General features: G+C 38.8%; 1 protein-coding gene across 5 annotated transcripts; it reads left to right on the forward strand.

The window, feature by feature from the left end:
- The first annotated feature begins 28539 nt into the window (after nt 1-28539).
- On the forward strand, nt 28540-119934 carry LOC306910759 (adhesion G protein-coupled receptor B2-like). 5 transcript variants are annotated; one of them, XM_079485568.1, is made up of 5 exons: nt 52947-53032; nt 75821-76643; nt 117610-117693; nt 118697-118882; nt 119315-119934. In XM_079485568.1, the coding sequence occupies exons 2-5, from the start codon at nt 75836-75838 to the stop codon at nt 119332-119334; spliced, it is 1098 nt and encodes a 365-aa protein (XP_079341694.1). In that variant the 5' UTR covers nt 52947-53032; nt 75821-75835; the 3' UTR covers nt 119335-119934. The 5 variants fall into 5 exon arrangements, with proteins under 5 accessions (XP_079341690.1, XP_079341692.1, XP_079341694.1 ...); XM_079485564.1 differs by lacking the exons at nt 52947-53032; nt 119315-119934 and adding an exon at nt 28540-29150 and having other exon boundaries at nt 118697-119131; XM_079485566.1 differs by lacking the exons at nt 52947-53032; nt 119315-119934 and adding an exon at nt 28691-29150 and having other exon boundaries at nt 117610-117672; nt 118697-119137.
- Nucleotides 119935-121896: the final 1962 nt, after the last annotated feature.

The raw sequence follows: 121896 nt of genomic DNA on the forward strand, positions 1-121896 counted from the left end.
CCACTACATTTAATGCTGCAGATTATTATAATGTTCTGGAAAGGTACGTGAACGGCGTCCAATGTTTCATCCAGAAATCAAAACTGTACTTTGCTTCTGATACTTGGGCAAATCTTAAACACTAATGGAGACAGATCTAAAGCTGGCAGACTGTTACAGTTCACAAAAGCTCATGGGATAGATATGCATCACACATGGAAGGTTAGAAATATGGTAAAGCTGAAGATGAAGGGAGGAAAGAAAGTCTGCACCGTCTGGTGATATATCTGTAATAACATTAATACACTGCTGGGGATATTGATCCAGAAAGCGGGTGTGTGAGAGTGTAGAAAACAACACTTGGCTTTGACAAGAGAGAGGAAGAGCGCAAGTGGACGAGCGAGGGCGTCCTGGAGTGTGTTTGAATGTGGCTGTATGCGCTGAGAGAATGAATGGATCAGTGAGTTTGGTTGTGGAGCGTGAATGAGGGCTAGACAGACATACATGGTGGGGGAGTGAATGAGCTGCTCTCCCCAATTTTAAGCTGCTGCCTTTGCACTGGAAGCATTTTAATAGCATGCCAGAGAAGGCCTGAATATTACATGAGCACACACGCAGAGAGAGAAAGAGGGCAGAGTTTTGATTTCTGAACATTTTAGTACCCCAGATTAGTTTATTCAATTATTAGACCCGGGCAAGATTATAGTTGGATAAGTTTGTCAGTTGCTTGTCTACTGAAAAGCTTTTTAACATTTCCAACATTTTGGTGTAAAAATGTATAAAATTGAAATAAAACACTTTGAACTTTTGTGACACTGTATCGGGTAAGATAATTTGTCATTAAAGAGACTACACTCTTAAGAAAAATGGTTCTACAAAGTACCAAAATAGGGTTCTTCAGGAGACATCGTTTTAAATAGAACTTTTAACATCATTAAAGAACCTTTCAAGAACCATATTTTTGTTCTTAATATATGTTAATATATTGTATTTCATCTTCAGCTAAATGAACAGTAATGAATCACTAAAATGTGCAAAAAAGTAAACCATACTAAGAATATCAAAGCATTGTTTAGGCACACAGACACTGCAATTATGGACGTGGATAATGTTACATTTCTACAAAAACTCCTATGAATAGTTATGTCATTGAAATATGACATACAGTTCATAAACAGTATACATTATTGATATATACATCATATATACATTTTATTTAAGTTACATCAGACTAATGTCTTTTTTTTGTTTTGTTTTAATGATTAATATTAAAATTGCAATGTACGTGCATTCTAGCACCGACATGAACTGTGAAAATGTTTAGGGCTCTACCCAAAATGTGTGATTCATCTGTTTTGTTTTTGAAATTGGCACAAATCCAAATTATAAATAAAATACCCATGTCTTCACACTGATTTAACAAATTTAATAGTATATCTTTGAATGAACGTCTCAGTGTTTTAACAGATCATGTCTTCAAATTATTACTTGTGGCAACTGTCAACGGTATGCCGTATACACTAAGTGCATGCCGAAGGAGTATAACATATGATGCATGGTTGATGACTGACCAAGACGTAGCTGGTGGGAAGACGGGCTAGCTTGAGTCAAGGGAGCCAGGATCCAAGGTGGTGCCAATGGGTCGAAGGGCAAAGGTGGAGTCAGGGTCTCAAAGGCTGGAGGCGGAGACATGGGATCATCCGATCCAGAGGTAGCTGGTGGCTGGAGATCCAGGGCGGGAGATTCAGGCTCCGGGGTGGTGATCAGCTTTGTCGCACTCCCCAGAGATGGCTTGACACTCGCTGCAGGCTCGGTCTCTCCGTTGCTGATGGGCTCTGGCTGACGCTCTGTGCAGCGGTGTGATGGCTGGCTTTTCTCTGGATCAGGAGTGGGGCTGGAGATGTCCTCAGCGGGGCAGACAGAGAAAAACAGTCAATTTCTCTTCAACACCCACAAATGCGGGGTCTCAAAAAAACTAAGATCTCTGGGGGACCGTCTGCTGGCAGGCGTGCCTTGCACCGCTAACTGTATGCAACTGTATGCACTGTGCAAGGCATCGGGCTCAACTTAAACCATAATTCCCTAACCCTGTTAAACAAAATAACAAACAAATGATTCACAAGTTTAATTAATTATTTATAATACCAGAATCAGGGCACCAATAAAACATTAAGTTCACTAGATTAAACTTTAGTGCAAATAGGAATAAAAATTGAGTTATTTTATGTGTACAGTTATATTATTTGTCTTTAAAGTAGTCTTCCAAGTAGTCTTCAAAGTAGTCATAAAAATACAGTTGTTTTATTTGTCTTCCAAGTAGTCATAAACATACTTGTATTTGTCTTCCACGTAGTTTTCCAAGTAGTCTTGAAAATATAGTTATTTATTTGTATGCACATTTTCACAAAAATGCAAAAGCTAAAGACTAACATTTGCTTGTATTGGTCTAAAGCAACGGATGTTCTGGATCTTTCCATTGCATATTGTTTAACTCCATCTGTTAACACGGTGCTCAAACCACATTTAATAATATTTTGATTTGGTTTGATTTTGACCTTTTTACATTTCGTCAATGTTAAGATTTTGTATCGTATCTGCGTTTCGTCCTGACAAATCCGCCGTTTTGTGAACCTGAAACTGCTATTTTTTAAACCGGGTACCATAGTAGATAAATCTGAAAACGCCACCCTTGCGTTTTCGTGTGTACAACCGAACCGTATATTTTCCAAAACCGTGATGGTATCTCTGTTAGAGTACCACATACTGATTTGGCTACATTGTTTTGAGTCGGTTTCAGTAGTTTCTTGTGTACGCAGACATTTCCTGAGACGACACCGTGAAAAGGAAAAAGAGGATAGAGAAAGCTCAGGTTTCGTGAGGATGTGGCCTGAGACAACTGAACAATATAGATGCAACATGTTACAAACATTTTTTTGCCATTTTTTGAATTTTTGCTTTAGTGGAAACAATTACATGTTTTGTATGGTGAAATCTCAGGGGAAAATATCAAAATGCTTATAATCCTAAATGGATTTTTATTTTTGGTAAAAGATCAAATATCTCTGCTTTTGTCCCTCTGGGATGAAAGAGTCATGGCAACTGTGTTCATCATTGACAGCATTCATTTTTACATTTATTAAAACAGAAGCCACAATATTGTCAGTAGTTTTGCCTTACCACAGGCCTGCAAACTGCTTTATTTATCTTTATTTGAATTAAAACCCATTTAAGATTATCTTGTTTTTATGGATATGAATGAATAAATTAAAAATACCTGACACTAATACGCAAAGAAAATTACATACACGCCCTAGACATACCACACTCACACTCCCCATCACTCACAGCTTGTTTTGGACAACTGAACATGTACGCCTGTAAGCACCTAATCTAAATGTGCAATGCGTAACAGAGTAAAGAAAAGAGAGAATTGAAAAGTAGGTTACAACACTTACACCATGAAGTCATCTGTAATTTAAAAGATGAGAAGAGGTTTGAGACTAAAAACCGTGTGTTATTGAGTCATGAGCAGAGACTCTGCAGCAGAAGGGATGTAAATCACATGCATTAGCATGCAATGTTGGACATGTAAATTATTTTCCTGTGAAAGTGTCAGTAATACGATCCGTCTGCTACCTGATTATATTCTCCTACTGCTCAGCCTCTGTGATCGGACTTAACTTATTCATCACGATCTGAGCAAAAAAAATGAGTCTGTGGAGCCATAACTAACCAGACCGGGCAAGTCAAAATAAACCTTATTTTCAACCTTCTGTCTCGCACCCACAATATTCAGGCCATTGCGAGCAGGACTTGCAGATATTATGAAAATGTAAGCCTGGGCATTTATTATTTAAGGCATAATTATACGCGGGGTCTCTGTGTCAGTCGGCCCCTGTGAATGAGACTTTTTATTAGGGTGGCTTGTCGTACATTTTGGGCCCTAGGCGTGTCACACCGCTCAGTTTGGCCAATGCAATCCTAACTTTAGAGTCTTAATAAAAAAGGTCTGGCATGGAAGAAATGGAAAGAGTTATCCTCCTTCCACAGCGTTCCAGAACTCGCTCGCTCACTCTCTCTCTTTCCCCCTGAGACTCAATTTTAATGTCAAATGAATCCGATTGGATTTTAGTGAAATTAAATTAGAAGAGGACAGGGGTTGGAGGGGCTGAGAATGGGGCAGAAAGACTCATCCAGAACTCTTTAATTCATTTTCTTTAACACCAAGCAGAGATGAGGCCCGGGAGCTACTTTTCATTCAGCTCCATTCAACCACTAATTTATTGATCGTGCCGGAACCTGAGGGCCCTATCCGAGGGAATTCCCCGTTTGAGCTCTGTGGGCTGCTCATCGCTGTTTGTGTTCCTGTGATTTTGACCCAAATTAGGGAGCATAAAAACTCAATTAAATTCATCCATAAACTCAATTCATTACACATCACACCTTTCAGCATCCTTCATAGCCTCGAAGGGCAGTCGGTAGATCAGCCTCATTCTGAGCAACTGAGCCTTGCGAAGGCTTTCATATGACACCTAAACGCCACCTTTTCTCCAATTAGCCCCCTGTAGTTCGTTCAGGGCCTTTTGCTTTGAGAAACATTTAAATAATAGCTTGTGCTGAATGAGTGGGTAATTATTGAAGGGAGGTTAAGTGGTTTACTCAAAGGCCCGGGAAGGCCAATCCCCAACAGAGATTCACTAGTGGTCACTAATTTGGTCAGAGTTTGTTGTAAACTGTGCTCAAACCACCTGGATGAACTCTCACCAGAAGCCTGAAGAAATAGGGCTTGTTAACCAGTAGAGAGATTATTTGAAATTGATGCTCAGGTCTGTTCTGACAGCAAGGGAAAACAAAAAAAATAGTGCTGCTAACCATACATCCATGCACACCCATGCCCACTGTATTATATTCTCTCATATTGTATTCTGTATTTATTCTGTATATCCTGCACTTGCTAACTGCACTTCTGGTTAGACCTAAACTACATTTCGTTACACTGTACTTGTATATGTGTAATGACAAAAAAGTTGAATCTAATCTATAGCGTCACAGTCCGTCTGAAACCTCGGATGTCCAAATTCATAGTTTTTCAGGAAATAAACACTGTACTTTTAAAGGAAAAAATGAAATACTGTGTTGTCAAACGTGACAAGATTTGTTTTATACTTTTGGTTAGATAATTGCAAAAACAATTGCCAAATATAAAGGGTGACTCATAATAAAGATTTATGTCAAATAATTAAAATCCCAAAATAGGATGATACAAGGTTTCAGAACAACAGCAGCGATACAAAAAGTAGGACTTGTACACTTGTATTGTGGTCAAAAGCTTACATACACCTTCCAGAATAAACGTTTAAGAGGAATCGTGAAAATGAACACTTTTACATAAAAATCATGTAGATTTTTCAGAGCCAATGGCCTTGTGGGCATTTGGGCAACCTGAGTTCAAGTCCTGGCTCGAGGTCCTTTCCTGACCCCACCCCCTTCTCTCTTAACTTGTATGTTCACCATTTTCCAGATTTGGCAAGGTGTATGCAAACTGTGGTGAGGAAGGCGGGACGAGAGCCGTGATGCGGGACCGGTGCGCGCACAGCTGCTTGCACTGATCACTCACGCCACCGGCCCCGCGTCACGGCTCTCGTCCCGCCTTCCTCACCACACAAACTTTCGATGACAACTGTATTTAGGGAGGAGCAAATATGTTCTGTATCATTCGCTGTTAATGTCTAAGGCAGTCTAGTCAATGTTTTCTGGGTAAAATGTTTCTTTCACTTGGAAGAGTCTACCTCAATTAAACGACTACCAAGGCAAAAAAAACAACAACAACAAAAGAAACAAACTACACAAAGCAAACAGGATAAGACAACAAACAGTAGTTTTTTACCAGGCACACAGAAAAAAAGTAGTTCATGACAACCGCTTCGGTGTATGCTGTGAATAGAGCTTGTCAATCGTCGTCACAGTGCGTTGCATGCTGTGGCTGCGCCACAATCTTCAGAGGTTGTTTACTAGCGATTCATACGTGATCCTCGCTGTGATTTCCTTCGCGTTGTTTACAAGTTGGAAAAAAAATCCTAATTCTCTATAGAAGGCAGCTGAAACCACAAAACTTCAAGAGAAATTAAAGAAATGTCCTATAGTCCAATAGTATTCAATAATAATCAAGAAGTAGAGGAAGACACAAAGTGAAGATTTTTGTTTATTTTCTTATAGAAATACTTTGCGATCTAGTGTTGGGTCATCATATGACTCTTGATTCATCACTTGATTGAAATCTGGGTCCTGAAACAAAACCCTTGTGTTAAAATAAAGTCCGTTTGTGTGTTAAGACTGTTTCCCCTGCACTAAAGAACAGCTTATAGTCTCAATGGGACAGAGAGGGGGGTTCTTGTGACTGATCATATTTTCTTTCTTCTTTTTATGTTATGACCTGCTTTAGTTATGAGTCTGAAGTCTAGACCTCAGAGAAAAGAACGAAAACAAGGAAAAATGAAAAGAGGCTTTGAGAAATAATGTTCCTGAAGGTTTTCTCTAGGTCATTCTTCAGAAAGTACGAAGAGTAGCGAGTGGTGCATTATCAAGGGCCATTAAAATATCAGATGATATACAACCGTACCTTCAAGAAGCGGAGTATTTTTTCATCCGAGAGGAACGTTCTGAAAGACACATAACCAACCTATAATTTGTTTAAACAAGAAGAAAGATTTACTCTGCTCTGCTAATGAGGGCTGGAATTTCTCTCTCCAGAAGTTTGAAACCAAGAAGCTGTCATGGAAATGAGACAGTGGTTACATTATAGATGCGTAATGCGCCTGTAAGCCAGGCGTCTCTCTGTTCTCTCATGTAAGCAAGCCTATTATGCATCTTCTCCTATTAAGCCAATAACGAATGCATACAAATAATTATAAAAAAAGGAGATTTATTTATTTCATTAATGCAGGACGCCACTTGTAAAGCGAAGAAGCCTACAGGTACATTGTGCAGCTAATGAATATTGTGTTTGCCGCGTTTAGAGACGATAAATAGCGGGTTTCATTTAAGAGAGCACAGATGCGGCGGACTGAAATCAGCATACATCAAAACGAAAGGAATCATCTTGATTCATATTAGCAGACTCTTAATGTTGTTGATCTAATTAGACTAGTGCTGATGACAGGGGGAGTTGATGGGGGTACGTCAGGTCGGCGTTCAGAAGCAGGCTTTTGACAGATGTAAATTACCCAGCTCTCCAAGCACATCTTAGCAGATACGAACACACATGCAGCACTTCTCACTCAATTAGAAGCTTCTCTTCATGTTGAAAACAAAGGCCCCTGCCTGAGGATACAACAAGGTTTCCTCAAAGCCAACCAGACAAAATGTTGGGGAAAGCCAAAGTGGCATTTTTCCCAGAAGTAAGACTAATTATTTTAAAAGAAATTTGGTAACCAAACAATGGCGGTACCCAATTCACTTGCATTGCATTTCAACACTAAACATATGAATGTACTAACATTTTTGTATGAAGGATCAAATTGAATTTAACATGTTGAAAACAAACACATAAAACCACTGCCACAGAAAAAACACTTCAGACTCAAAACCGTGACAACTAGCGCCGGCCTCCCCTACATGCAGACAGACTTGCACGTCTATCACAGATCTAGTTTCTCTTTCAAACCTGTAATCACCGCAGTTATTAAATAGGGGCTTTATTGTTGTAAGACATGGTCTTATGTGGTCATTCAGAAGTTGAGAACCATCCACGCCCCCATTCTACTCCAGCTTTTACTAGTTACTCCTTGTCTGGGTTTGATGTTGCTGCTGCTGTCTGGTCTCCATTATGGCTTCAGATAAGGGCTCAGCTCTACGGCTCTTTGATTGACACTGGGTATTAAAGTGCCACCTGTGGTGAACATTTTGGCGATAAGAAGTGTAGGTGCGTGTGCGTATTGGCAAGGTTTATTAGAATTCAATCCAGAAGGGCTGGAGTTTGTCACAACCGATGACACTGTCACCATGCACTTAAATAAATGTGTGTGTGCTTTGTTCAGTTTTGCAGTAAATTATAATACATAAGACACTATGAAAAGCAAAGTTCACCCGGAAATGAAAGTTCTATCATCATTTACTCACCCTCAGATTGTTCCAAACCAGTATACATTTATTTGTTTTGCTAAACACAAAGGAAGATATTTGAAAGAATGTCAGCAACCAAACAGGTTGTACTACTAGGGCAGTAAATGGGGGATGAGATCTGTTTGGTTTCTTAAATTGTTCCAAATATCTTCCTTTGTGTTAAGCAGAACAGAGAAACTTATACAGGTTTGGAACAACCTGAGGGTAAACGATGACAGAATTTTCATTTGTGGGTGAACAATCCCTTTAATGGCTCTATGTGTTTATCTAATTGTGTTTATATGTTTTGATCAATTGTTTCAAAAGTAGCGTTTGGAATGGACTGTGCATAAAATGCATTTACAGTTTCCGCAGAGCTCTAAAAACAATGAAACCAGCAGGAGTAAGATTTTCTGATTCCTCTAAAATGGCCGACACCAAACGTTCTACTCTAGGGTGAAAGACAAACTCTGCATGAAGGAAAGCTCTTCCAGATTACCCTTCATTTATACCATATAGTTTGAAGGCAGTCCGTTATGTCTCATCTATGTGACTCAAGTCTGCACGACTGCATAGCGCCAACCTGACGGTGCTCTTTTCCACCCACTTCCAGGTGTTTCAGATGGATAAAAGCATGCTGTCCTCAAAGGACTTTCAAGTGAAGATAGATGCTTCGGTTCCAATCTCTGGTTCTTATGACCATCAAATCCGTGCACACATACATTCACATCATGCTGAATCCCCCTCTGGCTTTCCTCACGTACCATTGTTCTTTCCACATTATGGGACTTTGTTTGAAGCTCCTCTCACCATAACATTCTCCAGTTCACTCCTGCGTGATTCCCTCATGCCCGCCTCTGCCTCCCCTCCATCTGTTTCTTGTTCCTAATGGACCAGTAATGAAGCGCCTCCTTTTTGCCCTTGGTTTATTTTTTATCTATGATCGTGGCAGCTACTGTGCGATGAGGAACTGGAGTGTCCTGGTTGGACGGCCCCTCCAGTAGCCAATCCGAGGTACTTGTGTGGGTTTCTGGCCGCCATGCGGTGGGCATAATCTTTAATGCATGTGGTTGCTTTGGTGCTCAAGACCTTTCAATGAATTCCCTAAACAGTTTTTTTTAAGAGTTGATTTAGGTTAGTAGTCAAAACCTTGGTAGTGGAGCTTTTTTGTTGCGGTAGTCTGCCGCAATCTTCACAACCTTTAAAACTAACTTGATTTATAAATTAAAACAGATGCTAAAACTTTGTCCAAAAACAACTACAGTAAATTAAAAATGTTGCATACATGGGCCTCTTTAAGTTTACAACTTAAGTTTACAAAAACATCAAATGCAGGTATCGTGAAGATTGAAGACTGGGTTGTGAAAAGGAATTCGGGAAGAGAGGGCCATGTAATGTAATGCATGAGCTCTCAGTCTTTGTTCAGCTGTGTCTCTATGTTCACTGAAAGGAGCAGAGGCTATGCATCATGATCAATGCAATAATAATTATCAGGCTCACTTTAAGTCATTGAAACTTGCATAAAACCAGCAAAAGAACAGTTACCCCTCCCATAAACACACTGTTGGTGTAAAAATGTCAAACATCAAGACTTACCAACTCCAGCCTAACCCACTCACACATCTGCGCGCCCACACATCTGCAATTGGACAAATCCAGTCGGAATAAATACAGTTAGTGTTATGCTCAAACCGCTAGATTTTAGTAGACTGTTCACTCCGAGGAAAGAAAATAAAGCAAATATCTGGAAAGTTATTAACATGGGATGTAGATATGAAAATCTCTGTGTAACTTTGGTATAGTACAGAATAAATGAATAAATACATTTATGTGCAGTACATCTAGTACAAGGTCAGTACAAGGTCAAGTCAATCGTATTTGGCACATACCTTGTCATGTAACTGACAATATGAGCCACATTAAGATATTACAGTTTTTACTGTGTGAACAAAATGAAACTGCACTAAACTGTATGTACTGTAAAGTCTAATAAGAAAGTTGCACAAAGCAATGGAAATTACCCATGTTTTTCTTTTTTTGGTAACAGTGTAGCAACCATGTCTTTTGATACGCATGGTTTTTATGTGGTAACCATGAATTTACTACAGCAACCATGTTTGTTTGGTTTTAAACCATGGTTCATTTTTGTAAGGGCTCAGTTAAAGCTAACAGCTAATGCAGATCAATGACATGTATAAGTACATAAGTAATTTGTATACAGTATATATATAATTCATAGTATCTTGCTAAGTATTTAAATAAGTATGTACTCATGTTTCATTTGCGGTTTTCTCATTTACATATTTATATTATTAATACATTGTTTAATAAAAGATGAGATCAGCATTGCTGAGTATTAACATTTCTATAATTGAATGACATACTGGAGTTAAATTACAAGAACAAATTCTCTACCAATAAAATGAGGTTAAACTTTTGCAATGTACAGGGAGCATGCGTCCCTCATTTAACCACCACATCCGTGTACCTGGAGCATGTGCACAAACTGCCAGGCCATGGCTCTGAAACACTTCCATATTCATTCTGGATCCTCAGACATCTGTCAGCAGGTCATCATGTCTACATCCACTATTCAGATGTTTAGATGTAGTCTTGTGACCTCTTACACACAAAGGATTTCCATAAGGAATCTTGCATGAACCACGGATGTTTGACTGTCACAGTAACAGAGAATCTCTGTTTGAGTGAAATATGTGCTTTTTAAAACATTAACACTATAAACTAGGACCAGGCAGTGTGAGTAATAATATCAGTACCAGTGGCGGCTGGTGAAAAATATTCTCGGTGGGGCTGTGCCATACTTTTTTGTTTCCGTAACCATCGCAATAAAATTTAACACAAACTGCAGGACAGCAGTGCTCAGTGAAATAGTCAGTAATTATTTAATGCCAATATTAAAAAGTTGAGGCATTCGTACACAAAAACATAAACATCATGATGCACAAACACAAGCCTTTTATTTGCATTTAAACTGAACTTGTAAACAATTGACTATTTCTACATATAAGTAACATCTTTTGGAAAGGCTGTTGGTGCCATTGGTAGTAAATAGGCAACACAATATGCATGCTGTCAGAACAGAGTGGAAAGCAAAATAAAGCATTAGCATGGGTGCACCCAGCTAGCCAAGCCTTCCTGGTGTACCAGCTACGGGAGAAGCCGCGCATATACTGCTTCCCTTTTTCGCTAGCCTGCTGTTTGATTGAGAGGTCAGGTTGATCTGGGCCCAGCTCTTTCACCCGAACTTTCTCCGACAAAGTTCTCCTCTCAAACGGATCTTGGAGGAGAGATTTCACCGAGTTAGGGTTGGGTCTTGGAGGAGTAACGTCCGCGCTCGCCATTGTCGTTTAGTAGAAATGGCGCCCCTAGAGCCCAGTCCTTATTTTATCAGGGCTTGGGGCGATAAAATGATCGCCCTTCTTGGATTCTATTTAAGAACGCTGATTGGCTAAATTTTATGTCATACATTCATATCTTAAATTAGCAATTGGCTTAACTGCTACATAGACCCGCCTCCTTGGGGCGCTTTCTCTATCGCCCCAGAGCTGATGAAGCGGTCAGACAGGCAGAGGAAAGGTTGCAAATATAATTTTGTATCATATTTTACATGTATTACTGGGTGCATTCCATATTTAAAACACACAAATATTGACATACTGATGTTTTTCTCATTATTATTACTATTTTTGTTTTAATTTTTTTTTTTGTGGCTTAAGGGGGGCGGCGCCCTAGCGCCCTCTATTGGCCGGCCGCCACTGATCAGTACCTAATATTGTTATAGGAATATATGGTCCAGCAGGCGAATTTGCAATGAAACAATGTTTTTGTGTTCACGATGGCCAAGAAATGTCACAACTTGATGTATTAATATAGAATTCGACTGCCATGTGGTTCAACTCATAGTTTTGTATTTTGTTAACTCTGAATTGGCTTCATGAAATGTTGCCTTTTATGTGGCCATCAAGAGAAATGAACGTATTAAAGAGAGCTAATAAAAGACATGTTTCAGTAAAAAAAGGGGGAAATGAAAATTACATCATTATTTTTATGTCCTCTCGTCATTCAAACCTGTATGACGTTGTTTTCTTCTGCAGATCACAAAAGAAGATATTTTGAAAAAGGTTGGTAAAAACATAAAAAAAGAGGTCCCCATTGACTTGAATTGGTTTTGCGTCCATGCAGTGGAAGGCAATGGGAACCAATGGTTTTTAGTACCATAATTTTTCAAAAATCTTCTTTTGAGTTTTGTAGAATAAAATCCCACGGGTTTAAATTGACATCAGGGTGAGTAAATGATGACAGAATTTTCATTTTGGAGGAAAACTATTCCTTTAAATTGTAAAATGTTATTTCGCCAACGTGAGCAATAAAAAATCCTTCACTGTATTGTGATATGCACCGTTACATTGATTTAAAATTTTCACATTTTTGTCATACCGCCCACCCCGTACTAGACAAACTGCAAAGTAGAATAAGAGGAGGCAGTGACTTGTTTTTGAGTTTTTAACATCTGTGAGTGCACTGCTTTCTTCGCCTCTCAGGCAGAGGGTAAGCCAGAGTGGATTTAACATTGGCTTTAGGTGACCCAGATAAGACTACATCCATCCAGCAGTGTCTGAGCCACATATAAAACCTCTTTTCCTTCACTTACTTGATTAGCATGCCATTTGTTTTTGCCTTATGACCCGCATCAGTTTCAAAGGCATAACTGCATGTTTTAGAGTGGATAGTTTTTTCCTTCTGTATTTCCCTCTCACTGATAGTGAACACATTACTAAAGGGGTGCCCATGCAGACACGCACAAAACGAAACACACACAATGTTTTGATGCATTGTGGGGGACATTCCATAGACATAAGGTGGGGAAGAGATGTTCCGATTCGATTATATCCGGATTCATAAGCTCTCGATTCGAGTTAATGATTATAGATTTAATACAAATCCTAAAGATATTTCTATAAAGACTAATAAATATCACATTACAAAGGTGAAGAGCCATAAACCTGTATATTAAACATTAAACACACTTGGTATTGAAACAACACAGGTTATTGTACATTTAATATACAGTATAACAAACAAAATGTCACAAAATTAGCTGTAAAGAGGGCCAATCTTATGAACCGCTGCCTTTTAAGTTAATGTGATGTTAAATTCGATGACACACCAGCATCCGCCATGTTAATTAAGCAATGAATGAATGATATGCTCCCTGTTGTAACAAAAGAAAAGTGACATCTAGTGGATGGTAGTAGCAATAACATTCACATTAATGAGTGATTGCAGAACTATGAAAGAAAAAAAAACGATTCACAGCTTTTGAGAATCGATATTGAAATGACCACATTTTAAAAACGATAAATCGATTTTACGATTTGTTTTTGCCCAGCCCTAATTCTTACCATCATTGGGGGGACATCTGGTCCTGTACTGTATTACAATGGACTTAGCCTTAGTTTTAAATATAAAAAACTACGATTCTGATGTTCATCCTTACTGATCACTGAAATACATAAATGCTCAAAACATTTTTAACGCACTATGAATTTCTCCATGTTTAAAAGATTGTTCACTCAAATAAGAGAACGCATGAATACCATAGAAAATATATTTTTATGGACACAAGACCCTCACAGGCCCCCAGCTGAACACTTATCTTGATAACCTTTTATAGTAGGCCTATAATATATTGCAAACAACACTTCAACTCTATGGAAGAGTATGGGATTTAGAATTTCTACTCCGGAGGTCGACTAAACGTTGTGAGAGCTAGTCAGGGACACAATGAGACAAAGGGAATGGTACATTGATTCTAATCAGTGATGTCACAGAATCAATTCAACCTTATAACCCTCAGGTGAGACCTGGTAATGACTCAAGGCCTCATGAGAGGTAGGTTTTACAGGGCGGGCGACAAGGACATCTTGTCCTAGCTTACATTCCCAACTCGTTCACCAAAGCGAAACATCTTGTCCATCCAAAGGGAAAATGAATTTGATTTGTACCATCCATAAGCAAGCAAACGAAATATGATGAGGTAACTTCATGCAGCGCTTTATATGAACAAAGCATATTAGGTTTACGCAGTAAATTTGCACAATGAAACCTTTTAACAAACGACTCAGTTGAATAAACAACAGGTTGTGGTCTTGCCACATGGGAAATATTGACTCCAATGATCTGTTGTTTGTAAGTGATGCTATAAATCACTCGCTTTGGTTACTGTTATCACAGTTTGATTAATTACACTTTCTTAATAAGTCTGTTTGGATACATTTGTTGCACATGGCAAATAACAACAAAGCAAGGTTCTTTTCTGAGTCTATGCCTTGCTCCAGAACCCAGGGCTGGTTATGTATGAGCGGAGCCTGATTTTGTTCGCTTGAACCCAAGTTGCTGATTATAAACAATATTTCACTGTTGTTTATTTTAATAAAGAGTTAAAGGAAGCCCATACTGTAAATGTATTCCGGTGTCTGTAAGCTATTTCATGGCATTCTGGGTGCATTCTATATACACAATTGACATGGTGACCTCAACTATTGCCATGTCAAATGTCTAGGGTAAAAATTTGTTTTTTTTATCGGTCATGGTTTGGATCAATACAGCCCTTTCTTCCTAGTAACACATACATCAATAATTAATAAACTTGTGTATTGATACCCGATGAGGCTATTAAACTGCAAATTAAAAATCATTTCACAATTTGACTCGGTGCTTGAATGCTTTGTACAGTTGCTATCTGGAAAGGTTTCATTTGCATGCTTTTCAATTCTGCACCAATAAAACATTACAAAATAGCGATTGTTTTTAAAATTCCAGAGATTTTCACAGTTGGCTGTACGAATAGATAATTCCGTCCTGAACATACACCATTGGTTGAAAGATTATTGCTTTGTAAACCCAGAAAGGCTTGTCAAATAAACCTTCAACAAGAGGAATTGCTAAACTACTTCAAAGTTTACCAAATGAAATGACACTTAATAAAAGAATGCCGAAGACGAGTTTGCGCTGCATATGTTTCACAATGTGTGACTAAAGAGTGCGTTAATGCCTTGACTTTTCAACAGCAGATCTCATTCAATCCGGATGGGAGAATGAAGGAACGCGTTACCATGACTGTGCTGTTAGAGGACTCGTTGATATTCTCCCCCTCATCCTTCTCTCTGCCTGACCCCTTTTGTTAACTAAATTACATAAGCTGGTGGAACAGTGGCAGAAGGGAGCATAGGGGTCTAGAGATACAAAAACAACAGCTCATGTATGCATTATTTCACTAATCCCCAGTAAAACACTTTATTATGCAGCAATGAAAGGCAGAGATAAAATGATTAGCCTGATGTTGGGAAGGCTCTGCCCATTTCCTCTTACCCTCTCTAACATGACTGCCAACTGATGCTTAGCATTGCAAATGACACGTCAGGGTGCTAAAAGAAGGGACCGTGTGGGGGGAGTGCGGACGGAGGGAGGAAGTTTAGAGAAGACTAGGGAGGATGAGGCAGGGGATGGCGAGTGAAGAAATAAAGTGTGGGTGTGTTTCACTTTTTATAAAGGCAAACTCATTTTGTGCAAGCTTTCTGATGGAGTGCGAATCCAGGGCTGCAAGGACAAGAGAGAGGCCACTAATGTAATAAGTAGCCGGGCTGATTTAATTCTGTTCCAAGTCAAACACGTGTTTTATTCTGCTCCATTTGACGCCAATATCATTACCTGTCTACCTGGCCAGACATGGAAAAGTGCATAGTGTGTTCTGCAACACAATACAATGCTGTTAAATTATCCTTTGCGAAAAGAGTTGATCTTGCAGTTATAAACATTATTGGAGTGAGTTGAAAACAGTTTAACAAAAAAGGCTACCAACAATAAATCTATTTTTTATTCTATAGCAAACATATCGCTGCTGTCCTTCTGAAACATCGTATCTCCAAAGTTTTGTGATTTTTGCCATAAATCATTATTATTATTAGACACCCCTATGTTTGTCGCTGGGTTTTGCAAATATTGAACAAATAAAAAATCATTAAAAGTGCTTGTAAGCTTTGTCAAGACAGTGTTTAAATCTTTAAAAAGTACAGTGCAAAAGTACAAACTGCAAATTTGGACATCCAAGGTTTCAAAAGGACAACGACTATATATTAAGTCATGAAGATAAAAAAAGTTAATTGGTGCAAGCAAAGCATCATGCGTCTTAGGCCTCTTTGTATTTCCAGATTCATTGTGATCTAGAACCTGCAAACTAAGATAGGATTTTGTCTTTTTCTTAGAGAAAGATGTGGCTATTAGTTTTCACAAAATAACATATAAGAATGGAGAAATTAAGCTTTACTCAATTTTGTTTACATGGTCATCGAATATTAACTTATAGATAGCAGAACCAATACTCCCCAAGCCCAAATGCGTGTTGGCCTGGGATGAAAACTGCACCATTTAGCACTCTCATGAAAATTGTATAAAATGTAGTGCACGGTCATAGTGCATAGCCAAGCGCTTAATGCGGGTACACAAAAAGGGCACATACTCTTCTAAAGGGTTTTAGAGACCTGTGTGATAGCCTTGGGATCAAACTTCCATTATAAGGAATAACTAGAGCATGATCTACGTTCCCTCAATATTCAACAATAGCTTTAACCAAAAGCCATTTTTGTCAACAGCTGGAAAGTGGTCTCAAGGCAGAAGGCCAATCTGAATCTATATTGTTCCACCCTCTACACTGACATGTGATGTGGGTATGTTGTGAGGCATAATACAGAAAGAGATTCGGCGAGTACACTTTTCCTCAGTAGAGTAGCTTGAAGCTTCAGGGCATAGAGACTGGAGCTTTTATTTGAGGTGACAGGTATTCTCACCTCCCTATATCAATCTTTTTGGATCTGGAGCGGGTGTGTCTGGAGAGACCATGTTTGCCTATGTTCAAGGTCTGTACAGCCTAAAGTTTGTCTAGCTTGTCTAGGGGGAGGAAAATAAGGCTGTGCATCACCTGTGTAAAGATGTGTTTATCGGTTATCTCCTGTCTCCAGATTTTCTAGGCACAAAAGCATTCACTGCTGACGGGACCTGTTTGAAAGTCCTCTTTTGTCAGATCTGTATATCTCTTTTTTTTGTTATTCTTGATGAAATTGCTTTCTTCTCGCATTAACTTCTATTTGGCAGGAACATGAGATGAGCAACTATTTCCACAGTCTATATACTTGATACATGGGGAGTGGAGAAATATAGCGTAAATGTGTTCTATGTGTTACAGCAAAAATCTAGAAATAACTAAACCATCTCTCTTATGCCATTTTGTATTATAAATATTAATGTAATAAAACAATATACTTAGCAAAAATTCACACCACAGGTCACATGTTGGGTATATTTATGACCCCAGAGACCCCGACCCTAATTTATGTCCTACTGTAACTTCATTATTTCCAGTCAGCTTCTCTTTACATTCATAAGATCTTCTTCACTCTCTAATCGTGACACATTATCGTACTTAAAGTACTTATCAATAATGCCTGTTGACAGTTTAGTCAAAGGTGGTATAGTTAAAGGTGGTTTAGTCACTCTGATACACAGAACTCTATGGAGCGAAACGTCAGGTCTGCACTGCACAGGACAGGACAAGCATCTTAATGTAAGGCTCCAATGGTTTTAACTTTGGCCTTTTAAAAAGATATTTGGAAGAATGCTTGTAACCAAACATTTTTGGTCACCACTGACTACCATATTAGGATAGATTTGCTTTATATGACACAAAAGAAGATCTTTTGAAGAATGTATGAAAGCAAACAGTTCCTTGGGCACTTTTGACTACCTACCATTGTATTTTTTATATGGTAGTCAATGGTGGCCAAGAACTGTTTGGTTACAAGCATTCTGTACAGATTTGGAACAACTCAAGGGTGAGTAAATGATATTATTTAAATAAATATTATTTTTGGGTATACTCTCCCTTCAACACAAAAAGATGAACACTCAAATTCATGAGGAAAAATCTTCCTATTATACACATGGATATTAATGCATATAAAACCAATGCCTTATATTGAGAAAATGTACAGAGCTCGAACCCTCGTCTCTAGACCAGTTGAGAAGGTTACATCAATAGTGGGCTTTTACTTCTCACAAAGCCTGGGACGATGTGACCGTTGACAACAGCTTACCAAAGGCAAAGGATGTTTGTGATGTTTTTCAAAGCGAATCATGTCTTTGCTAGCGTTAGCAGTAAAACACAATTTTATTAATAAATTGGGGCTTTTATGCCATTCATGACAGTGGAGTGGAGAGTTGACAGGAAGATCTTGGGAGGAGACAGGGGAGCAGGACCGGCAAAGGACTGCTGGGAAAGGGAATCAAACCCAGGTCACCGTGAGCGCACTGGTGCTATGTGACATCGCATTAACCACAAGGCTACCGACACCGACAATAAAGCACTGTTGTAGTCTTGCGTGCTTTTGCAATGTAGCATGACGACATGACACTATGGTAATTTGTAAAAATGTAATTACGCATAAAAGTAAATCTGCCTTACATATTTCTGCTTCTTTTCTGTTGTTCTGTCGTGTATTTGCTCACCAGTGCATGGCGATTTTATTTACTCAGGTAGCCATTAAGATCACTTCACACCCTTCAATAAATGAAAATTACACTGCTAGGAAAAATCATCATAATTGTCATATTTTATCAGTATTCCACACCGGATAAACCACGGGCTGCTGGGTTCTCTACACAAACAAAATTTTAAAATGGATTTAGCCTGTACAAAAGAGAGAAAGAACACCGTGTCACAGGCAGGTAAGAAGGCAAGGTGAAATGTGGCATTTTTGTAATGCTTCATGATTTTCCACTAGGAGGCCATTTTTCATCCACACATTTAGTCACAACCCACCACCTGCCCCAAATTCTGACATTTCTAAATTAAAAAAGAAAGGGACCAAATTATGAGTCAGGAAAGAGAGCTGCAGGAGAAGTGTGAAATGGGAAGAAAAGTGCAGATAAAATAGAAACTAAAAATAGCAACATGCGATTCAGCTTTTCTTTTTCTACCTGTTTAGTTCAGTTTCTTCTCAGTCATCTTTTCTATTACTCTTGATCCCAATGACAAGTAAAGCAATGGATGGATTCAGTAAGTAATTTTTTATTCTAAAAAATATGAAATAAATGCAAGAGGTGTATAAAGACCTTACATAATGAAGCGTTATGTTTTTATTATCTTAGAATGAGCTATTTCTATCTACATACACAGAGGGTCCCCTTTCATGGAATTCGCCATATTGTTTCTGCAGTAGACCTAAAACACACAAACTGCTCTAAAGAACCCTTTTCGTAAACATGTTATCTTCTTCGGCAAAGAAGTGAAAATGTGACGACACCACCTCACCACTATAGTTGTTCGACATGATGGAGCAGATGCTACAGATCCACCTGAGGATGTTGGCATCGTCATTGAAGGCTGCACAGTGCTGCGAGATCTGAGGGAGATTGCAAATGGATGTGCAGTCCTGTTTGGCTTGATCTACTGTTTAAACTTGAGTTATCCCAAGGAGTTGCGATACACTTTCGAATTTCTTCAGAAAGTGTTAATGGAATTGGATGGGAACAAGCTCTCCACTAAAGTGCAGGTCCTCAAAAACAAACTGCATGAGTAAAATCACCTGTCAGACAAGACTGTACCTGGCGTTGGACTTTTGTTGACTATTACTTTATTTTTGGACTGCTGCTAGACAAAACAAAGCTGCGATCAATTACGGTTTGTAATAATCGCCATTACCTAAAGCAGACAAGACTGTAGTTGGTCATCAACTTGCTTGGGGAGGCTCAGTTCTTTGCATTTTGGGCTGCTGCTAGACAAAACATCTAGCACTCTAAAGACAGAATGTTGGTTTTGGTAATTGTCATTTGTTTCGTGATTTCAAATTGGATCAAAACATATTAAATTGTACGCCTTGCACTGGTTTGTTATAATGTAAAAATCTTAAACAATTTAAGGTTGTTGTTTTTTTTTGTTACATAAACATTATACATAAATTGAACATTATTGGATGGTAAAAGCTTCACAGACAAGTTTTATGTTTTTGAATTTTTATTTGTATTGGTCTATTTGTTTTTTGTTTTGTTTTTTAATTCATCCATTTGTAATTTAAACATGCGAAGTGCTTAAGTTTACTGATGCCTCAAGGTAAAATATGTGTTTGTTTAAAAATATATTTTATTCTTGGCAGGAATTCGGCTCTCCGAATTTCCACTAAAATGTAATGGTTAAATATTACGCTACTGCATATACATGAGTATTTAGGCTCATTGTGTTTCTGACGGATAAAAAAAGGATAAATTGCTGTATATCTTAATATACAATATATATTAATAATATATTAAACATCAGACGGTGAAAGAGATTCACATAATTTTTGTTTTAATTTTTATTTACATTGGTCTAATTGCATTTTATAAGTGGATTTATGTTAGTGTCTTAAATTGTATTTGTACACTTTGTATTTGTATGTGAGTTTTGCTTACATTTTTTCAATCATTTTGTCAGTCATGATAGTCCCAGATATAGTGAAGGTCAAAATGACTTTTTGACCAATTACTGTATATTTCAAAACCAATGTGGAATAAAAGTTAAATAAAGTGACTTAAGTAGTTTCTATTTGACCTACAGACTTAGAGCATCTAAGTTCCAATCATTAAGTACAATCAACACAAATGGATGACATTAGCAAAGCTTATTTCTGTTTAATAAATTATTAGTTCAACTTAGTTCAAGCTACAGTCATTAAATTCAAGACAATAATTTACTTGTTTTCAAAATAAGTGTGTGATGTACCATTTAATTAACACAGTTGTGAGCAATTTATATTAATTGTATATTACCTTTTCCATTAAATCAACTAAGTTTTGTGGGACCGGTTGACATAACATACAACATTTCATTTAACAAGAGTGTAGATACCACTAAATTTCCTAAGCTGGACCTTTACATTTCAGTCGTTATTAGGCTACCTTTCCATCCGGTAAGATGAAGAAGCATTGCTCCTTGACTGAGTCAGTGAGTCAATATGATCTGGTAAACAGTTCAATGGAGGGGAAGATTTGTGTTTGTGAAGACTTGACAGACATTACAATGCACTGTTGTCATAAAGACAGGAATATGGAATTTCCCATTTTGTGTTACTTTTGTGAAAAAAATTATACACAAGATTTGAAATGACATGGTGGTATGTCATTTTGACAGCTTTGGAAATTATCTGAACTATACCTTTATCAAAAGGAGAAAGAGGCAATGCATAAGACGTGACTAAATGTCGGTATGGTGCTTTGCTCTACATGTGTGGGAAGCAATGTCCTCATTTCACCTGATTCATTTCAAGCATAAAAACTATTGTTTGAGGACTCATTTCAAAAAGAAAAATGATTACAGCCATTTCCAAAATTCACATGGCAGACATTTTAGATTAAACAGAGAAAGGGAGAATTATCAAACTGTCAATTAAGAAAACAACTGTATTTATGTTCCGTTCCATCAGTCAATTAATCAGCGCTTTGTGTTCTCAGCCTCTGTTTTTCTCTGAAATCTCTCTTTTCATGCTCCAGAAGGTTCGGCGAAATGCTCACATCAACTGTGCTTATTGTGAACACCAAACAAGAAGTCTCTTCAGTGATTTACATACTAACATAAAAATATCACAGATGCCACAGATCTTTGTGCTTTGACAAGCAAAACACAAAGGAAGTCACTCAGAATTTTGTTGGTTTTTTTAATCCATAAAGGCAGGGTTTCAGATTATGAAATCACGCAAGGAGCCTTTTTTTTTAAGAGCCATATGACATGAACTTGAAACTACTTTTAGTTATTCTGTTGTATGTACATCTTCACACTCATGGGTTTTGCTCACCTAAACGTTTTTTTCAAGTTGTTTTTCCTCATAAGCAAGTATGGAATCTGTTGACTTTTCATGTTAATTTTGCACTAAAAGTTGGGAAAGATCAGCAGAATTCTTTGGGATAGTATCAAATGTGTTACATTTGTCCACAAACATAATTGTGAGAAACTGTGTTCAAATAGTCTTCAGATGCTGACTGTCTATACTGTGCATTTAAATGCAGTTGATAGCAGATTTGGTTCTGCTTATTTAAAAAGAGGCAGAGAAGCTTTGTTTTTGATTGATGCTAAAACAACTCTATAAAGTTTAAACTCTGAATACACCAGACCAAATTTGTATTCTGAATTCATTTGAACCAACAGAAAAGGTGCATGTCAAGACCATATTAAAATAGCAAAAAGAAAGGGGTTGTGTTAATTCGACAACATTTAATTAAATAAACAAACAATAAAATGCAAGTAAAACACACAGACATAATAAAACAAAACATTGAATCCAGGCCTGGTCCTCTCTCGCACTTCGCTGTTGTCGCTCCTCTCTTATGCTTCCGGAGCTTCTCCGTGAGAGATGCAAGACCGGTGCACGCACAGCTGACGCCCGTTATCACTCACGTGACCGTCCTTGCGCCTTTCCCTCACGGCTCTCGTCCTGCCCTGCTCACCGCATTGTTATTATGTTGATTTAAGTTTGTAAGAATGAGATACATTCAATGTAGTTTTCTGCAGAGATCTGTGGGCGCTTATTCCACACAACCTTATCGGGGTCTGGTGTGAAAAAAAACGGAGAGCAGAGCGCTGGCGCTCCTGCTACGAGGCATGGGAGTCGGGCGCTCTTACGAGAAAAGACCGCAGCTTCTAGTCTGTCGCTAGAGCACCTCTTGAGGTCAGGAAGTGAGATTTACCCGCAGCCCCCTCTCTCTCTCAATTTTCAATTTCAATGTACTTTATTGGCATGATTGCGTGTTCTTACAATATTGCCAAAGCATTAAACAAATAAAAAAACATACAATAAGTACAAACTTTAAAACAAGGTGCTGAATAAGGCATAAATATGGAATTAAATGTAAAATTAAGTATATGTAAGTTAAAAAATGAAATCTGGAAATAAAAAATCTATATCAAATGTAGATTTCAGGCAGAAACATGAGAATGTAATAAAAGTAAACAGTGTATATGTGCATTGATTGGGCAGCTGATAGATGAATGAAGCAGCAGCTGATGTGTGACTCTTCACCCGCAGTAACATCTGCATTCGCTTTGTTTCTGAACACCTATCAAACTCACTCTCTCCCTCTCATTCGGTTTTTTTTTAAATATCACTCGCAAATTAATGTTTTAGTCGAAAATGCCACCGTTTTCGTTGCAGTCTGGAGCCATTCATGCTGGCACAATCCCCATTTCAAAAGAACAGAAAATACAAGTCACTGCAGGATAAAGTTACTGCTGTTGGACCACTAGCCGTGTTAGTTCTGTGGACTGCATGTCACAGCAATGTTTTATTCCTATTGGTGAAGCTGCATGCATGAAAGCGCATTAACGTACCTGCTGCAGGGAAGGACCACGTAGTTATGGTCCTTAGTCCCTGTTTCAGCTTGGGGGCTGTAATTGAAGCACCAAGTTTCTTCTGTGATTTAGCACATGGACTTGCTAGTAGAATCCAGCAAATGTTCACTTTTGCTCTTAGACATATTAAATGCGTCAAAAATAACAAACAGATCTCTCACAAAAATGAAACAAGACTCGTGGTGGTGGACATGCTGTAATTTAGGGTATTTCAACTATTTAAATGAAGTAATGAGTTTATTGCGGGCTCATATACACTTTGTTGCATTTTAAGGGTTTTGCTGTATTTCTTGTGTCAATATACTTCATCGACATATTGTTAAAACCCACAAGATTTTTTTACATCTGTGGACGACAAACTAGATCAAATTTAACAATATCTTTCAAGCGCTCTTGAGCAATACAAGTAGATTAGTGCAAGAAACACACCTAATTTTTGTAATTCTTCTCAACAAAACAAACTTCCATCCACCGTAGACCTACAAATCTCACGCATACCTGCACATATTTAAATCTGGAGCACAGAAATCTAGTCAAGATCCAATGAGGGTGTGTCCCAAACCCCTAAAGAAGTGTGAATGATGTGAGAGCTACAATGAATGGAAAGGCTTTGAGAAAATGATGACTTGAATTTTGGTTGGCTTCTCATCTTTGGAAGATTGCTTTTTTTCAAAGGAGTCCTAAAATCAGTAATAGAATCAGACATAAACCCTATATATTAATAACTAATAATTGCGCAGGTTGTCTATGATCTTAATCATGTGCGAATCGGCCATGTCTATAAATTGTAAAGTAAAAATTCCCCCACAAATTACCTACCATATTTTGACGAACACAGAGGTCCTGTGATGATAATTTTAGTCCAGAGCGAATCGGCATCTCTGCAGGCTCATAAACACTTTTTAAGGTTTTATATGAAATAGCGGAGGATGTGTTGAAGTGTTTTGATAGTATTTCGGGTGCTGGGTCATATTCCAACACTGCCGTTTTGGCCTGGAGTCTCTCGTTTCGTTATTTCTCCCGTGAAACTTCAGTACCATGATCGTAAACGGACAGGATCTCAAATGCTGACAGGTACGGTCATATCGTTATACACCATGTATATACAAACTACCGTACATCACAGGCTTCACTTATCCTGTGCGAATGCGCCACGTGAAATACAGATGTTGGTTGGTTATTTCTGACTCACACAAGGTCCCCAGATAATCCTAATCCCGTGCGAATAGGGCTATAGTCATAAATCAGACACATAATATGCAGAACGTTGACGACAACTAACAAAATTAATTATTAAATTAATATTTTTTTTAAATGGTAACGTCTCCACGAGTTGAACTTGAACTCGAAGATTTTCTGCACACCTAAGCCTAATTGTTTAGGGTAACATGGAACACCCCTCCAGTTTTGATATTTATTTGACTTTTTACAATGTCTCAGAACTTGTAAAGCCTTAATCTAAATCAGGTGTTGACAATTCCAGAGCTTAAATAATTATCTGACACTTCAAACCTCTCAGGGCTTTGTGCTTACACTCAACAACCATGGGCTCATCTAAGCTGCTTAATGAGAACAAGAAAATAAATATAATTGAGTCCTAGAATGCAGGTTACAAAAGATACCAAATGCTTCCTGCTTGCAATTTCCCATGCTGAAAATTGTATTAATAATGGAGGTAAAGACGAACAGCCAAAGACAAGAGAAGATCTAGACAAATCTTCGAGAATTGCGTACTCTACGAGAATAGCAGAAGACCTGCATTAGGTTCTAGCTGGCAAGGTTGTAGTGGTTCACTGGTCACAAAACCTGATCTACAGAAAAAACGTTATCCGCGACCTCATCACAACACTAAGGTCTGTTTCATACATCTTGTGTATTCCGTGTCTATATTGACAGTTAGATGTGTGCTTTAGCAGCATGGGGGCACCAAGCCTACAAGTAGTACATTTACATTTACGCATTTGGCACACGCTTTTATCCAAAGCATCTTACATTGCATTATATTATACATTTGTATCTAAGTATGTGCAATCCCTTGGAAGAAACCCATGACCTTGCCGTTTGCTAGCACCACATTCTAATTCTTACCACTGAGCTACAGGAAAGCATAAATTTAAGCAGGAAATACAGTAAAAGAGCAGTGTAAAACTATTTAATCAGCAAAATCTATTGGAATTATGTATCTTGTTATTGAGAAACTTAAAAAAATAGCCACAAATGACTTATTCATTCTATAAAAATGACATGCTTTACAATTTATTAAATTACGCGCATCTCTGGCTGAAGTCTGACTGAGTCCAGTCAGTTCAAGCAGTTTAAAGCTACACTTTTAGAACGTTTAGATTCTGTTAATGAATTACCATTTGAATGTAAGTGCAATACCTCCACTCGTTTAAATGAGATTTAATGATCATTTAATGATGAAAGTTTCTAGTTCTCAATAGCCCACGCTGAATAACCATTTTATAATGTATGACCATTATCGAAGGAAATACTCAACACGTTTATAACACCGAAATCACAATTTCTTATAGGGAACCATGAGGTCTTTAACAAAACATGTACTGTACGCTTTAAGTGTGAAAGCGCCACACAAGCCTGCTGTTGCAGTTAGGCTTACATGCCTCAGATAAGCCAAAGGCATTTTAGAGCCAAATCCTATGGCCTGATGAAGTACAAATTGAACTTTCTGGCTACAATCACCAAGGGTATGATTGAAGGGAAAAAATGAGAAGTATAAGAAGAAAAGAACACCTTGCCGACTCTTAGGCATGGATGGATCTAATTTGCTTTGGGGTTGTGTGGCTGCCTGTGGCCCAGGACATATTGTGTAGATAAAAATAGATTCTACAAAGTATAAACAGAACATGCTAATGTTTCACATGCAGTGAAGAATATACATTAAAAAGATGCTGGATATTAAAGAGAATTATTCAAAATGTCTCTTAAACTCAACCAAAATTCCATAGCCTAGAAGTTTTGGAAAGGTGTGAAGTACTCACATTGTTACTGTAATACTAATACTTCTTCCTGTAAAGCTGCTTGAAACAATGCTATATTGTGCTATGCAAATACAATTCAATTAAATTGAATTTCTTTGCTATATAACTTTATTATTAAGTACGTCTTTGAGTGGATCTAACATCAGCAGTAAATTCAACATGGATTACAGTTAAACAACTTCTAATATCATTCTGGCGTGAAAATGTAAGAAATGTTCTCATAACTGGGGAGGAAAAAATGGAGGAAATCAAATTTCTTAAAATACGAAAGCGACAAACAGGGAAAGATGTTTTTTTTGAACATGTTTCAATAAAGCATAAATGCAATGTGATTGGTCCTTTTACCTGTAAGGTGGGAGCTGCGGGATTTCCTTCCTGTCAAACAGACCCCATGTACATATAAGATAGACTGACTTCCGAAATTTATTTTTTAATTGTTAAAGCTATACAAACCAACTGTTTATTGGGATTTGTGCTTACCCTGATCATTAAATATAGCCTACATAAATACGGGGTACTAAATGCTATCTCATGATGACTTTCACACCGAGTGAACTTTGTTCATAAACAAAAGACGCTGCCATCCATTCCATATAGCCCACGTCGGGGCTAGTCAACTGGCGGCCCGCTAGCAACATCCGGCCCACCAATCATCTTTACCTGGTCGGCCTTAACATTTGAAATAAGTGGAGAGACTTTAAAAGCGGTGTGCTATAAGAAATGCACGTCCTGAGACGCCACCTCCAAAACGCGGCTACATTCAATAGCTACAAAATTGTGACCCGCGGCTCGTAACGATATATTGACGTATTATCAAGCGATTTTATCGGTCGGTCCAAGATAATGTAAAACGCAGCCACATGCAGGCAGTCGGTTAGCGCACGCGATAGGTCGTAAAACGCGTCTGTGTCCATAAACGTAACTGCAGAAAGGGAGAGAAGAGATCTCAGAGATAAGAGAAAACTGTGTTGTTTTTATTACATCATTAATCATGTATGATTTAAATGGCTATATTGACGAAAACAGGTCGTATTACAAAGGACATCATCTTCTAAATGCGCGGGGACATGAATGCGTTTTGGAATTCACCCGAATTGAAGACGCGATATTAGCGTTCAGTTTCTTGCGCAGACCAATTGATTTGCTTTATTTTGGACTTTTGTTGATTTGACTTTCATTAATTCAACCAAAAATCTTCTTGAAAAAACAATGCCACCCACACCTTGGATGTACTGGGGGGCCGGGGACTGGAAGATAAGTCAATGAACAGCTATTTAATTTTGGGTTAACTAACACATTAATTATTATAAAATATACAACTAAAAATACAATATCCTTTTGAATAAAATATCATGAAAAGGCAAAAATACTGGATGCGACATGTTTAAATATATGACTTATACGTAACAGCAACAAAAAACTGTATAAAGGGAACAAATGCAATAAATAACAGGAACACAAAATAACACAATAAATGAGGAAATGGGAAAAAATGACCCGCATCGTATATTTATATTTTGGGAATTTGGCTCTCAAATAAAAAAAGGGGTTGAACACCCTTGGCCCACGTGCTGAGTTTTGTAACTTGCAAAGTGCTGCTTCAAAACTTTTAATGCTTCAACACATTTAATCGCATATGGTTTTATCCTTTTGATAACAGTCCATAATGCAAGAAAATAGCACCCATGCAACATGCATTATGCAGCACTGGGTGTGTGATTTACCAAGCGTGGAGTTTGTTTGTTTACTCACTTCAGCCTCTTGTAGACAACAGTTGCGTTGTCGAGTAGAAGACCAAAACCAACGAATAACGAAATAATATTCTTATGCGACGGGAACCCAATCGCCAGTTGAGAATTTCGAGCAAACTCTCTCAGGTCTCTATTTGGAGCACGCACTGGCTGACGTAGGTGAGGAGAGCGCGCTTCCTACTCCCTTGAGAAAGGAGAGCGTGAACGCGCATCCATCCTCCTCGCTGCAACAGTAAATGCGGGCATCCAGACGCCTGACTGAGTGCGGCGGTTCTTTCCCGATAGCTCGGATGCCAGTGCACGGAGGGGTCTTCCGAAACAAACACGCACACAGATCCAAGCGGAGCCGAGTCGGAGAGAAGATCCATGCATATTCAAACGGACGCTCAGTTGTAAGTGATGCTACTGCAAGTTAAAGTCCTGGAAGTAAACCCGCAGCAGATTGGGAATAAACGGATAAGATATCGGCGTTCCTCGTTGCAGAGCGCACTCGCATCATTTGGAATACAGAGACGCAGCGTGGAATTACTGGAGCCCTCAATTTCTGAACTGAAGTCAAGCCATTTTCTATAGCACATTTTCATTTTTGTAGGATTTATTTAATTTCCCCTCTTCTTTGTTATTTTTATTTTCTGCTGTTGTGTTCGCTTAGGCTTTTTAATCCCTTTAAAGTCGAATGTTGAGCATCTACCCCTTTCATTTTTTATTTTCTCGTCTTCTGAAAATAGTCTGGGTTCGTCTTTGCGAGGGTAGATTGCAGAATATGCTCGATCTCTCAAACTGAGTCGTGTCATGGATGGCACATTTCATTTGCATCTACGGATCAAATCGAGGAATATAGAATAACTACTGCTGACAGAAGACAAGGTATGTCGGTGGTTTTATTCCTTTGAATACTAACACACTATCATAACTGTTACCAACCGCAGTATACATGTTATTGCAGTCTGTGTATTAGAATGCTTTGAATAGACGACAGTCTTGCAGAATGCCCAGTTAGTTCATGATCCTTCAAGTTGCAATATGTAGCGTGTGAAAGTGTTATCCGCCACGGGGAGGAGACAGGTGAATCTGAATCTGAAGTCTTTTTCCTTGTGTGCACACTGCGTCGCGCATTATTATGGAGAACCGAAATGAACTTAAGGATTCTGCTGTCTTTCCCATTCATCGCGCAATGAACTTGCGCGTGTTTTATATCTACCGAATCACGTTTATGACGAGCTTGCATTCAGTGATGTCTATCGAACCATGAAACGTGGTGCAAGTCGAGGCTTTCCATAGGCTTTGATGTCGTGTTGCGTCCTTATCGAAGTCTTATGGCGCAAGTCTCTACTGTCGCCGTTCGACTGTAATATTTTTACAAGGTGATAAAACTGTGATCTGGCGCCCGCTGTCGTGCCCCTCGCAACTTTAAATAGAATTCTAATCGCGTAGCAAGTTAGCTCGTGCTGATGTCTTTGAATTATGACCTTATCTAGTGCTTATCCTGATTAATGAAAGTGGGATTTGTCCGATGCCGTGCTGCTGATACTGAGCAGTCACCCATCTGTTGAACGCGTCTTCACAACTCCTCTTTCAGTGCTGTTTCTCCTGTAGTGACGAACGCTAATATATTCTGCGCTAACGCTCGGAGTGGATGATCTACATTACATCCCCGAAGACCGTTATTTTAAAGCAGCTTTGGCGCTTGCTTAGACGAACGTCCATTTGTTCGTGATGTACGAGTCTCCTGTTTTGAGTAATCCTTAGCTTTTTCACTGCGTAATGGAATGAAAGCGCACGCGGATGGCAAATGCATTAAGCCCGGCTAATTAATTAGAAATAAAACCAGGCTGTTGTGCGTTATAGCCTTTAAGGTGATGTGTGCAATGCACTCGTGCCAAATTGATCCGTTTGCGTCTTCTTTATGCATGCGTGCAATGCAGTCTCCTTATTGTAGTTAACCTGTAGCTGTGTGATTTCAAGTACTGCTTGATGAAAATTATCGGGGTGCATTGTTTTTTATTATTATTAATGCATCTGTTGTCTGAGAAACCATGAGGATATTGTCTGTGTATGCTCTACACAATCCTGCTGGAGAGATAGATGCCCCCCGTTGTTTCTCGCATGTGATGGGTGGTAGAGAGCTGCATATGGACTAGGTACCAGGCAACAGCTTGGTCTTGCCTGGATGAATGGTCCCTGTCCGTCCCATTGTTTTAGAAAAATACACTTCCTATAGTTTCCCCCCTCGAGTTCCGCTTGGACCATACGCCAGTCCCAGTTGTGCGTGTTTTGCGAGGCACCCCACTGAAAGTGACATATCAGGTTCGGGCAGTGACATAAAGTGTGATGTTTTAATTCTCGCAAACACTGTCAGCCTGCATTCACTGGCTGGAAAAGCAATAGCGCCTGACAAATACGCTTCAGCCCCTTGTCTGGGCTTCAGCAGGCTTTCGTGTCAGTCGTCCTCCAGCGCAACAGCCTTATCTGTTATCAACGCTCTGTGCTTAGAAATGCATTCATTCAGGAAAGCCAAATCTGGTTTAAATTCTATTGTTCACGTTGTTGTGTAATGCTGGGACTTTGCGCTTTGAGGTGCAGATGCTACAATCAACAGGGTGCTTCTGGCCTTTAACCGTCTTTACGTGTCGATATTTGTTGTGGGTCATTTTGTGTACAGGGCCATCTAAAGCTGGAGGGCCCTGTCGGATTAGGCCATATGAATGACACTGCGCTACCAAAGTGCTGTTTGAATACAGAAATAAAGGAACGGAAATCCCTTTCAAAAAACAAACATTATTTAGATGGAGCATAGATCTGAGGACAGTGACCTTCAATAAAACCATTTTGTAAATATGTAAGAATGCAGTCAGGATGATTCGAAGCAAGTGTCTGTTTCTGTTGTCCCCTTGTCAACCATTTGGAGCTGTCATTTTCTGTCTCGCCCGTTGAAAGACTCCGGGTCTTGTAGCAGTGCACTCTGGTTTCAGCACACTGCCCAGGAGCAATATTTGCTTTTATGTAATGTTTTTTCCATTATGTTCAGCCAAGAGAGAAAGTTAAAACCTCACAGATTGTATTGATTCTTTGTCTCTAAGCCTCTGCGCTGTTGTACAGGAGAACCTCTGAGACTTCGAAGCGACACGCAGTCTTGATGGCTTTTTTCCCCTTGCTGTATTTTTACGGTCAAACTCAATCTCTCATTTCGTGTTTGACTCCAAGCTCTGAATTTCACTTCCTGACTGTTCTATTGCCGAGCATCATAGGGCTGCTTTGTCATTGCTATTTGTCAGGCCCACTCAGTGATTCATTACAGTTTTTTTGGTTTATTTGTTTGACTATATTTCCTTTATAACCCAAGCAGTTGGGACACTTGCTGCTTTGCAATATGCAACCAGGGACCAGCTAACTTTGTACTGTGTTAAAGAAATTTTACAGACAAAAAAGCATTCATACATAAATATAATCCACGTGACACAGCTGTTGTTCAGAACAAATCAGCGGTAATCAGATCTAAGACTGAACAAATTTCTAATTAAGACATAAACAGAATCAGTGTGCCATTACAAATCAAGCTGTATGAATAGCAAGTGTTTCTTTTTCCTCAACCAGGTTCCATTTCTTCTCACAGTTACTATTGGAAATTATTTGCTTTAGGACAAAGGAAATGACCAGATTGATCATATTAGTGCTGAAGGCGTGGATCTCAGAGTGATGCACAATGAGTTTGAGCTGTCATGTGACAGATATCACAGTAATTATTCAGGCAGTGTGACACAATTCTATACAGTAGCTTGAAATTCAACCCTTGACGACAGCTTTGTAAATCGTCAAAATTTCTATCCAAGTTCCTTGGTAATGTTTTATAGCTCGCACTCTATAAATAGAGGATTACGTGGATGTCAGAAGCTTATATTTGGCTTATTTTTAGATTATCTGATGTGTTCCCACTTTGCGTTTGTAAAGAGCTTCCTATTAGGCTTTGAGTTATTTTCTAGTTAACAATGAATAGAACGTCATTGAAAAAATACTGTTTCGCTTTACAGTTAGCCTATAACGTAGCCTTCTCCAGAGGGGTCTTCAAGTCCCTTTTGCAATGTGTTTTAATACAAGTGGTTCTCTGTATCCCCCTCTACACATCCTGTCACTTCATCTTCTCAGAGCGGCTTTGAGTAGGATCTTTCCTCCTCGACATTTTTGGGTAGTCTCAGCAGTTCCCTTAACATTTATTTAGCATTGCCATGTAGAGATTAGTAGCGTTTTATTAAAATCCAGCAGAAGTGAATCCCGTGTAGACACATGAACATGCCCTTGGAGCTCACCCAATTCAGTAAATGATGCTTTGATAAACTGTTCGTCCTGTAAAGCATTTTCACAGCAGCCACTCTCGGTAATTAAATGTAGGCAGAATGCTACGTGTAGCTAAGGCCACCGGCAGTAAATGTCTACTGTGTGTTTGTGCATGGAGTTCCCAGTAGACATCTGATGTGTTCTGTTGATTGTAAAAAATGTGTGTTTTATACTGCCGAGGCAATATCATCATCGTTATGCCCTTAAAAATGCAAAGGTCTTGTACTAAGTGAATAGCATTTAGCTTGCAATAAGCATATTGGATCTTGGAGGCCCTGTGGCAATTTCGTTAATGTGGTTACAGAATAGCCACACAGACTAATTTTGGAAGTTCAGTGAATTAAACAAAAGGTTTGAGCTGGACATAACATCATGTTAGTTGTTGGTGGTCTGACTTCCTGCTGTGACGGAGCCGAACATCTGGAAGCTTCTGTGAAGCCTCTGTTAGATACATCTATTTTTGTGGGTTGTGGAAAGACTGCAATGCTAATGATCCTCACGGCACTTTATACATCTAGTTCTGCTCACTGTTGCAATGCATAATGCATAAGACTCACGTGAACAGGATTAGGACACATTATCATTAGGAAGAGTGCTGCATTAAAATTGGATTATTACAAGACTCCTGTGCTGTTAGGTTAACCACACGTGCCATTTTTCCAGGACATTTCCTGGCCAGGATTTTGGCTGCATCCTCCGGAGGTCGCATAAGTCGTCGTCAACGAGGAATGGAAACTAAAGGAAATTAAAATGGTTATGTCTTAAGAAAAATACATGTTCATTTTTTAAACTGAAATGAGACAACCTCGATGACATATGTGATCGACAAATATGACGTCCTGGGCAGGAGGTGTCTCTGAAAAATGGCAAGTATGGTCACCCTAGGCACTGTTGCTATTTAATGAGATATTAAATTGTAAACATTTTTCATCATTTACTCTCCCTCATGCCGTTCCAAACTCTATGATTTACTCTCTTCTGGAGAACACAAATTAAGATATTTTGAAGGTAACCCAACAACATTTGATCCCATTGACTTCCATTGTTCAGACACAACCACTGAGACATTTTTCAAAATATCTTCTTTTGATTTCCTCAAAATAAATGGTCAAATATAGTTTTTGCAGGACGTGAGGGTGAATAAATGATGACAGAACTTTTATTTTGGGTCCTCTTTAATGAGAAAGTGACACTTATGTCACCGCATGAGTCCGTCGAGATGAGCATTGCATGTTCTTAGTAATGTTTCAAAAAGTTTTCATCCATCCTCCTAACAACTTCACATGGTCTCTGGATGGCAATATGTAGTTTGTCCCCCTGACACTCTAAAATTAATTAATTTGCATATAATTTAGATTTTGTCCTTAATTTTGTTGCTTAATTGTGTAAACGTTGCCAACAAGTTAACTTCATCTAACATCTTCCAGCAGGGACATATTTTGTGTTAGCATCTCCAACACTTCTGGCTGCTGCTCAAAATCTTGACGTAGCCAATAAATTAAGACAACAGCCTCTCTCCGTTTTAATACATTTCATTAAAAAATATATTGAACTTGCCCTTTTATTATAAAAGATTGAAGGTATTAGTGAATAGAAAGAGGTTTCCGTTGTTTGTTCTGCATAGATCAACATCCTTGGAGATTATGAAATATCAATTTAGTGAAGGTTGTGAACAGAGGTAGTGTAGGCAACAGATTTGATGTCGCAACATCACTGGTAACAGCACACTGGAGGGAACTCAGATTGAATGGCAAATTCCCAGGAAGATTTGGTAATATATGTGATTTAATGGGGTAAGAAATCTCCCCTGTGGCACATGTATTAATTGAATGTTCAAAATATTTTTTTAATCTGAGTCTTTGCAGAAACTTTGCAATTCTGTTTCTGAAGACTCCCTTGGAGAACATGCCATATTGAGGCATTGGGTATAGGTTGCTTTAAAAAAGCATCTGCCAAATGTATAAATGCAAATGTAACCTTCATCCCATTTTTATTTCGCTTTATTGTTCTGTTATTTTGTAATTTTTTTTGTAAATTCAGGAAACGCAAAAATTGTGTGGGTGAATTCGAGTTGTGATTTTAATTGAATCTTGGCCCTCGAGGTAGCTTCATTAAATCGGTTTTGACCTCTGCCCTGGCTCTGCTTTTTCCTGAGGGTCTTTCCAGCACAATCCTGTTGCCATATTGTGACACATTTGCTGGCTAATTAGGATATAAAAAACTCTTCTTCATAATCTGAGAGCGCATGCACACTTGGAAAACAGTGCTTGAAGCGTAGTGGTGATGGCATCTGTCAGACCTCTTCTTTCTTGCCATTATTATGATTACAGTAGCTGATTAATAAGACAGTCGAAGGTTACTCTATGTAAACTATGTAAAATGGGGAGGGGGGATGCAGGGATGTGGTGATATCTGTGGCAATTATAAATACAATCTCATGGCAATTTGAAACTTTTTGGCAAATGTTTATGAATTGTTATGATCTCATTCATACCTTTTAGTACAATCTGCTTTTCGCAATTGGGGTTTTGAAGTGAGGCTTCATTATTGTGTGTTTTCTAGTTATTGTATGATTTTAAACCATTCACATCAGACAAATTTAAAAGAATTAGCCATATTGTAAATGGTTATGAGTTCCTGTGAGGGCAGGATGCTGTGTCACAACATGATAACATTATGTTAATTATAATTATAAAACAGTGAATAACACATGGTTTCCCATCTGACCAAATCTGGCAATTTAATTCTTAACTTAAAAATAAACTAAACTTTGATTCTTGTGTTACTATACTTGCATGGGAGGATTGTGAGGCAACTTATTTCTTTGAAATCTGCCTATCCTTAAAGTTGAATTACACAACTTATTTTTCCATTTCTAATTAACCCAAAGGCGGCCATCCAGTTCAGGAACTATGCTCTTGACAAGTTGGCGAATTTCTGTAGTTATTGAAATTATGAAATGTTGGGGTCAGCCGTGTCATGTTGAGACTCTTATTCAAATAAAAATACAAAGTGTTGGAAGGTGAAAAGGAGAAAGCGTCCATGTGAGAATTGTGGGACACGGAACAAAAAGGGGTGTGTCCTCATCATGCCAGGGGAAGTGGAGTGCGGGCTGTGCAGCAAGAACTGTTTGTCCAGCTCACTGTCGTTGGGCGATTTTATTATGTCATATCTAGATCTCAAGGACAAAGAACCTCTGCAAAAATTACGAACTAAATAACCAAACCACAAACCAAATTATTACTGACTTGAGGGTTTGCTGAGAAATAGGAGTGATCCCATCTCGCAATAAATGTCTGTGATGGTAGTAAATTATTTTTACAGTGCCTCATTTTGACCTTTGTCGAATATACCAGAAGTAAAATTAATCTCCTTATTGCTCTGCCTGGTGAACCTCGAGTATTCCTCTAGATCAGCTGGTACCGAGCATGGCAATATTAAGCCAATGTCATGGTTTTGACTCTCAGGTAAGGCACATGTTCATGGAATAAACGTATTTAGAATGTTTTGAGTAAAATATTAGTTACTTTTATGTATGTTTTAGTCAAATTTTTGATGACATCAAGGGTACTTTATTTAAATATGATTCATTTTTAATCAGGCTGTCAAATAAAAACTCATTTTGATATTTGTGTGGCCAGGCCATTGCTGTAAAGTTTCCAAGATATTTAAGAGTTATTGTTAGCATGCTGCTAGAGTATTGTGGTTGGTAAGTAGTTACTCACAAGATCATAATCTTGTTCCCTAGGTATTGCTCCCTAGATCCTATATCCCTAGATATGACTCACATCAGTTCAAATAGCAAGTTTAATATCCAAAAAAAGAAAGACTGACGTTATGCAGAGTAGCATAGTAACATTAATCTTGAACAATTTTTGTGCTGCATATATTATGCATACTGTGCGCATTATGCAGATTTGATGATAGTGAAACTAATTGTGGTTCGCATTTACATTCGGATAAATGTAAATGAGATCAAGTGAGAAAAACAAGCACATATCAATTTCTGTGACAATCGTGAGCACTTTCAACAATTTACGGCAGTCAGACACAGTTTCTTCTTACACTCGTCTACGAAAAACTCTTATATAAACATTTCACGCTTTGTGTTGCCTTCAAAAGCCTGGCGTGGTAAGCCCTGTTTTCATCTAGCTATACTCTGACTGCATAATGGCTTTTGGAAGCTCCTGACTATAAGGTTTCTCGGGGGAGGTGGATGTTCAATGAACGTCGAGTCAGATCGGAATATGTGTTTTTGTTTTTTATTCTTTTCCAAAGTGCAAGTGTTACGCTTGTGGATTAAATCACGGCACAATCGTGAAACGGCCGTCCGTGTACTGTGATCCCAAAGGAAACATTTGATTTATAAGCTTCTCTGCCTTTGTCCTTTGCAATACTCCATCTCTTACTCTCACTTCCTCTCTCTGCCAGCATCTCCCTCTTCAGATGAATGGAAGGAATGAGAATTCAACCATTTTTTGTAGCTTTAGTGGTTTTTTGTCATCCCGAGAGAGATTTGTGGACATCTGAGCATTTAAGTTGTAGTAACCTCTGACCATTTTCAACACTCGCTGATTCTCTACTGTGATTTAGTTCACTAGATTTTTTTTTAAATGTTCATAATAAAAAACTAGACCTGTCAAACGATTATTCGGATCTGGAATAAAAGTTTGTGTTTACATAATATATATGTCTTTTTACTGTGCATATTAATTTTGTATTCATAAAGTCATACATATGCACGTATACATATTTATGATATATTTACATGTATTTATTTATATTTACCAAATAAGTTTAGTTATATATATATATATATATATATATATATATATATATATATATATATATATAAATGTTTAATAATGTTTACATTTGATAAAATTCTTCATTATACAGTATGTATGTTTTAATAAATACAAAATTAATACACACGATACAAAGACATACAGTACGTAATGTAAACACAAACTTTTATTTTGGATGTGATTTATCGTTTGACAGCCCCAGAAACTAAATTCATAATGGACTTGAATCGAAGAAGGGTTACACAATATTGAAGAAAAAGGCAATATGCAATAATTTGATAAATAATGTGATAAGCCATATCGTATGAGATAAAATGATGCTTTGAGAATGTAAAATCAATTTAAACTTTACAAATTTAAGGAAAGTTTAATAATCAACACACAGCTGCAGAAGAATAATTAAGAGATCCCTCCAAAACTATTGTCAGTGTTTCTAAATGTACTATTTATAGGTGTGTGTTTGGTTAAAATGATACCATCAGTGAACTAGTGACAACATTCCTCCAACATTTCCAAATAAAAATTATTATCCTTATTGCAAACCATTGTGATATTTGTAACATTTCAAAAATCATATGCTGACCCAAATTAGAGTACGTCACATCTATTAAATATACTGTACATAAAGTTTTTGTTTGTTTTAAACAAATTAGATTACCTTAAATGCATTAAGAAGCAAATAAACATGATTTATTATAGATTTAGTACCCTATCACATTTGAAAGGTAATAACCCAGCTACAGTAGCATTGTATTAATGTTCTCAGCTTTGAATTACATTCCTCTGAATATTTCTCAATTTATGACATGCGGGGAGGGGAGAAGTGCCAAGACATCAGCTTTCAACACTGTTTGCTAATTCTCCTGCCATTCTGTGTACCTTTCTTTATTATAAAAATTGAAATGACTTGACACAGACAGAAAGAAACTGGGTCTTCAGAGCCTCTGCCCGTTCTCAAGCTCATCTGCGGCTTGACAAATTATGGCCTCCAGCATTAGGCTAAACAACAAAGAATTTTCCCAAAGCGGTTAAGCATGACAAGCATTGTCCTACCCTGTCTGCTGATGATCGGTGAACGTCTTGGCAAATTTACAGGGCTGGAATTTAAGAAAGTGTGAATAAAGAGTACAGTTATCGCTACCAGGTCCTTTGTGGTGTTTCTGCTGCATTACTCTACAGTTACTATAATACATATTCCTCATCCCGGAGTGGCTTACCGGTGTTCGAGCAACACATTTATGTAATGTTATAGTTATCTGGAAGCACAGTTAAAGCCGGAAAAAGGACAAGATAGATTGGTTCAATAATGTTTGGTGTCTGGAATCGGTCACTAGTTATTTGAATGAAGTCAGTCACTTTTAATGTGCTATTGGAGATCATTATCGACGGACGTCTTGAAAGCAAAGAAATGTCATAAGCCTTATTACACGCGTCTTTCTTCCTTAGGGGAAAGCAAGTCTTTTTAAAGCATGTGTTCAAGTAGAAGTACTGTCAACAGACAGTTTTATGAAATATTATTGTATAGTTCCAACGGATATTTTGTCTGACAAAAAGTAAGCCTTTGATATTTTGTCGAGGAAAGAGGTGTAGTCTATTATGTTCAGATATTCACGGCACATTTTCAAGTTGAGTTGTTTCTTGTCAGCTAGATGAGTTGGAATCCATAATAGTTTCTATCTCATTACATATATCTTAGAAGCTACTGTTCTGAATTTGGCCTCATGCGAGTCAGTGTATTATAAATTAGAGGATGTGTTTTGTTGTATAACCTGCAGTTCTGTCACCAGCCTCGGGCAAAAGAACAGCAAATGTTGTAAGAGCTCAAGCAGAATGGCTTCCGGACCTGTGCCAAATGAAATGATCAGGCTCTTAATTGGGTATTGTTGCATGTTTTTTGAGTCTCGTCTTTAATTCGGTTCTGATGATGCTGCAGGAAACGCATGTTGCTGGAAGAGTTTGCCCGTGGCAGTCCTCTCAATGATTAGCTCTTCTTTTGGTGCAAAATAAGCTTTCTGAGTCAGTTTGGGTTTATGCAGTCTGCACTAACTCCAGTCAGGCTAGCCGTGCTGTCCGCTTTTATTACATTTGCTTTGATTTAACAGGATTTGCAGACATCTTATTTATGTCTGGGATTTATGTCTGGACTCAGAAATTAAGACACCTCCCCCGTCCCAGTTATTGCTGTTATAATGCTATAACAGATAGAGGAAACACCTGCTGTGAATTGTCTTGGGCTTTTAGTCTTGAGCACAGGTTCTGACTTTTGCACAAAATCGGATTACTTAACAGTACTTGGCTGCAGATAGTTGATCAATTTGCGATGCATCTTCGCATAAAATAAGGTTCTGACATTGTCAGTTTTTGTGGATGTGTGAATAAAAACATTGTGAATGTGATATTTAGTCCAAAAGTGCTTTTATTAGGATGGCCCTATTTTTTCAATAAAACCATGTACTATTTTTTATAGTTTCTTTACATGTAAACATGCAGACTACAAGTTTTTGTTTACATAATAATGTGCATATTCATTTTGCGCTTATAAACAAATAAACATACACATACATGTTTATACTGTATATTTAGTTGTGTTTATTTATATATGCTAACAATTGAAATTATATTGAAACATTTAATATTTGTATAATATATTCATGTACTGCATGTGTGTGTGTTTATAAATGCAAAAGTAATATGCAAAGTACAGACATGTATGTCAAAAAAAACTTTTATCCTGGATTCGATTAATCACGATTAATAATTTGACAGCCCTAAAACAATATTATGTTACGTATACAGTTCAGTATCAGACCAAAAGTTTATTATGATCAATGTAAGTTTTCTAAACCTATGATCTGGTATACGTGTGATATGATGCACATTGTACAGCCTGGCATAAAATACAACCTTCCTTCTGCTTTCACCCAATATCTCACCAGGGACCATAAAGTAAAACCTGACAAACCACAGTCATAAACGACACCAAAACCACACAGTTTTATGGACAGCAGAGTTCTGCATTGAAACTGAGTTAGTTGTTTCAGCTCAGCAGCGCTATCCCATGTTGCACTGCTTCTGAATCTACAGTCTAGTTCATGCTTAAGCGTTTTGGCTCAGGCTCTGCGGCTGTGATTACTTGCTAATGGCAACAGAACTGCACAAAAAGGATGTTGACCACTTTGGAGCCCATTATAAGGCCAACTAGGGGCATGTTTGGCCACAAACCCTCAGGTCTATTGTGCATTATCTCCACCATTATGATTTCTGCACAGTTGAACACGAGTCTGTCTGGATAGAAGATATTATTTACCTCTTTTAATTTTTCTCATGGAATGATATGGTCCGTGTCATGAAGAGCAACCCGTTGGTTTGTTAAGATGGAGGAATACAAAACATTATGGGATGGAGCACCTGAGGACTGAAGTTGAAAGACCCAGTTTAAAATCTCATTCTTTGTCATCACCTTGAATGGCTTTTAATTAATTTTTAATTTTTAACTTAAATTTTATAGTGCATAATGTAAATAGTCTAACATGCCCTTGTTATATCATGTAAGACTGAATCAACCTCTTTCAGGTAGCCTATTGTGCTCACACACACAAACAAACATTCAGCCCTGTGCACTTGAGCCTCATGAACGCTAGCAAACAGACAGGATTGTCCTTCTGTCCCACAAAAAAATGGCACAAAGTGCTGTGTGTTATTCATACGAGACCTCAACTCAAAACATCAATTTCCAATCAATAGCCAACAAAATCTCATTAAAACATTGTATGTTGTGCTGTGGGAATTAGTTCTGGATGACAACTTTGTGATATGTCAGGACGGATATCTGTCTTGCTCAGCCGTGCAGAAAAGTGTTATTTAAAGCTGGAAATTGGAGTCACACAAAACGGGGATGCAGTGCTAAAATCAAGGGAGGGTAATGGGTCATATAATTTGGGATTTTCTTATTTTATTACATTTTATAACTACATTACAGTACATGGATTCTCAGTCCTCAGGTATTTTAGTTCAGATCCCATGAATGAATGAACCCATAGTTTGGAATGTGCGTGATGATGTTTGAAATCTAGACATGAAAGAACAAATCTAATCATACTTTTAGCAAAAGTTTATGCAAAACTACAGTGTCCAACATTTACACTTGCCAAATGTCAAATGCCAACAAAATATGAAAATATGAGGAAATTGGATCACAGTGGATCTTCGTATAGATTGACACTGTTCCAAGGAACATCCATAGAAATCTCTATATAAAGCATTCTAAATTTACCTGGCATTGGCAGGTGTGATAATGGTTTTCTGGCCTCTTTAAATGCATTTTAAAGGTGTATGGTACTCTGAGATATGTATCCGTATGTGCAAAGCATCAGTTCCTGCTGGTGTTATAAATATGTTTTTTATTTAGTGATGCATGAAAGCAGACTTTATGAACGCTGTATTAGCTGCTGGAATCTAAACTCTATTGTGTAGACCTCAGACACAGTGCAAAGCGTTTCAAGAATATTTATCATTTTTCGCAGTAATAGCATTTAAATGAAACCATAAACAACAATGACATAGTTATTCAGTTATTTACTACTTCAGATAGTTTCAAATCAGAGGTCTGCAGGTTCTTATGATGGCTCAACAGCATTATTTATACTTAAAAGTGATTAAATTCACTCATTGTGCAAATGTGGAAATTTACACTGATCCTGAATGTAACACTGTAAAGGAATAGTTCAGATTCTGTCATCATTTACTCACCTTCGAGTTGTTTCAAATCTGTATAAATTAGTTTTTTCTGAGAAAGATATTTGAAAGAATCCTAATAACCAAACAGTTCTTGGACCCCATTGATTACAATATTTGGACTTCACAGTAGTCCCTTGATATTCATAGGTTCCTGCTTATGAATAGAAGTTATTCATAAGCAAATATTGATTCTAGGTGCTTTTTCACAGCAAATTTGCATAGCTAACACCTCAGAGACTGATGAACACTTTTGGAGAGTGTCAAATTTTCAAAGCAAACATGGAGAATATAGGTATTGATCCGCTCTTCGGCAGGCTTTTATCTGGAAGTGGCTTAATACCATGACAGGAATAAGAGACTTCAAGGATGAGAAAAAGAGCAGAAAGGGCCATTAGACGGTGGTTTGTGAGCCGAATCAGATTTATCCTCATGCTCTCATGAGGGGGATCTGTAGCACTGTAAAGCATGACAGATAACTTGGATCCATGCTCATTTCGTGGCAGTCATTACCAAACCCATCGTACCAATAGGCCGCTATACCCATCCTATTTGCATTTGTTCACTCGATTGCATTCAATTCTTAATGAATGCCGTTCTTGTCATTTGTTTGCTAACACAGTGAGCCTGTCTACATCCTCTATAGGAATGTTGGCCTGGCTCTTCAGATATCACCTCTGTTAAGCTGATTAGTCTGAATTAAACAGCTAGTACTTCATTTAGCAGCCACGGATTGCCTTGACAACCTGCTTAGCATGCTCTCATAGTGTCGGGCTCCAACAGTTTGCATAACACCGTCAGTCCCAGAATCCTCTTCTTCTTATGCTGGGTCTTTTAACTTGGACAGGCATCCTTAGTTTGAGGTCACAAAGAGCACAAACTCATCTGACAAAAGTTAAGCGATTCAATGTGTATAGAGTTATAGAGGTATTATCATGGGTATTGAGTACCATATTCTACACACAAACCGCTGTATTCCATCCACATCTGGAGTTTGTAATAACGCACCATAACCGCAAAAACATTCAGGGAGACTTCCCGCTGTACATCATTGTCATTTATATTAGTTGTAACATTGTGTCAGGTGTTGTTATGTGCGGTTAATGAATCAATTTACAGTGGGCCTTCTGTTTGAAACGCAGGAATGTGTCGCTTTGAGAGCTGGGCTTTCTGAAGCCTAATACTATGTATCATCTGTTTGATTTCCTGGGTAGATAAGATTGATGAATGCAGGAGGCTGGTTGGCAGGCCAATTCCCTCACTGCTCCATTGATCTATAAAGGTTCTGTTTTCTAAAGCTGCCATTCAAATGTTGCAGGCTTTGTTTTGTTAAAAGAGGAGCGAACAGATGAGAAAAGGTGCTTGGCAGGTGGCACTCATCAGAAGTGGCTCTGAATATGACCCAGCATTTGCTTGACCAATTATGTGACTGTGGCACAACTCGTTCAATCTTTAAGCATAGTTCAATTTTGGTGAAAAATGTCCTACTACCAAGGTTTTTTTTTGCACATTCGCTGATTGACGATGGAGAAGGGTCTGTTTCTGGTATTGCTTTTTGATTACCTGTTATGAACTGATATAATACTGAGGGAAAACACTTGAGGGGTAGCTCTGTTATTATCAATGGCCACTGAGAATGTTGGCCCCTGATTCTTAAACGACTGTAAATAAATCTGTCGACTGAAAAATTACAGAAGAATTGGCTATTGGGGCACCAACGAACGATAAGTGATCTACCGTTCTGTCTAGATGGAAACCCATGTGGAAATATGGAATTTTCAGAGACCTCTCACATGTTCACTGATCCACATCAGTCATTTTGCTCAGTGACTCGAGAATAAGAAAGTTCTGGAGTTGAAAGTTCTGGAGTTGACTGGCAGGCAGGGAAATGGTGCCCTCCTGTCAGGTCCTGCACAGATCGCTTCTGTGGGTCTAAAATGCAATCAATGGCATAAACTTATGCAAATCTGACATATTTAAAGTTCTGCAAGTGCCATTTAAGTACTGCCATGTCAGCTCTCCATCAAAGTGTTGTCCTGTTGGGAGACTGACAGGCCACAGATCTGACGTATCTTTGACATTGAGCCCAGATCCCTTTTGGGGACCTAAATGGCATCCCAGAGAACCGGGGTGATGTTGCTGGTCCACATAGGTCACAGCTTTTGAAAATCTGCTTCATGCCCATGTTGGTGGGTTACATTTGTTGCTTTTTAGGTTGGTGCCATGACCCGGATTTCTCCGGTGAGGCTGCTTCGCCCTTAGCCACTCTTTTTTAGCACATGATAAGCAGCGCATGCCTCTCTGAGAAGATCCATGTCTTTAGGCAAGCTGACAGCCCAGATGCATCAACACTGTTGGAGATAGTCCTGCACTGTCTCCATCATATTTCAGCCCAGGGGCGAGACGCAAGGTAACAGTGTAATGTCTGGTAAGAGAAACATTGTACCAGGTGAAGAGTGTAGGCATGCTATGGCATACGAATTTGAAAATGATAGTCAAAATTATTTTAAAGTGCTTTTTGTAACGTTCTGAACATCCATAAGCATAGATTTCGCTGCTACTTTTTTATAGCTATATACAGTAGGTAGGTATATAGCGCAGATGCTAGGTTCAGTCCCGTTCAAGCAGGCTCATTTTCAAGCATTTTAACCTTTATTAGTTGGTTTAGGTGTGTTTGGTTAGAGTAGGAGCTTACTTGGGTGGACTGGAGTTTAATACATTATACATGCATTATACAGTAATGCCATGCTCAATTCAGATGTTTTTAAGTGTGTCGCCTTTTAGAATGGGTAGGGTTTAGCAGTGCTCACTTCCAATTAATTTGTGTAAAGCTAAAAAAAACAAAGATAAACATTATCCATAAATAATGGCCCCACAGGACGAAGACGTGATATTGAATTGGCTTTGTCTTTGATTGCTCTTTACACTTGAATGGGCAGCCAGAGCAGCCACTCATAATTAAAGTCCAGCTTTAATGTGGCTGGCCTCTTGAGCCACTCCCAGCTGCTGTCGAAAAACGTTAGCTTGCCGGCTGTGTGCCTCTGCCGCCGGTTCCCGTGGGGACTATGCATCCTGCACGCATCTATAGCCTTTCGCACACCTGTTTACCCACTATCAATCACAGTCTCTTTGAAGTGAAATTCACATTTGCGAGTTTCACCGGACTGGGTTTGATCTGCTGCAGTTTTGGATCATGGTTGCCGTGGAGATCCATCCATCCATCCCACCTCCGCTCTGCTCTTTTTTCGAGGGTCTCTCCAAGGAAGGATTATTTAAGCGTGTGACCTACCTGGGATAATTAATTAATAGCTAGTCTTAATTATACTTTTGAATTGTAGCCGCTTAATAGTGTTTACCATTCTGCGGTGGCTGATTAAAGATTTATAACCTATTTGAGCCAGGCAGGATGGGCATTCTGCAGTACTGGATGTTTTCAAGTCGTTTTGGCAGAAGCTTTCCAGGCATGCAGGCTAACATTTTTATTGACATCTAATATAATCGCAATCTTGTGCATTTAAAAAAATGCTGGGTCCAAAACGGACGAATACAACAACTAGGTTGTTTATTAACCCAAGTCTATTTACCCCAAATACTGGGTTGTTTTAACACATTGTTAGGTAAAATGTAAACATTTGTGGGTTGATTTTACCCAACAGCTGTTTTTGTCCTTTTTTGACCCAATGCTGGGTTAATAACCTGATTTTCTAGTGTGAATTGAAATAGTTGAGAGGTTGACTATACACAGTAGACAATAGTAGACAACAACTACTTGCTCTTTGTGTAGAAATAGTATTTTTCAAAGACTTAAACAGTCATTACCATAAACTATAAGAAATGTTAAACCCCTGGTTGGGTCAAAAAGGACAAATCAAACTGTTGGGTTTACAGTTACATGGGCTGTGTTGTTGTAACCCATGGTTGGGTCCCATTTTGACGCAACTGGATTGAAAATAACCAGGCATTTTTTGCGTACTTTCTTCCTTTTTGTGATCGTATTATATGAGATAAAACAATCATTAAAGTATCTTTGACTGGCCACATTATGATAATGGGCAAAAGTGGTGTCATCAGCAACGTTCATACTGTAGTCATTGGTTCAATGGTCCTGTGTTGCCATCATTAAATCCATTAAATTAATTGTCTGTAGAAACTTGTTTTCTTTGGTCAAACATGAGAAAAGCCACTAAAAGCAGCTTGGTCACTGAGATAATGGCTTGAACTTCACCAAACAGACCTCATAATGGTAAATTCTGATAACCACCAGACTAATGATAGGACTTATGAAGGAAACCCTGTTATTACTTACAACAAAGATAATCAATGGATTCGAAACCCAGATTTTTCACTTATTATCTCCAGGCTAGGATTCATCCACATTCTCAAACTGATTCCCAGTGCTGCGGTACACCACAAAGTCAGCTGTCACTACAGATGGTGCATGTCAGTCAAAGCAGTCTCATTTATAACCATTAAACATCTGCAAATCAAGTGAGGATTGAGAGAGAAACGTCATCGAACGCTCCTCGATCGTTTAACAACAGTGTAAAGTCATACGTTTTGTATTCAAGAACATCCTTATGTATCAAGATTAGCCAAATTACACAACTTTGACAAATCTCTTTGCTTTGTAGCGGTGATGCAGCCTCACATTAATTCTGCCTCCCAGTGTGCATTTGGACGGCAGGGAGGCAGGGCCCACCCTCCAGCAACTCTTTCTTATGCAGGGCGAGTCACTCTTCAGCTTGATATATCACCAGCTCCTCTGCCATCTGCACACCAACATCAACACGTGCTTATTCGGCCCTTTCTTTATCGGTTCCCTTTCACAGAAATGCTATCTGCATTGGTCAGATTGATGTGGGTCATGTCACCAGGCTTTTCATTTATGCTTAGCATTATTTTTTCTGTTTGTGCTTAATGTGGTCTTATTTGTGACAGATCTCTCCATTTTTACAGCACTCATCTGTATTTTTTATGTTTCAGTGCCTGATGGTGAATGTTTTTTTTAATTGAGGATACTCATCAAAATCGTTCCTCTGTGGGCCCGAAAGAAACAAATGAGTATGTGGGACTGGTGAGCCATCAGTTCCTGAAACATTTTCAATCTTTAGGGTGGGAAGGACAGCGCAGGATTATACATTTATGAAAATGTAAAAAAAAAAGAAAATCATTTTCTCACCTTGTCATTTCAAACCTATAGGACTCTCTGTCTTCCGCAGAACACCAAAAAGTATATTATGAAGAATGTTATTAACTGACACCCATTAACTTGCATTAGTGCTGTGTCCATACAATAAAAGTGAATGCGTGCCGCTGCATGCTGTTCGATTACAACTTTACAACAGAAGAAAGAAAGTCATACAGGTTTGAAATGAAAAGAGGGTGAGTAAATGATGATGGTATTTTTCTTTCACTTGAACCCTAACTTTTATAGAGCTTGTCAATCGACGTCACGGCGCATTGCATGCTGGCGCAGCGCCACCATCTTCGGAGGTTGTTTACTAGTGATTGATACATGATACATGATCCTCGATGTGATTTCCTTCACGTCGTTTACAAGTCGGAATACAAAAAAAATGACTGTGCGATTTGCTGTTGCAGTTTATAACACAGCGCAACCGAACCACCATGTTTATGTTGTCTTAGTCAAACGGAACAACATTGAACTTTACTCACTAGCCGCTACAACCTACAAATATGGCCGCGACACTCAGCATGCAACACAGCATGACGTCAGCGCCACATTCTCTATAAAATGAGCTTTTCTTCTCATTCTCATGATAGGTTATGTTTAAAGGCATTGTTCTCCCAAAACACAAAAGAAGACATTTTTAAGAATGTTGTTAAGCAAACAAAAGCGGTGCCCTGTGACTCCTATTGTATTGAAGTCCACCATTATGCGGCTACCAATGTTCTTCAAAACTGAAATTTCATTTTTTTGTGTGTAAACTATCCCCCTATCAAGGGTAGTAAAGAAAGTATATTTTTGGAATGCTGTACATTTAATGTACACAAACTAGTGAATACATGCAACTAATACATATGAATCTATAAGGCTAGAGAAAGTGTATATTTCAAAGTCATCTACCCACATTCAGTATACTGGTAATATGATTTTACACCTGGTTAAGTGAAGTTTGAGGAAGTGTTGCACTCAGAGATAAAGTTAAAAAAAGCTGTTTTGCAGCTGTTCTGTTAAAAGTGAGAGAATTTGAAGGTGAAAAGAACCTTCTGCTATCGTTCAGGGAAGAGCAGGAAGTGAGTGAGTTTGACAGCTGGAGCTCACTGCACTCTTTACAGAGACACGCGTGTCGTGTTGAGGTCGAAGCTGATGAGTTCAGTATGCAGAGCAGCAGCGCTGGAACCTCAGGACAGGATAAACCCAAACTCTGCAATCACGAACCTTCATGATTGGATAATTCATTTACGATTAGCTGTTTAGGTGTATTTAGGCAGCACATGTGTCGCATATTAATTCTTACAAAGTATAGATATATTAGATATGTATTAATCATAGATCACGGATGCAATTAATCAATGCAAATTAGAAAATAAAAATAACAGTGTAGGACCATCTATGACTATGATGCCAAAAAGTGCGTATATTGTTAAACACTTGGAACACTAAGGGACGGTTTCCCAGAAAGGGATTCGTTTAAGACAGGACTAAGCCTTAGTTAAATTAAGATGTTTAGGTAGTTTTTACAAACATGCCTTACAAACAAACATCATTGGTGTGCATCTTGAGGCAAAACAATGGCACTGACATATTTTAAGATCTGCCAGTGCAAGCAGTTTTCAGTTAAGACAGCTCTAAAATTGAACTTGGTCTGGAACTAGTCTAAACCCTGTCTTGGAATCCAACCCTCGTCGTTTCAAATCGCTTTAAACCATTTGTTGTGTTGTGAAAAGTGCTAACCAAATACAATAATGTTTTTTGATACATTCAGCCCCTTTTGTGCTTGGTAATCAAGAGAAATGATGGGGTGTACAATCAAATGGAAAGGATATCAATCCTTTCTGGTGATGGAGCTCTGATAGACCGCCTCTTGTTTCGATGCCTCTACATCAGTTTGTATCCGTCTCCCTTTCATTGCATGTGCCACCGTTCATGAATACCACATTGTTAAATCTCAAGTCACGACTTGACCAAGATGAAGATCGCATTAATGTCACGACGCCAACAGAGAATGTCTTGATCTTCAAAAGAGAAAGACTGTGATAATAAATGTCTTCCTCTCTCCCATGTGCATTAGTATGCCGTACCACATCTGTTACCTATGGAAAGGTTATAACTACCTTCCTTGAGATTCTTGTAAAGACAGAATACATTTTGACGTCTTTCTCACATCATTTCAATCGCTGTCATAATTGTCAGTAACCTTTAAAATGTCCTTTAACATCTCAACTAATTAAACCATGTTTCTTTCTAAAAGTAGGTACGACTGAGGAGAATTCGTTTCCTCGCCGTAGGTGTACTTTTTTAACGGTTTGAAGCATGTGACTCCTGTCAGCGGAGGGCTCCGTGTTTAGTGAACATAAATCTGTTGGACTTTGGTGGCTCACACTTCCAGGCCCCAGCTCAGGCTCTGGAGGATACGACTTTGCAGCATGATGAGGCGCAGTGTGATGGGCCGATGGTGTTTAAGGAAATGAGCTCGTGGTTGGCGCTGAGTCCCCATAAATCAAAGAGCGAGTGAATAATTGGGCTGCGGATTGAAACCTGAGTGGCCGTCGCCACAGGTATTCTGCGACATTGGGCTGGCAACTGCCATATATCACAAGCACACACGTACAGATGCAGAAACAGACAGCAGGAGGATTGTGTGTGTGTGTGTGTGTGTGTGTGTGTGACTGTACTCTTTTCTTAGATCACTGAGCTTTACTTTTACACACACCCATAGTTTGTAGTTTAGTGTGGCATTTACAACTTCAGTCGATGACAAACGCTGTTAATGGTGCAGTATAGATCGCAAAGTAGCTAGAATGCCGTCTGAGTTTGTTTGACAACTGCAGTAATTTAAATATCCAGCAACACAGAGGCAACAAAGGGATGCAGGGTATTTTGTGTAGAAAAACCATCATTGTATTGTATCTTCAAGGAAAAACAGAATTTGACAAAAATGAAAAGAAAACAGACAAAAAAGCTCTCACAACATTTCAAAAATTAAAACCTATGAATTTATTTATTATGATTTTTTTTTGTATTATTGTCAAATTGTTTTGGGAAAATACAGATATTAACAGATATTACAGATATTTGGGGTGATACAGGATTTTAATTCAGTAAATTAAAATGTTTCGCTGATAGATCCTGTGTTTTTTATTTATGGCTCGCTGTCCAGTTCTCTTAAATAAGTATTCAATAATAATGCACTTTTGTATCTATTTTGAATTCATAACCTTGTTTTTGTTTGCTTTAGTTTTAAACACAATGGGGCTATTTACTGGGGTGCATCCTGAGACAAAACAATCGCACTGATCTTTGAAGATATGCCAGTGCAAGTTGTTTTGTGTCAAGAAATTTAAGAGTTAGTCTGGGACTAGGCTTAAACTCCGTCTAGAAAACTGGCCCAAGGGCTTAATTTACAGCAGTGTCATATAGTGATGTCCCGATCCGAGTCGGTCATTTTGAGTATCTGCCGATCTGATACATGTAGTTTCCTAGTGCTAGGTGCACACTTCAGGTATATTATGGTCTTAAAATACTACTATTTAACACTTCAGCTTATTCATACATTATACAAAAACTCTAGAGGCGAATAGCCTAACCATATTGTAACAGAACACATGAATGACAGAATTAGTCTTTTCAATTTACTCAAATGGAAGGATTATATTAAACATTAAAAGGGCACTCTTTATCAAGGAACTATAGTTTAAATGATTATATTGCCGCTGGACATGAGTTTGTCCTCATGAGGAGACTGAATATAATGAGCTTCATTCAACACAATACTGCAAGTTCCCATTGTAGTAGCCTATGTATTCACATATGTATCTTCGAACTTTCACTATGAAATGAAGGAAAATCAGGATCTCTGTCATGTTAGCAGACTAGCTAGAAGAGCGCTGTATGAAGGAAGGAAGAAATCAGACGCTAACCTGTGTTCTCTATCACAGCGTCACAGAGCTGAGTAAACTCTTTTTTGAGGATGTGACATTATATTGTTACTTTTGAACGAAGCTCCGTTGCTAACGCCTTACGAAATGCTCCTGATGCAGACATTAAAGCAGCTGTTCCGCTGCTCTTGTATTTACACACTGCAGACACAGTTGTCACAGCTCGCGCTCACATTTACGAATCTTGCGTGACGGCAGACATGATCGGAAATGATCGGGCATAAAATAGCCGCTCCCGATCAGGATAAATGCCTTGATCGGTTCCCGATCTCGATCTTGCGATCGGCTCGGGACACCCCTAGAGTTATATTGGATTTTGAGAATTGATACATCAGTATTTTTCAGTATGAAACGGTGAGCTGGAAATAAGAGGTTCAGTTCTTCTGAAAGCACGCTGAGCAGAAGTGGGCACGACCTTCCTCATCTCTCTGCGGGCAGTTGCCAAGTGTTTTTGCTTGATGAGCTATTTAGAAGAAAAAAAGAGGAGGTGAAATGTGTTTAGGTACTGATGTGGCTCTCTACTGTCTTGTGTCAGGGCCACTGCAGGGGATGAGGAAATGAGCAGAGGTCATTCCTTTTCATCTAATAATCTGCAGACTCGTGTTGTAGTCAAGACCACCAAAACCGAGAACAAGACCAAGACTTTGAGGGGATGAAACCAAGACCAAGGCAGGCCGAGTCAAGACCAAGGCCAGCACTCACTCCCAAAATTCATTCAAAAGATCCACAAAACACTAAAACTCATAATAAAATAAAAAGTAACTTGGGTGATTTATTGTGCAGAAATGCATGTGTAAAAAACATGTGTTCCATGTTTTATCACCTGCCTACTGAAACATATAAAAATCTTTGTGCAGGTAAAAGTCTGTCACGTTCAACAAAACATTCAGTGACTTAATTACTTTCATTGCTTTTGTATTTAATCAATATCAGAAATGGACAACAGTTCAGATTTGTTGTAGATTTATTTGGGACAAGCCAAATTAGAACAAACATTTGTTTAATTGTGTCTTAAACTTCATTCACTTATTAACTCAAGGTTTACTGAATATTTATACAAAATTGTTATGAAATAAAAAAAACATGATTCCATACAAGTACCTTTTTTGCAATCACAAAAAAATGGGCCTTTCTGTATATTCATTCTGTTGACAGATTTCTTTAAGACAATCCACCATTCTTCTCTTACCAGTAGTAAGAGTAACACAAGTAACAGAAGAATCAAATAAGGAGCAAGTTGTGAATGCTTTTAAAGCCAGAAGTTTTACATCCAAGCACATGACACGAATGTTGTTAACACATAAATCAGACCACGCACCAGCAATTTAGTGTAATTCCCACAGTTGTGGTCTTGAAATAAAATCCCGAAACCACTAAATCTAACACCAAGACAAGACCATCAAAAAATACCGGTCTCAAATACTACAACACTACTTAAGACTATAATGTCTTGATTGTCTAGTCTAGTGACAGGCCCACGTGTTTTATGTGGAGAGAAACGTATTATTGTCAATCAGGACATAATATGCGTTCTGTCCAGTCTCGTCATTGGCCCCGCCCCACTCGTTCCTAGTATTGCTTTCCACCTGTGTCTCATTACCCACACCTGCCCATTGTTATCTCCTTGTTAGATTCCCTATTTAATGCCCTCTTGTCCATTGTGCTCTTGATCGTTGTTCCAAGTTCCCTCGTTCATGGTCCTGTACTCTGTATGTATATTTCAAAGTTCCTTGTTCGTTATTCCAGGTTGTGGTAAGTATTTGTTTTCTGTTTTGATATTTAGTTTGGTGTGTTTCCCCATCGTGGGTGTTCACCACTGTATACTGTAAAATTCTGGAACAGGAAAAGAAAAACTTATTAAAAATGGCCAACTAATTAGAAAATCGTATTTTTAAAAATGCATTACAATGTTAATTTTGGCTAATTTAAAAATATTAGTCAACCCCCTTGTGGCAACCCCGCCCCCTTTTGTGAACTAGTTTGAACAATTATTTTTCGATATTATACCCCATTCTGTTCAAATTTGCAAGCTAATAACTTGGTCAAATGCATTGTATGATTTTATTGAGGTGGTGCTGTAGATGATGCAATAAACACTAGATTGTGCTGTTGTGGGTGTGTTATCGCTGAGTTTGAAGCTTCTTCGGAGACAGAATCTGTGGGTTAGTACATTACTGTAATTGAATCAGAACAAATCTTTTCTTCTCGCTGTACCTTGTAATAAGGCACCTGCAGAACAGGAGCATGGCAGTATTGTTTTCGAGACACTTTCTTGATTCTCACACAGACTGATAAATAGAAATGATGATGATAAACAGGGTGAACAACACAATAAGCAAACTGAGCTTTTATCCATTTGTTTGGTTATTTAAAAATATATTGACCGACTGTTGATGGCACAGTTTGCTCAGATGCAACACATTTATATTGCCTTGTGGAAGTGAATCTAAATAAATAAAACAATTTATTTAGTTATTTAAAACAAGGCAAACAAACAATTGTTGGGAATTGAGATTATACTCCATTCCTTTAAACTGCTGTGTTTCTCTTATCTTGAATTTTTATTATTTTTTATATCTACTGTCACTTGGTTTTAAAGTAGGACTTCTCAAACTCTCATCACTCGAACCCTTTGAAGTCCCATGGGAGAAGGCTTGAGCACACCTGAGCTCCTGTCCTCACCTTCTGAAACCTCCACATGAATAATAAACGCTGCAGTCCGCGCGTACACGTCTGCTCCTGGGAACATTTCTTTGTCATCTATCCCCTTTTTTCTGGCCTCTGACTCCAGCAGATCCCGGGTTTAGATGGGCTTCACCTCTGAGTTATTCATATACTGTACACCGCTGGGCTTGATCCACGTCGCATTTGCAATTTTATCTATTCCTTTTTTTGGGGTTCTTTGTTCTGCCTGTGTGTCACTGGGATTCTGAAAAGTTTGGACACAGAACCTGAAGACCAAAACTTTTATTCCTTGTGAAATATTGAGTATGTACCGAGCAGCTTGATGTTGACTGAAGCACTCTCAGAGTCCTTGAGGAATATTTACACATTAAGCCGGTGTTTATGATTATACAGCCTGTTTAACTGTCTAAAACCTGAAGCACACAAAGACTTAAATAACTGGCAATTATAAAGCAGAGAGAGAAGACCCACAATCCTCTCTATCCCTTAAATATGCTAGTTGAGCTCCAACAGTTTTTACAACACCAACTGAGAATGGGTAAAAATACTGAATCATGGCTACTCAGGAGGGTTTTTATGCTAATGGTCCTTAAGACCCCTATATAGATTGTGTCAAACATCGCAGACTATGGCTTGGTCTTGTTTGCACCTTTCAAAATGGAGTGCAAGGATACCGTGATTAGGTTCAATGGCTGAAGTAATCATATTCCATATATAATAGAGATAAAGGTGAAAGTGCTTCTTGTCTTCACGAAGTTCATCATGGAGAAAGGCACGGATATAGTGGAAAGGCTGAACAGAATTTTAATGTGCATATATAAGCGGATGAAATGACTAGGAATGGGAATTTAATGATACTGGTTCTGATTGGGATTCGACTGAACAATTCTGACTCTCTAATGTATCCACTAAGGATTCATCCACCTTACATTTGTATTAAAGTTGTACCTCATTCTGTCGAAATCAGTGGAATAATACATACATTCAAATCAGTCGTGTGCCAGTGGTTTTCAGAATATGTTTTTATCAGAAGTGGTTCTCTATTTCAAACCTTGTGGAAATGTGGAGGTTCTGTAGCATCGTGTTTGTGGTATGTTTGTAGAGAGATTAAAAGGATGCTCCCCTTGATGTGTTTATCTAACAGAAAGAAAATGATCAATACTTTAAAGTGGCATAACTGACTGAGGTTCTTCGTGAACACATCCCATAGACTGTATGGGTGAACAAAGTATCCTCATTCATGTGTAGCCTGTCCATGCCAGCCCACTGTCTCTAACCTGCGGTGAGATGGCTAACTCTCCAATTATCAGAAAGCGTTCAGTGCCATCCGTCGGGAGGACCCACGCATTTGAATCCCTGCCATTTCAATCTACAGGACTGTTGTTGTTTTCCTTCAGCAGACGGTACATGTCTGTCCGTTTGCCACATGTGTTTCATCACGCTTCTAATTGGATCAGATTCTGTCTCCGCCGGTTTTCCTGCAATTAATTCACGCAAGCTCTTTCCAGGCCTTTCTCATAAAAGAGGAGAGCAAGGTGGGGATCAGAGTACGAGTGTGCATATTCATGAGGGCTCGCCCAAGAGGTGTTGCACTGGATATGTTATGTATATGAAGTAGGCACGGCGGTAGAGGAGGATCACAGGGACTTTAAGTTGTGTTTTTTATGCAAGCCATACACTATTCTTTTAAATTTTATAGAAAGAAATCAAACGTCTTAGTTTGATGTACAGTATATAACCATATTCAGTGGGTTAAATACAGTATTGACATAAAATTGTAAAAACAACAAAGGTATTGTTGTATCCAACGGCTTTTGCACAGTGAATATTTTTGCAATATTTTGTTATAATATTGAATAGTTTCCCTGAAAATGAGGATAAATGTACATTTGAATCATAAACAATCAGACCAGGCACATTTAATATAAAGTTAAATAGGGTCCGTTCTGATTTTAATGGGGTGTCATGTTTTATCAATGCACGTCTTCAAAATGACTTCTTTAGCTCATGCTTGTTGTTTTGCTACATCCATTGATCGATTATAGAGATTTTGTTGCATCTTAAAATGTTTTCTGTTGTGTGTGTGTGTCATGAAATTCAAGCTGTAGGCTCGGAAGTTAAACTCCATGTTGCAAAGAGATACACTAATGCAATGCCAGCGACATCGATTATGACATGGGAGAGCTCTCCAGGGTAGCAATGGCCAGGCTATTTGTTTGACAGGAAAAGACTGCAGGAAAGTCAATTACAGCGAGTGTTTGCTGCTCATAAAGTCCAGGCAGCTGGCTGGACCTGATCTGGGAGGGAGTATCATCGCTCTGACCCCTTGACCCCCTTGAGCCCTGTTAAGTGTCACTGATTGCCCGAGTTTGCAAGACAGGGCACGTTTCATACATTCCAGGTCATACCCCCTACTCAAGATGAAGATTTATCCAGACACAGAGGGGAAACTCAGTAAGAATGGATTGACCATTGATAGTGTGCGTGACGTTCTTGTACTTGTGTTGTTTTAGGGGCAGTAAAAAAGACACAAATCGGATAATGGAATAAGTGGGCAGTAATGACACCACATTTATCGCAAAAGGCAATTAGCGTTGAGTTTTGTGAATAAGGCACAATCTAAAATTGTAATATATATTTAGAAATTAGACATGTGGTTCAAATGTGGTTTGAGAGTAAGGACAAGTTTTCCTATTAATTGTGTGTTTGGCAAGGGAAATAGTAAATAAATGTTTTTACACAGCACATTAAAGTGCAGTAAATAAATGTGATATCTAAGAATTTAATTGGGTTCCACTTTTTTTCTTGAGATCCCTCGTGATCACAGATTTAGCCTTGACCTTGTTTCTGGTTCTGTGGCCAAAATGAGTATGTTTTCAAGTCTCCCCTGATTCCTTATGACATGTTTCTTGAGAGCACAATCTATGATTTTTACATAATCACTATCATTTTAGCAGTTTTTAAGGTTATGGGGGAAGAAAAGTAATCTCTAAGCTCAAGCACAAAAAACTAAATAGTAGGTCATCGGAGAGAACATCTTGAGGTAGGGCGTTCAATCAAGCTTGATAATTCCCACGTCTCTCCGTGACAAGTTTTTCCTGGTTTTTTTATGACCTATGCCTAATGTGGAATCTATGCAGATAAACTGCTTTATTGTGGAATTATTCAAGAGATTCAGATTGATGAAGTTTAGATTCATACAACATAATTAAAATGTGCTGGATTGGAATGCAAAATCAATGATGGTATGTGGCAGTCATGCGTATGCAGAAATACAAAAAATGATGTTTAAGCTGCAACACACAGATTGGGACAGGTGGCTAGCAAACCTAGAAAAAAATCTAGTGTAGTTATTAATGCTGAAATTGGGTTTTCTTGTTGTGTTGGTTGGTATAACCATTTACAAATACTACAAAGATGAAAACTAGCTGAAAGGAAAAAACTAAGTAATTCAAAACAAAGTTGTTGTACAATATGAGAAAGCATAACAGAAATAATAGAAACAATTACAGTAAAAATTATGTTAGAGAGGGGGAATTATTTGGATTATATGTCTATAAAAAAATACAATACCAACGGTTTTAACTATGGGGACAATCTTTTTGATCAATTTGTATTTTTTATTCCTGCACTATTATTCTTGGTAACATTAAAACAGTGATGTGTGATCTTAACCATGGTTCACGTTGAGGCGGTGCGGTATTTATTGGTTTTCTCAAGCTGTTTGTAGTGAACTTGTAAGCACCTCAGCGTGAGGGTCAATAGCTAAAGCGAACTAGTGGAAACTGATCTTTTTTCAGCTTTTTGTACTTCGAATAAAAGCCTTTTCTATATGTGTTTCTAGTTTCCGCTGCCTAAATCTACGCTTAAACTCTGAATCAAACAGCTTTCAATCAAAAGGTTGGCTGTGTGGTTGACGTTCAGCTGGAAGTTTGAACAGGCTTGTGTAAGAATCCTCCTTTTGAAATGACGAAAGGGTTAGCAAAAGATGACAGAATTTTCATTTTTGTGTAAGCTAAATGTTTTAATATTGTTAAAACGAACAAAAAAATGTAAATTAGGCTTTTTTAATGCAGAAAGTTTTCTTTTAGAGTTACGGTTAAAGTATGGCGTTTATAACTACAGCTGTGTTTTTATATAGCTGTGTATAAAAACCAATAGAAGTCTATGGAATGTCTTCATTTGATAGATAAATAAGTGTGTGTGTGTGTGTCTAAAAAGGGACACGAGTCGTAAAAACACACTCGCACGCACACACTGCGAATGAAATGAACCTATTACTATGGTATTTAAATTAATTGATTTAATCTATCTAAATGCACATTAAGTTCTTAATGTCATTGCTAATTATCATGCTGTTTATATGCCCGGAGGACTGCAGAACTCGTTCCACCATCTCTCTGTTGTTTTAATTTTTCTTGTGTCTGAGGTGACATGCTCTGTTCACTGAATCTCTGCATGTCGCAGTTGATGGCCCGCAGGCAATCATTACAAAATGAGCACGGTCCACCATATTAAAACCTAGCCCTGTCTGTCACTCACGGTACAAGGCTACACGATACACACGCCTCCAGTAATATCCAATTTAGATGCTTGGAGGTGGCACGGTAAATGGATGGCCATTCTTATTCGTTTATTTCTTGCCCATAGAGGCCACTGTTTTCTTAGCCCGAGCATAGTAAGAGGGAAGGATGTATTAGGTGTCTGTTTTTGCCTTGTTCTCCAATCCCACTTTTGTCATAATGTAGCTGGGATATGCGGGGCAGGTGTAATTATCAGCGCACGTTGGATTAACCGGCCACCTGCGAACAGGCTGAAACATCAATGGCGAGCTTTATGTTTGAAGAGCTCTTTGTGCATGTGAACGAGCCGGGCCACATCGATACGATCCCGACAACATTGTGGGGCGTAACACCGGCTCCCTCTGCTTTGTCTTTCGCGTGGATCGTTGCTCATTTATGGATTTGAAGCTCTGCTGTAAATTTAAGCAGAGGTCACCTGTGCGTCTGTCACAGCTCAGCTGCTCTTAAGAGAAACGTTACCATCATCTCATCTTTTTTGAGGTGTGTGTGTGGTATCCGTCTCACTGCCTTTTTTCTCTCTGTCGGCCTGCATTTCACTGAGTTGATGGATCACCGTGGCTGGTGGCTCTCAGGCAACCTTGAAAACTATGAGCTGTTCTGTTTCAATATAAGTTCTGACTGGGGATTTGATGACATTCCCTCACCTTTGGGAATTGAAAATGAAGAAATAAAGTTTGTGTGTGTGTGCACGCACATCAGACTTAGAGGGACCCAAAAATAAAAATCAAACAGTTCTTGGCCACCATTGACTACCATAGTATAAAAAATGTCAATAGTTGTAAAAAATGACCCAGAACATTTAGCTTTATTACATTCTTCAAAGTCTCTTCTTTTGTGTTTAACAGAACAAAGACATTTATAAAGCAAAGTTTCCTACTAAAGTAGTCAATGGTGGCCAAGAACGGTTTTGTTACATTCTTCCCAATATATTTCTCTGTGTTGATCAGAACAAAGATATTTATACAGATTTGGAACAACTTGAGGGTGAGTAATGGCTGGAATGCACAACAAGACTTTTAAAATCTAAACCTAACTTGCAGACGTTTTGAAAGTTTCAGATAGAAACACACTAACTGATCAAATCTGCAGATAATCTGAGCAGAAGTGTATTTTAGCCGTAAACGATTTTCATTATTGGGTGAAAAGTTTTTCATGTTTTTCTTCTTGCTTTTACGCAAGTGGATAGTTCACTCCAAAAATCTAAATTCTGTCATTTACTCACCTTCAGATTTTTTTAACTTGTGTACATTTCTGTGTTCTGCTAAACACAGAGAAATATATTTGGAAGAATGTCAGTTACAAAACAGATCTCATCCCCCATTTAATGCCATAGTAGGGAAAATAAATATAATGGAAGTCAGTGGGCTGATATCTGTTTGGTTACTGACATTATCTTCCTTTGTGTTTGAAACAAAGAAAAGTCAAAGAGATTATACAGATTTGGATCAATCTGAGGGTGAGTAAACGATGACAGAATTTTCACTTCTGGATTAACCATCCCTTTAATTTAACTTTAGTTACTTCTGATGGTGCACATGATCAAATTAATTCAGGGTTTTTCCATTCTCTTCACTTTCATGCATCTTTTTCCTGACAACGGATTTCTCCGTTAATGTCCTTTACCAAATAGCTGATGAAAGAGTTGAAAATAAATTAAATGGTATTTAGGGCTTCTGCGTCGGAATATCAGTCCATTTATTTGAAAGAGAATGGCTTTGTCTGAAATGGTTTAGTGTATGTTGATGTATATAAAGTACACTTGTGTTTTCATAATAGCGCTTAAATTGAAAACGTCTTGTTTCGCTGTAATCATCAGAACAAATGACATGAAGCTGAAAGAAAATCACCAAATTTTGTCCACACACAGATTTACTAAGGAATACATTGGGAATTGTAGCCGCCTATTTCCCGTCAGTCTCAGTGAGCAAACATCTGTCAGTCCACAACAGCATGCAAATCCTGAAGAGGGAGGAAAATATTACCATCAAAAGCCTGTGATGTCCAGACCTGCGAGCAACAGACGAAGGATTATAGGGCTGTCAGAAGAAGACAGAAGAGGGATGACAAGCGTTTCTTTCTGCCTTTAACACAATCGGAAGAAATCTCTGAGACTGAAGAGAAAAACAAATGGGGACTTTGAATGAACGACTTTTTTATGTTGTTTGCTTTATTGCTGTTTGTTTCTTTGAAATAGGAATAGAAAGTGACGGGAAGTTTGCGAGGAATGGAAGGAAGAACAATGCTATAGACATATAGCCTCGACTAGGTATTTCATTTTAAAAAGTGTGTGTATCTATGCCTTACTCGTTGCAATGCATTTAAATACATTTAGATAAATGGGATTCCCCACCCCCATTTATTATTACTTGGGGGAAAAATAGCAATTTAGGGTTGTTAACACCAGCTAACTGATACCCTGAATCAAGATTATCATCAACCTAGCAAAATGGCTTTCTTCAAAATGAACATGTTACTTTTGAGTAACCGGCTTACCAAAGGCAGTTTGTTTAGAGATTAAGATTCTCAGTTTCATACCCTCCGTGTAGCGTCTTCCAGAGTGCACACAGCCGTATGTCTGTCTAAAGGCAACACTGGTGCCTACATCATGGGACTGAATGTTATAAAAAGAGTCAACGATCTTTGCTGGTCTGTTTTATTTCATGTTTACTCTGATACTGTTCATAACTCCCGATTGCCCCGAGGCGCTATACATCATCTTGGTTTATGGGAACCGCTGGCCACGGTGAGTGAAGTTTTAGAGCGTCTCTGGTGCACTCAGTCGATATCTCCTATGATGATTTATGGGCGAGGGATTCACGGTACATTTTAATTGGGAGCTTTTGGAAAGGCTCTCGAGCGAGCTGACATTGAGTATTCCGCTCGGAGGCGAGCCCCTTAAGCGCACCGCATGTTTTTAATGCGAAGCCTGAACTATAACACACCTTGCATATCTCCTTGACTGTGACAGGTTATGATGACCCGTCGCCCTGGCCAGGTGACCCATGGAGAGATACATAGGTATCTGGCCCTGGTAGCTTTGACAGGATGACAGTGTAGCAGAGATCTAAAAGATTGGGCATTTCATATGCACATGCTGAATTTGTCATGTAGGTGCATCATACCGAACAAAGCCACAAACAATACGTGTAAAATATGTACACAAACAGTTTGGCTTTGAGGTACAGCCATGGTTTTCTAAAGAAGAAAGCCATACAGGTTTGAAATAAGAAGATAGTGAGCAAATGATGACAACACTTTCATTTTTGGGTGAACTATCCCTTTAAACTGAGATTTATTAAACCTGGAGACAACCATCTATTAATAATGCAATTCATCTTAATGTCTATTGCATTGCTGGCTGCTTGCAGATCATTACCTGCCAAACTCTGCCCCCTTTTTATTAAACAGTTTAACCCTTAAGATGCCATAACCAGTTTTAAAAAAAGTATATTTTTATACAAGCAGTTGCTCATAGAGAATGTCACAAATCATTTACTTATTATGTTGCAGTAGAAAGTAGCTTCCTATGTAGGTGGTAAATAGCAAGGGCGCTCACTCTGAACAGACCCATGAAGTTTGTAAAGTTTTAGCTGAATTTGCACTTTCTACGCGTTGTATTTCGTTTTCCCTCTTTCTTTCTCTCTCTATCTCTCTCCCCCTCACTTTATCTCTCACTCGTCTCATTTGAATGCAGCGGAGCTGTTGTCTGGATGATGCGGCAGCCATTGATCTGATCTCCTTGTCTCCTACAGCAGATCAAATATACAACACATACCTGCAGCGTCAGCAACTCCCAGAAGCAGAGCGCACAGGCAGAAAGAGAGAGAGAGAGAGAGAGAGAGAGAGAGAGAGAGGGCATGGGATGTTTAGAGTGGAAATGAATGAACCACCAAAGGAAATAATTAATCAGATCAAAGACATGTGTCAGTAATGGAGGATAGACAATGTACAATTCTGAGATTAATAAATTGGTATTCTCACACGGATACACACAATATTTGTCAGTTGGGTTGTAGGATTTCTTTTGGCTCATATTTCACATGCATATCTAGGGAAGAAATTTCTGTCAGGCTTCTATAGAGTCTGTGTACCCCATTTACATAAACCACAACTACACACACACGCGTTGGAATTTACTATACTAATGGCGACTTTCCATTGACACCTGTTTGTGTACGGACCAAAAAAAAACATTTATAAACAAAAATGATTGAATCATTTTCTTTATGAAGAGAAACAGTTGGTTTCAAATTGGTTGGAACTAGGGGTGTCACAATATACTGGCATTGTCAAAAAACTTGATATTCGTAACTATGCTTATTGATACTGTTAATACTGCACATATGATAATATTGTAAATAATTACGTACCAGTATGTGACATTTTGCTTTAAAAGCACATTGGTTACATACTCTTTCTGCCAAAATAAGCTTGTATTTTGAGTGATTTGGTCAAAAACAGAAAACGCAAAATTGTTTCTGAGCGATTGTTAAAAAAAGATAAACAAGAGATTGTAATCAAAAATATTGATCACCATGAACAATTTTTGTCACAGCAATCGTGTAGCGTTCTGACAATTTGACGACTTGACAGCTCTAGTTGAAACCCATTTCATTTCTAGTATAGCAAATAAAACTATCTACTGGATCATGTCCTGGGTTTCTGTCATTGTGAGGACATTTATTCCCATTGGCGTGACAATCAAAACCAGTAAAAAAAGAAACGAGACACAAGACTGTATTAAATCATGACTATAGAATGTTGACTCTTATGTTGTACATTGACTTTCTATATAGGGCATGATTTCCTTTAAAATCTTAGCAGACTTGTCGTCTTGGTGAGTCTAAGGGCTTGGTAGTTTTTTGAGCACAGCTCTCTGTCTGTGAAAGATAAAGGTTTTTACCGCAGTGTTTCTGTCATTTAATTGCTTCCGAGGTGGTCTGACTGGACTAAGGGTAAGAGTCTGTGTCATTAGCTTTCTCTTTTGTCCTGTAACAATATAATGAGCCAGGGAAAAACCAATAACATCGTAGAGAAGTCCCCTCTAAGAGGTTTTATTTAATTTATTTTACTCCCCTCTACCCCTTAGTCTTTATTTTCCTCTCTTTTCCTCGCTTTCCCACAAACGCTCTCTTCCATCTTGCCAAATGAGGCACTTTCTCCTCTCGCTGCTCTAATTTGCGGTTTTAATTTAGCCTTAATGTAAGTAACCTCTCCGATATGTTTTGTGCTGTGACTTTTTCTCGCTGTGCCTCGCTCATCGAGAGCGAGAAATCTGTTTTGAGGGGGTCTGTTTGAGTGAGTCTGAAGGAGGAGTGAAGCTCTCCCCCCCGGACTCTTTCTGAAACATCCATTTGTGCGGTCAGGCCAATCAGCATGTAATGACACTTGCAAAGCACTCTGTGGACGTAAATTGAGTTTGGTTGCAGAATTACAGTCTTTTGCCGGACTGGTGCATCTCGACTTCATCTGGAAGGCTCTGACAGGACTTCAAAGCACCAACACCTGATTAAAAACTGCTCAGGATGCTGAACAGTAGAACCAATTTAGTCCAAATTGTACTGCGGGACTCCAGATAACTCATTTTGGCTGGACTGCTGGGGTGTTTTATGACTAGGATCGGTTTTTAAACAAGTTTTTGTGTTTTAAGGACTGAATTTGTGTGCAGGGATCAATAATGTTGTCATAATTTACTCCACTTGCATCGTCTTAAACCCGTAGAGAATTTATTGAATATGTGGTTGGGTGGTTGCTCATTATCTCATTTTGTGTTCTTAAGGAGGAAAGTCATTGGCTGGTTCTGAAAACGCCTACTTCCATACTATATAGTAGGCACAAATTAGTATGACTCATGAAAAGAATGTCCGAAACCTAAGTATGCAAAAAACAGTAGACGAGAATGACCCTGCTGGTCTACTACTTCCGCTGAGATTTGTGAGTGGATCGGATGGACACTTATCTATCCCATGATGCCACAGGAGCTGAGCAACGGTCAAATGAAATCAAATGCATATAGCGGAACACTTTAAGACGGACGTCCTTTTTAATGTAAGTGCCAGTAAATGAATTTCTTGTGACCAAATGTTATGTTTTTTATTAACGCTCACATGTAGGTGGTTGTTAATACGTCATAGGTCAAAGAGCATACGGGTCACATGACCATAAAAAATGGATTCATACTACTCCCACTCATACTATATAGTACTGTTTTAACGGCCGATAGGTAGGTACATATTCAAATTCAGTGCGTACTGTCACAGTATGCGATTTCGTATGCAGCCATACTGTATGGTTTAGCAATAACCCAAGGTCAAGTAAATCAACTTGCATAACTAAATCTTGAATAACTAATGTGAACTAAAAGTACCGTGGCTTGCCCTTTTTAATTCTGTATTTGAAATCCTGTTCTTAAAGATTACATCCTTTTCCTACTTGACTAGCATGCGTTCATGGTACTCCCCATAGACATACTGTAGATTTTGATTTAATTTAAAGCTGTTCACGTGCTGCATGTGACTCTGCTTATTACTCGGAGCTTCTGTTTATTTCTCTGCCATGGCCCTGGATAGCACTTGGCAAAGAGGAAGGGTTGAAATGAGTATGTTTTCACCCAGCCTGTCACAATGAGTAGATGAAGACACATTACAAAATGTCAGCCAAAAATGATGACCTGTATGACTTTTTTATATCCCCAGAACAAAAATATATTTTTAAGAATGTTGGTTACCGAACAATTGACTTGGTTTTGTGTCCGTACAATAAAAGTTAATTGGTACCGCCATTTTTTGGTTACCAGTATTCTTCAGAATATCTTGTTTTGTGTTCTGCAGAAGCAAGTCATACAGGTTTGAAATGACAAGAGGGTGAGTAAATGATGACGGACATTTTTTGGGTGAAATATGTAAACTAGGATATGTGTGCATGATGGAATACATTTTTTTCCTCTGTAACCAAATTGTTTATAAACTGAGACATGCGTCGCATAACATCAAAATGACATTACAGTCATTAATGGAAATGCTTGGTTGATGTGCCCCAAGAATTTTCACCTCAGCTTTGGAAACACGAGCGGTGAATCCTGCTATGTAACTGAGATTAATTGGGTCATTGGAGAGCTTGCGATGGAGCTGAAGTTAGGGCCACTCAGCCAAGCTGTTTGAAGAAAGCCCTGTCGTTGCTGCGGTGAGCAGAGGGGATGTAGAACAGAACCGCTAACAAACGCAGAGAGAAAAGAGTCATTCTGCTAAATATTCACGCTTTGCTAAAGGGAAACGGAGACCTTTTTTCTCTCTCTCCAGCTGCTCCATTAGAGCGCCTCTAAGAAGGAACATTGTCTCGGTGCAAGTTCAAAACTAACAGATGGTGACATTTCAGGCCTTGCCCAGTTCGACAAAAGGTTCGAGGGCATGAGTTTGGCACTCGGACGCTGCCAGAGGTACGAAGTTTACGTGGGGTCAGGTATGTCTTGCTGCGGAGGGAGACAGATGGATGACGATGCTCAGAATAGTTGCAGTCATGTTTGAGAACAGTTTCTTATTAATTTGGCATGAGTAATTACATAAAAAATATATTTCAAGTAATGCAAATTGTGCAGTATTAGGGGTCAAAGTTGTAATGTAAACTTGTTAGTACATGAAAATCATAATTTGGTACTGATTCACAGCCTTTTGTGTGGTTAAAACAGTTGCTTTTGAAGTTGCAGATGACTCTGATCACTCCTTAAGCCGTATTTGATGAATAGAGGTACAGCAGTAGCATGCAGGTGTCACCTGGTTTAGGGCAGCATTATGGCAGAGTCTGGCTGATGAGACTGAAGAAGACAGCATGAACAGCCTCATGCTCTGCAGATAAGGAGCTCAAACAGCCTGTTTCAGGATCCATTTGAATTATTGATTTGGCAAATCCTTTCTGCTTGCATTCCAGCTTGGGGCTTGAAATCTAGGCTTTTACGTAAGCCAGAGTGTGTTATTACTCAGAGTAAATGATGTGTGGTACAGAGGGCTGGGCAGTATATGGCACATTCACCTTATGTTTGCAATGATTTTGTTGATTTTTCTACTACTAATAATAATAATGACAATCAATATTAATATTATTCTACATTACAAATGTTGAAGCACTGAATTTCGACATTGATTTTGAAGCCAGTTATATTTGCCCTTTTAAAGCAGCAAAAATAATAAAAAAGTGTCCTTTCCTTAGCTAGATTTACAACGGTAACATTGTGAAAATGATTTATAATTCATTGTTGGTCTCATTGGACTTCGGCATAAATAAATTAACCTGCAATGTTATATTTTAAACAGAGAACGTGCCATGGATGCGAAAGTTACAGATTGAAACTAAGTCGTATTCATGGGAATCCACTTGAATTGATTTAAAACGAAAGTTTCCAATAATGAAGGCACAAAAATTTTTGTAAAACATTTCAGTGCCCAGCCCGATTTGTGCCACTCAAATATCACCCTTTTCGAGGTCGCCTCAATAACTGCACCAGCGCACAGGCTGGCAAGTGCCTCACGAGAGCCCCGCCCAAGAGAATCGTCAGTCTATACTGATTGACGATTGGCTCGTTTTACTTCGCTAGAGCGGCCATATTGAGCGTTGCATTCCTGTGTGTCTGTATAAGGATTAAAAAGCCCTGTTAACGTCCATTCAGTGTCCTGCTGCGGGAACAAGGCACAAAACATCAATAAATGATGTTAGAGTCGAGGCTTGGCGAGGGGAGGGGGATCCGTCAGCTGGCTGCGACTACTGTTTGACATCCTGCTGTCTTGCAGAGAAATCACACATAACATATCGCTTGTTTGTTCTTTCCCACCTTAAATAAACGTCAATCTCAAAGCTTATGAATTTATTACGATACCCCAAAGGCAAGCAAACATTTGTTTTACCACATACAGTATACCTTGCACAATGGCCACAGTCACACAGCCTTGGGCCAAACACTGTTTGAGATAAAATGACTATGCCAGTGCAATCTTATCTTATATCCTTGGTGACTTTTTTATTTAACTTTTATATTTTAAAATAACTAAATATTCAGCTTTGGTGATATGCAACCAAGACATTGTTGTTTGTATTAAGTTAAGTTGAAATCAGGCATTGAGTAAAATACCCAATAAAAGTTGTCTGGACCCGATTGTTAATGACACAACATTTCCCTGTGAGGTCTGCTCAAAAGGTGTGACATACTATGTGTATTGATGCGTGTTATATTGTGATGTATTTGAAGAGACCAGCTAGATTTCTGTTGCGGTCATATCATTGGCACTTATTTGGGACTAGGTTTATGCCGTTTTTATCAGTCACATAAATCCTTTATAAAGCCACGTATAAATAGTTTCTTGCTGGAGCTGGTGGCTTTGGCTTCGCGTAGCACTTGCTCTATGTTTAGGAATGCTCTTTAAGAGTCTCCGGAGAAGCCCGTTGGATGAAAAAGCTTCAAACTCAACCAAAATAAAACTCTCTGAGATGTTGCCATGGTTACTGCTCCTCTTATGTGATTTTTACACTTTTCTCCCTTGCTTTTTTGTGACTTTGCTGTCTTCCTGGCTTGTTACAGTAAATGCTGAAAAGGTCTGGAATTTTGAACCTTTGCACCTTGAGATGAGATGTCTTATCTTTACGAGTATGCTTGGGTTTACCTAAAATAACAAGTTATTCTAATCTCTTGTCTTTCGAAACCCATGTGACTTTCTTGCTTTTGAAACACAAAGGCCACCGTTTTATACAGGAAGCTGTTAATGACAAATTGCTTTTTGTGTTTCAAAAAATGAAAAATCTCATAGTTTTGCGGTGACACGAGGATTGCATGACAGGATTTTCAGATTGGCTCTGTCCTTCTGGAAACCTCGGATGTCCAATTTTTTCTAGGAAATGGAAAACACTTTACTTCACAAAAGTGTAAATACTGTGTTGTCAAAGTTGAAAAGCCCTTCTTAATACTTGTTTCGGATAGATATTTGCAAAACCGAGTGACAAATATAAAGGGTGACTAATTATCATTATTAATGGCGAAAAAAGAAAATAACAAAATATGGAGACACAAGGTTTCGGAAGGGACATCGGCGATAAAGGGTCTCTGCTGATGTTTATCCAGAAAAAGCCAATGAGAGAGATCATAGGAAGCTTATCATTTAGTTGGCTGACCTCCTCACATTCATCAAATTTCCAGCTTGGTTGTAGGCGATTGATTAGTTATCAGCCGGTCTCAAATCGATTCGACACGCAGTGGATGTTCATATCGAAAGATGTCACACAGCGCAGTCGGATAATACATCACCGACAAGCCATTTTCAGGCATTTTGTATGATGTAACATTTACATGATAATTCCATTGAAGTGTCATCTTTTCACTTCTGTCATTCGGACGGCAATTGGTGACCTTCAAGGCTTAACACGTACCCTGCCTTTCCCGCTCTTGTAATTGCCTCTATCTCCTTTGTCCCTGGAAAATTAAACCCTGTTCTCGTAGCTTTTGCTGCTTATTAGCCCCCTGCAGTGTGAATGAATAAATCAATGACTAAAACAGGGCAGGTCTAATGGGGAGTGTAAGCATGTCATTGGAAAAATGCTTCAACATTTTCCAGCCCCTGACCACGGGATGCTCTGTCGGAGACCTCAGGGTTCTTGGTAAATAAAATAGCCCCTGCTTTGCATCCACTCCACGGAAAATGTGATTTAATCTTACAGCATGTGGTCTGCATCACCTTGTTGATGAGAGGGAAGCAAGCTGAGCTCTCTCCTGTGATCTCTGCCGCTGAAGGCTCTTCGAGTGGAGTTTTAGGACACTTTGGTCATTTCTAATCCCATCCTAAAGCGGTGTGGATAGAACCTGATGAATCTGAAGAAGCAGCGGAGGTCAGGTCTCTCTCTGGGTGTCCTGGTTAGTGAAGTAGAACATTTCCTTTTCCTGCTCGCTGTCTCAAGCTGAGGGCTTTTACGCTTAGGGCTGCAGAAATGGGGCAGGGTTTTACTAGGCCAGTCGACGTTGACCCAGAATACTGTTCTTTAGGTGACTCCCTAGTCTATATACTTGACCTTTACTCTCAAACTATGTGCATCAAGTGCATTGGTTGTTTGTACAGCAGCTGCACTTTGACCTAGAGAATAAGCAAAGGGAAAGTCTTAAGTGCCAGTGGTTGGAAACACTAAACCCTTCGGTTAGGTTCAGAGCTTGGCATGGCAACCGGTTGATACAAATTTCCTAGTACTTCTCTGTAAGGCTTTTAGAGCACTTTTCCACGATTGCGCCGGTCGGTCTCGTTGCTTAATTATTCCAATGCGTGCCGATCTAGGCCAGCCGGTACGTAAATGGTTTCATTTTCCACCGCAGGGCTGATAACAAACCTTTTTAGAATGTAAATTCTCAACAAGTCACTCGCTGCCTTGATAACGAAAGAGACTGAGCTATGACATTTATAGTATGTTTTAGTATAAAAAATTCTGTAAACTGCAGTAAAAGATCTAGATACTCAGTTTTTTAAACTTACTATAGTAAATATTTAACATGTGTAAGTACAGTATTTAAATACAATATTTATTTAAGTGTATCTTTTTATCATAGTTAATACTACATAATAGTAGTTATACTATACTACAACTATCATCATATACTGTACTACAGTATACTACAAAATACTGTAGTAAACACTACGGAGTATGTTCGCATACTAGTGTACTAAGTATAGTGTTTCTTTCATAGGTGATATCATAATTTGTTTAAATCAGACTTTTTTTAAATCCCACTTTTGGGGGACCTTCAAGATTTAGTGTTAGATTCTGTATCTTTTCTTAAACAAAACGCATATGCTCAAGACTCCAAGGGTCATGCACGTAGTAAATGAAACCACGATAGTGAGTCAAGCACAACAAGCACATGACAAATTTTAGTCCATACCACAATCTGAATGTGCTTGCCAACCAAACCAAAGCAACTAACAGAGTTTACTTAAACAACTCTCCAATAAAAAGACTATATTAATAGTTTTTTGTCTGCATTAAGCTATTGCACTCATTCGAACGTAAAACAGTAGCAGCCAGCCGATGAATCTAGTGCTTGGTTTTTGCCAGCTCTTGTTATTTTTGCAAGTAATTAGATTTTTCAGGAATGGATCGTGGGCAGTTTGTGGGCATGTCATCTGAGGTACTTTGTCGAGGCTATTAAACATTTGCACGTCTGTTTTTACATTATCAGTTATGCAGTCTTTCATTTTACAGGATACATTTGAGCTTTGCCAAGTGATTGTGCTTGTAACATTATTAAACGTCCTAGTTGAAGAGAGCAGTATTTTTCAGTGTGCTTTGTTGTGATTGCCGAATAGCTATCTGTTAAGCATTTATTTTATTTCAGTCCTTACTGATCAAGCAATATCTTTATACATGTCAAGTCTTCACATTTCACTTACGCTTTATTCAAATAGGGTCCATTTATCTCTCATACTGCTAGACAAGAGATGGTGCGTAAGAATAATGAACTGCACCCTGTAACAACGTACACGTTCTGTTTCTGATGGGACTTCAGAACTCTGCAGAACATCTGGTAGTTTTTCCTCAACCTTTCCCTGGCCTTCTATGCCCAAGTACATACTCTGTCCTTCAAATCTCATATGGAGTCTTGTAAAGACCTTTGGACATCAAGCCCAACGGCAGCATATGAGCCCTCAACCTGACCTTGCTATTCCTGCATATCCAGCCCGCTCTTCTGTATCTGAAAGGTCATTGCATAAGCTTGCTTAAGGACCCACTGTGGGGCCTTTGACACCTCATAACAGCCCACTTCTGCCCTTCAGGGTTTGCTGTGAACCTGTGTACACATTAATCAAAGTCTTAGATGAAACTGCACAAACATGCTCAAGATTGATCTGCAAATGTCAAGGTAACGTTCTCATCTGTAATGACACGACTGATTCAGCTGAACAGTTATGTAACTCTGCATGATTTCTGTACCCTGGAGACGTGGACGTCTGACATACAGTAAACACAAAAGCACATTGAGTTGCAGTGTCATTGCTTTTACATCAAGAGCAGCTTCGAGGCCATTAGGAGTAAAAATGGTCTAGCCAGTCACAGGCAAAGATTTTATCATATGACATGGTCTGAAAGACCCAAAAATACAAATTCTGTCATCCTTTACTCTCCCTCGAGTTGTTACAAATCTGTATAAATGTCTTTGTTTTGATGAACACAGTGAAATATATTTGGAAGAAAGCGTCTAACCAAACAATAATTGGCAACCATCGACTAGTGGGAAAAAATACTATGGCAGTCAAAAGTGCCCCAGAACGGTTTGCTTTCCTACATTATTCAAAATATCTTTTGTGTTCAACAGAACAAATAAATGTTTTAAGCAATTTTCATACTATGGTAGTCAATGGGGGCCAAGAGCTGTTTGGTTGCAAGCATTCTTCCAAAAAGATTATCTGTTTTCTTCGGAACAAAGAAATGTATACAGACTTTTTATAATTTTATAATAAATTATTAAAATTATAAATTATTTTTTTTTTAAAAATTTATAATTGGTGAACTGTTCCTTTAACTTTTTTAACTTTTAGTGGCCTTTTGAATTAAGCACCACTGTGTAGTCTTTTTACTCAGACAGTATGCGTATTTGTGAGATGTCCATGTTTTGGAATGATCAAGGTGATAAAATCACTTTTCATTGTTATCCGTGGTCAATTTTTATCACTTCTGAATAGTTTGCGACATTTCTGTCATGACAGTTGTCCTGTCTCTGTTTCTTGTTTTTATCATGCTGATTCTTTAATTTATTTTCTGTGATTATTCATATTTTCTGCATTTTATACTTACATTTTCTGTGTTTGATCTATTTCCTCATGGCCTAGGCGATAATTTTAGCTGATTTCACTAAAGCGATGTGCTCACATGGCCATGATAAATGAAATGAAAGGTTCAGCAATGTTTTATCTGATCATTTTGAAATGTTCAGCATGTTGCATTTTAACCTGAGCTTGATGAATTTGTCGAGCTGCTGATGCAGTGTAGTTTAAAAAATTACTTTCTATATTTGTCCATTAAAGCAAAAGCTGTTTATTTCTTTATTTATTTAGAACGGCAGTCACCTGGCCTTTTTCCATCTCATTTTCGCAGTGACATGAGAAGTTTAATATGCTGATCTGTCATATGTTTTTTCCCTTTTAAGTTTGAGAAAAAAAGTTTAAGAGAACTTGGATGGGGTTAAAGATTGAAGTCTTAAAAGTAATCGCATCATATAGTCCATAATTTGTAATATACGTATGTAACAAATAGATTGGATAATTTATACTGAATCCCCATTAGTCCTATTTGGATAATCATTCCCAACTTTCACACCCTTAGCCACAGCTCTGCAAGTTACAAGTTATTAATTACTAACACTCCTCAATTGTGATATGTTCCCCTGAGTTTTGCCTGATCTCCAGCATCTCGCCCAAAATCAATTAAAAGTGCTATCTCGCCATATCTCCACTGCTTTCCTCCAGTTTTTATAATTACTTTTTCAGGAAAGCCACTGTTGGCACTGAACGAATCCATGCCTTCACGGTGTTGGATTGTGTTCAAGAACAACGTGAATTCTGATGTGACGCTTTCGAAATGTATCAGATCTATAACCACATATGAAAGTGTTGTAAATCGGATTTGAACGGATTTGTTCGCACGGCTCAGAAATAATCACATCCATGTCACATGTATCCAAACATGGGCCGTCTCGATCCCGCGGTGACAAAGCAGCATTCTTCAGCACCGTAATCCCTCAAAATAAGTCGGAGTAAATAAATGCACAGTCAGAGAAGCATTTTCCCAAAACATGAAGTGTTGTAGTGAATGGAGTATGCGCCTGTGAAAGGGAGTGTACGTATCAACTTCGCTTCTCCATGCCAATTAATTTATTTATTTGTCATCTTATTATAAACTAAGTCAGGAGCCTTTACTCATATGAAAGATGTATCCACTTTCATGTTTTCATCCGCTTCATCTAAAGGCTGTCTTCAGAGCCTATTCCTAGCTCCATTTAACTTGCATCACTGGTGACTGATTCTGGTACACCTCATGCACAGTGCTAATGTGCTTCTGGGACACGCTGACATATTACTAATGGCTTTACAGATGCTTTACTATACAAATGTGTTTTTCTTTTTTCTTTTCTTTCAATAGGACAGTTTTGATGCTGTAGCTATGAATGTAAAGTCGAGAAACTGAGCGGTATTCTGGGGATATGTTTTAGGGTTGGTTTAAGGTAAGGGCTGCAGAAGTTAAGAGCTCTGTATGTAGTCGAATGTTGCATGGGAGTTTTATATATTTGTGTTATATTCACAGGACAGCAGAATGCAGATCTCAGTCCTGTTTTGCAGGGTTAAATATCATATTGTCACATTATGAGTCATAACCAAACTGCAGATGTGGACAGTACTTTAGTATTTCGGATAATTTTTTTATATTCTTTATGAAAAATTGAAATACTTTTTACCCCACTGCACTTTATAAATGGGACACCGAAAATATATAAAAAACAATGAAGATAAATCGTTCGTATGCTATTTTATATTACAGGCTAAATATGAATATACAGTTTGTTTTCTAACTTTTTGCTATGTCAACCCATAGGATAGGATACATGGGTATATTTGTCAACTAACCAAATACATGTTAATTTCTTACCTTTAATACCTTACATAAACATCTAGTACTTTCTTACTTTTACTTTAAAATCAATTCATTTATTTAAAGTAAAAGAAAATAAATTGTACTTAAAAGTATTTTGGCTCAGTAAACTCTCACTTTAACACAAGTAAAATGAGCATGTATACATAAGCATTAAAGGCAAAATAATAAATGTAAAACATATTATTGAAATGCAGTGGACTAAAAGTGTATGTGTACAATGTAGTGAAGTAAAAAACGTAAAACGAGAAAAAAAATGTGTTAAAGAAAATAATGATCAAGTACATAAAACTCAGTGTTCAAAACAGTCTGCTTACCTTACCTCTATTCAAACTGGTAACTTTATTTACTCTCATTGTGGATATTGTGGTTTTTCAGTTATTCATATTCACACTTTTGGAGTCACTCCACTAAGATCAAGGGTTTTCAATTCACACCTTTTAGCAAACGCTGACTGCAAGCAATGTATGTGCTGTTGGTACTGAAATAAATCACCTTGGTCTCTGGAAGACCTGCAAATGTGTCAGTGAGACGATGAATGCATGAATACACCTATGTCTGTGTGTGCATGCATGAGAGTGTGGCAGATTAGTGGAAGGGCTAAATCCTCCACAGAAGAGTCATCGTTCCATTCAGTCCGACCGTCAGGGATTTCAGTCATCGGATAAAAGTGCGTGTGTCTGTTTTGTGCCTTTGTGAATAGGATTGCGACCTTCACAGAGAGAACACACAGCCCTGAAATGATTTACAATTCTTGTCTGAGGGAAAAAGGGGGGTAGGGGTTGGGGAAACTGTGGCGAATAAAAAATAAAGAGAAGGGCATATTTGAAGCGAGAAAGCAGGAAATTACAATAAAGACAAAGTCGAAATTTCCACCTATTGATCCGAGCAGAAGTGCCATCAATGAAGGACGTCCCACCACAGTCCGCTGTATCTCAGAAATGTGACCCACTAACCACGTGTAATTAAGACAAAGGCGCTGGTGCCAAGGGGTGGGCTGACTGAATGAAAAGTGAGCTCCGCTCAGGAGGGGCTGAATTAAAGCTGTGAAACGCGTCTGTGAGGAGGTCTTGCAGACAGGAATTAAGACCGAAGGGCCTGATTTACAGGAAAACTTTCCGCTTCATTAATGCAGTCAGAGAGCTTAAATGGCCCGATATGTGACACAACCATTCCTCTCCGTCTCGTTCTGTTTATCCCGCCTCTGTTTTTTCTTAGTTGTGCATGTTCTCTCTGGCTGTTTGTTTAAGAGACACAGCGGTGTCTCCACAGAACAGATTAAAGGATTAGTGATGTAAATCTGTTAATGAATCTAATATTCAAATAGCATTGTTGTGCCCGTCTTAGATTTTCTCCCTCATAAGTCTCTTCTACTTTTTACAGATGAAACTGTTACTGCATAGAGCAAAATCGGGTAGTTCAGGATCATTTCATTTTTAGAAGACCACTATCTATTAATGTTTACCTCCATCTCAAACTGAACATGCTTAAGAATTATGTTCTTCAAAATGTTTAAAGAGGACTAATGTTGACTGATTATCAAGGAAAAAACTTAAAAAAATGAATGAAACATGCTTTTAACTTCTCATCTCTTTCTTTTCCCTCGCAGGACAAATGACATAGGATGAACACTGCTGGTCATCTCTGTCTGTCTGTGCTGTCGTACCTTTTCGCACTGGCCTGGGCCGTGGAGCCGCTGGGTCAGGCTGCCCCCTGCTCCTCTCTGGTGGCCGGGGTCTTGTACGGCTCCTTCTCGCTCAGGGACCTCTTTCCCAGCCCGTCGGCTCTGGCATCCGGTTGCTCCTGGACTGTGGAGAACCCTGACCCCACCAAGTACTCTCTCTATTTCCGTTTCAATCGCCATGCCGGCGCCTGTTTAGCTTTTTCCCCTCTAGTGCTGCCCCTGGACCACTACCTCTCGAATCAGACTTGTGGCCCTCCGGATCAGCCCTATCCTTCAGACCCTGAATCCGTTGAACTCTGCAAAGTCCCTGGACCACACACCTTCCTGCAGTTCGATAAGAACTTTGTGCAGTTGTGCCTGACCGCTCACCCCAGCCCGGATAACAACGGCGATGACGCGTCCGAGGGTCAGGCTCCTTTGTCGGCGGAAACCCTCGACTTTCGGCTCGTAGAGGTTTTGCTCATCAACAACGAGAACTCAAGTGAGTTTACGTGTGGAGTCTTGTGCCGATGGTTCGAGGAATGTTTGCACGTCGGCTCGGGATGGGAGACTGAGAGCTGCAGTATCACGCAAACGGGTTGCTTGTGCCCGGAAGCTGCACCTCCGGTCTCGCTTCGGCCCACCACACCCCACAACAACTCTTTGGATCCCAGCGCTAGTGTGTTGCAGTCACCACCCGACGACTGTTGTGTCACACAGCTGCATTCAAAGAACGGCATCGCTATAGCGCCAAGGGATGTCCGGCAAGGTAAGTCAGGTTTCTAACCAGCTGCAAGCCATTTCACTTACAGCCTTGTCTTATAAAACCAATTAAGCCGCTTTACAAGCTACTTTGTTTGATTGGGCATCCATGGTTTTAATTGCTTAGCGGTTAACACAATGTCATATTTGGATCACAAGCAAAGAGTTTCACTTAAAGCTGATTCGATTACAGAGCTCATTTTAGATTTCAATTAATAGCCCGTGATTATAAAAGGAAACGACTTTGTTAGTTGAAACCGCATTTAATCGCAATTTAAAGGCAATTGTTTGTAAATTGTTTATCAGAGGTTTAGGCTTTGACTCCCCTTGGCTCTGGTCTGGCTGATGTGTTAGAGACGTACACCCAAACATAGGTTTTAACAAGGAACAATTTGATAATCTCCGTTGCATTGAAACAAAGTCACAGAATGCAGGGTTTTGATCTGTGTAGCATATCGGGAGTCGGTGGTATTTTGTTATTCGGGGCTCAGCAATAATGAATTTTGTTGGCCAGATTGGGTTCAGATTTATACTCACTCGTTTGATCATCTTATTTGTTACAAAATCAGGAATATATTATCATTTATACAATAGGTTTACAAAACCATTTGGAATTACTGTATAGCAGGCATTACTGAACATGGTCAAATTATGGCATTAACAGTAAGTTGTTTAATAAAACAACGTTGAAAATTACAATGCTTCCAAGATCATTGCAAATAACTTTAGCAAAAATATAATTTATTGAAGCCAGACAATGATTTAAAATCACCAGGAACTCACCACACCTCAAAAAACGTACCATAAGTACACAATATTTTATGAAAAAATATATTGGTGTATATTGATTTTGAATGCTCCTATTGATTTTGGTCATGTTTAATATTTTATCAGTGGCTTTTTCTAGCATTATGGATTTGACATTTGCAGTCAAAACTTGAAACCTAAACTCTTCGAGCGGAAACATTACCGATATATTGAGCCATTTGTTTATATCAGAGTCCAGACATGAGAAAAAGATCAGTCTATACATGTTTACTATTTACTATGAGGGAAATATACATACGTTATGGATGTGGCTGAAAGGGGGCATGTTTTTAAGAGACTTCTGTGATTTAAAATGCACAAACCAGTGTCAGTATTCCCCAACAAATGGAGAAGGGATGGCTCTTTGTAAAACATAAAATAGTAAAATTGTCCATTTATGAGGACTACTGTATGTACGGTTATGAATATGACAGTTCTTACATAATTATGGAAAATCCTGGTGAAATTGTAAAAAAAAATCTGCAGTCAAACCTTTTTTTCATGGTAAAATTGACTTTGCATAGAATTGCCCTAGAAATGTGTTTACTAATAAAATCTGTTATGCGGTTTCATCCATATATTTAGATGGTTCCTGCACGACGTACAGATTGGGTATTACAAGACATTAGAAAAGGTCAATATGTCACTGAAACGCTTTCATTGAAGTTGCAAGTTTCATCTTGCATGTGTTTATTGTGCTTTCATTGTAGGCGTGTGGCCTATTCAGTCTTTTTTAGCCAGACAATGCTACTTTAAATATAAACAGTTAGTCAGCTGTCTTAAAGCTCCCGCACTTCAGGATCACTGACATTGATATTGATCTGTCTCCTATGGTTAGGGTAAGAGCTTGTAGTGTTGATAAGATGGTCCACTGCAAGGACTATGTTTACCAACGTCCCCTAATAAGAATCAGATATTTTCTAAATATTTACTGTTAATAAGGTCAACCCACTCCTCAGGGCCTACAGCGCTTTGTTAAATCGCGATGCTGACAGACAGGATATCGGGTCCAGGCAGGCGATAAACATCACTGATAAGAGTCATTATCAAACCACCACACATGCTGAAAAATCAAGTCCTGTGTGTTTTCGATTGAGAGAAAAAGATAGAGCAAGAGAGTGTGTTATTGTTGGTGACTGCAGAGGAGAGGATGTGTGTGTGTGTGTGTGTGTGTGTGTGTGTGTGTGTGTGCATGCTTTATCCTCCCTTGAGTCAGCATGCTGATTGGCTGCTCCAGAGAGGAGGACACTGCCAATGTGCATGTTACAGAGATGCTACAATTTCTAAACCCTTCAAATCATCAAAGCTTATATTACTGAGTGTTTCAAACATGGGGAGATCTCTGGAACAATTGACAGGATTTTTTGGGTGTATGTTGGGATAAGTAACTAGGTCACGCTGAAATTAAGGGAAAATACAACAAGCCATTTTGCACAGTAAATTGTAACTTTAATGCAAATTAAAAGTAAATTCAAAGTCATAAAAAATCAGAGCACTTAAGGGTCCACATCACTGTTATCTAGAATATCTCAAATTCTGCAGAACTTTCCTCAGAGATCTGCAGCGTCAGTCACAATGGACATTTGCTGCCATAATGTGTTCGAATGAACTACAATTAACTTTTTAGATAAACGTTAATGAAAACCCTCCACGGTCAAAAATAGTTTTTGTGAACTATCCTTTGGCGTAGGAATGATTTAATAACATGCATGTTATCTGAAGGCATAATTGGAATTATGGTTTAATTGTCTTCTTTCGAGCTCATGTGTAGATCAGAGAACAGGATTCTGGTTCTCAAAGCCCGTGAGAATATAGATCATCTATGTTGCGACTAAATCCCAGGTGTGGCACTCCTGAGATGTTGTTTACCAAACCAGTTAAATCCACAAACTGTTATAACATTTCTTCCCATGAATGAGGATTTTTACACTAGTGTTGTGTCTAATAGGGGGTAATTGGTGTAATTGTATGTGGGTGATGTTGCTCTAGTTTTCTGTGGACGTGTACATCAAGCTTGCGTTCAAAAGAGGCCAGATCTTCATGCTGTGTTATCCTGAACACGAGTTAATGTTGATATTCATACTCTTTTTTTTTTTTTCAACAGCTGCTGTCTCTTATACACAAACAATAGTAGAGCTGAGCTAGGCCGATGTAAACTCTTCACTCAGATTTCAGTGTTATCTGCTAGTGAGTTCAGTTCAATGTTGTTCAGTTTGACTTGATTTATTCATATTTTCCACCGCTTCAAATTCTCTTCACACCACTGTACGCAAAAGCAAGTTGAGAGTCGTAGTAAAACAAAACAATCCCTAGTAAACAACCTCCGAAGATGGCGGCGCCGCCCCAGCATGCAATGCACCATGACGTCGATTAACAAGCTCTATAATGAACTCATTCGCTCAGCCTTGTCAGACACTACTTGTGCTATCCGACTAATATGTTGAGACCATCTCAAAGCACCATTTCAGTTTTTCAGAATTTACTATAATAGGTGTGTGTTTAGGTCAAATGACCATGTTGGTTTCATTATGTGAAGAACTAAAAATATTTCTCCCAAATTTCAAATAAAAATATTGTTTCTGTTTTTATTTATTTGCAGAAAATGAAAACTGGATAAACAGATCAAATAACAGAAAATACGCTCCTTGTTTTCTTTGCATCTCTTGAAGTCTGAAACAACACGTTTAGATTCACTTTTTAGCAATGCAACAATAATATTTGTACATGTATTTAGGAAAAGTAAAAAAATAATAAGTGTGAAAATGCTGTTGGATGACTTTGTCACTCCTGAGGTTTGATTTTATTGAAATTCAACAGACACTAGACTGGAATGGCCACAATACATCTAGAAACGCTCATTAAATGAAAATTTGGTCTCTTATTTGCCACGGTTGTATGTTGAGAGCTTGTTTTTAATAATTTTAGTTTAATAATTGGATAATTGGTACATTTTTTGCTTGAATGTGAAAATTTAAGTAACTGTTACTTGGCAAGATACAGATTTAAAGTAGCTTCCCAAACACAGATGAGATTCACTCTTATAATAAAAGCAGGCCAGTTTTGTTCATCAGGTCATTGGCTTACTGTAAATATTTTAAATATCAGCTAAAATCTCTGGCGGCTTTTATAGAGAAACAATCAGAAAAGGATAAAGTTATACACGCCCTCTCTTTTAATTTTGGGCCTGAGGCCTTGAATAAATATTACTCACTCCTCTCTGAATAACAATGTGTGTTTATGTGGATATTTGTGCCAGAAGAGACTTACAAACTGTTAGCTATAGCTCAGTATTTCTAAAAAACAACATTTGGTCGCATACTGTACATTAAGCATGACCTTATGTCAAATGCAGTGTGGGTGGAGTGTGTGTGATTCCACATTTTCAGTTTAACACGAGGCCGAACAGTATCGAACTGCATTTTCCTGATTTTCCATGGTGAATGTGGTGGAAAATTTGGGGATTTGTGCAGAAAAAGCATGGTAAAATGAGAAACATGATCAGATTAGCCAAAGTAATAAACAAGCAAGTGCACGACAGAATAGAAATTCCATAGAAATCTTAGAGAAATCATCAGGTGCGGATGCCATACGTAAATGGCATGTCAAGGTCTTCTGCTTTTTCAGATCATTGATGTCCACAATGCAGGTAATTTTTGTGTGTGTGCACCCGAGGTAGCATTCTTGTAGTTAGTGTGTTGTAAGGAGTAGAAGTCTCCTCACAATGGATTGAGAAGAGTCAGTTTTATATCCTCGACAGATGTAGGAAGTGCAGGAAGGACTGATTTTCACATGTGAAATGTCTCATCATGAAGACAAACACACTTTCTTCTGTATCTACACATGCATTGTGCAATGAAAAAATCATGGCCGCCTTTAGTCCAGTTTCTCCGCCCTCAAAACCAAACATCTTCCCATCACTGTTTCACACACAGCATGAGGGAAAGAGATCTGTTTAAACCTTCAAACTCTGGTTCTTCGGAAGCCCCCGTCCCATGCAGTGAAGCTGTCTGCTTGAAAGGCTCATCATTGTGCCGTTTCCACGCACGAGGGGAGCATCGATCAGAAAAGGTTGTCATTAAATGTGACATTGCGCTCTGTCTATTTTCGAGTGGATGACAGAGGTTTGGGTGGTGGGAGAGCGGCCCGATGGAGGGCCGTCGTTACTCATTAAAGTCACCCTGTGCACTCGGAACCGAAGGCTACCGCAGCGACTGGCGATGCCGTAGACATGAGCTGTGCCCACACGCGTGCGCCGTATATCGAACACACGGCCAGGTGTGTGAAATTCTGAGAGAATTGTCTGTCCAAAGTCTTCAAAGTGAATAGAACAATGCAAGCAAAGTCACAGAGAAATATGGAGGAAAAAGATACAGATAAAAGGAAAGAGAGAGATACTCCCGTGAGCTACTGGTCTTGTATGATTCTTTTAGAAGAGCCTTTGGTGTAATCTCAGAGGCAGGGCTCATACGGGGTGTTATCTGACTCTCTTTGTGGTCTTTCTCTTTTCTGCTTCTTCACAGATGGACTGTTTTTCGCTACTGTAATCAGAGCTCCTCATGTGCTCATCTCTTTATATCCGGCCTCTTTAAATGTACTGTCTGAAACGGTAGTGCTGTGCTGTGCACTGCTGTAATATAAGTAGTCTAACTGTTACTGTTCTCTGACTGCCAGGTAGAAATTGCACTTCGGCTGGTTTATTACAAATGTAAATTTTAAACCAAAAATGAAAACCCTGTCATTTACTTACCTTCATGTTGTTCCAAATATACATGACTTCTGAAGAACATGGCAAGGGGTGCCACTGTGGGTGTGAGTTTTTGTACTTTGTGTCTTTTTGGAAACTTTAGGTCTCGTAGCATGGGTTAGGGTCAATAGTTCTGTTCATCCCAGATGAAAAAGGCTATTGGCTTTAGTATAGATTTAACCCTATGCAAATAATTATAACATTTTATAGAGATGCAAATAATAATCGGAATTGGGCAATGAAAGCACTCATTACACTATCAAATGGACCCATTATTTAAAAACAGAAGATGATCTGCAACAATGTTTTCTGTCAATCAAACGAAGATAGAAAAATGCAACGAATTTGTGTTCCGTGTATGGATAATGTTCAGCAACGTCACCAGTTTGATTTTATGTTATGAATTTATAACATTCAGAAAGTAAAGATATTAATTGAATCATCAGAATTTATTTTATGAGTGTTTATATAATTACCAAACTATCAGTATGGTCAGATATCACTCAGGACCATCGGTATACTAAATCAGTATTTAGTATTGAGAAGGAGCATCGGTTATTGTATTCCTATTGTAACATGCTATAACATTCTACTATAATGGTAGAAATCATAAGTTCAAAAAATAGGACAATCACGTTTCCTAAAATGATGCTTCATGCCTCAGAAGTTCTGCACAGCTGCTCATAAAATTGTACTCGGTCTTTGCCTGCTGCAGTAGGCCGAGCAATCTGTTTTATGAATGAGACTCGCATTCCAGGTCATGCTTGTTCACAAGCTTGGGCTCGAGAACTAAAGGACCCACACACCTCAAGCTGTCGTAGTACAACACTCCATACTCTGAATCAGAACGCCATACCCGTCTTTGGCAGGAAGACTCATTTGGACCAGGATTTGTTTGGGTTTCACATTGAGCTTTTTAGAACAGACTGCAGTCCAAAACACTCTCAGATTCAGATCAAATGGACATATGCCTTGTCTGAGCAACAGTTCGCCTGCCTCGTGCTGTAATAAGATTCTTTCAAGTGTATAGATCTAGAGTCTGCAGACATTTTGCAGACATGTTGGATGTCAAAGTTTCAAAATACACATTCATATATTATATTTACTAATAGTGAGATATAATGTTTATTTTTAGTGATGGTGCTTTGAGATGGCTGAGCAATATTTGCTATTTTGGTGACACTTGTAATGTGTAATTTGAAGGAGGATCTTCTGACAGAAATGCAATATATTATACATAACTTTGTCTTCAGAGGTGTATAAAAACCTTGCATAATGAAGCATTATGTTTTTAATACCTTAGAATGATCTTTTTCTATCTACATACACCGCGGGTCCCCTTATATGGAATTCACATGTTGTCTCTACAGTAGCCCTGAACGGACAAACTGCTCTACAGAACACATTTTGTAAATACATTTTATCCTTCGGCAAATCAAAACCTGACGATAGTCCCTTGTCAGCCATGTTAATGCTTCGAAAGGGAGGGGTGGATTGAGCCGTTGGTTGCAATTCATAACCTCACCACTAGATGCCTCTTAATTTCATACACCGGAACTTCAAAGTAAGGTTGTATTTGTAACATTAGTTAATACATTAGCTAACATAAACTAACATAGATCTTTTCTGAATATTAGTTCATGTTAATTTCAGTAGTAACTAAGACATTTTTAATGAGATGTTGTTACTGTAATAAATATTAACATAATGCGCGGTGAACTAACATAAACAACTGTATTGACATTAACTTACATGAAAAATGATTATGATGATATTAATGCCTTTACTAATGCTAACAGATACAACCTTATGGCGAAGTGTTACTACAAGTTATTGTCTCTTCAAATGCATCCCTTTTAAACCAGCCGAATACATCATACTGCATCTTCGGCTGGTGCATTGCATCATTCACAGTGAGAACTTTTTTAAAACAGCATGTCGAGTTAAAAAAGGTTCATCCCAATTATTAAGCGCTTTCTTTAGACTGTTGTTCTTATTAACTAGTGGTTCAGGCAACCTTTCACTTCTGTATGATTATTAATGTCATTTGCACATTCCTAATAACTGATCATAACAATTTATTGACATTGTTAAAAAAGTCATGAAGCAAGCATGTGCACTGTACTGTTGGCATGTATAGTGTACATGCATCAAGCAACAGAAGCGTCTCAGGAAAAGCACCTGAATGCAAAGCTTCCCAACGGGAACCAATTACTGCTGCAGCCTAAATCAGTCACAATCCTCATTAATGTGTGAAATCGGGTTCAGCTCGAGGGACCGTAAAGGGTCTCATGTGTGCCCCCACTTCCTTCTGTATGAAGCAGCTCCACTGTTAATTAGATTGCTGTTCTGAGCCAAGGCCTGTGGGAGCAAAGAGTCAGTCTCTGTGAGTCTCGAAACACAAAAAGAGGTGTTTTTGTTATTGATAAGCAAGCTAAAGTCATCTAGAGATTTTGGTATAAAAGTACAACCTGAAATTCATTTTCTATGAATGGTCAGTGAAAGGAGGCGCTTAACCTTCGTGAATTTGTTCCATTTTCTGTTCATTTACAATGAAGTCGGCACCAAACGATTTCAAAAGATTAAAACCCTGACATGTGGTTTGGTGTGTCACTGGTAGTAAAACAAGTTTTAACATTGATGTCTTGTTTGGGATCAAATGCTGGGCGTGCCTTGTATACCCTTACTAAGAAAATAAGCTTAAAGGGATAGTTCACCTAAAAATGAAAATTCTTTCATTTACTCACCCTTAAGTTGTTCCAAACCTGTATGGATTTATTTGTTTTGCTGAACACTCGGGAAGAAACTTGAATGTCAGATCTCACCCACCATTTACTGCCATAGTAGGGACAATAAATATTATGGGAGTCAATGGGCGGTGAGATTTGACAAACGATTGTGGGTGAATCATCAATTTAATTGGATATTATTAATAAACAAATCCAGATACAGTGTTTTCTCTCCATTTTTATTTGTTAAATTATTTATTTATTTCTTGCTGACGGTTTAGTCACTTTAGATTTGGCATCAGAAGCAAAGAAGCACAACAGATGTTTCTCGTCCCCCTCAGATCCCCCTCTTTCGTCCCCCCCTCTCTCCTCATTTTCTCAAGAGATGAGATCAAGGTGGTAAAGAGCCAATTATATGGGTCACAAAGAGATGTCACTCTCCACCTGGGGCAAGGTGTGCAAGAGCACACAACAGATGGAAGGCCACCCTTAGTGCAACTCTAATCAACACTTGAGATGACCCCTTTTTGTACAGATAACCAGTTTGCTTTCCACAGACATGGATGCAGAGTACTTTTATGTGGTAAAGGATGTTTTGACCTGTTTAAGGGGTTTAAATGTAGATGTAAACAAATGATTAGCTGGAACATATGTAGTCACCTTCACACATCACAATGTGAAGATGTAAACAGCTGCCTATTTTCTTATGGCAACTAGTTTAGATTTGACCACTGTGTAACTCACCACGATACATGCAAATTTGAAATGTATTGCTCAAAAATACATAAACCTAAAGAAGTATGCTATTTCTGGGACCTTGGCCTTCTCCAGGGACCAACATTGATATAGCTAGTAGCACTTTTGACTGAGTCAGTCTCATAGCAACAAAAGAATAGATGCTTCTGTTGTCATTGCACAGATGTGAATCTAAATATTTCCCTCAGCAGTACAACATTATCATCTCTATGACATTAACTCAGTATTACCCAAATCTCCATAGACAATTGTCAACCCACAGCCTAGACACGATGATAGAAATCAAAGTTAAAATTGAATTTGGTAAGTAGCAATGTGACATAGGTGCTAAAAGTGACCTTCAAGACATTTATGCACTTTTCAGCGTGCTGTGTTTTTACTCGCGTTCGCATAGATTGAACATTTCTCATCATGCATGCGTTGTCAATCTCACATTCCCTTGTCGAATTGAATACGCCTTTTTATCACCAGTCACTCTGGACACGTATGATTTGGATTTTTATGTTGTTATCAGTGGTGTTTGCCTACAGTATGTCTGCTGTGCCCTTCATTAGGGGTTAGTGAATAAAGAAATCAGTTCAGCGTATGTATAGGGGGAGGTGAGTAATGCGACTGACTTTAATTTACTTTTCCCAGCGATAGGGAAGTTATCATTTATCTCATCCACAGTGCCGAGGCCGTAATCCGTCAGGGGACACCAATCCCGAAGCTCATGATTCAAATACCCCAGTGTGCGTGTGGATGCATGGGGGGGTAGTAGATGTGGTTAAAATGAGAAGTGTACAATACTACACAGTGGATTCTACAGCACACAGGAATCCATCATCACAGGTGCTAAACTTCTGATACATTAAATCAATTTACCATTTCCCAAACTTTAAGTGACATATTTTTCGGTATTTAGTAGGGGTGTAATGATACGCGCATTCGTACCGAACCGTCACGAGCTGTCATGGGGAAAATTCCAAATGAAGTAATCATTCCTCTGCCCTACTCCCTTTGAAGGGTGGAGCAGGGCATTTTCGTGCCATTATGTAGAAGTTTGGAATGCACGTGGCAAAGGAAGCGATGCAATTTCCTCATCTTCAGCTGGCATGTTCCAGTGACAACAAAGCATTGTGTCCGTCAGCAGATGTCTCCGTTTTAATGGCATAACTTAAGCATAAAACCTAACTGTTTGCCAATAAACATACATTTAAAAAAAATGTGCTATATAATATAAACAGTAATATATATAGCACTCTTCAAAATATTAAATGTATTGTTTATTTGCAAACAGCCATTAAAACGGCGACATCTGCTGACGGTCACAATGCTTTGTTTTTACGGGAACACGCCAGCTGAAGATAATGAGGAAATTATGTCGCTTCATACACTTCCTACGTCTACATTATGACATGCTTATGCCCTGTTCACTCCCAGTCTAAACTCTAAGCTCCGCCCTTCCAAGGAGTAGGGCATAGGAACGATGACTATATTTGGAATGTTGCCCGTGACGGTTCGGTACGAATTCACGTACCGTTACACCCCTAGTATTTAGAGATCTTTTTTTTCTGTAAATGGAGTTCACTATTAGTTTGTGGAAAACACATTATTTTTTAACACATTTACCTTCCACCGCTATCTCTCTTCTCACAAGACTACCAGATATTTTCCGGTTTCTAGTCCCTCCTTCCAACACGCTCTGATTGGTCAAGCTGACCCAGAAGAATAGCGAGTTTCGGCTTCACTGTCAGTTGTGATTGGTCAAGCACTCAGAGCTTAAGTGGAGAATGTCCTGCCTACCTTTCGCCTTAGCTCTTAGCAATAAACAGTAAGAATTGCTTCAGTTAGACTTCATTAGGTCACAGATAGATGTGGCATGTGTCCTCTGTTTAACGTTAGAACTGAAAGATCTGCACTCACTCAATTTTTTTCAACACAACAGAAAAACCGAACAGCCTTCTTCCGTGAATATTTTTTTCAGTTAAATGCATTTAAATTGGTCTGTGCGCCCAAGAAAAAGTGGTTGAACCAGGTGATTTCATCCTTTTGTTATGTGTTATATGTCCTTTTGCCTTCACGACTACTGTGTCCTCAAGACCTGCCGTGGGTGATTGTTATTTCACAGGTCAGTGTCAGGAGATGGTGTTAAATTGAGCCGATGAATAAGAAGGGAGAGAGATGGAAAGAGGGAGAAAAAGATGTAGAGTGAGGCGAAGAGAGCAAAATGGAGAAGGACAGGTCTCTTTTGATTGCCGTGGTGACGGGATTAGTATTCAGAGTCCATCAGGTCCATCTCGCCGTCCCTTTGGCAGGTGGAAAAGCACTGAGACATTTTATGTGCTGCTTTTGTTTTTTGTGGCTATATTTCTAGTTACAATACACTCTCCACCAGGTTGAGATGCATACTGGCTTAGAGAGCTCAAGGTCGGAGGCCACCTCTGGCAGCCGGCCATCCTTACACTCCGCCTGTGGTAAAGGACTCCAGGGTACAGCTTTTTCAATCACTCAATGCAAAACTGTCCACTTAAAGCTGTACAGAAGTAAATGATCTATGTGGTTTGGGGGACTGGTGGCTGTGATTGCGTGTGTGTAATCGCCAGGAAGTCGTGCATCATTGGAAACAAGCGGGGGGCAAGACAGCTCTGGTCCATCTTATCAGAGCGTCTAGTATATAGCATATAAAACGTTTTTAAAAACTTTTGAAAATACAATTATCATACCTGCAGATTATATTTATGTTTGAAAGTGTGTTTAAAATAGGAAAACTTTATTTTGTAAAGTTTAAATCCTAGTTTAACATTTATTTTTTAAAATGTCACACCCTCTATTTGGATGGTTCTTAATCTCTTTCTTGTTCCTGTAATAAGTGTTGCTTTCGATGAAAGTGTCTGTTAAATGCTTTGCTCATTCAGCCAACTCTTGTGCTAAATAGTATAGGCTTTTAGTTAATAGTGTCAGGTAATGACATGGAGGTGGTGCTCACCGCTTTTGCTTAAATGCGGTGCTGAATGTTCATTGTGGCGGAAGTACAGGTACTGTTTAAGTCTAGAAGTCTGGATTTACCTTTCAGTTTAGGGTCACACTTTTTTTACTAAACTTTTTTGGTAAACGTTTCCAAACTATGGAATGATACAGATATAACAAATTATATATATTTTGAAGGTGGTATAATAATATATTTTATATTTTATAATATATTTTACCACTTTCAAAGTAGCCAACCATTGCCTATACTATATGAAAATCTGCTAGCATTTTATCAGATGTTATCACATGTTATTGTTTTTTTTCTATTTTCTTTATTTCTTTATTGCATCAGTCATGTCATCCACGTTATTGTATATGTCTGTGTGTAGTGTATTTATTTTGAATGTTTAGTATATTCACATCTTACTTGGTAATTGGTTGATCAATTCTAACTAGCCACAAATATAGGCTATTGAAAACGGTCGACTATATCAGAAATCACTTGCTTTCTATATAAACTACATTACACTTTATAATCCCGCCCACCATGAAATTTGATTGGTTTACAATCTACCGTAGCTGCTGTACACATTTAATATGAAATGTTTTCAAATTGGCTGTTACTTTGCCACATTTCGCCGTAGTTCTGCATTCATTGTGCAGAGACAATGGAAACATGCTGTTTTGAGTCTAATTCGAACACCATATCAGAAACGCATTGTTCTGAGACCATATTTGCACGTTCTTCTTTGGCTCTGCAACAAACCCCTACTGTACCTTAAGCTCTGTTAAGCAGTAGATATGAATTCAATCTTATTTTGATAGCCAAGTCAATGTTCTCAATCTATAAATCCTTGCAAAGCTGGGTCAAATTGACGCACTGAAAGTCTCTGTGGGATACAAATTGGATCTCCTTGGATTTGTGGGTAGTTAGATACCATCCACAGTCACTGATATTAAATGGGGTTGTCCCTGACAATGCCTTGTTACCGTTGAAAGTTGAGTATTCAGAAACCTTCAGCTTGTTACTATGTGCTGAGTGTCTAACCTGCAGCTAAATCAATACTCATAGCCTCAAGCTGTCTATCTAGAGGCCGCCTTTGGGGAATGATAAAGGAATTGATAGCATTCCCTATGGCATTCACACCATATGCCCGGAAAGACAAAGTAGATTGCTTCATTAGAATCTGGAATTATCAGGCCTGTCCTAATAATTTCGGTTAACTTCAGGAAAACTTGAAACTTTGTCCATCCCAAGAGGTTCTGCCTATATAATTTGAAAAATAGGATTGGGATGGTACAACACTGAAGGTAAAAAGAAGGAATGGAAGGGGCAATGGTGCACCAAAGCCCTAGAGATCCTTTCCTCCTCTTTGTTCTCTGAATAAGGGTGATAGACGTTACACAAAGTTAGTGGAAATAGGAAAGCCAGTTATATCGGACCAAGGGAAGAGATACATCCAGTACAGTCGTGTTCCAAAGCCCAGGAGTCCGCTGTGTCCCCCTTAACCGGTGCTTCTCGCCATAACTCCTCTGCCATTTAGGTGCTATTGATACAGGTGGAAAATTATGGGCGGAAAGATTTATGTGAAGACATCATGCTGCCTGAAAACCGAGAAAGGTTCAAACTTTCAATCTTCCCCAAATCCCTGGAGGTATCCCTTCACAACTTTATCCCCATTCCAAACTTACATCAGAGATACCCACAATGCACCTGTATATGCAGTTTATTCATGTGAATGCCTGGAAGATAATGTATGTAAAATGTAAATATTTGTGATACTATAGATGGAGAACAACAATTTTATTAAATTATTTCAATTCATTTTTAAAAAGGTTTCTTTGCGATTGTTAGGTTCCAAACTCTCCATGTTACATCAGTGGCACCCACAATGCATCTGTGTACTTCTGAGTGTGTACATGTTAATGCCTGGAAGATAATGTAAATACATTTAACACTACAGGTGGAGTAGATTCATTTTATGTAACGTTTTAATACATTTTACAAACTTTGTACATTTTTTATGTTGTAGTTTTACACATAGTTTTTGCGTTTTATTTATCGTAAAACAAACCAGAATTTGACAATTTATTCGATCTGTACCCAGACATTTCAAAATACTGGCCATGTTTTCCTTTTAGTTGGATTTGAAGTTAAAGCCTGTATTATTGAATCCCCCTTGTCTCAGTTTTTTCCCCGTCTGTTCTTTTTGTCTCTGTCAAGGTCATTTTCTTCCCTCAAAACCGATACCACAGAGACATGTGAAATCCTAAATGAGTCCGGGGCCAGGCTCTTGGGGGGACTTACGGCTGCTCCCAATACACGCCAGTGTCAGCCTGCAGACACAAATTGGTGACGAGGGGAACGGGGACACCTCTCAGGGAGATCTGTATGGTCCACGGAGACCTTCAGTCTGTGTCCCTGAGCAGGAGTATGTCTATGAGTGCCATTGGAGACAGATGTTAGGGGGAAAGCAAGACAGAAGTTGCGAAAACAAAAGTGTCGGCATGGCTTCATCATATAATGGCGGACCCTGTCTTTCTCAGTTAGACTGTTTTGGTTTAGTGTAAGTGTTAAGGACTCACAACATCGTATCTCTGTGTGACACCGCATAGCAACATTATTGCTGATTGACAGGGGGATTGGTCATTTTGAAGACTGGACTTAGTATTTGTGTGTGTTTGTCGAGAGGGAGACAGGTGGAGGCAACCATTATTTAATGGAGTGATTGTCACTTTTTGCAATATTAGCATATACTGTACTTAGGACTGGGGAGTTAATGCCCTTACCGTGGAATAAATCCGCAAGAGATTTTTCTATTCCGTGGAATGTAAATAATTAGGCGTTGTTAACTCAGTGCTTTGCACGTTGGAAGTTATAATGAAAAAACATGTTAAATAATCCACCCAAAACTAACTAACAGATCTAATAAGTCTGTAGTTTCATGATCCGCTCCAGCGCGACGCTTTCTTTTTGACCCGCAACGCTCGTGCAGAATCTGCCTGTGCAATTAAAATAGCTAATTCTTGCGTATTTCAGAAGTCAGATCGCTTTGTAAAGCTGTAAATAATTGTAAAGATTAATTTGAGGAAAGCCAATACGACACTTGCAATGAAGGACGCGATGATGCTTACCAGTCATGTACTCTCATTGTTTGTGCATATATTCATATTTAATTCTTAAACGTATTGTCTTTCTTCCTTCTATTTACGTATGACTTGAAGCGTAGAAGATACATATAAATAAATTATATTTGATTATCAGAACTTAATCTGATATCTTCAGTGCATTTTCATAACTTGCCTATGTTTTAACTATGGTGAGCATTTAAATCAATTGTAATAAATAAAGAAGCAAATTAAATTAAATTAAAAAAAATTAATGATATAATAAATTGATGAGGTATAACATATATCCTGTCATTATCATGGGATATTGTTGCTAGGAACTATTCCGTATTCCGTGAAATATATTTTTGGTCATTCCGCCCACCCTTAACTGTACATGCAGTGCTGAAATAATTGAAAATACAGTGAAGTAAGAGTGAAAAATGAGGCAACATAACTAAATGAATAAAAATCAAGTACAAAATAGATATAAGAAATAGCAATGCATCACTGTTCAGATGAATAAATCTTGCTATTAACTGCTGTTGTGCTACTCAAACACTGAGGGATGGCTATGACATGCTAATCCATAACTAGCTGCTAAGGGGACGGTTTCTCTGCCAGAAAGATTCTTTAATGTTTTTATCATTGATCAGCATGTGCAACCGTCTGAAAATACTATTTGCATTTGTCTTTGATATTTTTCACATTTTAGAAGAGAATTATCAATTATTAGAAGACATTCTCCATTCTCTTCCAGCCCAGCAGGAGGTGCACTTTCAATCCAAGCAGCTGTTTTATTCACTACTAAGGCGAAACAAATTAAGCTTACTTTTATAATAACATCAGTGAAGTTTGTTTTATTAAATTTTTAGCCTGGAAATGGAAAGGAGACGAGAGAGGGTAAACAGAACAATGAAATGTCCTACCAGCATCACACTATCTGCTATTCCACAGTGTTCACATGACTCATTCTTTTTACGTAGCGTCTAATTTCGATTTCCAGCAACACCTCCACGTTTCTCAGCCAATGATGTCGCTCCATCTTGATGTCGGGCACCGGCGGCGATTTAGTGAGGGTGTGTAAAAGCTATCAGCGCTGCGGCGGAGCGTGGAGTCATTTGTCAAGTGGCAGAATGACAGAATGACAGGAGCTGTTTATCTGATGCTATTCTGATACTCACTGCTAGATCCGCAACACCCTCATTACACCTGGAGACATGTTGCTAACACGTTGCGGTCTGCTTTCAACCGCCGTAGCACTTTAAAAAGATTCACATACATCAGGTCCGGGTGACAGACATTTGATGTGAAGAAAAGATGTAGGTGATTGATTTGGCTTGTGAAAGATGGGTAGTGTGTGTTTTTTCTGTTATCATCACTGTACAATTACCTTTTATGGTATAGCAAATAAGTGTTGGAAATATTACATGTGTCAACTGAAACCGTGGCAGATAAAATAGTTTTTTTGAATACGTAAATAGAACTTTGTTTAAAAACCTGCATTAGGTTGCAATATCGTGCACTGCCTATAGGATGCTGCCTTCTAAGGCAACATGCCTACAGAAATATATATTTTGTAGCTTAAGTTCAACCTGATCCCATGGGAATTCATAATTATTTTACGAAGTGGCTCATTCCTATAAATTTGTACGTTGTGAATGATACAAAAATAAACGATTACTAGAAAAAAACAATACTGAAGCCCCTCCCCTAATCCCGCTCCTAAACCTTACGTTGGTGGTGTGAAATCAAATCGTGCAAACATTTAGGAATGATATTGTAGGAATTCATAAAAATTACCAAACTTAGCCACATTGTAAAATAGTTACATTTGTTCCATGAGATGGTGTTGGAAATACTATACAAATGCAACAACGTAATGCTAAAGAACACTCTCCTGTTTACTGCGCACGTTACTTATCCAACAAGTATAATTGTGAAAATTTGCTAAAATTCTAAAAAAAAAATAGTTTTACTTAAAATAGACATTATGTATAGGTTAATTCAATTTAGCCAACATAAATAAACTTGGGTCATTTACAGCAAGGTTCATGTCTGAAATCCACCTCAAGTCTCTTAAAATTCTGCCATAGGCTTTTGCAACAGTTAGAGATACATCCAATGAGGTGGCAGGAGAAGGATGTGTCAAGAGAGACAGAGCGAAAGAGGGAGGGCAACATCAATCTGCTGCAATTTAGCAACAAAATGACAAATGGATTGACAGACTGCAGAACTCTATCTAGGGTCAGGTTAGTATGCAAACAGGTTATGATTTATGTGATAGCTGTTGGCTTCATCGTCTATTCATCCACCCTCACTCAAATAAACACCCACACACATGTCCTGTCAACACCCTCCTCAACTCTCAGCCCACACAAACACTTCACATTTTTTAATACTTTGGCTAAATTGTGCCAGCGCTCTTCTCCCTGCCAGGCTTCACGGCCATCCCGTCTGTCACAGGAATGCCCTGGACCACCGGTGTCCTTCAAAGGCGTGTGTCCGGGGGCCCGCGTCTACAAGCCTCATTTATGTTCATCTGCTTGGACGTTAAGTGGAATTTCCCCCCGATCTGCTTGCTAGCCGCTGGTACCCCTGACGGACAGGACCATTTATCATAATATCAGATGTGCAACACCCCTTATCCCAACACATGGCGCTGTGCTAATATCTGGGCACACATACACACGGTAGGCTTGCAGATATGTCAACTAAGCAATACTAATTTAGATTTCTTTTCTAAAACTTGGATCATTTCAAAAGTCTCTGTTCAGCAGATAGATATAAAATGTAAATGAAGTAAAATTACATAATTTAAACATGTTGTACATGTTCTCTGTCTCTCGAAGACACACAATATGTATGGCCCTCTGTTATGCAGTGCATTCGTGGCACCTGCTGTTTGTGCCCTCACCACAGAAAGATGTCACATTTTTTTAATTAAAAATCGAGCCTCTAATGACCACATTGCCATGTGCATATTAATGGGATAATGATGGTCATTAAAGCGTATTATTAGCTATTAATTTTTGTTTCATAAATGTGGAGGCTCTTTGAAAGTAGCACTACTTTTCGTGAGTACAGCGTTAGCCCCGATTGTGTTTAATGGCTTATCCAAAAGTGAAGTACATTAGTGTTCTTAGCCACATCAGAGAATAATCACTTGCCTTTCTCTGGATAGATCTTCCATATCTTCAGTACAGAGCCGGAGTTACAGAGAAGCTTTTAATGTAATGAACAGGTGGGGTTTGTTCCTCGGAAACCACTCTGGTGAGGGATAAAGACAGAGAGAGAGAGAGAGATACAGAGCAAAATAGAGAGAAGAGATTGTCTCCTTATACAGTTTGTCAGGGTTGTGTAATCACGTCCGGACTGCAGTCAGAGGGTCAAGAAGTTGACTAAACAGTTATGGGATGCAAAAGTTTATAAACTGGTTGCATATCTAAATATTAGTGTAAATATAGTAGGAATATAGTGCTTTGGTTGTAACACGAAAAAGTACACACTGCTAAACTGGCACAGTTCTCTACATAAGGTTCCTTAGATTTCTGCAGTATTCACAAAGGCTTTTAACGTTTTGGCCATTTCGATAATGCCTGCGGCTATCAGTAAAATGTTCAGTAGAAAATACTAGCTGACCGTGGTCAAATCCATTCCACAGATTCAGAGCGGTTCCATATATTACTGATCTGTGAAATACATTCGATACAATTCCCTATTAAAGGTTTGGGAACTTTTATTAATGCATTATGTAACTTGGAGCCACAGAAAATCCCAAATTCAGAGGTTTAATATGACTGCAGTTAGGGGTTTTCAATTCAGAGGGTTCCCACGGTCATGGAGAACCTGGAAATATCAAGGACTTTAAGTCTGAAAATAACATCTTACATTTTTAAGAAAATATTAGTTTTTTATAAGAAACAATTTGCTGTAATTTAAAGAAACACTATAGAACTTTTGCTCACGGGGTCCCTAATGCAGTTGATAAGCGAAATTGTCTGTAACTAGTGTCGAAAATTCTGTCACTGTACAAAATTCCCAATGGGCAGCGCAATACACGTGAATTTGATTTACTAAACTAATGGAACCGGCGAATGCAGAACGTTGTTTGAAAATGTAGCGGCGGCAGTAGAATTCGCCTTGTTAAGAGTGGTTCTACCTCTGAAATAATTATAGAGAAGTATTTTAAGGTCGAAAAACGACATAGTGTTGAATATATAAAAGTTCAGTGGATGAAATTTAGCAGTAAGGTTGCAAGCTGCACCCAGCAACTCACTTCATTCTCCATTTGAAGCACTATGCGGGTGACACAGAAATAAGATGTCGTCACGTTTTCACCTCTTTGCCAAATGAGATAACGTATTTTTCTTGTTTTGACAATAAACTTCTCTAAACATAGTGTTTTTTGAGAAATGTAACTATTTAATAGCTGTCAAAATTGTACTTTGCCAAAAATGTGTCTTGTTTTGTAGACATTTGATTGTTTGAGAAAGAAACAGAGAATTCAGACAACCGTTGCATCTGCATAAGCTGTACACTCGATATCACATCAACATTCATTTTTTACACAACTTCCTCACAACTCGCTCTTTTATAACAGTGTAGAGTAATCCACTCTGTAAGACCGCAGGCAGCCTCGCCATCTTCGTCGCCCGTGGCACTTGCGCGCCAGGCATCAGCCGTTAATTGAATTCAGAAATGTAAATTGGCGCTGGGGTCAGCATCACTGAAGGAATATACCTGGAATTCCTGTCTGGTAATGTCCCATAAGAGCCTTCTTTAATAGAGTGATTTCTAATGGAAAGGGGGAAAGGCGACAGCATGCCTGGGAAAAAGCAGAGTAGAAAACAACCTCTCTGTGCTTATCCGTGAGGGGAGAGAGAGAGAGAGAGAGAGAGAGAGCGCGCGCGTCTTCACAGGCGACACACTGAGCAGCACAGCCTTGCTGTTTCACGACTACAGAAAATATGGAGGTGGATTTGGCCTCTCTTATAAGGGTTTAGCTAATTTACTGTGAAGTAGTGACATATGCATAAATATATTCAAATGCTGAGCTCATAGTTTTGTTTTGGTGTTTGTTGTGAACGGTTTTGAGGTATATTTGGCTCATCACATGTTGCAATATGTTTCTACAGTATATGCTCATTCATTAACATGTAAAGTAACATGTTTTTGGGATACAGTAATACAGCCCCCCATTGATACGATTGTGATGCCGTGACAAGGAATCAAAAACTGTACATTGACAAGGACAACAGTGTGTTTGAATGCAGTGTTGTCTGTGAGGACAGACTTTTACTAATAGACACAGACGTTGTGTGTCAGTCCTGGCATCACGGTGGGCAGGACAGAAGGATTAGACTGTGCCATTTGACCCGGGCAGAGAACGCATGCCCTAGCCGTCATTAATCTCTGCCTGCTCCGTGCTGGGGCTCCGAGCATATGATGTGCGTGCGTAGTACACACACGGTACGTATGACTGGACTGTAGAGATGAGACGCACTGGCACACTGAGGCAACATGAAGTCCGAGCGGGGTATATGCACACAGGACGATGACGTACTTCCGCTCTCAAAGCACTAAGGGGATTTTTCACCTCTAGTAAGTGCAAAAGTTCACTTTGCTTTTCATATTTGATGATGTACCTGGAAACGGATAGCCTGAATCGTAACCTATGTGCATCCAGAAGTGAAACGTCATTGTCCCCTATGGTGTCGGGTGTACTGTGGCGGCCTGGTTGAGATTTTAGCGGAAGATCGTCTCAGCCCGTTATGCATATACCCCATTGTTTAACTCAAGTTGGGCACACAGCCTTGTGTTTTGGCTCTTATGTAGATTACAATGTAGCTCCATATCTTGCGTGTTTATTAAGAAAGTCACACCACAGCTAGAGAATTCAAAAACGAAATGCATGTTTTTATTGAAACTGTATTCTAGTAATATGCAGGCCAAGATTCAATCCATTTTTAAGTGTATCAGGATTAAAAGGGGTAGTTTACCTAAAATGATTTTTTTTCAGGATTTAACATTTATTTTTGATTTATTAATCAAAAGAAAAAATAGCCGTAAGAGTGACTTTATAACTGCTTTGGCACAGCCCTATACGACCTTAATGTATCAAACACACTTCAGGGCATACATCTGTTATGCAATTATTTTCTCTCTTTGATGTCTTCAGAAATTACCCGATTAATATCTCAGATGAATAAATGGCCACTTTTCATTCTGAGTTCCGATGCTTAAAGGCTGTTCTAATTTTGTAGGTTAAGTAATTGAGGCCGTGGATTGAAAGAGACGAACATGTTTTGTGTCTGAAGGCATTGCACAGCTGAGTTCTAAACGCCTGCTTATTTGATGTGCGTACTTTGTTTTTCTGAGGTTCGTATCTCTCCTGGAAGACAAGGAACTCTGAAGATTTTGTGTGGGTGAACGTGCCGTAATTATTTTGGAAGAATGTTGTGTGTTTGTTTGTGTGTGAAAGGGAGAGAGGGTCATTTATTGTGCATGGTTTGTATGTGAGTTTGTATGTTGTTTTCCTTTTTCTGACAGGCTCTGTGCATGTGTGGATAAAGAGACAGATGGGTTGACAGACCTATTGTGTTCAATCCTCAGGTGCAAAACAACAGAAACATCAATGTTACAATACACATGTTATGAAACAAAACACAGAATGCAACAAAACATATTACCAGGATAAATTAGCGCTTCAAGCAGTAACCTTAGTAAATCCAAGAGCGAGGGAAAACAAATGGGTTTCTTCTAACTGTAGGTGGGCTTGGCATTATGAAGCAAGTGAGGGGCCTCTGTTTGATAGCAACAGAAGGTAAAGATTCCCTTTAGCCCTTTTCTCAAAACGGTAGGGTATGACTAAGAATTGTGGAGATGTTGTATAAGAGTGGTCATAATAGCAAAACTTCTCATAAAATTGTGTGTACGCACACACACGTAATGTGTTATCAATCATATTAACAGGTTGCTGTAGCTCAACTACTAGAGTAACGCGTTTATTTTGTAATGCACTGTGTTGATAAAAAGTGTTTGCCAAATACATAAATGTAAAAGTATCTCAGAAGCAAAATGACACGAAAGACATTCATTTCGATGATAAGAGGAAGAAAAACTTGCAGACAGAAAGGGAAGAGAAAGAGAGAGAGTGTCTTCGCAGATCCTTTTGTTCATGCAGGAAGAAGAAACGTGACTGGAATATACGGAAGGTACCATGTGCCACCTGCTAGCTTAGGGTGGGGGGTTCTCTAAGAGAGAGTGGAGCTCTGGCCTGGATCCAAGGATAGATTGGCTGTGTTGGGAGGCCAATCGCTTTCCTGCGTTTCCAGCAAAGATTAGTGCACTGGGTCCTCTGCCACAGCGCCTGCACTCCTGCTGACAAGGGTCAGAATGCATGATAGCCAGAGAGAGAGAGAGAGAGAGAGAAAAAGAGAGTGTGTGTGTGTGCGTGTGTGTGAAAGAGTTCACAAGCCTTTGTATCTGAGCAATTAACAATAGGGCTAAACATAAGACTACGTTATTAAAAATAAGTTTTCTTGTTTGTAATGTGGGTTTGTGTTGATGTCATTTATATTCTATTCTAATAAATTGATAGAAAATATTAAATGACTATAATAAAGATCCCTTTTTGTGTGTAATTTAAATGCTACAGTTATTTATTCATAAATTCTCTATTCGCAAAACAAACAAATCCATTCTTGTGTGTATAATGGCATCTTTTTACCATCTGGTAAGTTCCCTATTGATTACCGAGGCCCATTCCATTTGTAAAATATTCTGTTTCCCACAGCAACTTTCCGAACCTTAGTAAAATGAACTGTAAGAGCCAATTCACCTTGACTCTTAGCTGAAAGCATACCAGTTGCTCTTTTTTTATTGGATTGAATCGTGAAAGAAATATGACATTGCATTGCAAAAAAGAGAGATGGAAAGAGACAAGAGAGAATTCATTTTAAAGCCATATGGATGAGAGGAGTGACGGTTAATTCTGTGAGCTGTAGAACAGAGCTCTAGGAAATGAATTATTTTTCCCTGGAGTAAGCACATGAAGTTACGGAGAGGACATGGGAGACGCTATCTAACGGCGCGTGTTATTCCTCCTCCTGAGGGCTGTTGTTGAGAGTGAGCTGTAAAAGTTTGTGAGGTGCGTTGAAATAAGAAAGCGTTTCACATTCTCCGTCGGACGGACAGGATGGTATCCAGTTTAATTCCCTTGGGAAATAAAGCGATGTTGGGATTTATCGGCATTTCTCCAATTATAAGAGCGCTGTCACAGTCCAGCGGTTACTCAGACGGGGATTTGTGGGCTTGGCATAGACGAGAAGCTGTTTTTCTTTCTGTTTTCCTAAAAACTGCCTCCGGGATCAAAGACCTCCTGTATAGCTTTTCAATTTGAGCACTTTATGTGATAGTAAAGAATTCATAGACATTGTTGGCCAAGTTGGGTGTCAATATATTGAGCTTGTAAACGTGGAATATCTGAATCTCTTCTGCTCAAAGGAAACAAGGGGTGTGAAGAACAAAGGTCTGTGTTGAGCTTGCATGCAACTTTCATAGAATCACATCGTCTTCTGTATTAAATGATTCATTTGGTTGTCCTTGTTCTGCGGGCCGTGGATTTGATTAACCCCTTGCTGTTGATGGATGCGGATCTCATTGATTGCGGGCTATCATCGCTGAAGAGACTTCTGCATTCAGCTCCTGTCAAAAGAGCCTCTATCACACATCACCCATTCATCTTGTAATTGCTATGTACATTGCCATCAAACGGCTATTAACAGCCCACCTCATCCCTTTCAATTACCCCTAAAGCACCCTGGATGCTCCCACAGCAAACATCATTAACAGACAAAAAAATGCAAGAACATCTGTACATCCAGAACATCAACCAGTAACTGAAAAGCAGAGTAGCAATCTTGACGGCTTTGGTGTGCGTTATCAGAATGTTTATTGGAGAGAAGAGAACGCGATGGAGAGTAAACTGCCAAAGACCTCATTGATTGGACAAGTTTGCTTTGTCAGCATGTCCCCTGTGATGAGATCGGTGAATAACTCATCGCTGAACGGACTGCGGTGCTGCATGCAAGTGTTGTAAATCTTCCATCACCCTATTGGACCCTAAAGCCATTATACTGACTCAAAATGCTTTTGATAAGTATTATATAAGTTTTCATTATTAATAAGTTTTTTTAGCTAGTACGTTGGTATACTACTTATTATTAAATAATCATCTGATCACAATTATTTGACCAAACCACAGTTATTTCAGGTACATGCAATAATTGGCACTTCCTCTTATATTTACAGTAAATTACATTTCTCCATCATTTGAGTTATATCAGCTTTGTATTTTTGTGTGTTGATCAGTTTGTTTGAAGTAATCCATGAGGTAGACAACATCATTCTTTAATCTCGGTTTGAGTTTTTGGTCAAACACGCAATTATTTGCTGAATTTTAATGCAATTGGACTCGACGGTGATCCTTACAACTTGCATAGAAACCAGGTGTCCTTGGACACTAAAATATTGTGCGGAATTGCGTTTCCTGATGTTTATTTTGTACCTAGATTTCAACGGCGGGGGAAATACACAAAGCAAACCCTTAAGTAAACATTTTCTCCTCAAGCAAAACACGTTTGGTGGTTTAATAAACCGAATCTTACAAACTTACAACATTACTCTTCTAAATGTTTACAGTGTTGACAATACATTTATCTTTAAATTAGTATGAAATACACCTGCTTAGAATGTTAAAAGAAATACATTTACGCAGCATATAAAGGTATATAAAGTAGGTAGGTAACACTGTTATTGTATGGTTCAGCAAAAACAACTTACCTGAGCTGAGTCTGATATGAAATAGCTCTGATATATCCATGTTTCAGAATTCCATTTGTTTAAAAAAAATCGCAGCGATTGATTCGCTTTTTTCTATCCTTCGGCAGTCTTTAAAAAAAGATCTCCGAATTCGTGATAAATCTGTCTGTACAATCAATTTCACAACAACTTTGTCCGTTCTAAATCGAAACATACACATGCATCTACATTCAAATAAAACAAGAACAAGATATTGTTTTGTCACAACATGTTTTTAAACAGGCATGACAGGTGTCTACCACCAATGGTCCAGAGAGATCAGGATTGAGCAGGCGGATAGAATCTTACACAACACTGGAATTCAAACCTAAGCACCTCAGACCCTGATAAAGTGTCATAATAGTGTCTCATAAGCTAATACACACACGGGAAGGGAGTTAGGTGGATTTGTCTGGCCCAGAGGCTCAGGAGTAGCTTGTAGTATTACTGATAGCGACCATATTAAAACACCTGTCAAATTAATCATCCGCTCATTTAACAGCGATGAGATTAGGCTTTGAAAGTCGCATATGGGCAGTTTATTAACCTATGTTATCTTTACCCTCAGAATATATACAGAATGTCAGTGCAATTAAACGTTTGTCATATATTGTATGGCTGTATTGTTGAGAAGCTGAAGACAAATGTTGTTTGCTAAGTGTCGTATAATAGCCCTACTGGCACACAATCCAGTGAAACTCATTAGGTGTATTTTTATAGAGGTTGTCTAGGTTTTGTAATTTTCGTAATGGTATTGGCATTGAAGATATTACTATGGGTATTTCTGTCTGTATCCGAGAAAATAATTATACATTTATGGAATTGTATACTTGTTTTGGTGGTTTCAATAAGATAAGTACCAAGTAAATATCTACTGTTAACCCTGGGGAGGAGTTTTGACCCAACATGGCCTCCCCTCTCCTTGTAACTAACTAATGAATCACTAATACCCCCACCCCACCTCTTCTACCCTTTAGAGAGACCTAGATCTCCAATCCCTTTGCATGGCTCATTAGCCCAGAACATCTCCTCTAATGGCAACTGGAGCTCAACGCTGTCATGGGAACCCAAAGTCCAGCCAGACATGGCAGACTTGCTGGTGTAGGCTCGCTATAGCTTCATGCCTGCATGCTGAGTGCTAGAGCTGGGGAGGTAATGAGGAGCGCTGGGCCTCGTTTAGCTAGGCTACGCTAGCACCCAAACAGGCCCAAGCCAAAGGCCCACAGCCAGAGCCTGCAGCTTTCAGCCAGGTCTCTAGGACCCAGACTGCTCCAACCTAATGCCAACCTCCAGAATACTGAGCAGGGCATCAGCATCTCCTCAGCCTTCTGCATCTGAGCAGATGCCTAAGACTCATAGCCAGACACGCTAGCGCTTGACGTCTGCATTCCTGTGTTCTGATGCTTTGCAATAAATCAGTAGCAATGGGAGATATGAGGCTTTAGGTGTCACGTTTGAGTAAACACTGAACTGGCAGAAATGTAAAGAATAACCAACGCAAGGTGCAGTAGTTCTTGATCAACAAGTTGGTGTGAGGTCTGGCCAAAACTAAAGTGTGTAGAAACTGCTCTTGTGGATTAGCTAGGACTTGTGTCTCTGTAGTTTTATTTATAAATAAAATATCTTCCATGTCAGAAGATATGACAGGAAGATTTTGAAATTTCCTTTTTTTTGTTTTTGCTCATTATTTTGAAATCTTTCACCAAAGAAGTTGGAAAAGCATTTGTATATTTATCCTCCTGCAAATTAGCATCAGTGTTTTAAGAAGTTTTCCCTACGTAGCCTTGGGGCATTGGCTTACGCTTCACAGAACAGACACAATATTGAGAGGAGAAACAGCTTATCTGTGTATGTAAGAATGTATGTATGCATATTATTCAATTATTGTAAATCTGACAAGCCTTTCATGTTAAACCCTTTGTTGAAACGACACGGGATGCATGTTCATATTTGTCCCATCGTCTGATGTCTTTCAGAAACCCCAACATGAGCTCAATTCAGATGAGTTGCCTTATGTTGGTTTAGCACTGAACTCTACGTTGTTTGTCTTCCCTGAAAAAAATAGAACCCTGGCATAAATACAAAAGTACATTTAAGGGATTTAATGGTTATGATGTAAATTGTATTGGTTTTACTGGAAACTCAAATGGTGTCTACTGGTATGTTATGTATTCTGTTGGTGGGATGTTGGAATAACCCCAAAACACAACACTACAAAAAGGAATTTTGTTATGGTTTTAATGGTAAAAACTAATGGTTCCTACTAGTCTTTTATAGGAAACCATTAAAATTGGGATGGTTTCTATTGAGTTTCTATGTTTTTATTTTCAGCAGGGTCAGTAGGCTTGTTAATTTTATTGCGTCCTCATTTAATGAGATGAGTTTAACAAGGACACAACCTCCACACATCTACCTACAAATGATTCTTAGTTGTAAAATAGCATGTGAAAAAGTAACACAGCAGTAATGGCATGATGTGACTTATTGACAACCCCCATACTTTTAAAGGGTCTTCTGAAATTTGGCTTTGCATTCTGTATATTACAAAATACAGACCATCCCACTAGTTTCCTGTTCTTCTTTTGATACCCCGCCATTCAACGGTCAAAAATGATTGCTCAAGCATTGCACAAAAGCTGGTGACCTGAAGACCTTTCTTTCTGAATATTATTTTCTTGGTGAAGGGTCACTGCTATGTAACGCAAAATATCTTGATTTAAGATGGTTATACAGTACCTATTTAATATGTATCCCTAATACCTATGAATCAATACCGTATAGAGCCAGAGAGGAGTATTATCAAACCCCAGCATGCTAGAGGAACTGTTGGCAGTTTTAATCTATCATAACAGTAATGAATATTTGAGTGGTTACCATTCCTCAGCATTAAAGCTGTGTGGACATGACAGTGTTAAATGCACTTAAAGCCCCGCTGTCCGCAGAGGAAATGGAATCCACCTGACAAATGGAGCCCGAGTGTAGTCTCCCAGTGTATTTCTCACCGGCGATAAGTAGGGCCATTTAACCGCATTATGGACGCACTGGCTCTGGTGTCGGGAGTGGTTTGGATGAACGGGCCCGCGAATCTCGCTTGCTGATTTAGAACCTTCTAAACTAAGACCCCATTGTCCTGTCTCACTAAATTTACCAAGCTTTTCATTAAAGCCATTAAGTTGCTTTTTGCTTCAACAAAGCGTTTCAAACTGCTTTGGACCAGCATGTGGTGTATTTGATGCTGATGCAAGTTTGTTTTTGTTGTCTACAGTTTCGACAGCTTTGCATGATGTCAGAGCGGTCAGGCAGGCAGGCCAAGAAGCCTCTTTGATTCTGATGTTCTTTTCGGTCTCCGCATCCGCAGGACATCCTTAGCTCCTGTGGTTAGTGCAGAAGAGTGCATCAGATCCCATGTCATTGGATCACAGCAAGCCAAATCAATTCTGTGTGCGAGATGAACACAACAGAGAGAATCACAATGTTCATTGATCGCCAGCGAGACACATCATATATGAGCGAAGGCTTGCCCTGTGCCAAAAAATTGATCAAATGTTCCTTGTCTAGTTGAGTTGTTTCTCACCTTTAACACAATGAAATCTCTGACAGAATTCGTTGCCGTTTGTTGTGAATCAGCTTTGGTTGCACGGTGCAGTGGAGAACTTTTGAATAAAACAATATGATGGACATTTTTACAGGTGAGTTTGCTATAAAGGACATCTTACAGGAACCCCCATGCTGGTAATACAATGAAATACTCAAGTTATCTTTCTCTTTCAATACTTTGTGGAAGTATTCAGCAATCAGTAGACCTGATAACAGTTTTTTTCTGCACCACTTGTCCATTGATTGTGTCCAACAATGCAACTCTGCAGTGCAGCGATAGTCCTATTTCCAAGGGAAACGCTCGTCAAATTAGATAAATGACAGCTGTTTTATTCGAAAAACATAGATGAGGTTGACATTTAAATTCAGATAAGGTATGACAAATCTGTATCCTCCATTTGAGTGACAAGCTGCAATGCGGTTTTCTTAAACTGCTCTTTCCCTTCCTGCCATTTACTTTTTATAGACGTCTAGACACCTGAAGGAGGGAAACTGCTCTTCAACTGCTATTCAGAGCCATCATAAACTGCCTCAGATTTATAGCCTCGCAGTCTCAGATGTGGCGAAAGCAAGCAAGGACAAGCAAAGGAAACCTATTTCCTATTTCTAGGCTTATCGTGCAGGAGCTCATTCGACCTTGGTTTGATGTAACCTGCACTGAGTAGCCCCATGAAATGTAGAGAAGCATTCTCACTGGTTAATGGCTTTGTGCATTCGTAACTAATGTCAGGAGGCTAAATAAAGTGGGATTGTCATCTATAATGCATAACGTGTTTGACGTATCGTGGTTCAAGACCAGCCTTCCTGCTTCATTTCATTATTGCAGTGCATATGCTTTTTGCAAAAATATTTATAACACAGGGTGAAAGTATAAGAAATAACAGTAGGAATGTAAAGGAAACTGCAACAAGAAGGAGAGAGAAATGAAATGGAGAAGATTTATCTTGAGACAAGCGTCCGCTGCCTTCAGCGTGAGGCTAATGTGTTTTTGAAGATTTCTGGGATGAATATCAAATGATGATGCAAGTTTTATGGATACACAGGCTCAAAGTGGCTGGCTTCATTCAAACAGATTAAAGGCGCTAGATCAGGGAGACGAATGATCTGCTCATACAACTGTGCATGTAGGCATCACAACCCTGTTACAATTGCCTTTCCTCTTGAATGGTTTTGATTCATTTGTCAGTCTATTCAAGTTTAAGGTCTTTGCACAATCCATCTATTTTTGGATCTGGCTCAACATAACCTTCACGAATATGCTGCTGATTGTCGGTCCACCTAACACTTTTTCTTAATATTGTAAACATGTATTGAACTAAATTTGGTGTAAAATTCGGCTCGGCACTCTTACAGATTCTGCAAAGCATAATGCAAAACTGCATAACCAAGTATTTAACCTCTGATTTCTATCTTATGTCCTTTAAAATAAAATATGTCAGGACAGGAACGACCAGTTTTAGCGGAAGCAACTTTTCAGCAGTTTTCTTTGGCACAGTAATCCGAGAACCGCAAAGCTTTGACTTGTTTACTCATTTCTCTGCAGGGATTCTCCAGGCTTTAGAAACCATACGGCCGTTTGTGTTTAAAGATTTATCGCGTGTAGAGTTTGAAATGTTTCCTGTCGTTATCATGTTGCTATAATGCCACGAGGTGCGAGTTGGGAGATTGTTTCTTTGTATATCTGTGTAGATCTCAGTGGACAAGGGTGTAGGAGGGGAATGGAGGCCAGAGAGCGATTGAACTAAGAGGATCGATCCCTCACAGCGGACGTTGGTACGCATGTTATTTTTACACCTATCCCGTAAAATATGGTGCCGTACGGTCTGTAGGAAAAACGGTTGGCCGTGGAGCCTGTCACCAAATCTAGGCCGTGCTTTTGAATATGTGATCTTTAGCATGCAAAGGCGCCCGATCTATCACTCACGCAATAAGAAACAAATCATCCGGCGCGTAAACAGCACTGCATCATGTAAAATGAACAGCTCATTTGTATACCTCTAACCTGAAAGATCTGGAGTGCTTTATTACCATATTCACTTAATCTCTGTGTTCTTTTCATCTCATCCATCTCATGTGGCTTACTTTTACACCTCTCCGTCTTAACTCACACTTTCAAGGTTTCAGTTAAATCTACAGAGTTATACTGTCGGTTTAGGTCCTTGAATCTGATTGTAACGGATTGTTAAAATAGGACGACAATGCTTTACCGTTTTCTATCACAACCCCACAATAAGAATAATAATCGGCACTTTTTGTAAATTGTGTAAATGTTAACCGAGTTACAAATACAAATCTTTGATCGATTAAGCCTGTACTTTTCTTCCCATCAGTTTATCTCTGTTATAAACATAAAGCCAGTCGTCAAGATCACTCCAACGTTAAATCTAGCTGTGTCTTCATATCGGGAGTAAAGGCTGTAAGGGATGACAGGTCAGGGCTTTTCCGAATGCCTCCACAATTTATCTTCGGTTGTCCATGGCTGATGAAACATCACAGCAAAACGATCGGTCCAATATGACAAACAGCACTTCTGGCGGAGGCTGAAGCGGACAGCTTTAGCCAGAAACACACTGGACACGTCTGCCGCTCTGTGACATCTGACTTCTGCTGTCTCAAAGTCAGATTGCTAACCAGACTGGGCATCCCATAATGCAAGGCCATATTTCACAACACTGCATCCTGCCAATGTTGGACGTTTTCTCGTGACATATTGTACATCTCTATGAATCACACATTGAAGGCTTTGGAGGTTTACTTGAATGATTTGATGATATTGATCAGGTTCCATGTTCATTATGGGGTCTCAAAGCTTTTGTAAACCCTCCCTGTGACTTCTAAAACCTTACTTTTAAGAAGTTCCCTCTTCTTAAAAGAGAGGATGATGGTGGCAGATAAGAGGCTTATACCTCTGAGGAGAGATTTTGCTCTTATGGTCAGTGTTTTATTTCATTTCGCCGCAGTCTTGGGCATAAATGCCGGTTTTAGTCTTGGCTGTTTATTTCTGTTTACCTCAGTTGAGCGCTCTATAGGGAAGCATAACTCGCATAAATGAAATGGATATACAGTAGCGCCAAAATATATTTTGGCAACCACACTACTGTGTATCAAAACCATTTACGTGAATTTTAAAGGAATGAAGCACACAATTTAAAAGATTTCAGGTTTTCATGGGTTGAAAATATAATTTGAATGGGAATGTCTAAATGGAAACACATCCAATGTTGCCTCTCTGACCAAACATCTATGTGAATCTGTGCACATAACTGACAGTTGTAGATTTGTTAACATATGCTCAGAAGTATGGAATGAAAGCTGTCTGTCTCTGAAAATGTGTTGTGGATTCCCCAGAGCATATATACACTATAATAACATACAAACAGTTCCAAAGGCCCTTGATGTGTTAACACATTCATGGGTCACAACTTGACCTCTGTTTTCATCATGTTTGATTAAGTATCAAAGCCTGGCCATCTAATCCTGTCCATACGCTTTTCTTTTACACGTGTTCTTAACACATACTGTGTTTTTCCATGTAAACAATAGGTGTGAACACACAAAGCTGGCATGCGTTAACCCCTCAGCCTCGTGGCAGCTTTCCATGGTTTCCATGGCAATGACTCCACTGGTTCTGCCACATGCCCAGTTTGTAGAGGGAACGGTTCAAAATCTGAGATGGAAATCATCCAGACCTCCCATAAACTGACATGCTGTGGGTTTACGGTAGCTAGGAGACTCATATTTTAGACTAATTTGGTTTCGTTAAAATGCATTTAATAAAATTGTTTTAAAAATGGATGTGTAAGGCCAAATAACGAAGAAAAAGCAGCCAATAAGAGCCCAGCAAGATAGGAAAAGCATTGACAGGCATGAACACACTTTATGAAGAAATTGAAGTTTAGTCACTCACCTCATATGATAAAACGTGCATTATAAAAATACCCAACAGGGGTATTTCTGTAAATGTTTTAATTCAAACAAATCCTCACACAGCAACACGACTTTCCAAGCACAGCCCAATTAATTCAATTAATAATAAAGCTTGTTGTAAATATGCTTTTATTGCCAAAGTCAAAATGTTGACACTTGATCAACATTCATTGAATAGATTCGTTTCTGCAGCTCGAAATCCAGTTTTTAGTGTCTTTAGTGTCCAGTGTGTTACTCCCCGTGAGTCACTGCTTAATCTGGACGCTTACGGCAGTGTTAAATCAGATGGGCAGTGTTGAAGCCCCGGGGAAGGAAAGATACACTACTTTCCTTAGTAGGATATATTCAGACCAACACACTCTAATCAAACCTTAGCCGAGAGGATCAAACAGCTTTTCTGTCTGTAAGACAAAGAGTGAGTTCGGCGGCTGGAGACACGGATAGTTTGTAAAATCACAGTGCATGTTCTGTCTTGTTGCCCTGCTATTTCTTTTGGATACGAAAGTGGTGTTCGACTGCAAGGTGGCCAAACACTGAAGGATTAGACGTGTGGGTGCATCTAATTATTAGTTTTATAATAGGAACCGATATTTTATGCTATTGTTGCGCAGCCCTTATTTTGTATTAGTGCTATTTTTAATGTGACCGTTGGCGCATGTAAAGTTTTGAGTTTGTTCCAGACATATTAGTCGGCCTTATAAATCTTCTGGTGTTAAAAAGGGCTTAAAAATATAGGATGGTGGAAACTAAAAGCGCATTTACTGTACTCCAACAGTCACCTCAGAGCCTATGAGAGTTTTTAAACATTTTATTTCTGCAACACATTTTTTCCCCGATGTACTCAACTCCATTGGGAACACTTCATATGGTGTTTACAACCAAGCGCGTAAATGTATGCACATCATTTTACTTTGAAGACAAAATAATGTAACAACTATAAAAAGTTGTCTTTAGTGTCATGCTAGTTTCTTCACATTGTGTGTTGTTTTTCTTTCTTTCTACATCCTGAAGACGTTCTTTACTCGCCAATTGACATCTTTCTTCACTATGTTGAAGTGCTGTTAAATAAGGAAGTCATTATAGTGATATAAGAATCTTCCTGGTGAACTTCAAATCGTTCCACATTCCTAAAAGCACTCAACACAAATGTCTGCTACCTACGTGTTTAAATCCCTTTATTCTCCTTCATTAGAGGATAAAGATGAGTCTTAGTGTTTGAAGGGCCCTTATATGTCTGATTGTGACCCTTTTATAGCATCACTGAAGCTTATGTTGATGGGCTCTTCAATTTGTGGTTGCTATACGGTTATTTCACTCTAGTTATGAGTGTAGATTCGAAGAATATGTGTTTTTTACTGTATTTAAGAATTTGTGGTACTGACTGTACGTTCCTCCGGGCCCTTTACATCAATACTAATTGAATTGTTGGGGGTTGCTCATCTGCCTGTGGACCCTACAATTGATCCCACCTTTCACCCTCATAGCTCCAGGTATACGGCGTACATGTGTGTTCAAACACTCTCTTCCTTAGAATTTTTTTTTATTCGTAGGACTGCACAATCATGTATTCTACGCTGTATGCTGAGGAAAAGGGAGGACATGCTGGACTTGTTAATGGACTTGAATGTGTTATCTTTGGACCTGACTATGGAAATATAGGGAGCATGGGAGATGTTGTTGAAAGCAGTGATTTGTGCATCCATGTTTTTTCCAAGGCCATTATTGAAATGTGTTTTTCTTAGTCAGCCATATGCACATATTAAATAATAATAATACAATATGTGAACTATATACATTTCTACATATTTGAAACCGTCTGGTAGGCAGGAAATATTAAACAATAATGCTAATATTTGTGTCTAATATAACTAATATATATGTAAGAAGGCCATTTTATATATAAAACTGTCTGGTAAGCAGGCAATGAGTTTACCTTTGAAAAAGCTGCAGCTTTATACAAGCATCCAAACAACATATTTTTGCGACCCACTGTTCTGGCATTTTCAAAAGGGCACTCTATTCTAATGTTTGTTTTCATCTTCAAATGATTTAGTTGCTCTTCTTCTGGTGTTCGCCGGGCAGTGCCCAACAGCTTGAACTATTTCATATTCCAGGTGAGGCAAGAAAATTGAAAAAATACCAGAGTAGAAGCGGGAATATTATTATTGCGTTTGCTAGTGCCAGAATAAACCATCTGAATGTTACCTGTTCAGACCCCTTACACCCACAAGTCATAGTGGTAAATTCTTATCTCGCTGCCACACTCTCCTGTTCAGGGTGACTAGGATGCAAACACACATGCACGGTTTCCCACTGTTAGCATCACATCACAACCACGTAATCCACCGGTCTCTCACAAACGCACACCTACATGCTTCAACACATTTGGATTTGTCTCGGCCTTGGTCTCCCACAACGCACCATTTTTTATGTGGATGAAGTTCTTTTTTCCCCAACACTGCTTTGATCACGTCGTATGCATCTTTTAGTCTTCTCCGTCTTTTCCCGTACGTGTCCGTCGCCTCATTTGTCTCTTTCTCTCTCTGCCTCTCTTTTTATCTTGGTCTCTAAATCCTGGCCTTGCAAACAACAAAGAAAGACTTTGGCTCAAACTGGCAATCCACCAAATCCTCTTTCTTAGCTTCAATCTTTGTCGGAATGAAAGGTTTTAGTCTAGTCTTGTTTCTCTCCACCCTCTCGCTCTCCGTCTCACTCTTTCTCTCTTTTTCAGTTTTTCTGTATCATTTCATCCCAATCATTTGGCTTTAATTAGTGTGTGTTTACAGAGGCTGCGGTTATTTCCTCGCTTCATACCTGATTTCCCCCTGCAGCAGGCTGGAGGGTTAAACCCAGTGTGCAGCTGCAGTCTCACACGCAGAAGAATGGTGTAATAGAGACGTCCTGCCAAAAGGAGAGAATCAAAGAGATAGTCTTTCTGGAGCCACGAACTGCAAGTATGGAAGGGTCACGAATCACAAAGATTGACCAAAGAATGAGCAAAGAATTCTATTTGATCCCCATTTGAATCATATTGCTGTCTGGGCAAAACAAGATCTTACCGAAGATCTCATCATTGTCATCTCTAACGGTCATGCATGTAGGTCTTTAGAGGCCGTGTACAGTCATGATTAACAGATAAACACACACTAAGACTTCCACAATGGCAAATCCCAAAGTCACTTTGCAGGTCGGCCCGTACCACATAAATTTATGTTGACAGGGAAATGCATACATAAATAACCACCCACAGATAATTGTGCCGAGTGGGTCACACATGCTGAGAAGTGTAGTCATAAATAGCACTCGGGTTTTGTTCATAACGAATGTGTTGTGAGATGAGAGTGAGGTGGGAAGGAAGTAGCGTAAATCAATTCCATTGTGAGTCAGATGGAATCTCAACGAAAATCACACACACGCACACACACACACTCACAAGTATGCACAACATAGTCATTACATTTGTGCACCAACACCACTCTTAGTGTGCCCTACAGTGTCGCTGCCTATGTAGAAAATTCAAAACAATTATGATGCTGTGTACTTTAAATAGGCTGCTGTCAATGTAGATCGTTCAAAACATTTTGACTATCAAAATTTTATTCAACATCCAAACCCAGTGACATCCACCAAACACTTCACAATTGAAAGCCCCAAGACATGAAACAAACTAGGAAAGTTTAGGGAAAGGTAAGTTAACTTAGTCTTGATTCTTTATGGCTGCTTTTTGCAAAGCTGTGGTTTGCTGGTCAACATCTGAATCCTTTTGCCTGCACCACTGAGATCCATTCGTAATTGCTTTATGGGGAGGCCCAACACAGTGTGCTGAACTATGCCTTTTGTAATATTTACTCGATGTTTGCAGTCCACGGCCGCTCATCACAGATAGACAGTTGTTATAATAACAGTCCCCCCCAACTGGAGACTGATGGACAGGTTGTATTAACCACTGGCAGGACTCCTCAGGAGTAACAGAGGGAGTGAATTGTTGGGGTTTTGAAGTTGTTGATGTTTTTGTGGAGAGACAGGAATGGCTGCCGTTGGAGATGCATTGCTGGCGTGGTGCGGATAGATTCTCTTACTGATGTCGCCGCTGTGCCTTCTCCTGGCGCATCTGTTTCATCCGTTTGACATGCTGGTGTGGGGCCTTTCTGCGACATGCTGCAAAGCTGCACGAACTGTGAAATGAATTCTTGAAAATTAATGACGAAGAACAAAATAGCTTAACATTTACATAATTGTTGTCGTTTGTATTATTAATAATTCATATCTTCATTTTCAAGTTCTTGCAATTTTCAAGAACGCAATTAATGCATCCTGATGCAGCGTTTCTATTATGATTTAATGGTTTTTATATTCTAATATACTCAGGATTAAACACAGAACATAATTTTGGGTTCTGTCATATCGTGCGATCCATGCACAATATGTCTATATCTGGTATTTTAAGGTAAATCGTGTTTGGTTTGTGTCTCATCTGACGCTGTGTTGTCGGTCAGGTTGACATAAGTGTTGGAATAAGACATTTAGTCTTATTGGTACTTACTTTAAAATAGGTAGTTGTTACAGTTCTGACATCTTATAGTCAATGCAACCTGACATTTTAAATTCAAGCAATATATTTACAAAAATGTAATACAACTCTGTCATCATTTACTCACCCTTATTAAATGTATTTGTTCTGATGAACATAAAGATATTTGGAAGAATACTTGTAACCAAACAGTTCTTGAGATCAGTCCACCATTGACCACCATAGTAGAAAATAATGCTTTATTTGTGCTGTTGAACACCAAAGATGATATTTTGAAGAATGCAGTTCTGGGGCACTTTTAGCTACCCTTGTTGTTTTTCCTTCCATTGTCAATGGTGTACAAGAACTGTTTGGTTACACGCATTTGCTTTCCTGTAGCTCAGTGGTAAGCGCGTGGCGCTAACAATGCCAAGGTTGTGGGTTCGATCCCAGGGGATCGCACATACTTAGCATTATCCTATCTGTTGCTATGTAAGTCCCTTTGGATAAAAGCGTCTTCCAAATGCGTAAATGTAAATTTGTCCAAGTATATTTCTCTGTATTCATCAGAATACAGAAATTAATACAGAATTAAAACAAATCGAGGTGAGTAAATAAGGGACACATTTTGGGGGATGCACTGTCCCTTTTAAGAACAGTAGCCTGCATTCTTTTACGTTTTCAATATCAAATTCTTTACAAAGAATAACCAAAATACACAAACCTTCTCTGTTGTTGTAACTGATATATAAAATAAGCATTGTTTCAAAGCCCTGTCTCAGTATTGATTGTTTAGAATAGATGTGTGAGGATGCTCAGAGAAATGTGCTTCACTCGAACCAGAGTGAGTAAAACAGACACACCGCCAGCCTGTTTAATTAAATGGCTTCAGTTTGATCTAACCGCTTTAATTCATTTCCGGCTTCCTAGAACAAGCTGTGAAGGTATTTGGAACATAATTCATCCTCTCATCCAATGCTTTAAGGGCTAGCATCAGATACATGAGCACACAGACACTTTAGATTTGGTCTCAAGGGGAAACCTACAGAAGCCGTCCCAGGATAATCGACATCTGTTTAGTGCGTTGGACTCATACCCCACTGCTGCCGCTGTCTCTAGAGGATTCAGATTTAATACTTGACTGAGTTTCAGCTCGAGAAAAGGGTTTTGATTTTTAGTATTTACATAGAGTGAGGCTTTTGAAGCACTACGGTGTCTGACACAGGATTAAGATGACATTTTTGCTTCTCCGCTGAAGGAGATAACGGATTTACAGAGCACGCTCTGTAGAGAAGTTTGTCCCTTTAGGGCTACTGTAGAAACAACATGGTGAATTCCATGCAGGGGGACCCGTGGTGTATGTAGATAGAAATAGCTCATCCTAAGGTAACAAAAACATAACGCTTCATTATGTTAGGTCTTTATACACCTCTGAAGACATAGTCATGTGTATTATACTGCGTTTCTGTCAATAGAGCCTCCAAAAAATGACCTACTGGACCTTTTAAGGAGCCGTCAGATATTAAATGGAGATGTTATTGAGCACATTCTGGAAGAGGGCTTGTGTTTGTTATTGGGGAACGTATTAGTGCTCCATCACTCAAAGACATAAAGCAGCAGATCGAACCAGCCTCAGGCTTGCTCTTCATATGAATCTCCTTCCAACGTGTTTATTCTCTAGCTATCTCTCTCGACTACTGACGGGAGTAAGTGGCAAAGACCCAGCGACGAACAACAGACACGTAGATGGGGAGGCGTAGGCGTTAGCCACAGAACGAACGTAAAAACAAACCCCCTGCCTTTCCTGACAACACTATTGTCTTTTCTGTGACAGAGTAAATGAGCTTGATCGTCTGTGCGCGCGTCTGAGCTATCATAAGCATATTAGCGCAGGCCCTGCGGGATGTGCTGGTAATCAGGTCTGTTTGACAGAACCATCGGGTGGAAGTCTCTGGAGTATCCATACATCTCATGTGCTCTAATGTATGTGATGCAGCTTTCATTGCTAGCGATTGTCTTTTCCTTTTTCACTCTCTGTTTGGTATGTCTTTTGTTCTCGCTCTAGAACAGTCATGTAGCGTGTTTAGTTTGTGTCATGAAAAGGTTACTAGCACAGTTTATATCAAAACGTTGTCATTTACTCTCCCTCATGTCGATCCAAACCTGCGTGATTGACATGTTTCATTGTAGCACAATAGAGGACATTTTTATGTTCTACTGTTTGCTTGTTTGCATGCAGAAACAGTGAATGGAGACTTCAGGTCTCTAAAAAGATGCATAAAAGCACCATAAACACAGTACACAAGATTATATTTTAGTCCATTTATAAAATGATGTTCATTATATAAACAAATTATTTTAAGTGACTTTTCTTCAGTGAATCAATTGATTTTGGCTTGAAACAGGAAAACTTTGTTTACAATTCCATATTATGATTGTTACATACGTTTCAGTCTTTTAAGGAGCAATGTGGGGTTTTAGCGGCATGTAGTGTTGAGGTTGCGAATTGCAACCAACGGCTCACTCCACCTCTCCACCGTCTCTTTTGAAGCGCTACAGGGGCTGACACAGGACTAAGATGTCATCACGTTTTCGCTTCTTTGCCTAAGGAGATAACATTTTACGAAATGCTCTGTAGAGCAGTTTGTCCATTTAGGTGTCTGTGTGGTGTGCCAGAGTCTCTGCATCCTAAATAAGATCAATTCAGCCTTAAGTTAGGAAGCTTACAGAAGTAAAAGTCATGCCAAATCTTTCTTCTTGTTTTAAGTTTATGTTGAGGATGTGTTTCATGATTGTGAATTATTCCAAGCATCCGTAAACCGCAGAGTGGTAATTTAGAAAGAGCCTCAGAGAATCCACTTTGTCTTCTAGTGTTTTCTTCCTGTTCTTTCTTCCGTTTTCATGGAAATCTTGCGGGAATTCTCTCTTCTGCATATGGCTGTGGAATATATTAGCAACCCATGCAGTTCATCTTCTCATGCAATCAGAGCAAAAGGTCAAACCGACCAATCAGCTCAAGAGAAGAGATTGCTTCTCTGAATAAGGACTCTGCCTCTTCTTTACATGCGAGAGCGAATAATTCAAATAAAAGATTTTAATTCTGCTGTCTAATGTTTTGATGCATTTAACTCTTAACTTTCATTAAGTTGTTTGTTAAAATGTTCTGAAAAGCCATTTCCTACCTTTTCACTGCTGGATACTGTAAAGAACTTTGTCATATAATTTATTTATGTAATTTGTAATATAAAATAAAGTATTATATTCAATAATATATTGTGCAACTTTAACTAACTGTATTAAATTCAATAGCTTAATGTAATAGTCAAGACTGTTAATAGTTGTCACTGCAGTTACGGTTGGCACATAAAAATGCATCTTTTACCAAACCATGGCAGGTAGTCTGTACATTATGTAAAAAAAAATGCTACACTTACCCCCTTAGGACCTTTTATTATTGATTATTGAGTAATTCAAGTGTGAATGTAACCAACCTGAATTAACCTAAGACGATTCCGTTTCATGGTCAGATGTCAAAATGGGCTTATCCCCAGCATTTATTTAATTTAATCAGTTAATTTTTCAGCATGTATTTATCCTTGTTAATGTTAGTTAATGTCAATACAGTTATTCATGTTAGTTCATGGGGCATTAACTAATGTTATCAGACATTTGATTTTTAAAACGTTGAAGTAAATGCTGAAATAAGCATGAACAAAGATTAATAAATGCTTTAGAAATTGGTTCATTTTTAGTGAATGTAATCTAATGCATTAACTAATTGTTAACTAAAAGTACCTTATAGTAAACTGTTACCACGGTAAATATATGTGTAGAAGTGTTGTAGTAGGGTTACAATAGGCTGTATATTGTTTTTCAGTGTTTGATCCAGTGTATGTGATTGATTCCGTAAACTCTGTTAAACAACACTTTTAACTCCTCGTCTTATTATGTTTGTTTAATGTTTTTTGCGTCTACCTAGAACCTGATGATGATGATGAGCAGAAGGTGAAGACGCAGAGGCCACGGTCAGCTGACCAGCCAGGTGTGTTCCAGGCTCAAACAGGTGACCCCATCCCCATATTTTAAATCTATTTCAGGACCACAGACAGTGTTCACGTGTCATTCAGACATGGAACTATGCCTTATATAACTAATGTATTGTTTTGTTCTTACTTTAATATTGGAAAAATATTGACAACAACCATAACGTGAACCACACCTTGCCATAACCCCCATCCTTCACCCCTACGTACATTTCTGTGAAAAGAAACTCATATACTCAAACTTCCGCTGGCAAGAGTGTCCCCACCAGCCCCCAACCCATTATTCTCACCCCATCATCATTGCGGATAAAACTAAGCTCTGAATCACTACATGCAAATGAAGATGTAATGCGATTACGAGACGTGCAATTAATTTGATTTGCCCATTCGCTTCGTGATGTTGCCTGCATCCAAGGACACGGCTTTCACAAATGACAAAAAAGCAACTCGGGAACATCGCATGCTGGATTCCCTTCCGCAAAGTGCATCGCAGGACTACGAGGAAGCTTTTCCTGACCTGCCGGCACCTTTTAAAACCCCTTATTTAAGTTGTCAGACGCCTGGGAGGGACGGCGAAAAGGAAGTAGTCTTGAATACGTAAATAAACCTTAAGCCTGAGGTGTTTGGTTTCTCTTAGAGCTGTCTACCTCACTTACACTCTCAGACCTCCTTCTATCCCTCATTCCATTTCTCACCACCAGTTTCGGGAGGAAAAGTGATGATAAGCTTTTCCGAGTAGTGCTTTTTCTTTAGCGGTTGATGTTGTTAGGTTCATGAAGAATATGTGGATGGGCACATAAAGCCACTGACCCATGACTTTTAGATGCAATCATGTATTTCCTACCTAAAGAGAATGGCCATGACTGTTTTTTTTTGGTGTTAAGTTTTAAGATTTGTGCCTCTTCCTTCTTACCAGGGCAATAACAATAATAAACAATAGGGTGGGCTTGTCCCACTTGGGCATGTTTATCAAAAGATCTTCTTATCAGAAGTATATTCAGTCTTATCGCATGTGTTTTACAGGTGACCCAGCAGCAGAGGAATGGTCTCAGTGGAGCGTGTGTTCGCTGACATGTGGGCAGGGTTGGCAGGTTCGTTCTCGTTCGTGTGTATCTTCACCGTACGGGACCCTCTGCAGCGGCCCGCTGAGAGAGACCCGACTGTGTAACAATACTGCCACCTGCCCAGGTGAGCCGCAGAATCAAGCAGGTAGAGTACCTCCATGGTGTTGGATCCCTCACACATCCAACAGAATGCAATACATGACCACTACACACCGTATAATGGCACATACCATTTACTGTGTAGCTGAATGTTTGCTGTTGCTCTGTAAGTAAACATAGGACAGTGCATGGGAAGAAAACTTTACAACCAAGTCTCTAAACACCCACTGATTCAGCCCCCCAAAATGCATTGTAATACACACACACACACACACACAACCCTGCATGCCAAGGTTAACCCAAAAATAAAAATAAACCTTGCACCATTCAAGACCTGTATATGATTCTTTCTTCTGTAAAGCACAAAAGAAGATATTTTGAGAAATGTTTCTGTGGTTTTGTCCATACAATGAAAGTTAATGGAGACCAATGCAATTTGGTAAACATTCTTCAAAATATCTTATTTTTCATTCTGCAGATAAAAGAAAGTCATACTAGGATGAGTAAATGAAACACTGTATTGCAAATAGTTCCTTTGTAGTATCTGTTGTGGACAATGGGCACTATTTGCACTCTTGGGATCAAGTCCTACAGTAGCATGTATGTCTGTGTGAGTGCACCTGGATTTCGGTTTGTGTGTGCATATCTGGGATGTGTAGAGGGTTTTGTGATGCGGGTGAGATCATGTAAGCCTCACAGTTGTACATTTGTTGTCACTTGAATGTGTATCAGCATGTTTAAAACTGATAGTTCTGGATGCTTTTGTTTTGTTTGTGGAGCACATATTTTAGCAACCATAACTTGAGGCCATGTTTATTGTGATCTCTGCATCTCTGGCTAACAACACCCTGTAACCATGACATTATTCACTATGGTGCACTTTCACTAATGCGTATACATGTAGACCTAACAGCTGGTTCATCTGTCTTGAAAATGTTTTATCATTTTCTTTTAAAAGTGGCATCGAACAGAACCAATGAAATACATTTGCATACTCAGTAGTTATGACCCCCTGTAGTCCACTTGAAATTGTTTTGCATTCAAATGCCACATAGTGGATTGCTGATTTACTTGCTTAAAACAAGGCATATATACAGTACATCAGCCTTTGTTTCAGAAGCATCATTTGCATTCTAAGTTCTTCCGTGTGCTAATTATTTCCATGTAGCATTTCAATAGCAAATTCTCATTGTGCATTCAGTCACAGTGCTGATATTCGGCGTCTGGGCTTTGATGAGATGGTTGCCATGTTCAGCACTACTTGTCTGTGTTTTTCTACGTTTCCCGTTGTGTGGATCAGCGCTTTAGAACACGGTTTAAGGACAGCAGTAGATGATCTCAGCCGAGCAGACAAGAATAAAGAGAATAAAAGTGAAGGATTTCTGCTGGAAACATCTGCTTGCTTGGGATTGATTGTGAGCAGCGATCAATGAAGCTTATATGAATGACTGATGTTACATTCAGACACACAGGCTTTCGAAGCTCATAGATTTTCAATGCTGAAGACAGAAAACCTGATTTAAAAGAACTGCGCATCGATAAAAGAAAACTAGACAGCCAGAATGAGAATGCAAGACGTCTGAGCTTGAGTTTCTTTGAACGTTTTATACTATTTATTCTAACAATATAAACAGGCAAGCAATATTTACTGCAGGGGATAAGAAATTGGCAGAAAAAGACAATGTAACTCTCGTCTATAGCTACACAAAGTAGCTACTGGAGCGAAGTTGTGCGTGTGTTTTTGCGTGTGTGCGTGTTCAAAGTTTACTTTTTACATGCCAGAAAGTGTTTAACATGGAAAAGGGACACAGTGTCTTTGAGTTTCATCTGAGCTAGCGTATCTTGAGTTAGCATTCACTGGAAGTCCCACGTTTCTCTGTTTTGGCTCCGATTCAAAGAAACCTAATTGATTTGCTAAAGCAATTACAGTCAGGTTTATTTAGTTTGGAGGAGAGTTATTATTCAAAATTGATCAGGCAAAGCTTTCGAATGATAGAGGGTCTTTTAAAAACAGCAAGACAGGCTGTAGTGTTGTTTCAAATTGTTCTCTGTCTGCTCATTAGTTGATCCCAATCTAGATTTCCATCTCAGTTGTGGACAAAGACCATCAAAAGCTGTTTTAATGTAAATTTAAAGCGTTTTCAGCGTCAGTGAATAAACCGTAATAAACTTTTAAGTGCACGGTACGCTTTACTATGCGTTTGATTTTGATAAATTCTAGACACATCTGTGAAATGGAGGCTAGTTGTTAAAGATAGATGGAATTATTTAAACACACAATCTCGATTGGTACAAAATGTACCTTTTAAATGATAAATTCCCTTCAGAAAATGTTTCTTAGTTTAACTAAAAATAAAATACAAAAATATTTCAGATTTTCTTGTTTTGTTTCACCAGTTTCATTGCGATATCAAAATCTTTTATTTTTATTTACCATAAATGCACAATGTAATATTTCCACTCGGAGGGATTTCATAAGGAGGGGTTGTATTTAATAATAATTTCAGTAATGTGTCCTATGTGATCCATTTGGTTTATTTAATAATGTTCCGGCAAGTTGGTTGTACGGGATAAATGTAATTGTTTTTATTCGTGGTAAAACCACCGTAACCTCAAATGTACTAGTTTTCACTCAAAACTTATGCAGAATGTCCTCATCTTGAGGAGTGGTTTACCTTGTCTTTTAAAATACAGTTTCATTACATAGTTAAAACTTTAGTTGATTAAGTTTTATTGTGTTCTCATTATGACTAGAGCAAAATACTTTAATGTTGAATGTTGAGCATTCTGTTCTCATAAATGCTGAGTTACAAATTAGGACCATAAAAACTGAGATAAAAAAAAATCAAAACTAGCCCCGGTCTCCCCTATAACAAACATTAAAGAACATGGTTTTCTTTGAGCGATCAGTTAAAAGGTTTCCGTTGCAGAATTGCAACTTATCTGCATTGCTAAAACCTTCCTCCCTATGAAGCTTGAAATCAAATTTAATCTTTTCATGATAGTTGTAAGAAATTCCGTCATCTCCTTTCAATGCTTTTGAGGATGCGACTAGCGCTT

This window comes from Barbatula barbatula (assembly GCF_947034865.1).
Source record: "Barbatula barbatula genome assembly, chromosome: 21".
In the NCBI taxonomy this organism is placed as follows: domain Eukaryota; kingdom Metazoa; phylum Chordata; class Actinopteri; order Cypriniformes; family Nemacheilidae; genus Barbatula; species Barbatula barbatula.

What these genes read in the sequence shown, in the direction of transcription:
- LOC306910759 (XM_079485564.1), top strand. Translation starts at nt 75,836, where the DNA reads ATGAACACTGCTGGTCATCTCTGTCTGTCTGTGCTGTCGTACCTTTTC. An exon ending in GCCAAGGGATGTCCGGCAAG is followed by an intron (nt 76,644 to 117,609) that starts GTAAGTCAGGTT and finishes GCGTCTACCTAG; the next exon opens with AACCTGATGATGATGATGAG. An exon ending in TGTGTTCCAGGCTCAAACAG is followed by an intron (nt 117,694 to 118,696) that starts GTGACCCCATCC and finishes TGTGTTTTACAG; the next exon opens with GTGACCCAGCAGCAGAGGAA.